Here is a 112,500-nt window from a genome sequence, read left to right as displayed (position 1 = left end):
TCTACGGGGGAGTAGAAGGGACAAAAAGGCTTGCAACATTAAAATGCGATTAAAGAAAATCTAATCGCGATTAACGCGTTAACGCTAACAGCCCTAGTTATTTATTTATTTATTTATTTATCATCCATGTCCTTTGAGTCACCATGCTCTTAACAGGTTTTTTTTTATATTGGCATTCAGGGATGTCAAACATGCGGCCCATGCGCCAGGACCGGCCTTCTGAGGGGTTCATTCCTCCCTTTCTCCCTTCCTTCATTCTGTCCACCCATCATATCTTTCTTAGCATCGGTATCATTTTAAAAAGGATACTTGGATTGGTATTGGGTCGCCATAGCAACAGTTCATTCCTTAACACTCTCATTATTATAGCATTATAGGAAGCGTGTGACCAGCTCAGTTATGTAGATGGATATAATGATAACCCAGAATAGATATGATCACCCTCGGGTCACAAACACACTGCGGCGATATGATGAGCACGCCAAACGGCACGCTGCTGCTAAATCTAGTTAGGACCATATTGCGTCTCTGAGTTGGCACATTAAAATTTCAAGTGACTGCAGCGCGGCCGGCTGCCTCGCATGGGAGCCAAACAGAGCGTCTCTTATTGGGGTTACAAAGCAATACTGTGCTGAATTATTCTAATGGATGTCTGTCACGCTTTTGGGCATGACCTCATATGTAGGCTAACGCGAAAACAAGGCCAACATGGACCAGGATGATTGTTCTGCGGCTGACGGCGAGTGTGTTGCTGCACTAATGCTGGCACGGCAACGGTGAAGGAAGGAAGGAAGGAAGGAAGGAAGGGAGGAAGGGAGGAAGGAAGTATGGAAGGGAAGAAGGAAGGAAAGGAGGGCGCAAGGGAAGAAGGAAGGAAAGGAGGGAGGGATGGAGGGAGGAAGAATGAAGGAAAGGAAGGAGGGAGGGATGGATGGAGGGAGTGAGGGAGGGAGGGAGGGAGGGAGGGAGAAGGAAAGAAAGGAGGGAGTAAGGAATGGAGGAAGAATGATGGAAAGGAGGGAGGAAGGAAGTAAGGAAGGATGGAAGGGAAGAAGGAAGGAAAGGAGGGAGGAAGGGAAGAAGGAAGGAAAGGAGGGAGGGAGGGAGGAAGGAGGAAGGAAAGGAGGGAGTAAGGAATGGAGGAAGAATGATGGAAAGGAGGGAGGAAGGAAGTAAGGAAGGATGGAAGGATGGAAGGAAGGAAGGATGGAAGGATGGAAGGATGGAAGGATGGAAGGATGGAAGTTAGGAAGGAAGGAAGGAAGGGAAGAAGGAAGGAAAGGAGGGAGGAAGAAGGTAGGAAAGGCACAGTATTACAAAGCAATACTGTGCTGAATTATTCTAATGGATGTCTGTCACGCTTTTGGGCATGACCTCATATGTAGGCTAACGCGAAAACAAGGCCAACATGGACCAGGATGATTGTTCTGCGGCTGACGGCGAGTGTGTTGCTCGGGAGAGGGAGGGAGGAAGGGAAGAAGGAAGGAAGGAAGGAAGGAAGGAAGGGAGGAGTGAAGGATGGAAGGGAGGTGGAAGGGAAGAAGGGAGGAATGAAGGATGGAAGGGAGGTGGAAGGGAAGAAGGAATTAAAGGAGGGAGGAAGAAGGTAGGAAAGGAGGGAGGAAGGAAGGGAGGAATGAAGAATGGAAGGGAGGTGGAAGGGAAGAAGGAAGGAAAGGAGGGAGGGAGAGAGGGAGGAAGAAGGAAGGAAAGGAGGGAGGGAGGAATGGAGGAAGAATGATGGAAAGGAGGGAGGAAGGAAGTAAGGAAGGATGGAAGGGAAGAAGGAAGGAAAGGAGGGAGGAAGGGAAGAAGGAAGGAAAGGAGGGAGGGAGGGAGGAAGGAGGAAGGAAAGGAGGGAGTAAGGAATGGAGGAAGAATGATGGAAAGGAGGGAGGAAGGAAGTAAGGAAGGATGGAAGGATGGAAGGAAGGAAGGATGGAAGGAAGTTAAGAAGGAAGCTAGGAAGGATGGATGATGACCTCATATGTAGGCTAACGCGAAAACAAGGCCAACATGGACCAGGATGATTGTTCTATGGCTGACGGCGAGTGTGTTGCTGCACTGATGTTGGCACGGCAACGGTGTGGTAAAGACAGTGAAAGGAAGTGGAAGGAAGGAAGTTAGGAAGGAAGGATGGAAAGGAGGGAGGAAGGGAAGAAGGGAAGAAGGAAGGAAAGGAGGGAAGAAGGAAGGGAGGAATGAAGGATAGAAGGGAGGTGGAAGGGAAGAAGGAAGGAAAGGAGGGAAGAAGGAAGGGAGGAATGAAGGATAGAAGGGAGGTGGAAGGGAAGAAGGAAGGAAAGGAGGGAGGAAGCAAGTAAGGAAGGAAGGAAGGAAGGAAGGGAGGAATGAAGGATGGAAGAGAGGTGGAAGGGAAGAAGGAAGGAAAAGAGGGAGGAAGAAGGTAGGAAAGGAGGGAGGTAGGGATGGAGGGAGGGATGGAAGGGAAGGGAGGAAGAAAAAGGAAGCAAATCATTATATTTGGTAACTTCTGTAAATATCTTTCCTTCCTTCCTTCTTTCCTTCCTTCCTCCCTGCCTCCACATGTTTTATGTGCTTTTTTGAGGTGCATTTAGGGGAACTGAGAAAAATCTCAAAACTTAAAAAAGGAGAATAGGTGATGTTTTTCAGATGTAGTCTAGTCTCGTCTAGCTCACTGTGATGATGTAATTTTAAATGTCATGCGGTAAAGTTGTGGTACTTTAACAAATTTTTTAAAAACGTTGTGGACTTCACATGAATTATTGCATTTGCAAAGATCGCAATTTCCTTGAGGGACCGAGTAATAGTAGTGGTACAAATATAAGCAGTATACTACAACCTTATACCCCCCCCCCCTTGCATTATTATACTTTTATATTATAATTATATAAGTGGCATAAAATGCTCTTCAAATGACCAGCAGTAGGATGTTATGGAACAATGTTGGATGAGCAGATGCCTATTTAAATGATGCTCCAACACACACACACACACACACACACACACACACACACACACACACACACACACACACACACACACACACACACACACACACACACACACACACAGACACACAGACACACACACAAACACACACGCAAGCAAACTGTTGATGCAATACAGATTTCTACTCATTACAGTCTGATGTGCAAATGTGCAGCGAAGGCAAGACTAAGAAGACTGTTAGCTGATACAAACCATGCAGATTTAAAATGTTTTATGATGAGTTAAGTTCATTTGTTTAAGCTTAACGATCACACTACACAGAATTTACACTATTCATTTACATGTATTTTGTAGCAGTCATAGTGGTAGTAGTAGCAGTGGTCAGTCCATTCGGGATTTCACAGTTTTTGTCTGATTTCTGCAGCCAAATATGTCCATGAAAATGCAATAATACAATTTTTTTTGATGTTTTATGTTCTCTTTTTCAGGTTTAAATGAAGGAACTGGGTAAAAAATAGCAAAAATCAAAAGGAAAATAGATTTTGTTTTTTTAACTATTATACCAACGAAGAGTCGCGTGTAATCTCTCCGCCTCCTCGCTGCAATGATGTAATGTCACTGAGACAGTTTGATGTAGTAAAGCTGTGGTCATTTCACAAACTGTCTCCTACAATTTCTTGAATTTGCATGAACTATTGCAACCTCAAAAATGCAATTTCCTGGAGAGACTGAGCAGTAGTAATAGTACAATATAAACAGTAGTAGACATACATATATATTATTATATTACTGATACTTAAGATAAATGAATGTTAAATAACTCCAATGGGTCAAGAAATATATATTAAGCATTATTTTTTTCTAAGCTCATGAAAAGGTTGTATTTGACTTGATTTTGTATATAAATGTTTAGCTACTTTCACCATTAACTATTTTTACCATTTTACTATTATCACTACTTTTATTGTCCATCTTTTGTTTTATGGTCTTTTTAATGTGAAGGATTTGGTGTATGTAACTTATTTTGTTGTAAAGCATTTTGGCTGCATGTCCTGTATGAAAGGTGCTGCAGAAATATAATTATTTATCATTATTATTAATAAAAGATAACATTTTGGCGATGTAATGCTGCTGCAGCTGCATGGAAACAAATCCTGCAGCCAGCTTCCAAAATAAAATGGAAATCCTGAAACCAGATGAGTAGGAGAGGCTGTTAAAGCAGCAACTATCTCATGTATGTGAGTGATGGTCAGAGCACATCTGGCCCCGCAGCAGCATTAGAAAACATCAAGTAACTTCAAAGCTCTCGTTTTGTGTTCACTTGAGCTCCTTGTCAGTTTGGTTCTGCCTCTCAATAACAAATCACCAGGAATAAATCCCATCTTTGTCCCAGCGAGACGTCTCTTGTGCTTATTATTCGAGGGCAGGGCACCGAACAGAATATACGGCATTGTGTTGCTGTTGGATTGGACGCACTTGAGTAACCCATCTCAAAATTTCAAGTTGAACTCTCTCTCCCCATCTGCCTGTTTTTTTTATCTCCATTAGCAGCTGTGAGAAAACAGAAAACACCTTTGATCTGACGAAGGATTACAAGACAAATGGCACCAATTGAGTTAGGCTAACGTGGGCTCGTGCCAGGAAATACCCCCCCCCCCCCCTTTTTTTTGGCTTTAGTAAGACCATCGATTTATCTTTGGTTTCAAAAGCATCTGCTGGGTTAAAGCCATAGACTGTATAAAAGAAATGGACGTAACATCCGTGACGTCACTCATTGGTTTGTGGACTGCTGCTCGGAAGCCAATAGTTTCGAATCTAGGCAGCGCCATCTTGAAAATTTCAGGTGCATGCTGGGAAAAATAAAAATACGGATTGTACTTATATGGGCATGAGGCGGAGTCATGGGCGGAGTGGGGAGGTTGCTATGGTTACGAGGGCTGGATCTCGAGGACATTGGTCAATCAACCTGTCAATCAGGACGTAGCCACGCCCTAATGCATACCCTGCTTTATCGTCACATATAAAATCAGGGAGGTCAAAATGTCCCAAATGAACATCATACTGCATTGAAGAAGGCTTTAAACTAGCGATTGAGACCATAAACACATTTTGAAAACGTTTACTGAGGTTAGAAATCAAGTGAGAAGTTGGTGAATTCTCCATTGACTTGTATAGAGACGGTCGCCCCCTGGTGGCCTTTTGATAGAATGCAGCTCTAAGTTACTTCCTGGTTGGCCTCATTTCAGAGGACCGGATCTCCCCGCCTGGTTAAAGCAAAGTGAGGGAAATGAATACAGCAGTGGTCTATCTATCTCCACATTTACTAAAGACATCATCTGTCTCGGCTCATCTCATGTTCTGCCACTAACATAATAAGCTAAGTAGGCTAAGTAGCATAAGAGGCCTATGTGTGCACAGTCAGCTCTTTGTGAACACTTCATGGTCAATATCAGACAGACTGCAACATCTCAAGTAGCATAAAGAAGACTGAGAGAGAGTCAGATCTGCAAATTAAGGCTCCATAAATGACTTTGTGTTTAATTTTAGAAACACTCGGATGAAATAAAATACACACTTAACCTTCCTGTCGTCCTCCCGGGTCAAATTGACCCCCATCTGTTTTGGCTGTTCCTTCTTTCCTTCCTTCTTTCCTTCCTTCCTTCCTTACTCCATCCCCCTTTCTTCATTCCTTCTGTCCTTCATTCCTCCCTCCTTTCCTTCTTTCCTTCCCTAATTCCTTCCTTCCTTCTTTCCTCCATCCTTCCTTCCTTCTTTCCTTTCCTCCCTTCCTTCCTTCCCCCCTCCTTCCAACTTTCCCTCCCTCATTTCTTCCTTCCTTCCTTCCTTACTCCATCCCCTTTCTTCCTTCCTTCTGTCCTCGCCCCCTTTCCTCCTTTCCTTTCCTTCCTTCTTCCATCCTCCCTTCCTTCCTTCCTTCCTTCCTTCTTCCAACTTTCCCTCCCTCATTTCTTCCTTCCTTCCTCCTTTCCTCCCTCCTACCTACCTACCTACTTTCCTTCCTCCCTTCCTCCCTCCCTCCCTTCCTCCCTCTAGCCATCCTTCCTCCCTTCCCTCCTTCCTTCCTTCCTTCTTTCCTCACTCCCTTCCTTCCTTCCTCCCTTCCTTGACTTGAGGATAACAGGAGTGTTAAGATCTTTCACGGTGTAACAATGCATGCAATTACATAAATATTATTTTGTGTTGGACGAAAAAAGGAGAAAAAAGTTGTTTGAATTCCTAAAACTGGTCTACTTGGTCTTTTAAAGCAGCAAACTGTGGCACACAAGACATACTTTCTCCAACTCATAGCAGCTCACTGTGGTTAAATAATAGCACGCAATCTTTGCCAGCGTCTGACTCTGCTGTTTCAACAGGGATTTGTGTCTATGAAAGCTCTGCTACGTCTCCTCAGGCCAAGTCCCGGTATGTAACGGACCGTGTCCTCATTCCTGTGACTGGAGAAGCTGTCAGCTGCCATTAAAAGCAACCGACCACACCGGCATGTGGTGCTCCGCTGCTCCGTCAAGCCGTTGCTGACCGTAAACTGTTGTTGCCGGCGAACAAATGTTTTCATTCAGCTGTCACGAAACTGGCATCTGAATCCCACACAGTTTACTGAGTCTGGCCGTCCAAACTACTTCTTGGTTTCTGGCCAAAGAGGCTGGTAGAGCAGATAAAGTTACAAACCACAACAGGCTGGGGTTTTTTGTTGAGGGGTAGAGTAATTTCCAATCTTTAGTTGATGCAGATTTTGATTTAAAACTCCCATTATTAAAAAAAAGACATTTTCAGTGCAGGAAACTCAAAGACAAAAGTTAATTCTATTTAAAGTAGGAGGTACGGCTGCAACTAACAGCTATTATTTATTATGTCTGAATCTGAATCTTTGTTCCCACAACAGGCTGGGGTTTTTTGTTGAAGGGTAGAGTAATTTCCAATCTTTAGTTGATGCATATTTTGATTTAAAAACTCCCATAAACTAGAAGAAAAGACGTTTTCAGTGCAGGAAACTCAAAGAAAAAACTTGATTAAAGTTAATTCTATTTAAAGCAGGAGGTACGGCAAGTAGCAAAGTAACAGCTATTTTTATTAAGTCTGAATCTGAATCTTTGTTCCCTTTGTTGGTTAAATCAATTAATCTAAAGTCTAAAGTCACAGAAAAAAGCTTGGTTAAAGTTAATTCTATCTAAGCTGGAAGTAGAGCTGCAGCAGATTCTTTATTGTCTTTATTGTCATTGTATAAAACATACAATGAAATTCAGGTGCAGCCAAGGACCAAGGCTCAAATATTAGAAAATAAATAAATAAATGCATCCATCCATTCACTCATAATCTCATCTGCAACTAAAAAAATATATATATTCTTTATTGAAAGGATGGTGAATATTGTAAACCTTGGTGCTATACTAGTCAATCTAAATATATATCAATTGTCATCTTCAGATTTTTGTATTTGTAATGATCAGTTATCGCATCGACCAAAGCAGGGGTGTCAAACATGTGGCCCGTGGGCCAGAACCGGCCCGCCGAGAGGTCCAATCCGGCCCAGTTTCCTTCTTCCTCTTTTCCTTCCTACCTTTCTTCCTCCCTTCCTCCTTGTCTTCTTTTCCTTCCTTCCTTTCTTCTTTTTCTTCCTTCCTTCCTTCCTTCAGTCTATCCTACCTACCTTTCTTCCTCCCTGTTTTCTTTTTCTTCCTTCTTTCCTTTCATCTGTCTTCCCTTCCTTCATTCCTTACTTCTTGTCTTCTCTTCCTTCCATCTGTCCTTCCTCCCTTTCTTCCTCCCTGTCTTCTCTTCCATCCTTCCTCCCTTTCTTCCTTCCATCTTTCCTTCCTCCCTTTCTTCCTTCCTTCCATCTTTCCTTCCTGTATTCTCTTCCTTCTCCTCCTTCTTTTCCTTCTGTCCGTCCTTCCTTCCTTTTAATGGTCCGGCCCACATGAGATCAAATTGGGCTGCATGTGGCCCTTGAATGAAAATTAGTTTGACACCCCTGCTCTAAAGGTTAGTAACTTCATCTATAATTACTGTTATATTTGGTATTGATCATCAGTTCCATATCGGTGAATCTCAAAAAAAATATTGTATTGTAGTTTTGAGTTATTACACCACTGATGAGCTCAAATTCATCTTATTCAATCGTAGTGATTTGGGATCTGCACACACACACAAACACACACACACACACACACACACACACACACACACACACACACACACACACACACAAAACCACAGCTGTTGGAAAAACTCCTGAGTGGAAACACTGCAACAGTCCAAAACCCCAAAACCTTCATTTTTAAATTATATATAAAAACAGACAAAAAGCAGCAGACGTTTAGATAGCCTGACTTTTATTTCCTAGCACTGGATAAGCTCCAAACTCTTTGCATAATGCGGATCATTTGGGTTTGTTGGTTAGACCTCTCCAGCCTTTCAAACCGACGCCCCATCTTTGTAACAGACAGCCAAAAATAACTGTGACGACATCACTGTGACATCACCGAGGGTTTCTCAGACGACATTAAACAGCTGAGTCACACTAACAGTGATGTGTAAGATCTACTGAGTCGCCCTTTAATTTTTGGACAATGTTAGACACAACCAGCCAAACTTTTACTCACTTCCACGTCATCATTCAATCTTTTTCCAAACTTTAAAAAGGGACACATTCTGCTTTTTGTGATTTTTTTTTTGCTCATATACTGTTATAAAATAGTAAGCCAGATGTTTAAAAAGTTCCAAAACTTAAGGTGAACATTTGTAGAAATGCTCTCTGTAAGCCAAAACTCAACCTTCGTTAAACGCTTCATCTGCAAAGGTTTTTTCTACTTTGTCTAAGAGCTGATGTCAGTTTCGTCCCATATGACCATAAATGGTTGTCTGTACTGTCGCCCTTGTATACTACGATTGCTACAAAAGGTTTGTTCATTCTGTCTCCTCTGATATTTTAGATCCAATTTTGGCTCAAACATGTACATGATGTATTTGAGAAGTTGATATTTTTGAATAAAGAACCAGTAATCCTGCTACTACAGAGCTAATCACTGTGACGTCACACACAGATACAGGAGCTAAAACAGCCTGGTTCAGACAGAGGCTGAACTGAATGCTACATAAAGGGCCAGTATGGGTTAAATAAGCAGCTTTTTAGCCTCTAAATCATGCAAACATTTTCTAATAAGGCCTAAGATTAAAAATAAAGACATGTTGGGTCTCTTTAAAATTAAAACCTGAAGAGTTCGGTTTAGACCTGCTCTATGTGGAAAGTGCCTTGAGATGTCTTTGTTGTGATTTGGCGCTATACAAATAAAGATTGATTGACTGATTGACTGATTGATTGATTGATGTAAATGTGCATGATTCGTCTCCTTTCAAACTGTTGTTAGCATATTCTGCATATCTTGCAGAGCTCTTCAGGAAACCTTGTACTGGTCCACAGCCTCGAAAGCATCTGGCAGGCAAATGAGAGCAACTTCAACTTTCAGGCTATTAAACTAATTTTTTAATCTTTTCTTTATTGCAAATGTATTATTCAGATTTATTTTCAACTTCAGAATGAATGTTATTAAGCTCATACGTTTTCTACAATCTTCTCTAGACTTTAAGAAGGTGTCTAATCACATCTCACTCTCCAGACTCCTCGCAGGTGAAATTGCTGCTGCTGGTCAAACACCAACTCTACTGATCAAAGGAGAAAGAAAGGAAGGTCTCCGTCTAAAGCCAAGCCTCTGAGGGACTTTAACTTTCTGTCCCAACGGCAGGAATGCACTCTGTTCTCTTTCATAACCCGGCTCTCATTCGTTGGTCTAATTAGGCTTTACCTTGTTTGAGGCTACTGGGGCGAGAACTTCTAGGGAAGCATGTGAAAGGGAAAGGAGGCGGGGAGGGGGCAGTTCGAAGGTTACATAGTCGATCTGGTCACAGAACTTTCTGGAGCAAAGTGTCTGACATGTCGGCCGTAGCAGTGGAGAAAAAATGGTCCCGAAAAACAAAGTCCAACTGGTTTCAACTCTTTGCCCCCCAGCCTTTGTGCAGACTTAAACTTAAATGCAATGAATATTTACCCAAGTGATGCACTTGAGTAAAAACTTTGTGTACTTGTACTTTAAATGAGCATTTCCATTTTATGCTTCTTTGCACTTCCACTACATTTCAGATGGAAATATTGTACTTTTTATTCCAGTACATTTACTTCACAGCTACTCATAGTTACTAGTTACTTTTCAAATCTAAAACAGATTTTGTATTATATATTTTTGAATAATGTTTTTATATATTTCTAATTGTCTATTTTTAACCGTCTTCATATATGGATAACTGTCAAAACAGCCACTTTAAATCCCCTTTTATTTCATGTTTTAGGACAATAAATCTTTTTTTAAAATCCCTAAAGGAATGAAAAGTGTTTTACCAGCTCTGTATGTCCGTGCATTTAATTTGCATAGATTTTACATGTAAAACTGATTTTGTATTATATATTTTTGAATTATTTTTTTTAATATTTCTAATTGTCTATTTCTAAAAGTCTTCATCTATGGATAACTGTCAAAACAGCCTCTTATAAATCCCTAGAGGAATGAAAAGTGTTTTAACAGCACTGTATGTCTGTGCATATACACTCACTCGAGCACTTCATTAGGAACAACTGGACAATCTAAGTTCTAAATCTAAGCACTCCAGTTCAACAGCTCTGCCATAAATCCTACTTTAACAAAGTTTATAGATTTTCAGTTTTTGGGTTGGGTTGATATTGCCAGAAAGGAGATAACTCTACTTTGTGTTTATTATTGAGGTCATATTGGGTGGTGATGGTGAGCTGAGCTAATATTTTGCTAGTCTCATATATGTTAATGGTGTGAAAATATTAGGAACCCTCTTTAAAAGGATAACTCCACCATCACAAATATATATAGTATTTTAAATATGAAACACTCAACACCTGAAGGTTTGAAAGGTGGCTGAACTACACTTACCAGAGTTACATGAAAGAAATGGCACCGAAAACTAGAAAAGTAATTATTTCAACCACTTCTGCATAATACACTCCTCTGTCCATTTAGATGCTTCATATTTTCCAAAAAAGCTTCTAGTTAGACTTCCTGTGGTTAGTTAAATGTGTCATCTGCCACTTAAATCCACCAACTGTGGCGAGCGTTTAACCATCTTTAATCATCTAGTGTTTTTCCATCTTAAGAGCACTAACACGCTGACACGTCTTCAGTCTGCAGCTTTAATTTTCTTTTTTTAGTGTTTCAGAAGCAGAACGTATATGATTTTGAATTGTTCTTTTATATGAAATGCAAGGTTCGGTTTGTCAGCAGACGTAGGCAAGCCACCATTACTGCAGTGACACCTCTCTAACACTTTGATGTAGATGTATCTCACTGTTTGGGCCAAGAAATCTGTCCAGGAGATCCCATAAAAGTGGCTTTATTTTGATCATATGCCATTCAAATAAGGTATATAATCTTAAAAATGTCCATATTATGCCAATATCAGCAGCCCCAGCAGTAAACTTTAGGGCTGCTACTAACAATTATTTCCATTATCGATTATTTTCTTGATTATTTAATTAGTTTTTTGGTACATAAATGTTAGAAAATTGTGAAATATGACTATTATTGTTTCCAAGAGCCTGCAATGATCCCGTCACATGTCTTGTTTTGTCCACAACACACAACGATATTCAGCTAACTCTCAAAGAAGACTGAAAAAACTGGAATCAGAGAATTTGAACATTTTTACTATAAAACTCTGTCTAAATCTGTATAAATCTAAAGTTTCGACTGCATTCTAAGCAGCATGTCGACTAAAGATCGAGCAATCTGCCAACAGACTGTTGGCTTGAATATCTTTTGCTAGCTCTATACAACATTTATGTGGAGGACTGTGGAGGTTGGGTAAAAGCAGTATGTTTAGGATGTTTATTTTTCCACAGACTTCATCATAACTACTTCACTCAAGTGTGTTTACACTGAATAATTAACTTCCACATTCAGTCAGCTGTGTCAGAGTAACTTCCTCTGCCTCTGACACAGCTGACCACAATTAATTTGAATATATACATATGTGCTTTTACAGTGTAAACATGTTCTCAACACGGTACTTGAGAACGCAACATGAATCAGCCACCGGAGTCGTCTATAGATAAACTTGCCTTATTGCACAGAATGATGCTGAATTTGTTATATTTAGCCAACAGTGACTCAACCCGGCTCTTCTCCTGCACTGAACACATGTGGAAACTCCCCAACTCAATGCTGTTTTGAGATTTTCCAGTGTAAGAGGTTATACTGACCTCTTTTTGACCTGTGCATATTGTCTTTTGCAGTTCATTTTGATTTATATTCTCATTTCTACTAAACTAGTTGGTATTAGTCCAGAATAAAGCTGCACAACTCGTTCTGGCCTGTAACAGAAGAGTTAACATCACCTTAGGTTGATCACTGGTGAGAGACAGGACGGTTATTTGCCTGCTCTGTTTTATGAGAAATCCCAAATGTCCCATACCATCAATGTTCATACAGTAGTAATGGCCATAACTTTAATGCAAGGCATCAATGAAAAGATTGCTGTCTCCTAAACTAATGCAAGGCAACGTCCTGTTATGTGCAGATGAATAAAAATATGGAATGGTTTATAATCAGACAAAGACAAATAACACCTACACATCATATTTTGCTGCAGAATATCCAAATATATGATGATTAAGAAGGTACAGCTGCCATATTTAGACTATTTGGATATAGTGTGAGTACTTGTCATTGTTGTTGTTACCTTTATCAGTGGTTTTATTTGTGTTTAAACCTTTTTGCCTTCGCTTTTTTGCTCTATGATGTAATGTTTGCTTGTGTGGACTCCAAGGAGAGTAGCTGCTACCTTGGTGTTGGCTAATGGGGATCTAATTAAATAACAAAAATAATTTAAAAGCCTCTAACATGGTTTAGTTTGAGGCAGAGGAGATACAGAGAACACCAATACACCAAAGGAAGTAAATGTGACCCGAATGACTGCTGTTTTTAATCTAAGCTAATTTCACTGATTGGCTCAAATTCAAATTAAAAAGGTAGAAGAAACTAATCAGTGAGAGCAGCTGCTGGCGGTCAAACACCTCAACACACCTCCACACAAACTCTTACCTAAATACAGTGAGGCGTTCTCCTTCTTGACGTTGTCGTCCAGGTAGGTGGGTCCCAGGGTGTAGATGGGCGTGGATCCCATGCCCACCAGGATCTGAGCGATGACGAACAGCGCCACGTACAGGTTGTGCTCGTTGCCCTCCTGGTCTCGGGGGCAGGAGGTGATGTCGACGCGGTCCCTGCCGCTGGCGTTGCTGTTCATGCACAGGCCCTCGTTGCCCGAGGATGAGTTGACCTCCTGGATTTGGTAGGGCGGGGAGATGAAGTGAGGTAAGGAGAAGAGGGCGGCACCAACGGCAATGAAAACCCCTCCCACCGCCAACCAGCGAGGCCTCTGACCCCGCCCGCCAAAGTAGCTGATGAAGACGACCACCAGGAGGCTCCCGATGTCGAAACAGCTGACCAGGAGGCCGGATTCGGAGCTCCTCAGGCTGTACCTCTTCTCTATGGTGGTGATGACGCTGCTCAGGTAGCCCGACACCATGAGCGATTGGATGAACGTCAGGTAGCACATGCAGAACAGGAAGCAGCGAGAGTCTTGTATGAGAACGGACAGGTACTTCCTGCTAGGCAGACGAAACCGCGCCACCTTGGAAGCAAAAAACCCTGGCGCCTTCCTCCTAGCCATGTTTTTACTCCTACGAATCTCTGTGTTCTCCATGTAGGAGCTCGGCCTGTTGAGTGCCGACTTCCCAGGGTTGGGCATGTAGTTCGTTCTCGTAGGGGACTCAGTCTGAAAAGACTCATTCTTAGTCGGGAGCTGGATAAACTCTGCGCTCTCTTCCGCCGTTATGGACATCCGCGCAGAGCTAGACAGTAAGGTTTCCTCTTGGGGAGCACCTTCATTTAATATCGGCAGACTTTTAGATTTGTAGTTCGGCTCCTCTAGCTCACTGGAAAACTCCTCCTCCTTCTGAAGGGATTCGGACAACTCTGCCTCCTCGTGGTCAGCCATTATTTTCAGTCACCTTTTTTCTTCTATAGGGGTTAGAAAAAAACAAACACCGACCCAGTTCCAAGCCTACAGTTCAGGGGCAGCTGCCCATTACATGTATAATTAATGGGCACATCTACTCCCACAAATAGAGTCTGTCGTACCCAGAAAAACCAGCCCCCCCAAAAAAAGCAACAAAACAACCAAAGTAGACAGGGGAGAGCAGACTCACACCCCTTATCTGCAGCTTAGGCAGCAGCAGCCTTCTTGTATGTTTGTTTATCTTGTCATGCACTCATCGCCTTCTGCCACCATCTAATCTGTGAGGTGGAGACCGCTCAGGCCTCTTCAGCTCGACCGGCTGAGCTCCGGGGCCACGGCCGGCTGCAGATGCACAACATTTCCGCTGGACGGCTTTCTTCTCTCAGCAGGACGCTGCTGCTCCGCGGCTGGCAGGGATGAAATGAACTTGCAAAGCCGCATCCCTGACACCCCCTGCCAAAGAAGAGCACACAGTCATAATGTCACTTCTGTCGGTAAATTGCATGATGGTGTGTACCCCTCCCACCCCCCTTTTCTCTTACTAACTCCTCCTCCACAAGTCAAGGGCACCCCCCCAACACCAACACCTCTCCTCCCCCCCTGCCCATGTTATCGCCGCACCAGCTGTCCTCCCAGCAGCAGGCAAGAGAGGCTGTCATTTAGTGATTATATTCCAGCGTAAATCCCTGGAGATGTGCAGTAAGAAAAAAAAAAAAAAAAAGCAGAAAAAACAGGAAATGGAGAGAGTGATCGTCGAGGAAAAAACGAGAGAAATGCGAGGAGTCTGGAGACGGGGCTGCTCGGATATAAACGCTGCTGCTCAGAAACACCGCAGTGCTCAGCTGCTCTCAGCCGCTGTTTTGAAAACAACTGCGTCAAGCTAAAGAGTGCAGGAAACTGGAAATACGGTTTCAAAATAAAAGCATGACATTTAACGTGGTGACCTCAAACCACATCATTTAATACGTTCATATATTTCCACTGTTTATTATTCTAGTATTATTATTCTTATGTTGCTGCTGTTGTTTCTGCTGCTTAATTAATTATTTAACTGATATTTTTTTGTTTCTGTACATACCAACCCATGGACTCACATAGTACTACATGATATGATACTGTGCCCATTGAAAGCTGCTATCAACAATCTAGTTGTTGAATTATTGTGTGCTCTATGCCTTTCAAAACTAATAAAAACCGAAATATAGCCTGTATGTTCATCTGTTACAGTATATTTGAACACACTCTATATATACTACTGTACATAACCACCTACTGTATGTACAAAAAGTGACATCATTTTTTTAATACATATAATATTTATTTCAGCATTCTTCTCTCCTCTGCACTGGTTGTATCCTTGCTTACAGTTTACAGAAAGTTTCACCTGTATATAGAAACTGTATGTTGTTGTTTTATTTCTTTCATTGTTTTTTCCTCCTCTGTGTGTGTGTGTGTGTATTTCTTTAGGTACCTCGTGCAATTATCTCCAAATGTTTCCCTTGTACTAATTATGATTTATAATAATTATTTATATATTGAATTAAAATGTATGCAATGTATATAGCACCAAATCATAATAAAAGTTATCAAGACACTTTTTACATAGAGCTGGACTAGTCTGTACGCCCTAATTTAATTTGTAGTATGTAGTGTGGGGCATCTATTTTTCGACCTTTCTGCTTGTATATGATAGTGATATTTTCATGTTTAATGATCATATTCGTATTGTCCTTGTGTATCTTCATGAAGGTTGTAGTATGTGTATATTGAGAGCCACAAGTCAAATGTATATGTGCATATATTGACAAATAAATCTGATCCTGATGCAACAAAACCCTGTAAAAATGGAAAAGTTAGTATAGTAAAGACTATTAAATAAAACATTTATCCAATATCTGTTTTAGCCAATATTTGTTGCAAAATATTCCTTATATGGATTCAAACTGGGAGCACCAGTGACCAATAACCGCTATAACAACGGTGTGGGGAAGGTCTCACCAAACCCCGTTCATTATCTAGTCAATTTAACTTATTTTCCTTGTAGGTTCATGTAACCTACACTTTTTGTAAACCTCAAAAAAAGCCTCAATCGGTGCAGTGTAATGATCAATTCGGCCTGCACAATATTCACTTAACAATCAATTAACTAAGCAAATTAATTGAAGACTTGGATCTAACCCACAGAATTAGTGGGTAGGTAAAACAAGTGAGCGGAAAGCCACAGGCTAAATAATATGTACAGATTTAACTGGAAGACAAACATCAAAATATATTTTTTTATGATCAACAACGTGTGAAGTCTAACAGGTTTAAAAATATATACATTTGCTGTTTTTTTAAATGAGTTTGGCTTTCATGGCACAACAAAACGTAGCAACACATCCAGTTTGGGGTTACACTGTGAGATGGGCCGCAGAGGTAGCGTTTACGGTCATCACCACCGATGAATAAAACAACATTATTATTAATGCCGACACAACGCTTTACTAACCTGGCAGTCTGAAGTGACCATGCGGCGTTTTTTAAACCTTCATGTCCCAGTTACACCTCAGGCCCGGAGAGTAGAGGCGGTTATAACCGGACAAAACGTGAAAAATCTCCCATACAAAAACATCTTCACGGGAGTCGAGCGTCAAGCCGCCGGGAACTACACCGGAACATAGGAGATGGTCTTCAAAATACATGCAGTACGATCACCAGAAAGGGAGTCTGTGTGTAATGCCGGGTTCACACCAAATGCGGCAATGCGTGAAAGGGGCAGCCCTCCCATTCATTTCAATAGAGGTCGTGCGTTTAGACTGCGGGAGTGAGGACCGCATACTGCTTAGCAAAAAGTCAAAAAAGTGAAGCCAATGCATAAGTGCTTTAAACCTGCATTATTTCTAATGGCCAGCAGGGGGCGACTTTCTTTAAACAATGAAGGGTTATATGGAAGTCCATGTGAAAATGACCTACTTTGATTTATTACATTGGTAAAACAGTTTCCTAATGAGTTTATGCTCTCAATCATTAGTGTCAAATCTTTAAATTCAGCATGATGTTCATTTTGTAAATTAAGTTCCCATTTAGAAAAAAAGAGGCAATTAGGGCGTGGTTACCTACCACAGCCACAATTAACATAACCATGGCATTACCCCAGATTCACAGAGTAAGTTGCTGTAGCACAGTTGCCACCATTCAGTTTATGAATATTAGGCAAATTGTATAATTTTTAATATCTAAAAAAGTATTGTTCAGCATTTGGCTGTACATGTGCTAAAAGACCCTTGGAGTTACCTTTTCATTTTTTTCTAGTAAGTACATTTAAGTTAATGATTTTAGGCCTACTTTTTCTTCACAAAAGTTGCATTACAATTATCACAGTTAACCATGGACAGTAAACGCATTGTGCTAAGGAAGCTAGTAGCTGATGCTACGGTCAGCTCCACCCTCTCGTCCCAATGGTAATTTCTGGATCCAAAAATCAAAGATGGCAATGTGCAAATCCAAGGTGGTGACCATCAAATCACTTAAGTTGAGGCAGTCCACAAACCAGTTTGTAATGTCATGCTGACTAAGTATATATTTATTATGGTCTATGGTAATCACATATTGTATCAATTACTAACGTGACCTTCGTATTCAACCTTTTACCTTTGATCATCACCAGGAAAGATTAAACAGTTGCCACTGTGATAACTTTTCACAGTTGTAAAATCCTGTCTGATTTTTACAAACACCTGTGTCGTGTTTTGGCTTCTGTCAAGTCCTTAAATGCATTCATCTGCAACTCCAACTCAACTCCCTGTATTATATTTCAGTGTTTCACCGGCACCTCAAACAACACAACCTCGCTACCTGCTTCATAGCACTGAATTTCTGGATTTGGTGTGAACGCAGCCTAACCCCTTTTGTTCCAGAGTCCACATTAAGGTCATAGTGTGATCAAGCTTTTATTGTACTGGCAACTCAGCTTTGGAACAGTCATCCAGTTAATATTAAATTTGCTGACACCGTTTCAGGTTTTAAACCTTTATTAAGACATTTTTTTGCAGACATACCTTTTCGCCTGTCAACCAGTTTTACTATTTTTCACAAATTAACAATTACATATGAACATAAATTTATAAAAGAAAGACAAAGACAAAGGCACTAGCTAAACATAGTCCTTAGGGAACAGATACTGTAGGTCTTAAGCTTGCTTTTTAAAAGACACAGTTGTGGTTTATCTTATATCATCTGGCAGTTTGCCAGAAAGTGGGCCCGTAATGACTGAATGCACCATCACTAGATCATGGGTACAGTAAGGAGACCAGTGTCTGATGACCTGTGGTTTCTGGAGGGTTTGTAAGCAGTAAGCAGGTCTGAGATGTATTTAGGAGCTGGACCATTACATGAACACCAATTTGGTCAATGCACTTAATCAATGATTAGTCGTTTGGTATATTCAGTATGTAGGTTAAGGGAAAATACAACAAAAACAATATCTATAGCAAGCATACAAATGATGGTAAGATGCTACAATAGTATGGCAGACCTTAAAATAAGGTGATCAAGAGCCTTTTCCTTATGGGGCATGTGTAGTGCCAATGAAAAAATCTAAATTTCTGTATATTGTTGTCTCAGTTAACATAGTTATATCCTTCTGACTGTTAACAAGACTAGGAGATTTTCAGTGACATATTTCTGTCACTGAAAATCTCAATTAACTGCTTGTTTTAACACACCTAAGTTATCACTATCAGTGGTTTCTAGATATTTTGATGCAGGTGTAAATACATACATAACATTTACTCTACATAGTTTGAAAAAGTCATTTATTGAGATACTCATAAGTATCCCAACATCAAGAAATGCCAGAATAACGATCAATATTATAAGCATAATATATGTATAAAGCTAGTGCTATTCCATTCATCAAACATTGATCAATTACACAAAACATAAACTAAAACAAATCTATTACATCATCAGCAGATGAGACAATGAGATTATGTGTATGATAAAATATCAGTGACAATGTACATATTTAGATTTTGTTTTCCATTTCTTTGAAGGTTTAAAATGTCATAAAGCAAAATGTATGAAAGAAATTATATAGTATATATATTTAACTGTATTTACATCTATTTTGCTCAAATATTTTTAAAACATCCTCCACTCTTCAGGTTTCTAGAAAGTTTCAGGCTTTCCAGCAGATTTTATAACCTGGCTGCTGGGATTTTCTCTCATTCAGGAAATGTCCCTTCATTAGATCTAATATCTGGTCTAGACCAAATAAGTTTGTTGAACAGCATCCACATACATTTTGCGATATAGTGTACAATTGACCAAAAAGAGCACAATACATTTGTAAAGAGCGTACTCTAGTGGAGAAGTTTATACCTGCACACTGGGAGCTGGATGTTAAAGATAAAAGTAAGACGATTGTGGACATTTTATTTTTTAAACATTTGATTTAACCACTCTTGCAATTTGAAATAAAAATGTTTTAAAAAATCAAAAATAATAATCTTACATTTTCTGTCCAGTTACTCTTGCCTAATCAAGCTCACACAGCTCAACTGTGTTTCCAACTGGACCATGAAGATAAAAACCAGCATAGAGAGGCTGAGTGAATGTGGTCTGGACTCTGTGGAGGAGAGTCATGGTTTCAGAGACGCTGTAGAAGGACAGAATACCTGCTCTGTGATTCAGGTACACTCCTACTATGGAGGAATTAGGACCTGAGACAGGAGATGAGATATCATCATGTCTGAATTCATAACGATGTTTGTAAAAGTCTAATGCCCATGACCTGTCATTTGTTCCAAATCTTTCATCAAAAGTGTCACTGTCTTTGTATGCAACTGCCACTGAAATTCCTCCCACACCTTTCTCCACCTCCCAGTAACAACGTCCAGTCAAACTCTCTTCACTCAGGACCTGAACAAATCGAGTGAATCTGTCACTATCACTATCACTATCACTATAGCCACTATAACAATACGAATCTTCTCTCAAGAGTGTTGCCATTGTGTAGTCATTCTCTACTGACAGACGTGCATGTGCTGTGTTTGAATCCAGTGTGATTTCACTTGAAAATTTTAAGAACTCATCTCTGGTCTTGGGCTCTGGGTGTGGAAGTAAAACGTCCACTTCAGTCACTGTCAGTGAGATGTTTGTCCATTCCTCCTCCAGGATGTTCTGTAGTTTATCTCTGAGCTCTGACACAGCTGCTGTCACAAGCTCAAAGTATCTCAAAGGACGGATATTGATGCTGGATGAGTCTGTAGGTTCACTGAGTTGTGACACTGAGGGGTAGTTGTGTAGAAACTGGTTGTGATCCTCTGTGTGTGAGAACTGCTTCAATTCAGCGTCTTTCCTCTTCAGCTCAGTGATCTCCTGCTGCAGCTTCTCCTGAAGCTCTTTGACTCGACTCACTTCAGTTTCCTGCTGGGATCTGATCTGCTGCTTCACATCAGAACTTCTTTTCTGGATGAGACGGATCAGCTCAGTGAAGATCTTCTCACTGTCCTCCACTGCTTTATCAGCAGAGCGACTGACGGCCTCCACCTCCTGTTGAAGCAGCTTCACATCTTTCTCTCTGTCCTGGATTCTCTGCTGGATGTTTAGTCGACTCACCTCGAGCTCTCTCTGCCTCTCAGTCCTTTCTGCTGCAGCTGAGACTGTGTTGTGGCCTTTATGTTCATCCACAGAGCAGAGATAACAGATACTCTGCTGATCAGTACGGCAGAACATCTTCATCACCTCATCATGACGAGAGCAGATCTTCTCCTGGAGCTTTTTGGAGGGGTCGACCAGCTTGTGTTTTTCAAATGCAGCAGATTCATAATGAGGCTGGAGGTGTGTCTTACAATACGAGACAAGACACACCAGACAGGACTTGAAGGCTTTCAGTTTCCTCCCAGTACAGAAATCACAGGCCACATCTTCAGGTCCAGCACAGCAGAGATCAGCAGGAGCAGCTTGGAGTCCAGTCTTCTTCAGCTCCTCCACTAAATCTGCTAACATGGTGTTTTTCATCAGGACAGGTCTCGGTGTGGAGGTCTGTCTGCACTGAGGACAGCTGTAGATTTCCTTCTTATCCTCTTCATCCCAGTGTGCTTTAATACAGCTCATGCAGTAGCTGTGTCCACAGGGAATAGTCACCGGATCCTTCAGTAGATCCAGACAGATTGAACAGGTGATTGAGTCCTGGTACATTTGAACAGCTTGCTGTGCCATTTGACCTCCCTGACAAGAAATATCTATTTCACTTAACTAACAGGTTGTGCTCTGATCCAAATTTTGACCTTCTGCCTTCTCATTTGCTGATGCTCAGTGAATGTGGCTTTTGATTATGTCTTGCCATCCCTATGCAAATCTGTGAAGGGGAGGGAACAAGGATATACAAAATGGACTTTGCTGCATGTGACAGCAGAACAAACAGGTAGGCGTTTATATGCTTTGCTTTATTCCAGGATGTGAGGAGGATATGAAAGATTCAAAGTTGCGATTTGATAATGTTGAGACAGTGACAACATTACAATACACAGTTAACAGTTAGATAGACTAGATAAAAAAACACACATAGACAAAATGACTATTCAGCTCAACTATTTCCCTATACAGTACATGTGAACACCACAGCTAGCACTAGGGTCAGCTCCACCCTCTCATCCAAATGGTCGTTTCTGGATCCAAATATCAAAATGGCAATGTTCTAATGCAAAACAGTGACCATCAAAACCCTAAACTCAAGGCATCAATAGGGCAGTCCACAAACCATGACACTGATGTCATTGTGACTGTGTCCGTATTTTTTTATGGTCTATGGCAAGCAAACATACCTAGTGGATTAATTTGTAACCTGAACTCTGTACTTTACTGTTTACCTTGTGATCATCGCAATGAAAGATTGCTCTGATAACTTACCAGAGTTTTAAAATCCTGTCTGTGAGTTTTATACGTTGCTGTATGGTGTTGTGGCTTCTAATAAGTCCTTAAATGCATCATTCTGCAGCTCCAACTTAACTCCCCGAATCATCTTTAATTCTCTGACCGATACCTCAATAAACAACCTCTCTATTGAAGCCCCCACTTCAGAGCACTGGATTTCTGGATTTGGTGTGAAAGCAGCCTAACACCCTTTGCACCAGAGTCCACAGTCAAGTCAAAGCTTGATCAAGTTTTTACTGTTCTGGTTTGGAACAGTTTTCCATTTAAGAAACACTCAATTGACACTGCTTTTAAACCTTTCTTAAGGTACATTGTTGCAGGATTACCTTTTCGCCTGACCACTAGTTTTATTTGTTTACATAATACAACTGTTTTTAAGTTAATTTTAATAGTTTCACTTGTTTAGATGATTTTTCTCAATGTTTTCCTTGCATTTATTTTTTAGGATTTTACTTGTCAAAATATTATCAGGAGATGGACTCAAACGCAAGAGACATCAGGCATAGAAATGGAAGACTTATTTTTTATTTTGGCTCCAGTGCAGGCAGAGCAAAGCTGGCAGAATAAACCAGAAATAAAACTATACAGAATAAAATTGAACAGAATAAAGGATCCAACAAGACCAAGTTGAAACACAGGACTTAAATACAAACTGAACTAATGAAACACCAAGGAACAGGTGGCCTGACATACAGGCAGGTATGGAGGAAAATGCAGAACAGAGACACAACAGCAGAAAACCAAGAAACCAGAAATGCCAATCCTCATCAACTGACATACATAAACCCATCCAAGAACACATGTTAATACAACTTAAACACACGGGCATACCACAACCTGCAAAACTACAATCTCATGATTCAAATCCTCAAATATGGCACACAAAGGCTGCAAATGTACATCACTCAAATCAATAGAAACAAATGCCAAACTAAATATTTTTTCGTAATCTGTTACAGAGTCCAGCCATTGAATAAAGTACTTTAAGTCTTGGTATAAGAATGTCTACTAAATGAATGTAAATACAGAAGTCATTAAATAAACTGTCGGGTGTATAAATTAATGCATCTTAGATGTCAAACTAAGTGTGTAAAACTCTTCAGTCATATTTCATAACTACCATGATCTAGATATTTTGGTCAAAGTGTGATTAACATTAAATTATGCTGGCAGATTTGTTGTGTCATATATTTCTATCAGCAAGATAACTCAGCAAAGCCACTATTGTTAATGTCAACACACTTAAGTCAGTGGTTTCTATTTTGATCACAGCGTAAATAACAATTGTATATGAGTAGTTTAAAGAAAACTGATTGCAATACTGCATGCAGTTTACACCCTGCCAAGGGCCTCTCTGTGAGTCAACGTCCTACAGTTTGATTCTAACACTATTAATCTGCCACTGCAACAGCCTCCACTCTTCTGATTTCAGGCTTTCCAGCTGATTTTGTTACCTGGCAGCTCTTCACTTTTCTCTCATTCAAGAAATCTGTATCTGTATATGGAATCTGTATCAAACAAGTTGTTGAACAGTGTCCACATGCTTTTGGCCACAGAGAGTTCTATAATTGACAAAAAAGGAAACAAGTATACATATGAAGAGGGCGAACTCTAGTGGATAAGTTTATGTCTGCAAATAGCTGACAGTGAGCTTGATAGTAAGAATGTTCAAACCATAAATGCCAAAGTGCCAATCACACATTGGCACACAAACAAACAAAAATAGCAGATCACTATTCATTTGTGTCTGATATGGGTTTTTCCACAAAAAAAGTTATATTATCTTAAATCTCTTAAAATCACATCAATTCCTCCTTCATTTAAAAAACAGAGAATGTATTAATATACAGAAATTTACTCAACAGAAAATGTCTCCTAATTCATGGTTAAGTCCATTGTCAGTGTTGAGCTGGAAGCTTCAAGTTTCCACATCAAGCTTCTGTGAGTTGCATATTGAACGATAACTGGCTCCAAACTAGTTGTGATGTCACAAATCATGTTCATACTTGTTAAACTCAGATTTAAGATTCATAAGATGATGTTAAAACAGCTGTCAAGTGAAACTCTGAGCATACGTCTTTATCCAAAGAGAAGCTTTGCCTTATCCCTCAAACTGATGGAGGAAGAAGAAAAATACATGTTTGAGAAGAGGGGGACTTTTAGCTCACACAGCTCAGCAGTGTTTCCAACTGGACCATAAAGATGAAAACCAGCATAGAGCGGCTGAGTGAATGTGGTCTGGACTCTGTGGAGGAGAGTCATTGTTTCAGAGACGCTGTAGAAGGACAGAATACCTGATTTCTGATCCAGGTACACTCCGACTCTGGAGGAACGAGGACCTGAGACAGTAGTTGAGATATTGTTGTGTCTGAATTCATAACGACCTTTGTAAAAGTCTAATGCCCATGACTTGTCATTTGCTCCGAATCTTTCATTTAAAGTTTTATTTTCTTTGTATGCAACTACCACTGAAACTCCTCCCACACCCTTCTCTACCTCCCAGTAACAACGTCCAGTTAGACTTTCTCTACTGAGGACCTGACAATATTCAGTGTATCTGTCTGGGTGATGAGGATAGCACTGTTCCTCTGTTATGAATGTTACTTTTCTGTTTTCTTCAGATAATGATAGACGGTTGTTTACTGTGTTTGGATCCAGTGTGATTTGACGTGAATAGTCCAAGAATTCAGCTCTGGTCTTGGGCTCTCGTGACAGTAAAACGTCCACTTCAGTAGCTTTCAGTGAGATCTTTGTCCACTCCTTACTCAGAATATCCTGTAGTTTATCTCTGAGCTCTGACACAGTCTTTTGCACTTCATCAAAATGCCTCAAACTGTTGGGGTGGATAGGAGCAAAATATATGGATTCATTGAGATATGTAACTGCAAAGTAATTTTGCAGAAACTGGGTGTGATCCTCTGTGTGTGAGAGTTGCTGCAGTTCAGCATCTTTCCTGTTCAACTCAGTGATCTCCTGCTGCAGCTTCTCCTGAAGCTCTTCGACTCGACTCACTTCAGTTTCCTGCTGGGATCTGATCTGCTGCTTCACATCAGAACTTCTTTTCTGGATAAGACACAGCAGCTCAGTGAAGATCATCTCACTGTCCTCCACTGCTTTATCAGCAGAGCGACTGACGGCCTCCACCTCCTGTTGAAGCAGCTTCACATCTTTCTCTCTGTCCTGGATTCTCTGCTGGATGTTTAGTCGACTCACCTCGAGCTCTCTCTGCCTCTCAGTCCTTTCTGCTGCAACTGAGACTGTGTTGTGGCCTTTATGTTCATCCACAGAGCAAAGATAACAGATACTCTGCTGATCCGTACGGCAGAACATCTTCATTACCTCATCATGACGGGAGCAGATGTTCTCCTGGAGCCTCTTGGAGGGATCAACCAGCTTGTGTTTTTTGAATGCAGGTGATTCATAATGAGGCTGGAGGTGTTTTTCACAGTATGAGACGAGACACACCAGACAGGATTTCACGGCTTTCAGTTTCCTCCCAGAACAGAAATCACAGGCCACATCTTCAGGTCCAGCATAGCAGAGATCAACAGGAATAGCTTGGAGTCCAGTCTTCTTCAGCTGCTCCACTAAATCTGCTAATATGGTGTTTTTCACCAAGACAGGCCTCGGTGTGAAGGTCTGTCTGCACTGAGGACAGCTATAGCTTTCCTTTTCATCATCTTCATCCCAGTGTGCTTTAATACAGGTCATGCAGTAGCTGTGTCCACAGGAAACAGTCACCGGATCCTTCAGTACATCCAGACAGATTGAACAGGTGATTGAGTCCTGGTACAGTTGAACACCTTGCTGCGCCATCTTCAGTGAATGTTGCTTTTCAGCTCTTGCACTTGAGTATGTATTACCACTCCTATTTAAAATGCAAATCCGTGAAGGGGAGGGAACAAGAAAATACCTGGACAAAATGGACTTTGCTCTGTGTGACGGCAGAACAAACAGGGAGGGGTTATATGCTTGGCTTTATTCCAGGAAGATGACTGGTTTGAAAGACACAGGGAGTCTTTTCATTAACAATGTGAACATTTTGACAACATGACAATGAAATTACTATTATCCTTATTACTCACAATACATAATTGGAATTAAACACATGGAAAATACTCAGTTATCAACAAGGTGAAAAGTTTTATAATAATTAAAATAAGTAACATCAAAACTGAGGATCTGTTCCTCATGGATATAGTAGAGGATAATGGTACCCTTTTGCTAGCTACAGACATTTTCTATTGGACTGTATGAGGTGGGGTGTTTCTAGTGCAGTCTGAAAAATGAGGGGCCATGTGGTCCCTCAAAAACAAGATTAAGGGTCCAGAGCATTGCCAGTTAGGTGGCATGAACAGGAGGGGGCACAGGAGAACTGCTCAGGGGCTATATGAACTGGCAGTTGTAATGTGGAGTGTAAGTTTTCTAATGATAAAGTGAGGAGAGTGAGGAAGGAGCTAACTACCACAGTAGATAACATTGTGGTGACCTCTTTGCTAACCACTGGCCTTAGAGCCAAACTCCTGGATAAGGACCAAAATCAGTTTTTGGAGATGTCCAACATGACCTGCAGTGATGAGCACTAGTGCAGTCTTTGAGTTTTCTCTGCCAAACAAGAGATCAACAGCATGTTTCACATAAGGCTCTTCACGTTGTTAGCTGCCTGAATAGCAAATCAGGGCATGTGTAGGACTGCCCAGTTCAAATGTCCTACACTCCAATACTCTAACCAGCAATGACTGAAAACTATGCTTGACCACGAGGTTCATAAGTGTGCTTTGTATGAGAACGCCTTCATCCAGAGATCAATGAACAGCTCTAGGCTACCCAATGTACCCACGTGTCTTGAATATATAAAAAGTAGCAGAGCTCTGTCAAAGATGGGGCAAAGTGGAGCTTGTTGTGTTTCAGGATTATCAGGCTTCATCCCAAAAAATAATGAAGTGAGTGTGTTTAATTCTCATTTACAATAACAACATGACAGAATGTATGAGACATTTTCTTCCTTCTCATTTGAAAAAAGTGACATTTTTGCCGAACATTAGTAGCTTTGAATTTCTCACTATATTTTCTAGTAAAATAAATAGTTTTTCGTTCTGATAAATAAGACCACCCCATGGTCTTTCATTCATTCATACTTCTCATATATAACATGGGCATTTATGAAATTTGTAAATCAGTCTACCTTTAGTGTTAGCTTGTAAGGTCAATAGAGAACTGACCCTTGGCTACAGAGGCTGGGGTGTGGCTTTTTCACTCCTGCTCTGGATTTTATATCAAAGCCAGTGACGTGTGGACTTTAATTTTTCTATGTCTAGTTGGTATTGACTTCCTGATTTAGTTCTAACTCCAAGTCATATCAGTCTTGTTTTCATGAGTCATGTAGCTGTTGTATAAGAACTGTGTTTGCTTTCTCAGCAGTGAACCAAGTTTATTGTCAGTGGGTGTTGGACTCTGCCAAGGCGATGCATACCTGTGGTTAACATTAGCAAGCCAGCTAAGCTACAACAAAACATGGAATTACTGCAAGTTGCATTTCATCTCCTCCAGGTCAATTTGTCTGATTGCAGATACCAAAATGTTATCAACCCTCCATTAATCTTAGTAAAACAGCAAAGTTTAAAAGTCATGAAGCATTAATAATATAAATGTAATATAATTACTCATTTTCGAATCGTAATCACTACTTCTTACTTCTCCAATATCTCTTGCCTAATCAAGCTCTAACAGCTCCACTGTGTTTCCAATGGGACCATCAAGATAAACACCAGCATAAAGAGGAAAGTAAATGTGGTATGCACTGTGTGGAGGAGAGTCATGGTTTTAGAGATGCTGTAGAAGGACAGAATACCTGCCCCATGATCCAGGTACACTCCTACTTTGGAGGAATTAGGACCTGAGACATAAATTGAGATATTGTTGTGTCTGAATTCATAACAACATTTGAAAAAGTCTAATGCCCATTACTTGTCATTTGTTCCAAAGTTTTCCTTTACTGTGTTCATATCTTTGTACGCAACTACCACTGAAATTCCACCATCACCCTTCCCCACCTCCCAGTAACAACGTCCAGTTAGACTTTCTCTACTCAGGACCTGATACCTGTCTTTGAATCTGTCTCGGTGATCAAGATAAAGCTGGTAAAGCCAAAGTGATGCATGGTCCTGACCAGTGTTGGGAAAGTTACTTGAAAACTGTAATTTATTACTGATTACATATAACTTACTCTAAAAGTAATGGTACCACATTATTTATACTTTACTTATTTCTCAGCAGCAAAAGCAACAAGTTATTACTTGTTACTTTACTTTCGTTACTCAGCTGTCAGCTCGGTGGAGGATTGTGCCTTTAAACAAAAGCCTACACCTGAACACACTGCATATGTTGTATGTAACACATGTAGAAATAGAAAATAAGAAGCTTGGGTAGTATTGAAGTTAAAAGTTAGACAAATTAGACACTGACAAAATGACTGTAAAAAATATAATTTAAAAATTAGTTTCAGCTTGACTTTGTCATTATACATGTGAACACATTGCCTTTAAACAGATGGAAAGTACTTAAAGGCATTAACTAAAGTACTGTGCTTCAGTTTCCAAGATAAAATAATTAATGAAAGTATATATCATGTTTTAGGTGCAAATTTATCATAAAACATGATGTATTTTTACAGTTTAAACTTTCCGATCAAATTTATTTAATACAATAAAAATTCAGACTACTCTAGTTTGAGCTGTTAAAACTCTAGTAGGTCTTTTACGGGTAATATCTGCATCATGATATATTTTTGTTATATTTTGCAATAAAAAAATAAAGTAAAAGAAAACAAACACTGGAAAAAAAGAATAAATACATTTCAATAGAATACAGTGTCAACCACTCTTCCAAATGAAAAATACCAATGTTAAAAAACTTTATCTTACACCTTTTCTGTCCAGTAACTCTTGCCTAATCAAGCTTACACAGCTCAGCTGTGTTTCCAGTCGGACCATAAAAATAAAATCCAGCATAGAGAGGCTGAGTGAATGTGGTCTGGACTCTGTGGAGGAGAGTCATGGTTTCAGAGACGCTGTAGAAGGACAGAATACCTGCTCTGTGATCCAGGTACACTCCTAGTCTGGAGGAACGAGGACCTGAGACGGGAGTTGAGATATCGTCATGTCTGAATTCATAACGACTTTTGTAAAAGTCTAATGCCCATGAATTTTTATTTTGTCCAAATCTTTCATTTAAAGTATCACTGTCTTTATATGCAACTGCCACTGAAACTCCTCCCTGACTCTTCTCCGCCTCCCAGTAACAACGTCCAGTTAGACTTGCAAAAATCCAGTAAATCTATCTGAGTCACTGAAATAGTACTGCTTTTCTCCCATGACTGTTGCTTTTCTGTTCCTCTCACATAATAACAGACGTGCATGTGCTGTGTTTGGATCCAGAGTGATTTCACATGCATATTTCAAGAACTCAGCTCTGGTCTTGGGCTCTGGTTGTGGCAGTAAAATGTCCACTTCAGTCACTCTCAGTGAGATGTTTGTCCATTTCTCCTTCAGGATGTCCTGTAGTTTATCTCTGAGCTCTGACACAGCTGCTGTCACATCCTCAAAATATCTCAGAGGACGGATTTTGATGCTGGATGAGTCTGTAGGTTCATTAAGTTGTGACACTGAGGGGTAGTTGTGTAGAAACTGGTTGTGATCCTCTGTGTGTGAGAGCTGTTTCAGTTCAGTGTCTTTCCTCTTCAGCTCAGTGATCTCCCGCTGCAGCTTCTCCTGAAGCTCTTTGACTCGACTCACTTCAGTTTCCTGCTGGGATCTGATCTGCTGCTTCACGTCAGAGCTTCTTTTCTGGATAAGACATAGCAGCTCAGTGAAGATCATCTCACTGTCCTCCACTGCTTTATCAGCAGAACGACTGACGGCCTCCACCTCCTGTTGAAGCAGCTTCACATCTTTCTCTCTGTGCTGGATTCTCTGCTGGATGTTTAGTCGACTCACCTCGAGCTCTCTCTGCCTCTCAGTCCTTTCTGCTGCAGCCGAGACTGTGTCGTGGCCTTTATGTTCATCCACAGGGCAGAGATAACAGATACTCTGCTGATCAGTACGGCAGAACATCTTCATGACCTCATCATGACGAGAGCAAATGTTCTCCTGGAGCTTCTTGGAGGGCTCGACCAGCTTGTGTTTCTTTAATGGAGAAACATCATAATGAGGCTGGAGGTGATTCTCACAGTAAGAAGCCAGACACACCAAGCAGGACTTGATGGCTTTCAGCTTCCTCCCAGGACAGACATCACAGGCCACATCTTCAGGTCCAGCATAGCAGAGATCAGCAGGAGCAGCAGCAGCAGCAGCTTGGAGTCCAGTCTTCTCCAGCTCCTCCACTAAATCTGCTAACATGGTGTTTTTCATCAGGACAGGCCTTGGTGTGAAGGTCTGTCTGCACTGAGGACAGCTGTACATTTCCTTCTCATCCTCTCCATCCCAGAAGTTATTAATACAGCTCATGCAGTAGCTGTGTCCACAGGGAAGAGTCACTGGATGCTTCAGTAGATCCAGACAGATTGAACAAGAGAAGGTTTCCTGGTCTAGCCGAACTCCTTGCTGCATCATCTTACCTCTCAATGTCAGAAAACTCAATATATTTCCACTCTCTTTCAGCAGAGCTTGTGTTTTAATCCAAAAATTATTCATTTTCAGCTTGTTTACTCACTGCTCTTCAGAAAATGAAGCTTATCAGCTCCTGCACTCCAATAAATACTGGTCACACCCCTCTATCACCTGTCAGATCTGTGAAGAGGGGGGGGGGCATGGTAACATCAGGACAGAGTGGAGCTACCAAAAAATTCCAGCAAAAGAAGTTGTGTATTTTTTCTTTTATATTTTCCAGATCTCTATTTGAAATGACATATTAGTGGAATTGTGCATTTGTGCAAACACTTAACATTTATTTAGATTCATTTTTAAAGTGAGGCCTGTGTAGACTGTGTATAGTTTGACACAGTAAGCCTCTGTCACTATAATTTCCTCTTTTTTCAACAGTTTTTACCACAAAGGGAGGAACAAACAGCATCTGCACATTTACTTCAAAACCTATCATGATTTTATTCTACAAAGAAAAGTTGATCGCTTCAGGTTTCAGTTATCATTCAGACAGATATTCCTCATAAACTGGAAATGTGTTGTTTGAAGCAGAGTGACTTTCAGCTTTCTGACGTAATTAAAATAATTTTGATCGACTTCGCTGTACGCCTCAGCTGCTCATTGAAAGATATCTTATCAAAGTGGCTGCAAGGAGGTGATAGGGAACAAATTAATTTCCAGTTCCAGCTGCAGTGCTGAGCATATAAAAAAAGTCAGTTAGCTTCAGCACAATGAAAGTCAATATTTAGATTCATCTGAGAGGGTTTTTTTTCCTGATAATTAGGTATTAAAATGTTCATAAACATACACAGCTGGTCTCCTGTATTAATATTTATATTTATAACAGTAATATATTTGTAAATGTCACTCCTTCTAAAATATTAGGCTGTTGCCCACTTTCTGTGTGTCTGGGGCGTCAATGGAAGTCATCAATTATTTAGAAGGTCAAGCCATGTCAATTTTTATTGTGTATGTTTTTATTGTATATTTTATTTTATATCACAAATTTGCATGCAGCACCCTCTATCCTTAGATCCTTGATTCAATAAGAAATATCTCCTTAAAGAAAACCTGAAGTAAAAAGTATAGAAGTATTTTCAGCAAAAAGTGCTTTAAAATAAGTTCTAAAATTATCATTATTATTAATAAATTAATTGTTATTGTTATTATTAGTACTTCTACTTGTACTTAATTAAAAGGATGTGAATACTTCTTCCATCACTGTTTGCATTTTCTAGTCTAAATAAAAAACTGGGACCTTGTAGAGAATAAAACATCCCATCCCTGATACCTCAGACCTGTACGTTTGCCCAAATTAAATTATAAATATGGTGAAATCCAGATCGTTTCCTACTGTTACTGTGTCAGAAGATGTGTCAGCTCTCCTGTTTCATTCCTTTGGTTTAAAGCACCAGAACAACCAGCTAATACCTAATATGTATTGTGCTTAATTTAAAAGACATGTGATTATTATTATTACGTCTCGATCATTTCAGGGTGAAGCCCATAAACTTCATGCAGTTACCGCTTGTGGCCACTTGGAGTCGCCATTGTTCCATGTTTCATATAATGCAGCTTTAAAGAGGTTTGTGAAGGTTTAGGACTATCAGAACAGAAAATACCAGACAAATTATTAATCTGATCTCTGGTGCAATATCTAGATTTGCTTATTATTAATCAATGTTCAAAATCTGAGTAAGTTTTATGGAGAATTCATTTTTCATATATGTGAAACACAACATCGGCCAGCACAAGTAGGTTAATAGAATATTTGGGTTTTATCATCATAAACATATTTAACCCTCCTGTTGTCCTCGAGTCAAGGAAGGAAGGGAGAAAGAAAGAAGGAAGGAAGGAAAGGAGGGAGGCAGGGAGGAAGGAAGGAAGGGAGGAAGGGAGGGGGGAGGAAAGAAGGAGGGAAGGAAGGAAGGGAGGAAAGGAAAGGAAAGGAAAGAAAGAAAGACAGAGGAAGAAAGGAAGGGAGGAAGGGAGGGGGGAGGAAAGAAGGAGGGAAGGAAGGGAGGAGAGGAAAGGAAAGGAAAGGAAAGAAAGAAGGACAGAGGAAGGGAAGGAAAGGAAGGAAAGAAGGACAGAGGAAGGAAGGAAGGGAGGAAGGAAAGAAGGACAGAGGAAGGGAGGGGGGAGGAAAGAAAGGAAGGATTAAAGGAAGAAAGGAGGGAAGGAAAGAAGGAGGGAGGGAGGAAGGAAGGACAGAAGGAAGGGAGGAAAGAGAGAGGAAGGAAAGAAAGAGAGAAGGAGGGAGGAAGGAAGGACAGACGGAAGGAAGGAAGGAAGGAAGGAAGGAAAGAAAGAAGGAAGAAAGGAGGAAGGGAGGAAAGAAGGAACAGTCCAAACAGACGGGGTCAATTTGACCCGGGAGGACGACAGGAAGGTTAAAACTGATGGTGATAAACCTGATTAACAGTTATGATCATATTGGTATGATGTTGCAATTGACTGTTAAGACTTACAGTGAAGACTTAGTTTCCAGTACAGTACATTAAGTCATTTGGGAGATGTGATATGATCTTGCAGTCTGTCAGAAAAGAAACCGCCAGTAAATATTTAATCAGCAATTTGATTCGCCTTTCAAATATTCATTAAATCTAATCAACTTAATCACGGTGCGATCGTTATTTCACAGTGTAATGAAACTCCCCGCCACTTCACTCAAGCGTGACCAGGGTGGCTGACTTCATTCAACGTCACTCTCAAAAACAATGAAGCTAAAAACACACAAAAATACACACACACACACACACACACACACTAACAATGTGGATAAAGGCAGACTATATAACAGGAGGGAAGCCAACAGGGAAAGTAAGAAGGGAGGAGCAACAGAAAGAAAGAAATGTAATTAGTTGGCCTTAAACTATTAAATTATACCCCCCAAAAAAGTATTTTATTTTAATTAACCCTCCTGTCGTCATCTCTTTACCATCTTCCTTCCTTCCTTCTTTCCTCTTTCTTTAATTTTTCCTCCATTCTTCCCTTCCCTCTTTCTTTGCTCCCTCCTCCTTCCATACTTCTTTCCTCATTTCCTTCCTTCCATCCTTCCTTGCTTGCTTCCTCCTTTCCTTCCTTCCTCTTTTCCTACCTCCCTCCTTACTTCCTTCCTCTTTCCCTACCTCCCTCCCTCCTTACTCCTTTCCTTCCTTCCTTCCTTCCTTCCTCCCTCCCTCCTCCTTTCCTTCCTTCCTTCTTTCCTTCCTTCCTTCCTCCCTCCCTTCCTCCCTTCCTTCCTTCCTCCCTCCCTTCCTCCCTACTCCTTTCCTTCCTTCCTTCCTACTCCTTTCCTTCCTTCCTTCCTTCCTCCCTACTCCTTTCCTTCCTTCCTTCCTCCCTCCCTCTCTCCCTCCCTCCTTATACCTTTCTTTCTTTCTTTCTTTCTTTCTTTCTTTCTTTCCTTCCTTCCTTCCTTCCTTCTTTCCTCATCCCTCCCTCCTATCCTTCCCTGACCTGAGGACAACAGGAGGGTTAAATTTGTTTCTTGTGATTTTATACCATCTATATGCTATAATGTATGGAGTTTATTCCATGGTCCAAGTTCCATACATAAATGCTGCCTGCAAGTTAAAATCCAGGACTACAATCACCTGTGAAGGCTTAATTTGCTAAGATGGGTCACCTCTGCTTTCCCCATCAATTTGAATTTGGACTGTTCACATTGTCCACTCATATATTTATATAAGTTTTATTTATTTAATTGTGTAGCACTTTTCACACAGTAGAACCCTAGACTATGAATATAAAGACCTCAAAATGTACAGAATACTCCTACCTCTCCCCTACCTTCCTCCCTTCCTTCTTTCCTTTGTCCTTCTTTACTTCCTTCCTTGATTCCTCTTTTCCTTTCTCCCTCCATTCCTTCCTTTTTTCCTCCTTTCCTTCTTCCTCCCTTCCTTCCTCCTTTCCTCTCTTCTCCCTCCCTCCCTCTTATCCTTCCTTCCTCCCTTCCACCCTCCCTTCCTTCGAGGACAACAGGAGGGTTAATAGAATAGAAGGTCTTTATTGTCATTGTACAAAGCACAACAACATTGAGATGCCATCTTTAAAGTGCAGAAACAAAAATAAATAAATAAATAATTACCATTATTTAATGCAGTTAAGTGTATAAGTATCTGTAAAATTTGAAAATGTCTAACTGTGGCGCCCCCTAGTGGTAGTACAAAACATACTCAGACAGAAATATTGTGCAAACTTTACACAATTATGGTCTCATTTTTCTACAAATCAGATTTTTTTAAATATCCACTAATGACTAATCACAAACTCCACATACTACTTCAATACTGGAAATTATACATCTATGTCCACACTTCCTATCCTTGCTGTTTTCAACATTTCCCAGAGAAGATGAAAACGAGAAAATCATAAATATGTTAATTCTGTAGTTTGACACAAATTTCCCGATGACACAACAATACGCCTTCATTTATCCGTTACATGCAGCCAAATCCTCCTCGCCACCAAACCTGACTGAAGAGGCTGGAGAAAGCATGCCTGCAGGCTGCTGCAGCAGCTCTTTACAGAGGAACACTGAGATGGATCTAATGTACAGTTTAATGTTTGGCCTCGGGAGCACACAGGGAAGCTGCTGTGTCCTATTTGCCGGGATGTGGAGCTCATTTTGGAGAGCGCTTCATTCTCCCTGCCCGGTGGGATCTTAGCCACAGGCTGAAATACAGTACAATTGATCTGTTTTTCATCAGACGCAGTAATAGCCCTTTCTGTTGTGTCTGTGTGATGCTTTAAAAGTCTCACATCTACTTTATCTCACCTTAACAGTTTAGATTTCTGGAGCCAGCAGGAGCAAATGCGAGACATGTTATATATATTTATTTATTTTTTGCTATAACATTTTGTTACAATCACATGGATGCACACATGAGAAAGCATATTTCCTTTCCACCTCTGCAGATACATCTCTGAAGCATGTGTATATATCCGCTCATGAGTCCCATAACATTATTTCATATTTTAGAGAAGCAGTCCTTTATCTGTTTGGATTTAATTCTGCGTTTTGCGTTATTTATTCATTTCATAGTGTTCCCAGGAGCCTTGAAACTCAAAAGTTAGCAAAGTTAAGACAAATAAACTAAGCTTTTTTTAAAGTGGATGGCTGTAAGGATAATACAATGTAGAAACCACACTCCTCAGTACGCCTCTGGTCTTTTTTCGAGCCTTCAGGGTAAAACTTTTGTTGTGTGTTGAGGAGTGTGGCGACTAATTAGAGCAACTGAAACTTCTGATGAAGCTGTGATGCATCAATAAAAATATACTGAGATTACTTACGAAGCAGGACATCTACTTATCACAAGTCCTACCTCTGATTCATTAAGGTGGAATAAAAAGTTGAGACCTAACTCAAAATGTAGACGTGGCCTTGTTTTTATATAAGTTTAAAAATCTTACTTTCAAGCATTATTCCCAAATTTTTGGAAAAACATGTATTTATTGATACTACTTTCATGTTTGTACAATGAATATGAAGCTTTGTGATTAGGAAAACATCTCTCTATATATATCTGTTCAATCTGTGCACCAATAAAGTAAAAATGACAAGTTGCCTCATGGTGAGATCGGCCGCTGAGTCTATATGCTGGTTTTCGCTTCGGTTGTTCTCATCTTATTCTCAGCAAGACAGCAATTGAGCACAACTCCCAAAATGTCAAACTATTCGTCTTAAGTCACCATGACATAAAAATTGTTTGGACAGTTATTCTGGACTAAATATTCCAATCAACCGTCCAAATTTAAGAGTTTGAGTGTGTCTAATCTGGTGCCCCTATTGGCAGAACATCATCGTTTGTGTGTGTGTGTGTGTGCTTTCACTGTTTATAAATGATGATGTTTAAAGATGTGACAACACGGTTAATGTCTGCTTAGGTTTGGGCCATAAACTGTAAGAAATAATGGATGTAGCTACCTTGAAGCTAAGAGTTTGCATATTGAGTGTTGCCATTTTGGATTTCGGGAGGCAGAATTGACCATAATTGGACGAGATGATGGAGCTGATCTTAATGCCAGCTGCTAACTGGTAGTTTGGTAAAAACATTGTGGATTAGAATTTTTGGTTAACTATGATTATGCAATACTAATTTTCACAAGCAAAAAATAGGCTTAAACCCATTAAAACAAGATATTTTGTACAACCAAATGCTGAACAAGACTTTAAATAAAAACACAATGAACACTTAACATAACTTAACTTGAACTTGAATTATTTTTGTTCAGTGAAAATACAACAATCTTTACAGCGGCTCTAACTGACTTTTTGACCACTAGGGAGCAGAATATGAAGAAGCCAAATGACAACTGAGGAAAATATCTGACTCATTAGCATCTAGACTAAGGACAAAGTGAGGAATTCACTTTAATTAATGCCATCCCTGCAGCCACAGTTTTGCTTTCAAGACACAAGTTATTAAATGGTTCAGTTTTTATAGCAGCTCTGATAAACTCACTGTACCTGCCCAACACAGCTGACAGACAGAGTTAGTGACTAGCTAGAGAAGAAAGAGGAATATCGTAGTCATCTCATCCTTTGTATGTAAAAAAAGTATTGATTAGTGCTTTGAAGCAGTGTTTCATGTTACTACTTTAATCATGGCCACACAATAAAAGTTCTGGTTTGTGTGTTCTACATTAAACAGATGGATTACTGAACTTAAATCTACAGGACATTTCTTTTTATTTTAGTCTCTCCTGCACATGTACCTGTTTTTTAAAAAAAAGTGAAATCCCTGATTAGAATAATCCTACAAAGGAAAGTCAAATCGACAGGGGTTCCTTCCTCCTTTCACTCTGCTGTGCTCAAAATGTACTTTTAAGGACAGCCACAGCACAAGATGAGCGAGACACGTGGCAAGAAGCAGTGAATATTCATATGAGAGCACGGCTATGGGGCTTTGGGACCCAACGAGGTGAAATACTAAAAGAAATCTGAATCCGAAAAGTCTGACACGATCTACGCCACCTTCAGCTCTCACCTAAAGACAAACAAAGAGGTAAAGCATCTCTCTAATCCTCTGAAGACGGACTCAGTCACTGGAAACCTGCAAACCAAGAGAGGGGGCGACAATAAAATGAGGAAAGGGGTGTATAAGGGGGGGTTGATCTGAATCTTTACCAGGCTGTAACGCAGTCAGATTGTTAGTTTGAGGAATTTGATTGGCAGGGATTAAACAACTGCTGTTAATTGGAAGTAAAGGTGGAGTGGGAAGATTATGCAAAAGGGGTATTATGATGCAAAATATATGAGTGAAAAGTTCAAATGAGATCAGAAGGTGTTGGTATCAAGGTGTCTGTTCGAAATGGTTATTCATTCAAATCTGTAATGTTTTTATCTTGTGTCTTTGTTATATTCTGTGTTTTCATCATTGGTGTTCTCATCCCTTAAAATCTGGTAAAGTTTAAGCTTTAAGGTTGTTAAATTCATCTTATTACAGTATCACATACACCAGATAATCCGCATCAGCTTGTTCTAACTCGTCATTGATGCTACATGACAGAAATATTCAGGCTCAGAAATCCCTGTTTTTAGTACTGTAAGAAATGGAAATATATTAAATTTCTTGTGCATCATTTATACACATTTTGGTGTCTTTTCAAATTTGGAGCTCTGGACCAGACATTCAAGTTATGTAAGTTTGTGTCTCTGCACAGAATGAGTTTGTACTGATAGACTGACCAACATTGTACAGCAAATAAAATAACCTTCACAGGAAACTTGCTATAATATTGATATTGATTTCCTCCATCGACTTTTTTACACTCTGGCTTATTAAATCTATTAAATATTTGACTTTCCTCAGAACTGCTTTAACTTCATCTGTTGATGTTGAGTATGTGCTCAGCTGTTTTATCCTGATTTCAAATATTTACTTCTCTTTATGTAAATCTACTGTTTTCTGCTCTGGTAAATAACAAACTTGACTCATTGAATCTGTGAATTTCCAATGCAAGGGAATTTATTATTATTTATTATTCATTATTTATATCAGGACCAGCAGAGTGTTGTCTTTTTGTGTCTCTGTCCCAACATCACTACAGAACAATTCAAGCTACTTTGTTTTATATAAGTTTTATGTAGATTCTTGAATTGAGTTGATGGTGTCACCCAAAGCAAAGTCACTCAATGTGATCTTGTGCATAGGGGACAGTGTTGTTCTCATCGAGTTCGTGTTGCAGCCTGCGGACCGAGAGCAGCAGATGAAGATAAAAGTGAGGCACAAGGAGACGCTGCAGAAACGACACAGCAGGAACTCCGATCTAACCTACATTTCCACTGCTTTAATGTAATACATGTGTATAAGTGTCTAAAAGGAGCATATTACTGCATACTGTTACTGCATCCTGCTGCATGGATATATGGTGCATATATTAATGTGTGGTTCGTGATGAATTAAAGTGTGTTTGTACTTCAATGTGAAGGGGAAAAACAGTGCAATGCAAGAACTCTGAGTAAAAGTTTATTATTTCGATTAAAAGTGATTTTATATGTTTCAGCCCACACACTAGACATTGGTTGCTGACTGGAGGGAGAGGAAACAAAGGTTGAAACTGTTCATTGTAAACATCCATCACCAACTTCTTGCTTCAACTTTGACCTACTGTACTTACTGTAGAGGTATTAACAGTTTTTATACACAATATAGGATTTTAGATGCACTAACTTACAGCTTGACCTACACATTTAGATATATTTAGAGTAGTAGTTTGCAATCCTTGTGACTTGTGAACCTCCTGACATGATCTGCAAAATATTTCAGCCAAATCAAGATTGTTTAAAAACTAACTAAAGGTACCAGTGATGTAAATATTAACCCTGTGGATGGGACACTAATTGAAAGAGTATCGTCTTACTTGGTTTCTTGATTGATGATAAGCTGAAAATCACTAAAAGCAAAACTGTCTTTTCCAGAAATAGACATAACTGGAGACAGCTTTAGAGCACATTTTTTTATATTATATGAGAAGGTGGCAATCATTGGCAGTGAGAAGGGAACAACATTGTATTATGTTCTATCTACAAAGAACTACTTCCTATATATCTCATGTCTTCTTAATTATAGATCACTTTCACACTACACAAGATCCCTGGATTATTATTCAGTTCTTGAAGAGCATCAGTTTAGTACGGAGGTTGAAAAACTCGCTCTACACGAGTGGAACAATTGGAAGCTGATCCATTACTTTCATTTCAAACTTCTCTTCAAATCTTTTAGCAGATTTGGTACAGTCAGATTTTTCTATGAACGATGTTGATGTCTTTGGTTGAATGCCTTTGAATTGTGCCTGTCTGCTGCATATCTTGTTGTTTATTACTTTGAATTTGCATATTGTAAATATTGTTTTATCTTCTGTATGTTGTTTATTCAGGGCGGCCTTGACTAAGACAGCATGCTCTCAATGGGCCCTTCCCTGCAGCAATATAGGTTAAGAACAATTTTAATGACTAAGCTAATTTAAATGTGTGTTTGTTTTTTGAGTCCTAAACAGGTAAAATCAGGGTTCGAGTTAAGTGGGAGCCAACTGATTAAATGCAGTAAAATCACACATCTGTAGGGGGTCACTAAAACATTATCATCAAACATTAATTTAATCACAAGTAGAGTTTTCAGTACAATTACTGACAAATAGGCAAAAAGAAACATCCAGCAGATTCCAGCAGAACCACGCATCATAACTCTTGTGAATGACAGTGAAAATGACTGCACTTCCTCCTCAAGCCACTGTGAGGCGCTGTAGAATACATTTTAATGATACAAACGCTCTGTACGCTCTTTTAAACTGAGGCACTGGAAGCAAGTGATCAGTGCCTTCCCGTCATCCACAAAATATACTTTATTTCTATGGATTTTAGCTGCAGATTGGCCACCGTGCCGCCGCCACCTGCTAGTAACAGCTACCACTAGCACTTCCGGGGACACCAGCTCTGTTACCCGCCTAAATGCTGCTGAGTGTCAGAGTCCGACCACCACACACCTGGACCTACAGTCCATGACCTGGCTGGACCCATATTTACCCGCTAAGGTTGCAGCTAACATGAGGTTTGCTGATATGGAGGATGCTGGCTCACCTTACCTGCATAAAGGTAAGGATGGCTTTTATTTTTTATTAGGCTATTACTATGGTGTCATGCCTTTCATATTAAAACAAACAACATCCACATCCGCTCTCTTCCTTTCTAGTTCAAATTTACAAGAAATAAGCTGGTGATAGAACAGTAGGACGGAAGTGAGTGTATGTGGATGCGCAGCGATTGACTTGTATTCAGATAAGTTAAGAGTAAGAAATGCAGACATCCCAACCTGCAAGAAGTCATTTCAGGGAGGTCCGTTCCGGGGGTGGTTCCTGTTACACTTGGTGCTGGTCCGGGGTGGGTGGGGGTGCGATTGGTCTAATAAGCGGCAACACAAAGCTATAAGGACGCTTTGCTCTCACACGCGTTGCATTTATAGTCACACAAACATGCGCGCGGGAGATTGGCTCTCATTTGCGGGCGTCAGGGAAGCGCTATTAATATGCAGGAGACTCCCGAAACTTCCGGGAGAGTTGTGATGTCTGTAAATGCGTGGCCATCCTGTTCAAGCAGCGGAGCCTCCTGTTTTTATTTTATAACCTATGTAAGTATGTAATTAGGGCTCGGTTACACAAGTATCTCCTTATTGCTAAACCCAACTGAAAAGTACAATTGGATCAGTTCTTCCAAGGCAGGCATAATGGACGACAAGTCTCCAGTGCTGCAAAGTGAGGCTATGTGACTGCTTGGCAGAATAAAACACATTTTTTCTGAGTTTTTTCTCGTGTATAATGTCAGAGAATATCCAACTTTTTTTCTCGCCAATTTACGACTTTAATCTGTGAAATTCTGAGTTTTTTGTCGAAATATTAGCCCTCCCTTTCACATATTGTTCTAAATTCACTGGTTTGATCCTTTTGGCTAGTTGTTTCCAACCTGTCCAATCACCTAATCATAAATTAGTTTCTCTATAAAATGCTCATGTCTTATTAATCATGTCTCTTTGTAAATCAGTCAGAGCAGTGTTTTGGTGAAGTGGGTACAGGAGTATTCTGTTATTCTAAAGATAAATACAATTATCTTTTTATTATTTTATTCCTGGTTACTCTGAGTTAGAAAACAGGCTCAAAATTGATTCATATAACTAATTATTAATCAAAGTTGAGCCTGTGTGACGCCGTTGGTGATATCTTACTTCAAACGCTCACCAGTTTTGAAAGAACATGAAAGTGCGCATATGAAGAGTTCGGCTGTTTTCTGCTGTATTTGTCAAAAAACCCTTTTCCGTTGCTGTGTTGTAAGGCTTTGGGGCTTGATACCCAATTTTGGAATATCATTTTGTATTTTCCGTGAGTTTAGATGGTGGGTTTTGAAGCTGCCATATATCCCACAAGCTCAACATGTTAGCCCTCTCACTAGGGTTAGTTGTTTAGTAGCATTGCAACATTTCCATTTCCTGCATTTGTTCCAGTAGCTCATATCTTATCGGGTTGCCCTGGTTCCTTGATACCTGATGTCAGCACAAGGTCCGAGCAAGGTCTGTGAAAGTTTTTTGGGGTTTTTTTAGGGCTAGACAATATGTCATTATTGTATCTATAACTAGATATGGACGTGCAAGAAACTGGAGAGATTAGCTGTTTATAGGTTTGCTAGCTTGTTGAGCTACATAACACAACCTCTTGACTTTGAACTACATTGTAAAGTTCTCAAAGAACTTAAATACAAAGTGAAGAGCTACTGCCTTTGGGGCCAAGGAACGTCCAGAAAGTTATAAACTTGACACTCAAAACCAGCCTTTCCTTTTCCACCAATAACCACCAGATATGATTTTTGTGTGTGTGTGTGTGTATGTGTGTGTTCATAAATCAAATAATTAAATAACTCAATTTGGGTTAATTGTATAATCTGTTGCTTGTGGGTCTGAAATATGTGCTACCAACTACCAGCTGATGAATTAGAATCAGCAATGCTGAATCACAGCCTGAACCAGAGCTCTTTCTCTCCTCATGATGTCACAGCCTGAACAGCCGCCTGCCTCCCACAGCCGACAGCAGGGGGGAGAAGTCAGTCGCTGTGCAGGGCTTCCCGCTGCAGAGCTGCACGCTGAATCTTCCCTGAGCATCGTTTCAGACGGGCAGAAGAGAGAAAGCAGCAGAGGACAAACTCCAGGAAAAATAAAAGAGGAAGAAAAAAATTCTCCTGAATGGCAGCGGTGCATGGAACCTGCATGGAGAGGTCAGACCGTGAAATGAAAGGAAAGTCCAAGAGGAAGAGGAGGAGGAGGTGTAAAAGCAAAGGTTAGTACAGCAGATGTGTTTGTTGAAGTTTACATGAGGAATGCACAATGGATTTTCACTTTAATACTGTCTACTGTCTCATTTTAATTTTAATTTATGGAGCTTTATCAGACTTTATTTTGTCAGTTTTTTTATCTCCTGTTTTATCCATAAAATTATCATCTACATTACATTCTTTGTTCTTTGTTCAGTAATATATCTAAAGTGACTTTTTTGTCTTTTAAGGGTAGGTTTTTGTTTTAGGGCTGCAACTAATGATTAATTTCACTTAATTTGCCAATTATCTTCTTAATGAATCAATCATTTAGACTTTCAAATGACAGAATTTGAACAACAATACCTATTGCAGTTTCACAATGCACAGGTGTACACATTAAAAATACTTATGACCAACCGACGGTCCAGAATTCAAATATATTTACTTTAGGTCATAAAAAATGAAGAAAACCAGCAAATATTTACATTTAAGAACCTGGAACCAGATAATTTTTGGCATTTTTCCTTCAGACATTATTTTAAATTCTCAAAATTGTTGCTGTTCACTTTCTGTAAATCAACTAATTGATTAATTGACTAATCATGTCAGTAGTTTAGCACTATGCTGGCTTATAACTATTATTCAACTACTACATTTCTTATTTGGTGTGTGTATCCCAAAGGGGTGGAGACTACTGCAATCTTCTCGTAATATTTCAATCTTTTTTGTGTGTGATTAACAGGAACAACAGGTTTTAAAATGAGTCCAGTATTGAGTGAGGGCCATTCAGCCAGCTCATAAAATCAAGCACCTTTATTCGATGTACATTGATGGGGCGGTGTTGCCCCGTTAGATTACATTGCAGTGCATTTTGTGGCTGCCAGCTGCAGCACTCTAGGTCAATACCGGACCAATTTAATAGGCTGCTATGCCCATTAGTCACTTAGACCCAAAATGACGGAAAAATTGGGTCCATGTTGAAAAATAGGTTTCCCTTACGCATGTCTATTGTGACTTCATTGTTTACTTTGTAATGTTCTCGAGGCAGTTACAAAACTACAAGACTTTGTGACGTAGCCACTGTGATGTCATCCACTGGTTTGTGGACTCCTGTTTTGAAGCCTTCTGTTTGGCATTTTTACCATCGCCATCTTGGTTTTTTTAAGCCAGGAGTGCTGAGAAGTGTTGAGTTGGACACCTGACAGACTTGAAACATTTTGAACCTATCCTTTAAGGAGATCATGAATGTCTGTACAAAATTTAAATCAATCATGGTGAGAAATGAAAGCATCTCGTCCTCATTACTGTACCACCACCGAGGTTCCCTTGAGCAAGGCCTTTAAGTGCTCAGCGACTAGCAGATCAGACTGGTTGAACTGTGCTGGAGGCAAGACGAACCAAGTGCAAGGCGTGCATTTCAATTTATTGGAACATTTCTTCTTCTTGGTGACGTCATACTACATTAGTGGGTGTTAATGAAAAGTCTAACCAAGACTTCCTGTGGATGTGCCTGCTAAGTCTGGGAGTCCACAACTGTCATTTTTGGGTAGAATATGAAAGTTCTTGTTACACCTCTTTATCTATTAATATTGGTCTTTTTGGACACAATGTATGTGAAATGCGATACCAGACAATCGTGAATCTCCACCTACCAAAGTTTGCGGATGTCTAAATGCACGTTATTTGCTAACAAACTTATGCCCCTTACATTTTGTCAAAGACAGGTCTTACCAGAAATCATGCTCTCCCCCTCATTCTCCTCCATAGTGAACTGCGTATTAAGGCCCCAATATGAAGGGCCGCCCTGAACAGTTTGGATGTGTTCTCCAATGCAGGGTTTTTTTTTTTTTTTAACTCTCTAATTATTTGCACTCAGTTTTTTTACAATGAAACCTGGGAGAATGTCCTCAGTCTCTATGAGCATAGCACCAAGAGACTGACCTTTGACTCTACCAGATATAAAGTAAATGTGGCGTTTTTTGTAATCACATTGTAAGAAAACATTACAAATAATTGTCCTGCATTCAAAATCTTACTGAAGTAAAAGTGCAAAAAAACCAGAATGTCAATGGCCAGTATTATACTTTAATATTTACTATATTATTAGATCATAATTGTGAATATATTAACATGTAAGCAGCATGTATACTGTTGTAGTTGGTGTAGGTGGAGCTAATATTTACTACACTGTATATACTGTTGTGTGGCTTCATCTGTAACAGGTTCTAATTCAGGTGGACAGGGGAAGTAGTAAAAGGAAGAAAGAAGAGTATATGATTTAGAGCATGCAGAAAATCTACAGATTTCATCTTTAATCTAAACTTTTTTTGTAGCATATTCAGCCCCAGCGGGGATCAAAACTCAAACTCCTGCAGTGTCACCAGCCCTTCCCTTCACACTGAGCTGCAGAGGAAATGGGACCCCTAACCCTCGCATCCCTGCAATTAAGTTAAATGGGCACACAAACCATATTGCTAATGTTTCCATGAAGCCCGAGCCCCAGAGAAGTGTGGAGATTACAGAATCCATCAGTGAAATTGCACACTGACATGCCCCACTAAGTTTGACTGCACGATGGAGCTCACTTATCCCAAAATGCATCTAATATACAGATATGTCCAAACGCGTGACACGTCATCAGAAAACCACTGACAGACCCGTCACAGACAGCAGCTGTTTGTTCCATGTTGGAGAATCATAATCCTCAATGAAAGCAGGACAATCAAATTGTTTCTCCGTCTCCGATTTTACAGCCAGCAAATGACAGTTTGTTAATTTGACAGAAAAGCTGCCAGAAGGGGATTTTTGCGGCCAAATGGCAATTAATTCTTAGTGGGGGGAAAAAGCCTAAAACTCCATCCTGCCATCTGTAAATAGAGGAAAAAAACAACTTGTTAACAAAGTAATTTAATTATGTACTCAATTGATTTTGTATCAAAAAAGTACAGAGAGAATTTTAATTATCTGTAACAAATGTGTTCATTGCATTTCAGTTTTAAACTCACCAATGTTGTAGACTGAGATTTTATTGAATTTTAGAAAGACATAGGAGGCATAAAACAAGGAGAGCAGGACAATATATACATGGGTAGCTTGGAAGTGAAGCCTAAGGCATTAACTAGTGAGATAAAAATTATAACACAAGTAAAGAAAGAGTAGAAACAAGTCTTTTTGTAATTGGGAAGAAGTGAGCTAATGCATGTGTGTGTGTGTGTGTGTGTGTGTGTACAAGGGAGGGGGTGGTGAGCCATGGGTTTGTCTTTAAGGGTCAGGGAAGAAATCTTTCCCATTTCAAATCAAACCCTCTATCCTGCCCAGCAGAGAGGAAGGTACACATTCACATGCCCTTATTTTATTTTTTAATGAGTTCTGAGTCAGCTAAGCTCACCTCAACTGTCCATTGTTAACAGTGTTGGAAGGTATATTTTTACATTTTGGACAGAGCCAGAATAGCTGCTTCACCCTCTTTTACAATCATTGTGCTAAGCTAGGCTAATCACATTGTAGGTTTGCATTAAAGAAATATATTATCTTACACTAATTGACAATTTTTTCCACTTCTTTGAGCAAAAATAAGATTCAAAGGTTCAATATGTGATTAAATAATTGTTATTTATTGAACTGCAAACAGAAAAAGATTAGTAACACTGTGTAGCAAATAACTGAATAATAATCCTTAGGAGGTGTATTTAGTTATCCATGGCTGCCTTCAAATGTTGTTTTATTGGAGCTGCAGCTGACTGAAAACACTCACTATCTCACTAGAACATTGTTGAATAAGTATTAGCCACCTGACATGCTCCCTCCCGCTGTGCATTCACAGAGCTCTACTGTAAATGGAGACGTGTGCCATTTGAGAAAAGATGCCACCTTCTGTTTCTGAAACGACAGCTGGTGTTAAAGTACACCTCATTGTTGGATAAACTGGAAGCATTAGCTAAATGCACCATGGCCCCCTAAAATAGTGGGGTTTTAGGAGTTACATTGAGGTAATGGTTTTCAGGAGGCATTTATTTTTCAAAGAGGATACGCTTTCACTTCGGCACCAGCATACAAAAAGGCCAATGGGTCATTATTGAAAGTGGAATAGGCTTAGCGCACTTTGAATAACCATTGGACTTAATACAAAAGCCATCATGGAATAATCTGCGGCATTAACCGAGGATTAGCATGTGGAGAACAATGCCAGTTTAATCCTGAAAGGCTGACCTGTTGCCCAGGCGACTGTAATTATGATTGCCAGAGCTCGCCACATGATGTAGTCTACACATGACACATACGTATATGTATATGATACCAAGTACATGGACGGTATGTCAAGTTTGTATGATGTTTGTCCAACATATCGGAGCCTCTGATCTCTTAATGTTGGTCACTTTGGTATGTGGAGTGTTATCAGATAGATGACACTCAAGCTAATGAGGCTTCTGCTACCAATATGAGGACTACCAATTGGTGCGAAGGCTCATTAGCCGATACTCCAATATTGTCCAATGTCCAATTGGACCAAAAGCCCGACCCCCAACAGTAAAAGTACATGTCTAGAAAGTGTCCAAATGTTTCATGCATCAGCTGAGCTACTGATTTTTCTATTTTCATCCATTTGGCCTCCTGTTCTGTTTCACACATTTCATTTTTTATATATATCACTACATGGCAGGTCTCTTGTTCAAGTAGACTATTTGTACCTTAAAGAGCCTATGAATTGCCTAATAATGTTTTTGTACTTTTTATTGAAGGATTTTATTAAAGTTTCATGATTAATATGCACATGCTTGGCACATGCACTGCCTATTTGATATTAACCATTTTTATTGTTATGTTGATTAAGACACACATACATATTCTCCAGCATATAAATTTACATTCTGCTTTTACTATACTCCAGCAGCTACGAGTCAACTTTAAGAGATCAAATACGTACAAAGTAACAGAAATATGAGACTTGATTCAGACTTTCAGGTTTGAAAAGGCCCACAAAGTCCACAATTACAGAAGAATGAAACCTAATCTTTCAAACTGATAAAGCAACAATATAGCAGCAGGCAAGGGAATTAAAAGTTGAAATGAGGCCATTCTCAGCGGTCAACAGCCTGCCATAGATTACTGCTGTCATTGTCTTGATCTCTCTTTGTAATTTCATTGCACATTACCATATGTTTCAGACAATAATTTCATCACTCATTTCCAAATAATGATCATCGGCCTGTTGATTTGAAAGCAGATGTTTAGCTTTGGCTGCCTCTGTTGTTTGAGTGAGGTTTGATGAGTTGCTACACTGAACTAAATTTAGAATTAGCCTTACAAAAGCTTTGCAGTCTGTTCTCACTGAGTGGAGAAAAATAATGTTTGACACGGCTCTGTGGTGAAATCACAAACACTCAAGTGCAACAATTATAAATAAGACAATATGAAAATGAGAGCAGTATGCAAATAGTGCGTCCATGTAGATGTGTTTTGCAAACAGATTCCCTCCATTTGGAAAAAATGTACTCATGCCAAAATGAACACCACATTTTAAACTTACAGATAACAGTTTGGATTTTAGAGAAACAGTTTGACAGAATGGCTTAATATTTTATGACAGTGGAAACTGGAGTGGATGAAAAAGGTTTCAGAGGAGTAACTGTAAATAATGTTTTACATAATAACTAAAATATTTATTATGGAGAAAACTGGTGGTTAAAGATTGTCATCGCTGTGAGCAGGGTTCGAACCTGCGCGGGGAGACCCCATTGGATTTCAAGTCCAACGCCTTAACCTCTCGGCCATCACAGCTGTAAAGATGCATTTTTTGCTATTTCTTAATGGATGGAAAAACAAGAATCGAGCATGGATCAACAGGGTACCATTAGGGGCTTTTTGTGGGGAAACCTACGCAACATTGGTGTCTTACAACCAATGAGTAAAGTAAAGTAAATTGTGATTGTATTACAAGTCTGTAATATATCACACATGAAAATGAGACAATGAAGACAAATTGACAACATCCATAACCAAGGAAACTATGAGACATATTTTCTCTTTTGAGAGCCAGAGATTCCTTGGATGAAACAACTTGCACAGTGAAAACACAGTTGGATCATATATTTGGATACCTGGAGTTGATGTGATACACATAAGGTAGCCATCGCTGTGAGCAGGGTTCGAACCTGCGCGGGGAAACCCCATTGGATTTCGAGTCCAACGCCTTAACCTCTCGGCCATCACAGCTGTTTTAAGCTATTGCATACAGTTGGTATCTTTGGGCTCTTAAATGTTGATCACTGATCAGCAAGTACACTGAGAAGTTATACTCACAAGAGTGTAATACAAACATTGGATATAAAGAGGATTAGTTTAGTTTCAATATCAACAGCCAAGGCCTTCATAAGTTGTTTCTTCTTGTGGGAGGAAACTTCTACCTGTCAGACTTCCTTGAACAGGTAGACCCTAATGGTGATAGTCCCTTGGTCATGACAACTTGGCACTTAAGTTGCTAGAACACAGTTTGTGGAGTATGAGTAGAGACGGCAGACATCGCTGTGAGCAGGGTTTGAACCTGCGCGGGGAAACCCCATTGGATTTCAAGTCCAACGCCTTAACCACTCGGCCATCACAGCTACAGAGTTGTGCAATTTAGTGTGATTGTTTAACTTCTTTCTGATGTTAAACATTAACAGCCATTGAAGCTATGTGGGATTTTTTGTGTGACTGAGTTCTAGATCACACTATGCCAACTCAGTGGTGAGGTTAATGTGATTTTATTCCATATACTATTAAGTGTGAATATGTAAGGTGCAGTTTTGAACCTACATCAGCTGTTCTTCAATGTTAAACCAGGAAGTAGACTTTCTGTAACTTGGGTGATTTTTGCAGCATTATGAATGTGTAGTCGCTGTGAGCAGGGTTCGAACCTGCGCGGGGAAACCCCATTGGATTTCGAGTCCAACGCCTTAACCTCTCGGCCATCACAGCTGTTTTAAGCTGTTGCATACACTTTAAATGAAGTTGGTATGTTTGGGCTCGTAAATGTTGAGCTGAAAAATCATCAACAATGATAGACAGCAAGTACACCTAGAAGTTACACTCACAAGAGTGTAATAAAAATCTTGGGAAAATAAAAAAGCCGAGTTTAGTTTCAATGTCAAGAGCCAAGGAGCCTTCATAAGATTTATTTATCCTTGTGGCAGGATGATACAGCTTGCACAGGACACAGGCGTTTTCTGTACTGTTATAAGCATGTAAGATGAGTTAGAGCTCTCACAAGAGTGTAATACAAACATTGGATATAAAGAAGATTAGTTTAGTTTCAATATCAACAGCCAAGGAACCTTCATAAGTTTCTTTTTTCTTGTGGGAGGAAACTTTTACCTGTCAGACTTCCTTGAATGGTACTTGAACAGGTAGACTCCAATAGCATTAACCACTCGGCCATCACAGCTATTTTAAGCTGAAGTTGGTATGTTTAAATGGAGTTGATATGTTTGGGCTCTTAAATGTTGAGCTGAAAAATCATCATGAGTGATAGACAGCATGTACATCCAGAAGTTACACTCTCAATACAAACATTGGATATAAAGAAGACAAGTTTAGTTTCAATATCTACAGCCAAGGAACCTTCATAAAATTGTTTTTCCTGTGCCAGGAAATTTCTACCTGTCAGACTTCCTTGAATGGTACTTGAACAGGTAGACTCCAATGTTTCAGGCATTGCAATTTGGCACTTCAGTTTCTAGAATCCATCTGTAATGAGGACATACTTGGTGGAGTATGACTAGAGAAGGCAGAAATCGCTGTGAGCAGGGTTCAAAGCTATGCGGGGAGACCCCATTGGATTTCAAGTCCAACGCCTTAACCTCTCGGCCATCACAGCTGTTTGATTGCAATCTAAATACTTTTTTAAATCAAATGTGTATGTGCAGTAAATGTTCAATAGAAAATAAGTCCAAGGTTATAAGTTATGACATTAAGTTAGCATGTTTTTGGAACTTCTTGCTGCACGGAAGAACAATGATCAAGCATGGATTGATCCAGCGCCAATAAAGTCTCTGGCCAATCACTGAGTAAAGAGAATGTTATTGTAAAACAGGACTGTAATGCAAGAAATTGATATATAGAAGAATTTGGACAGAGATTGCATTGAAGGAGCTGCACTCTTTTGTCAGGGAATTGAAGACATTTTTTGCAAAGGTGACCTGCCACACTATTCCTGGGATGATACAAGTGTTTCCTGTAACATTACAATCATATAAAGTGAAGGAGTTAGAGCTCCATCGCTGTGAGCAGGGTTCGAACCTGCGCGGGGAAACCCCATTGGATTTCAAGTCCAACGCCTTAACCACTCGGCCATCACAGCTGTTTTAAGCTCTGGCATACAGTTGGTATGTTTGGGCTCTTAAATGTTGATCAATGATAGACAGCAAGTACACCCAGAAGTTACACTAACAAGAGTGTAATACAAACATTGGATATAAAGAGGATTAGTTTAGTTTCAATATGAACAGCCAAGGCCTTCATACATTTTTTTTTCTTGTGGCAGGAAACTTTTACATGTCAGACTTCCTTGAATGGAACTTGAACAGGTAGAGGGTTAGGGTTGCCAATGGTAATATGGCTTTGGTCATTACAACTTGGCATTTAAGTTACTAGAACATAGTTGTAATGAGGGCATAGTCTGTGGAGTATGAGTAGAGTAGGCAGAAATCGCTGTGAGTAGGGTTCGAACCTACGCGGGGAGACCCCATTGGATTTCGAATCCAACGCCTTAACCTCTCGGCCATCACAGCTGTTTGATTCCAATCTGAATACTTTTTTAAATCAAATTTGTATGTGTGGTAAATGTTCAACAGAAAATCATCAAACACAAACCTACAATAATCTTTGTACCAAGGCTCCTTGAGGGAGACTGAAAGTTACAGAGTGCCACCACTGTCAGCAAGATGATCCCATTGGAATTTGAGTCCAATATCAGGCATCACAAGTCCAAGGTGATAAGTTATGACATTAAGTTAGCATGTTTTTGAAACTTCTTGGCCAATCACTGAGTAAAGAGAATGTTATTGTAAAACAGGACTGTAATGCAAGAAATTGATGTACAGAAGAATTTGGACAGAGATTGCATTGAAGGAGCTGCACTCTTTTGTCAGGGAATTGAAGACATTTTTTGCAAAGGTGACCTGTCACACTATTCCTGGGATGATACAGATGTTTTCTGTAACATTACAAGCATGTAAAGTGAAGGAGTTCAAGCTCCATTGCTGTGAGCAGGGTTCAAACCAGTAGAGGGTTAGTGTTACCAATGGTAATATGCCTTTGGTTAGTACAACTTTGCATTTAAGTTGCTCGAACATAGTTGTAATGAGGACGTAGTCTGTGGAGTATGAGTAGAGAAGGCAGAAATCGCTGTGAGCAGGGTTCGAACCTGCGCGGGGAGACCCCATTGGATTTCGAGTCCAACGCCTTAACCTCTCGGCCATCACAGCTATCTGAGAATGACCTGAATACTTTTTTAAATAAAAATGTGCAGTAACTGTTCAACAGAAAATCATCAAACACAGACTGCTACTATAACCTTTGTCCCAAGGCTCATTGAGGGAGATTCGAGTCCAACGCTTTAACCTCTCGGCCATCACAGCTGCAAAGACAGGCATTGTGACATGCAATTGCCATGTTTTTCCTTTTTCTTGTTGCATAGAAAAACCAAACCTGTGGTTTTGTCGTTGTCTTATATTCAATGAGTAAAGTAGGTGTCACTGTAAGACTGAAATACATCCAAAAAAGACATAAGACAAATTGATAATATCCACACAGGGCTTTTTTTCTTTGGTAAGTGAACAGCAGACTGTTTTGGTACTGTTTACCTATCAGACTATTCCTGGGATGATATAACTTGCACAGTGAGATTGTATATTTGAGCATCACATTTTGGATCTTCTTTATCTATTTAAAGAGACGATTGTAGTTAGAGACGCTTAAGGTGGATATCGCTATGAGCAGGGTTCGAACCTGCGCGCGGGGACCCCATTGGATTTCAAGTCCAACGCCTTAACCACTCGGCCATCACAGCTTCAAAGATGCATTTTGTGACCTACAGTTACCATGTTTTTGGTACTAATGGATGGAAAAACAAGGATCAAGCATGGATCAACAGGGTACCATTAGGTGCTTTTTGTAGGGAAACCTACGCAACATTGGTGTCTTACAACCAATGAGTAAAGTAAAGTAAAGTAAAGTGTGATTGTATTACATGCCTGTAATATATCACACATGAAAATGAGACAATGAAGACATCCATACTCAAAAAAACTATGAGAGAGATTTTCTCTTTTGTCAGCAAAGAGAGCCAGAGATTCCTTGGATGAAACAACTTGCACAGTTAAACCCCAGTTGTATCATACATTTGGACATCTGGAGTTGATGTGGTACACATAAGGAAGACATCGCTGTGAGCAGGGTTCGAACCTGCGCGGGGAAACCCCATTGGATTTCAAGTCCAACGCCTTAACCACTCGGCCATCACAGCTGTTTGAAGGCATTGTATACAGTTGGTTTGTTTGGGCTCTTAAGTATTGCTCACTGATAGACAGCAAATACACTGAGAAGTTACACCCAGAAGTTACACTCACAAGAGTGTAATACAAACATTGGATATAAAGAGGATTAGTTTAGTTTCAATATCAACAGCCAAGGCCTTCATAAGTTTTTTTTTTCTTGTGGGAGGAAACTTCTACCTGTCAGACTTCCTTGAATGGAACTTGAACAGGTAGACCCTAGGTCATTACAACTTGGCACTTAAGTTGCTAGAACACATCTGTAATGAGGACATAGTCTGTGGAGTATGAGTAGAGATGGCAGACATCACTGTGAGAAGGATTCAAACCTGCACGGGGAGACCCCATTGGATTTTGAGTCCAACGCCTTAACCTCTTGGCCATCACAGCTGTCTGATTGTCGTCTGAATACTTTTTTAAATTAAAATGTGTAGTAACTGTTCAACAGAAAATCATCAAACACAGACTGCTACTATAATCTTTTTCCCAAGGCTCCTTGAGGGAGATTCGAGTCCAACGCTTTAACCTCTCGGCCATCACAGCTGCAAAGGCATGTATTGTGACATGCAATTGCCATGTTTTTCCTTTTTCTTGTTGCATAGAAAAACCAAACCTGTGGTTTTGTCGTTGTCTTACATTCAATGAGTAAAGTAGGTGTGACTGTAAGACTGAGATACATCCAAAAAAAGACATATAAGACAAATTGATAATATCCACACAGGGATTTTTTTCTTTTGTAAGTGAACAGCAGACTGTTTTGGTAATGTTTACCTGTCAGACTATTCCTGGGATGATATAACTTGCACAGTGAGATTGTATATGTGAACATCACAATTTTGATCTCCTTCAGGATGTCCCGAGGGAGAAAAACACCATCAATGGTATCATTTTATCAGTTCCTTCTTAAAGCTCCTACTGTGGACAGATCTATTTACACAATTTTAGTTAGAGATGCTTAAGATGGACATCGCTGTGAGCAGGGTTCGAACCTGCGCGGGGAAACCCCATTGGATTTCGAGTCCAACGCCTTAACCTCTCGGCCATCACAGCTGCGAAGGCATGCTTTGTGACATGCAATTGTTTTGTCGGTGTCTTACATTCAATGAGTGAAGTAGGTGTGACTGTAAGACTGAAATACATCCAAAAAAGACATTGAAAAAATACATGTAAGACAAATTGATAATATCTACACAGGGCTTTTTTTTCTTTTTTAAGAGAACCCCAGCCTGTTTACCTGTCAGACTATTCCTGGGATGATATAACTTGCACAGTGGGATTGTATATGTGAACACTATCAATCATGTCCCTTCTTAAAGCTCCTACTGTGGACATGTCTATTTAAATAGACACTTGTAGTTAGAGATGCTTAAGGTGAACATCGCTGTGAGCAGGGTTTGAACCTGCGCGGGGAAACCCCATTGGATTTCGAGTCCAACGCCTTAACCTCTCGGCCATCACAGCTGCGAAGGCATGTATTGTGACATGCAATTGTTTTGTCGGTGTCTTACATTCAATGAGTAAAGTAGGTGTGACTGTAAGACTGAAATACATGGACAAAAAGACATTGAAAAAATACATGTAAGACAAATTGACTGTTTGGTAATGTTTACCTGTCAGACTATTCCTGGGATGATTTAACTTGCACAGTGAGATTGTATATTTGAGCATCACAATTTAGATCTTCTTCAGGATGTCCACAGGGAGAAGAACACTATCAATGGTATCATTTTATCAGTCCCTTCTTAAAATGCCTACTGTGGACAGGTCTATTTAAATGATGATGAGATGCTTAAGGTGAACGTCGCTGTGAGCAGGGTTCGAACCTGCGCGGGGAAACCCCATTGGATTTCGAGTCCAACGCCTTAACCTCTCGGCCATCACAGCTACAAAGACATACTTTTTGACATTAAGTTTTCGTTTTTTAAGCATGTTTTTGGTACTTCTTATTGCATGGGAAAACAATGATCAAGCACTGATCGACAGGGTACCATTAGGTGCTGTTTGTGGGGAAACCTATGCAACATTGATGTAATATAGACTGTAAGACTGTAATACTTTAAAAAAAGACACTGAAAAAAGACATGTAAGACAAAAAGAAAATATCCACCCTAAAACAAACTATGAGCGATTCTTTGTCTTTTGGTAATGTTCACCTGTCACACATAATACATCCCTGAAGTTGATGTGACCTTCTTCATGAAGTACACATTGTGTCCCCAAGGAAGAGTCTGTCTATGATATTATTTTATCAGTCCCTTCTTACAGTTCATACTGTGGTCTCTGTAAGATCTGTCGATTTTACAGAGACAAATGTAGACAGAAGTAATAAAAGTTGACATCGCTGTGAGTAGGTTACGAACCTGTGATGACAGAAGAAATGTTGCCAGAACTCATCAGCCTACAAACAGCATTTCACATTTGATCACAATCACTGATGTCTTACCTCAAGCTTAGACCGCTGTTGTGAAGATGTTGTTAAATTCGCTATTTACCTTGATTTCCTCTCAGTCCTGGGGTCCTCATTCATACTGACTTAAGTCTCACCGCTCCTCTCTCACAATTGAGTGCTGTCAGCAGTTTGTTCTCTCAGCCCGCCCACACACCTACCGAGAGGTGATCAAAGCTCTAAGTATGGCATTATTAGAGCATATTTTTCTGAGATGAAAGATAAAAAGGATTAGAGGGAAGTTTTAGGGGGGTTTTGTTCGTTTGTAGTTGTTGTTGTTGTTAGGAAGCTGTAAAGCACATTTTTCAGATCCTTTGTGAGCTAAAAAGCAGCTGATTGATTCAACTTTTCACTCCATTGCATCTTATTGTGACTAGGAATTAGGTCAAGTGTTTGCTCAGCTCCACCACAGTGTTTTCCTTACATTTCTTACATGAACGTCAATGGGATTTAAAGGAGGCTCATTTGAAAACTCAATCCATCAATCAAAGTGAATCACAGTGTTTCACAATCATGTTACCTAATATATACAATATGCAACCCAAAACTAATCTCAAAAGAGTGCTCCACCAATTTATCATTGCACTCAAATAACATCAGACTCACAATGGACACAAAAAGGATCAAAATTGATGCAGCAGAAAAATATATATCATCTTTTTTACGCACACATTCAGATATAAAGAGCAGACTCGAGATACTTCATTCCTTCTGAGCCACATGTCTGTTTCTATTTCTTAGTATGGATCAGCTTGTTGATTTACTTTAACTACTTAACTGGGCATTAAATAAGCTGATAAAGTGCTGCTGCTTGATAGTTATGGTGGTGGTTGGATGGTTATGTAATTAGTGAAAGTAAATTTAAACTAATTCTTAGATTAAGAGGTCTCTCCAGAAGAAAGTAGTACAATAATCTGCAGGATGCCATCGGTTTCATTTGTGACCAGTTGCTGTACTCTGTAAAAAGAGTTTGGCCTACAAAAAAGTAAAGGGGACATCCGCTTGATTATGAAAGCGCTGACTAAAACTAAAGTCCACATGCTCTTCCCATTTCCGTCCTCAAATCTGAAATTTGAACTAGAATCTGCCTGTGCTGCCTTTCTATAAAAAACATTGTCATTGGCTATGTTTGATTATAGCCTGGATGGATAAATGGAGAACACAGCCACAGGAAAATAATTTCAGTTGGGGTGCGGGGGTGCTGACTATCAAACCCACCCCACCCCCAATGAATGTTTTTAAGTTCATTAATACCTGCAGCGTTGCTCTAGCAGACGCTGTATGCATTTATGCACGAGGCACACTTGATTAACTTGATTATTTAAATCTCCAGACATGCTGACAGGACCGGTCAAGATCTAATGGTAATTAATTTTCTGTGTTCTTCTACATTCAAAAGGTCAGCCATAACACACACACATACAGTCCAGGTTCATTCAGGGAAATTGTTTAAAGTAAAGCAGCTGTCCTCCTGATAAATCCTGAGCTCCATCAGAACTGTGTAAAAAATGTTATTTCAAAAGCTAAGAGTTTAATTTCCCTGGAGCATTTTCTCTGTCCTGTCATGTTTATAACTAGAATTTTTGGTTTTGCTGCTTAATTGTTCCACAATATTTGCTGCAGTGACATTACTGTGTGGATGGAAACATGTATAATTACTGAAAGCAGCCTCTCCCATCTTTATTGGTGAATTGTCAAAGAAAATACCCATACAGCATAAAGAAAACATCTGGAAAGTTTGCGCTGCACAACATAGTTTTAAAAGCAATATAGCCTAGAGGGACAAATACAGGTGGAGTCAAATGTCAAGCTGGCTGGATTCTTTTCCCATTACCTCATCTTTGCATGCAGATCTATAGGTAGCCAGCCATTTAGAGACAGGAGTAATAGACTTCAAGGCAAAGGTCAAACTGTAACTGTACAAGGTGGAAAACGCTGTGAGCAGGGTTCGAACCTGCGCGGGGAAACCCCATTGGATTTCAAGTCCAACGCCTTAACCACTCGGCCATCACAGCTGTCTTATAATAGTCATGCACTAATGTAAATGACGTTAGTATGTGTGGGGTCTCAAACGTCAAGAAGAAAAACCACAACAAATGACAGACAGCTTTAACACCCTTGGTATGTAGGGTCGTTGTCAGGAACAGGTGATCCCTGGAGCTATTTTCAGCCCTGTCACACTGGGGAAGAATTAAGGAGTGCCATCGCTGTGAGCAGGGTTTGAACCTGCGCGGGGAAACCCCATTGGATTTCAAGTCCAACGCCTTAACCACTCGGCCATCACAGCTACAAAGTTGCGAAATGAACAAATGTTTAGTCTGATTGTTTAACTTCTTTCTGATGTTAAACATTAACAGCCATGGAAGCTATGTGGGATTTTTTGTGTGTGTGTGACTTGAGTTCTAGACATTTTTGGCACCTTTCACACTATGACAACTAATTGGTGAGGTTAATGTGATTTTATTCCATATTGCACAGAAGTTTTGAACCTACCTACCTAGCTGAACTTCAATGTTAAACCAGGAAGTAGACTCTCTCTAACTTGGGTGATTATTGCAGCATTATGAATGTGTAGTCGCTGTGAGCAGGGTTCGAACCTGCGTGGGGAGACCCCATTGGATTTCAAGTCCAACGCCTTAACCACTCGGCCATCACAGCTGTTTTAAGCTAAAGTTGGTATGTTTAAATGGATGTTTGGGCTCTTAAATGCTGAGCTGAAAAATCATCATGAGTGATAGACAGCAAGTACATCCAGAAGTTACACTCTCAATACAAACATTGGATATGAGGAAGACAAGTTGAGTTCAACAGCCAAGGAACCTTCATAAGATTTTTTTTTCTTGTGCCAGGAAACTTTTACCTGTCAGACTTCCTTGAATGGTACTTGAACAGGTAGACCCCAATGGTAATATGCCTTTAGGAATTGCAATTTGGCACTTCAGTTGCTAGAACACATCTGTAATGAGGACATACTTGGTGGAGTATGAGTAGAAAAGGCAGACATCATTGTGAGCAGGGTTCGAACCCATTGGATTTCGAGTCCAATGCCTTAACCTCTCTGCCATCACAGCTGCAAAGACATGCATCTTGCATGTAAGACACCTTACATCTTACATTCAATGAGTAAAGTAGGTCTGACTGTAAGACTGAAATTTTTTTTATGTCTTTTTTTTTAAAAGACATTGAAAAAACATGTAAGACAAATAGATAATATCCACACAGGGTATTTTTTCTTTCGTCAGTGAACCCCAGACTGTTTTGGTATGTGAACAGTATCATTGGTATAATTTTATGTCCCTTATTAAAGCTCCTACTGTGGAGAGGTCTATTTAAAGAGACAGTTGTAGTTAGAGACTCTTAAGGTGGACATCGCTGTGAGCAGGGTTTGAACCTGCGCGGGGAAACCCCATTGGATTTCGAGTCCAACGCCTTAACCTCTCGGCCATCACAGCTATTTTAAGCTGTTGCATACACTTTAAATGAAGTTGGTATGTTTGGGCTCGTAAATGTTGAGCTGAAAAATCATCAACAATGATAGACAGCAAGTACACCTAGAAGTTACACTCACAAGAGTGTAATAAAGGAGCCTTCATAAGATTTATGTATCCTTGTGGCAGGATGATACAGCTTGCACAGGACACAGGTGTTTCCTGTACTGTTACAAGCATGTAAAGTGAATAAGTTAGAGCTCCATCGCTGTGAGCAGGGTTCGAACGGGGAAACCCCATTGGATTTCAAGTCCAACGCCTTAACCACTCGGCCATCACAGCTGTTTTAAGCTTTTGCATACAGTTGGTATGTTTGGGCTCTTAAATGTTGATCAATGATAGACAGCAAGTACACCCAGAAGTTACACTAACAAGAGTGTAATACAAACATTGGATATAAAGAAGATTAGTTTAGTTTCAATATCAACAGCCAAGGAACCTTCATAAGTTTCTTTTTTCTTGTAGGAGGAAACTTTTACCTGTCAGACTTCCTTGAATGGTACTTGAACAGGTAGACTCCAATAGCATTAACCACTCGGCCATCACAGCTATTTTAAGGTGAAGTTGGTATGTTTAAATGGAGTTGATATGTTTGGGCTCTTAAATGTTGAGCTGAAAAATCATCATGAGTGATAGACAGCAAGTACATCCAGAAGTTACACTCTCAATACAAACATTGGATATAAAGAAGACAAGTTTAGTTTCAATATCAACAGCCAAGACAATCTACATCTGTAATGAGGACATACTTGGTGGAGTTTGACTAGAGAAGGCAGAAATCGCTGTGAGCAGGGTTCAAACCTATGTGGGGAGACCCCATTGGATTTCAAGTCCAACGCCTTAACCTCTCAGCCATCACAGCTGTTTGATTGCAATCTGAATACTTTTTTAAATCAAATGTGTATGTGCAGTAAATGTTCAACAGAAAATCATCAAACACAAACCTACAATAATCTTTGTACCAAGGCTCCTTGAGGGAGACTGAAAGTTACAGAGTGCCACCACTGTCAGCAAGATGATCCCATTGGAATTTGAGTCCAACATCTTGACCATTCAGGCATCACAAGTCCAAGGTGATAAGTTATGACATTAAATTAGCATGTTTTTGGAACTTCTTGCTGCACGGAAGAACAATGATCAAGCATGGATTGATCCAGCGCCAATAAAGTATCTGGCCAATCACTGAGTAAAGAGAATGTTATTGTAAAACAGGACTGTAATGCAAGAAATTGATATATAGAAGAATTTGGACAGAGATTGCATTGAAGGAGCTGCACTCTTTTGTCAGGGAATTGAAGACATTTTTTGCAAAGGTCACTTGCCACACTATACCTGGGATGATACAGGTGTTTCCTGTAACATTACAATCATATAAAGTGAAGGAGTTAGAGCTCCATCGCTGTGAGCAGGGTTCGAACCTGCGCGGGGAAACCCCATTGGATTTCAAGTCCAACGCCTTAACCACTCGGCCATCACAGCTGTTTTAAGCTTTTGCATACAGTTGGTATGTTTGTGCTCTTAAATGTTGATCAATGATAGACAGCAAGTACACCCAGAAGTTACACTAACAAGAGTGTAATACAAACATTGGATATAAAGAGGATTAGTTTAGTTTCAATATCAACAGCCAAGGCTTTCATACATTTTTTTTTCTTGTGGTGGGAAACTTTTACATGTCAGACTTCTTTGGATGGAACTTGAACAGGTAGAGGGTTAGGGTTGCCAATGGTAATATGCCTTTGGTCATTACAACTTGGCATTTAAGTTGCTAGAACATAGTTGTAATGAGGGCATAGTCTGTGGGGTATGATTAGAGAAGGCAGAAATCGCTGTGAGTAGGGTTCGAACCTATTGAAGGAGCTGCACTCTTTTGTCAGGGAATTGAAGACATTTTTTGCAAAGGTGACCTGTCACACTATTCCTGGGATGATACAGGTTTTTTCTGTAACATTACAAGCATGTAAAGTGAAGGAGTTAGAGCTCCATTGCTGTGAGCAGGGTTCGAACCAGTAGAGGGTTAGTGTTACCAATGGTAATATGCCTTCGGTTAGTACAACTTGGCATTTAAGTTGCTCGAACATAGTCTGTGGAGTATGAGTAGAGAAGGCAGATATCGCTGTGAGTAGGGTTCGAACCTACGCGGGGAGACCCCATTGGATTTCGAGTCCAACGCCTTAACCTCTCGGCCATCACAGCTGTTTGATTGCAATCTGAATACTTTTTTAAATCAAATTTGTATGTGTGGTAAATGTTCAACAGAAAATCATCAAACACAAACCTACAATAATCTTTGTAGCAAGGCTCCTTGAGGGAGACTGAAAGTTACAGAGTGCCACCACTGTCAGCAAGATGATCCCATTGGAATTTGAGTCCAACATCTTGACCATTCAGGCATCACAAGTCCAAGGTGATAAGTTATGACATTAAGTTAGCATGTTTTTGAAACTTCTTGGCCAATCACTGAGTAGAGAGAATGTTATTGTAAAACAGGACTGTAATGCAAGAAATTGATGTACAGAAGAATTTGGACAGAGATTGCATTGAAGGAGCTGCACTCTTTTGTCAGGGAATTGAAGACATTTTTTGCAAAGGTCACCTGTCACACTATTCCTGGGATGATACAGGTGTTTTCTGTAACATTACAAGCATGTAAAGTGAAGGAGTTAGAGCTCCATTGCTGTGAGCAGGGTTCGAACCAGTAGAGGGTTAGTGTTACCAATGGTAATATGCCTTTGGTTAGTACAACTTGGCATTTAAGTTGCTCGAACATAGTCTGTGGAGTATGAGTAGAGAAGGCAGATATCGCTGTGAGTAGGGTTCGAACCTACGCGGGGAGACCCCATTGGATTTCGAGTCCAACGCCTTAACCTCTCGGCCATCACAGCTGTTTGATTGCAATCTGAATACTTTTTTAAATCAAATTTGTATGTGTGGTAAATGTTCAACAGAAAATCATCAAACACAAACCTACAATAATCTTTGTAGCAAGGCTCCTTGAGGGAGACTGAAAGTTACAGAGTGCCACCACTGTCAGCAAGATGATCCCATTGGAATTTGAGTCCAATATCAGGCATCACAAGTCCAAGGTGATAAGTTATGACATTAAGTTAGCATGTTTTTGAAACTTCTTGGCCAATCACTGAGTAGAGAGAATGTTATTGTAAAACAGGACTGTAATGCAAGAAATTGATGTACAGAAGAATTTGGACAGAGATTGCATTGAAGGAGCTGCACTCTTTTGTCAGGGAATTGAAGACATTTTTTGCAAAGGTCACCTGTCACACTATTCCTGGGATGATACAGGTGTTTTCTGTAACATTACAAGCATGTAAAGTGAAGGAGTTAGAGCTCCATTGCTGTGAGCAGGGTTCGAACCAGTAGAGGGTTAGTGTTACCAATGGTAATATGCCTTTGGTTAGTACAACTTGGCATTTAAGTTGCTCGAACATAGTCTGTGGAGTATGAGTAGAGAAGGCAGATATCGCTGTGAGTAGGGTTCGAACCTACGCGGGGAGACCCCATTGGATTTCGAGTCCAACGCCTTAACCTCTCGGCCATCACAGCTGTTTGATTGCAATCTGAATACTTTTTTAAATCAAATTTGTATGTGTGGTAAATGTTCAACAGAAAATCATCAAACACAAACCTACAATAATCTTTGTAGCAAGGCTCCTTGAGGGAGACTGAAAGTTACAGAGTGCCACCACTGTCAGCAAGATGATCCCATTGGAATTTGAGTCCAACATCTTGACCATTCAGGCATCACAAGTCCAAGGTGATAAGTTATGACATTAAATTAGCATGTTTTTGGAACTTCTTGGCCAATCACTGAGTAAAGAGAATGTTATTGTAAAACAGGACTGTAATGCAAGAAATTGATGTACAGAAGAATTTGGACAGAGATTGCATTGAAGGAGCTGCACTCTTTTGTCAGGGAATTGAAGACATTTTTTGCAAAGGTCACCTGTCACACTATTCCTGGGATGATACAGGTGTTTTCTGTAACATTACAAGCATGTAAAGTGAAGGAGTTAGAGCTCCATTGCTGTGAGCAGGGTTCAAACCAGTAGAGGGTTAGTGTTACTAATGGTAATATGCCTTTGGTTAGTACAACTTGGCATTTAAGTTGCTCGAACATAGTTGTAATGCATAGTCTGTGGAGTATGAGTAGAGAAGGCAGATATCGCTGTGAGCAGGGTTCGAACCTGCGCGGGGAGACCCCATTGGATTTCGAGTCCAACGCCTTAACCTCTCGGCCATCACAGCTGTCTGATTGTAATCTGAATACTTTTTTAAATCAAATTTGTATGTGTAGTAAATGTTCAACAGAAAATCATCAAACACAAACCTACAATAATCTTTGTACCAAGGCTCCTTGAGGGAGACTGAAAGTTACAGAGTGCCTGCATTCCCATTGGATTTCGAGTCCAACGCCTTAACCTCTCGGCCATCACAGCTGTCTGACAACAATCTGAATACTTTTTTAAATAAAATGTGTATGTGTAGTAAATGATGATACAGCCTGCACAGGACACAGGTGTTTCCTGTACCATTACAAGCATGTAAAGGGAAGGAGTTAAAGCTCCATCGCTGTGAGCAGGGTTCGAACCTGCGCGGGGAAACCCCATTGGATTTCAAGTCCAACGCCTTAACCACTCGGCCATCACAGCTGTTTTGAGCTGTTGCATACACTTGGTATGTTTGGGTTGATCAATGATAGACAGCAAGTACACCCAGAAGTTACACCCAGAAGTTAAACTCACAAGAGTGTAATACAAACATTGGATATAAAGATTAGTTTAATTTCAATATCAAGAGCCAAGGACATATTGATTTAATACTATTCAAGGATTTTTGTAGAAAATCTGCTCAAAATTTGTGTGTTTTGCAGTGACTTTGCTGCTTAGAGACTAAAAGAGTGTTTATATTTGTTCCTAATGTCCTAACGAATGGCCAGCCTTCATAGTGAGGGACAGGACATGATGAATCATGCCATTGGGGATAACAGCATTTCTCTCAGGCGTTAATGGTTGTTCACATCAACAGAGATGGAAGGAGTTAGGGTTAGGGTTAGGGTTAGGGTTTAAAGAAAAGCTTTAGAGTTAAGATACTTACCTTCTTCACACACCTGGCCCAATGCCCTTTGAAGTGTGTGTGCTTGTTGAATTAATCATTTCACAAAGTAAAAAATATGTCAGAAATCAAGCCTTCCGATTCCAATGTAGGAAATATATGGTGGCAGGAGATTTCAGACACCGAAGGACACTGTCTGTACTGTCAATATAGATAATTAAGTTAGTTAATAATACAATATAAAGTCTACAGAAAGTCAGCTTTAGGCCCCTATTGATAAATTGTGGATTTTAAAAGCTCTCATCACTGTCATTTTTCCCGAGGTATGCACCTGTCAACAAACAAAGACTTATGTTTATATAAGAAACGCCTCCACAGAGAGTTTAGAATGGGTCCATTTTCCTTCTTTAACCACTCAGTCATCACAGCTGCTGCCTCAGTATAAACAAATAGCTACATATAATTTATTTAAGCTACGTTTCAAATTTTTATAATAAGAATATTGTCCATCTCGAATCACCTTTAAATTTGTTTGTATTCCGATGTGATCAAATCATCAAAAGCTGACCAGTTGTAATGATTAAGGTTTATTATATCATTCTGATTGACAGACGTGCAAATGTATGTGTTAGCTCCACTCTGCTGAAACATTTTCATCTCAGACGGAGATAATTTGCTGTTTACATTTGAGTAGAGTGATTTGAAAACCTTTAAGTATATCTTTTGTGATTTTAAAGCCAGAGGACTTTTCTAAAAACATAAAAAGAAAGTCTTTGATTTCATGTCTTATGTAAACACCACAATGATGTTTTATTACTAAGAATGGAGGAGGTAAATCAGACAATAATAACCAACCAAACATCTACTATTAAATCTCATTACTATTACTGAGTCAGTCGATAGATAGAGGAAATTATTCTAAAAAGTTTCCACATTTCTTTGCCCTTGAGGAAAGACAGTCTGCTTTACAAGTAAATGAAACCACTTGCCATTAATTACGCTTAGCAAATGAGATTATCCACAGCTGTCAGACCACATACACACACCGGACAGCAAGCGTGCGTTTCTCGCTTCCCCCCCTGCCATGCCTAATTTCATTATTCTATTAAATAAGGTTCATTAACAGTGGCTGGATGGGAAAACTTTGCTTCTGAGGTTTGATAAACACAAGCACTGTGGAATATGAAGCAATGTCAGCTTTTTTTGTTCTCATTTCTGCTCGGCTCTTATATCTGTAATCTCTCCTGATTCTCCTATCAAACTCAATGATGCCTTTACAAGATGCTCAACAAGAGGTGAAAGGAAAAATAATGAACTAAAAAATGTAGTTTGAAGCCGAAAGAGTGTGAGAAAATGTATAATCTCTCTCTGATGTATGAGGTGCTTCTTATGCAAGAGTGGGTAAGATGTCAGACTTAAAATCTATTGCTGAAAATTATAGCTACTGAAAACACAACAATAAGTATTCCTCGATGGTACTTGACTCATCCATGTTATAATATTGTCTTCCCATGCAACAATAAGTACTGAATACATTGGCTAAGACATTGGGCTCAATAGTTTGACACATGAACAAAAATGTCTGGCATTCCCTGACAAAAGAAATAAATCTCAAATTGTTTTCTTCAGTGTTGAAAGTTAATCTCAGTTTGTCTGGTTTCATACTTCTTTTTTTTACCACAGAATGTTTGTGCAGGTTTCCGACTACGTAAATGTAATTGTGCCTTGTTTGATCATTGTTTTACATTGCACCAATAAGTATCACAAACATCTAATTTGATGTAGAAAAAACACATGTTTTGGCACCTGTGATGGCTGACTGGTTAAGGCGTGGGACTCGAAATCCAATGGGGTTTCCCTGCGCAGGTTCAACCCCTGCTCACAGTGCTCAAGTATGGGAACATCCAAATGATTCTGTTGTTCCTTCCTCATTATGTAACAGATGTTAACTGATTGTCCTTTAGTAGCACTTGGTCTTCACTCCATACAACCTCATTCATTTGAAGTTAATTGAACTCTTAACTGTGCTGGTAACAGCTGCAGAAAAAAAACAATAGTCCCATCTCCATCAAGGAAGTTCTGGGTACATTTTAGGGGGCAGGAATTTTACAGAAAAGACCTCTCATTCGGAGGTCCTTGGAGGTACCAGGAGATTGTCCTTCATGAAAGGTTCCTGCTTTGGAGACACGCACCAACAGTGACAGCCCCGAAGTTCCTGCAGTTGAAACGGCCCAAAGGTTGTGCTGATTGTGGTACCAAGGGTACTCAAGCAACAATGAAGAAGAAAAAAGCAAAAAGACAGCTGTGATGGCCGAGTGGTTAAGGCGTTGGACTTGAAATCCAATGGGGTTTCCCCGCGTAGGTTCGAACCCTACTCACAGCGCTCAAGTATGAGAACATGTGGATACTTCTGTTGTTCCTTCCTCATTACGTATCCCAGTGTGCTTCAAAGGACATTTTTAACAGATGTTTACTGATTGTCCTTTGGTAGCAGTTGGTCTTCACTCCATACAACCTCATTCATTTGAAGTTAATTGAACCCTTAACTGTGCTGGCAACAGCTACAAAAAAAAACAAAAAAACAATAGTCCCATCTCCATCAAGGAAGTTCTGGGTACATTTTAGGGGGCAGGAATTTTACAGAAAAGACCTCTCATTCAGAGGTCCTTGGAGGTACCAGGAGATTGTCCTTCATGAGAGGTTCCTGCTTTGGAGACACGCACCAACGGTCACAGCCCCGTAGTTCCTGCAGTGGAAACGGCCCAAAGGTTGTGCTGATTGTGGTACCAAGGGTACTCAAGCAACAATGAAGAAGAAAAAAGCAAAAAGACAGCTGTGATGGCCGAGTGGTTAAGGCGTTGGACTTGAAATCCAATGGGGTTTCCCCGCGTAGGTTCGAACCCTACTCACAGCGCTCAAGTATGAGAACATGTGGATCCCATTGTGTCACCAGAGTAGGACCTTGATAGGATCCACTACATTCTGGAGGTGATGTAATCATTCTGCAACACTTTCAATTGTTGCATAAAAGTTGACTGTGACATCTCCGAGGTGACGCACCAAAATCACATCTCACTTTAAATATACCCAATCAGCACTAAGTCAACCTCAAGCCCCACCCAAGAATTTTTCAGGGTCGCACGGAGTACATACCCTGAGGCAGGGACTTGTTTTGCTCCCGTAAAAGTTCCAGGAGATTGTTCTTCATGAGAGGTTCCTGCTTTGGAGACACGCACCAACGGTGACAGCCCCGAAGTTCCTGCAGTGGAAACGGCCCAAAGTTTGTGCTGATTGTGGTGCCAAGGGTACTCAAGCAACAATGAAGAAGAAAAACGCAAAAAGACAGCTGTGATGGCCGAGTGGTTAAGGTGTTGGACTTGAAATCCAATGGGGTTTCCCCGCGTAGGTTCGAACCCTACTCACAGCGCTCACATATGAGAACATGTTGATACTTCTGTTGTTCCTTCCTCATTACGTATCCCAGTGTGCTTCAAAGGACATTTGTAAGAGATGTTAACTGATTGTCCTTTAGAAGCACTTGGTCTTCACTCCATACAACCTCATTCATTTGAAGTTAATTGCACCCTTAACTGTGCTGGTAACAGCTACAGAAAAAAAAACAATAGTCCCATCTCCATCAAGGAAGTTCTGGGTACATTTTAGGGGGCAGGAATTTTACAGAAAAGACCTCTCATTCGGAGGTCCTTGGAGGTACCAGGAGATTGTCCTTCATGAGAGGTTCCTGCTTTGGAGACACGCACCAACGGTGACAGCCCCGAAGTTCCTGCAGTGGAAACGGCCCAAAGTTTGTGCTGATTGTGGTACCAAGGGTATTCAAGCAACAATGAAGAAGAGGAAAGCAAAAAGACAGCTGTGATGGCCGAGTGGTTAAGGCGTTGGACTTGAAATCCAATGGGGTTTCCCCGCGTAGGTTCGAACCCTACTCACAGCGCTCAAGTATGAGAACATGTGGATCCCATTGTGTCACCAGAGTAGGACCTTGATAGGATCCACTACATTCTGGAGGTGATGTAATCATTCTGCAACACTTTCAAATGTTGCATCAAAGTTGACTGTGACATCACCGAGGTGACGCACCAAAATCACATCTCACTTTAAATATACCCAATCAGCACTAAGTCAACCTCAGGCCCCACCCAAGAATTTTTCAGGGTCGCACGGAGTACATACCCTGAGGAGATTCCTGCTGTGGAGACATTCACCAACGGTCACAGCCCCGAAGTTCCTGCAGTGGAAATGGCCGTAAGGTTGTGCTGATTGTGGTGCCAAGGGTACTTGAGCAACAATGGAGACACTAAAACTTGAAAAAAACTCTTTCCTTATAAAAAGTAAGCAAAAAGACAGCTGTGATGGCCGAGTGGTTAAGGCGTTGGACTTGAAATCCAATGGGGTTTCCCCGCGTAGGTTCGAACCCTACTCACAGCGCTCACATATGAGAACATGTGGATACTTCTGTTGTTCCTTCCTCATTACGTATCCCAGTGTGCTTCAAAGGACATTTGTAACAGATGTTAACTGATGGTCCTTTAGTAGCACTTGGTCTTCACTCCATACAACCTCATTCATTTGAAGTTAATTGAACCCTTAACTGTGCTGGCAACAGCTACAAAAAAAAAAAAAAAACAATAGTCCCATCTCCATCAAGGAAGTTCTGGGTACATTTTAGGGGGCAGGAATTTTACAGAAAAGACCTCTCATTCAGAGGTCCTTGGAGGTACCAGGAGATTGTCCTTCATGAGAGGTTCCTGCTGTGGAGACACGCACCAACGGTCACAGCCCCGTAGTTCCTGCAGTGGAAACGGCCCAAAGTTTGTGCTGATTGTGGTACCAAGGGTACTCAAGCAACAATGAAGAAGAAAAAAGCAAAAAGACAGCTGTGATGGCCGAGTGGTTAAGGCGTTGGACTTGAAATCCAATGGGGTTTCCCCGTGTAGGTTTGAACCCTACTCACAGCGCTCAAGTATGAGAATATGTGGATCCCATTGTGTCACCAGAGTAGGACCTTGATAGGATCCACTACATTCTGGAGGTGATATGATCATTCTGCAACACTTTCAATTGTTGCATAAACGTTGACTGTGACATCACCGAGGTGACGCACCAAAATCACATCTCACTTTAAATATGCCCAATCAGCACTAAGTCAACCTCAAGCCCCACCCAAGAATTTTTCAGGGTCGCACGGAGTACATACCCTGAGGCAGGGGCTTGTTTTGCTCCCGTAAAAGTTCCAGGAGATTTTCCTTCATGAGAGGTTCCTGCTGTGGAGACATTCACCAAGGGTCACAGCTCCGAAGTTCCTGCAGTGGAAATGGCCGTAAGGTTGTGCTGATTGTGGTGCCAAGGGTACTTGAGCAACAATGGAGACACTAAAACTTGAAAAAAACTCTTTCCTTATAAAAAGTAAGCAGAAAGACAGCTGTGATGGCCGAGTGGTTAAGGCGTTGGACTTGAAATCCAATGGGGTTTCCCCGCGTAGGTTCGAACCCTACTCACAGCGCTCACATATGAGAACATGTGGATACTTCTGTTGTTCCTTCCTCATTACGTATCCCAGTGTGCTTCAAAGGACATTTGTAACAGATGTTAACTGATGGTCCTTTAGTAGCACTTGGTCTTCACTCCATACAACCTCATTCATTTGAAGTTAATTGAACCCTTAACTGTGCTGGCAACAGCTACAAAAAAAAAACAAAAAAACAATAGTCCCATCTCCATCAAGGAAGTTCTGGGCACATTTTAGGGGGCAGGAATTTTACAGAAAAGACCTCTCATTCAGAGGTCCTTGGAGGTACCAGGAGATTGTCCTTCATGAGAGGTTCCTGCTGTGGAGACACGCACCAATGGTCACAGCCCCGTAGTTCCTGCAGTGGAAACGGCCCAAAGGTTGTGCTGATTGTGGTACCAAGGGTACTCAAGCAACAATGAAGAAGAAAAAAGCAAAAAGACAGCTGTGATGGCCGAGTGGTTAAGGCGTTGGACTTGAAATCCAATGGGGTTTCCCCGCGTAGGTTCGAACCCTACTCACAGCGCTCAAGTATGAGAACATGTGGATCCCATTGTGTCACCAGAGTAGGACCTTGATAGGATCCACTACATTCTGGAGGTGATGTAATCATTCTGCAACACTTTCAATTGTTGCATAAACGTTGACTGTGACATCTCCGAGGTGACGCACCAAAATCACATCTCACTTTAAATATACCCAATCAGCACTAAGTCAACCTCAAGCCCCACCCAAGAATTTTTCAGGGTCGCACGGAGTACATACCCTGAGGCAGGGACTTGTTTTGCTCCCGTAAAAGTTCCAGGAGATTGTTCTTCATGAGAGGTTCCTGCTTTGGAGACACGCACCAACGGTGACAGCCCCGAAGTTCCTGCAGTGGAAACGGCCCAAAGTTTGTGCTGATTGTGGTGCCAAGGGTACTCAAGCAACAATGAAGAAGAAGAATGCAAAAAGACAGCTGTGATGGCAGAGTGGTTAAGGTGTTGGACTTGAAATCCAATGGGGTTTCCCCGCGTAGGTTCGAACCCTACTCACAGCGCTCACATATGAGAACATGTTGATACTTCTGTTGTTCCTTCCTCATTACGTATCCCAGTGTGCTTCAAAGGACATTTGTAAGAGATGTTAACTGATTGTCCTTTAGAAGCACTTGGTCTTCACTCCATACAACCTCATTCATTTGAAGTTAATTGCACCCTTAACTGTGCTGGTAACAGCTACAGAAAAAAAAACAATAGTCCCATCTCCATCAAGGAAGTTCTGGGTACATTTTAGGGGGCAGGAATTTTACAGAAAAGACCTCTCATTCGGAGGTCCTTGGAGGTACCAGGAGATTGTCCTTCATGAGAGGTTCCTGCTTTGGAGACACGCACCAATGATGACAGCCCCGAAGTTCCTGCAGTGGAAACGGCCCAAAGTTTGTGCTGATTGTGGTACCAAGGGTATTCAAGCAACAATGAAGAAGAGGAAAGCAAAAATACAGCTGTGATGGCCGAGTGGTTAAGGCGTTGGACTTGAAATCCAATGGGGTTTCCTCGCGTAGGTTCGAACCCTACTCACAGCGCTCAAGTATGAGAACATGTGGATCCCATTGTGTCACCAGAGTAGGACCTTGATAGGATCCACTACATTCTGGAGGTGATGTAATCATTCTGCAACACTTTCAAATGTTGCATCAAAGTTGACTGTGACATCACCGAGGTGACGCACCAAAATCACATCTCACTTTAAATATACCCAATCAGCACTAAGTCAACCTCAGGCCCCACCCAAGAATTTTTCAGGGTCGCACGGAGTACATACCCTGAGGAGATTCCTGCTGTGGAGACATTCACCAACGGTCACAGCCCCGAAGTTCCTGCAGTGGAAATGGCCGTAAGGTTGTGCTGATTGTGGTGCCAAGGGTACTTGAGCAACAATGGAGACACTAAAACTTGAAAAAAACTCTTTCCTTATAAAAAGTAAGCAAAAAGACAGCTGTGATGGCCGAGTGGTTAAGGCGTTGGACTTGAAATCCAATGGGGTTTCCTCGCGTAGGTTCGAACCCTACTCACAGCGCTCACATATGAGAACATGTGGATACTTCTGTTGTTCCTTCCTCATTACGTATCCCAGTGTGCTTCAAAGGACATTTGTAACAGATGTTAACTGATGGTCCTTTAGTAGCACTTGGTCTTCACTCCATACAACCTCATTCATTTGAAGTTAATTGAACCCTTAACTGTGCTGGCAACAGCTACAAAAAAAAACAAAAAAACAATAGTCCCATCTCCATCAAGGAAGTTCTGGGTACATTTTAGGGGGCAGGAATTTTACAGAAAAGACCTCTCATTCAGAGGTCCTTGGAGGTACCAGGAGATTGTCCTTCATGAGAGGTTCCTGCTGTGGAGACACGCACCAACGGTCACAGCCCCGTAGTTCCTGCAGTGGAAACGGCCCAAAGGTTGTGCTGATTGTGGTACCAAGGGTACTCAAGCAACAATGAAGAAGAAAAAAGCAAAAAGACAGCTGTGATGGCCGAGTGGTTAAGGCGTTGGACTTGAAATCCAATGGGGTTTCCCCGCGTAGGTTCGAACCCTACTCACAGCGCTCACATATGAGAACATGTGGATACTTCTGTTGTTCCTTCCTCATTACGTATCCCAGTGTGCTTCAAAGGACATTTGTAACAGATGTTTACTGATTGTCCTTTAGTAGCAGTTGGTCTTCACTGCATACAACCTCATTCATTTCAAGTTAATTGAACCCCTTAACTGTGCTGGTAACAGCTACAGAAAAAAAAAACAATAGTCCCATCTCCATCAAGGAAGTTCTGGGTACATTTTAGGAGGCCGGAATTTTACAGAAAAGTCATCTCATTTGGAGCATTTGGAGGTCCTTGATAGGACTCTGGAGGTGATGTAATCATTCTGCAACAGTTTATAGGCGCTTATTTGTGCACTTTCTGTTGATGTCACAGCCTGCTTTGAGTACCCAATCAACACCTTGTCAACCTTAACAATGAAGACCCAAAAACTTACTTCCTTCATTGAAAATTAAAAAACTGCCAAAAAACTGTCATAACACAGCTGTGATGGCCGAGTGGTTAAGGCGTTGGACTTGAAATCCAATGGGGTTTCCCCGCGCAGGTTCAAACCCTGCTCACAGCGATGTCTCACTTAAGTCCCATGTCCATGAAGGAAGTGTCATGTCAAATTTAGGAGACAGGAACATCAACTTGCCCATTGGGTCACCAGAGTAGGACCTTGATGGGATCCACTACATTCTGGAGGTGATGTAATCATTCTGCAACACTTTCAATTGTTGCATAAACGTTGACTGTGACATCACCGAGGCGACGCACCAAAAGCACATCCCACTTTAAGGCTGTGTCCCAATTTGGCCCAAATTGCGAGGCTGCATCCTCGAAGTGCGCATTTCGAGGCCGATTACGTCACAACGCCGCGCGAAGGCTGTCCCAATTCGAAGACTCCTTCAAATGCAGCCTTGAAATGCGGCCTTCTTTTCCCTCTTTTTCGAGGATGCATCGCTACTATCCTTCGCGGCCTCCCAAATCCCAAGATCCTTTGCGCGGCGCTGTTCAGTGCCGCGAAAACACAACAATGGCGACACCAACAGGTGAAGACTTTTCATTCAAGTGTAAGTATTGGTTTGTTTTATTTAATTATTTTTACTTATTACTACTTATACTTTTATACTTTTACTAATTACTTATATTTTATTACTTGACTTATATCTTATATATATATATATATAAAAATGGACTAAGATGAACAAATTTAGATTTTAATAAAGAGCTACGTTTGGGATTATCACTATTATATGTTATACTTCATTATTATCATTATTATGATAATTTTTTGCTATATTAGAACCCTTTTGTCTGTTGACATAGTAAAAAAAAACATGTTTTACATTACATTTTGTTTTATTTTTGTTTTAGGGAGCAAGGAGCAAACCGAGCTCCTGATTAAACAAAGAGGGGAAAATGACCATCTATTCACGGGGGCCAAAAACTCCGCCACGGCGGGATGGAGGTAAGGCTGATGTCCATTTTTGTACATCTTTGCATCCCTGTGTTGATGTGATCTTGTGTTTACCTTTTCTCTTGCTTCCCTCTGTGTTTAGAGCAATACTGGAAAAGATTGGGCTGAAGGGGAAGGTCCAGCCCTACCAGGCCAAAAAAAATGGGACAATTTTAAAAAATATATATAAAGTAGGTAGCCTACAGGTTTGGATTAGTTTTACTGTTACTAAATACTTTTGCTGAAAATTGCTGACATGATTGATTTCCACTGCCTTAGGATTGCAAATATCCAGGGACAGGGGAGGGGGCCAGCGGCAAGCCCACTGCTGGCACTTGGCCGTGGTTTGTCCTCATGGATGAGGTACTGGGGCAGAGGCCATCTATTGCCCCCCCTGTCCTCATTGCCTCCATCCGTGAGGACACACCAGGGCCAAGTGCCGCAGTGGGTGAGCAGGAGAGTGAAGAGGAGGAGGAGGACCAGCCAGGGCCCAGGAGGAAGAGGAGGAGGGAGGATGACCTCCTTGACCTCATAAAGGAGGACATGAGAAGGCAAAATGAGGCAGAGGAGAGGAGGGAGCAGGAGGGGAAAGACAGGATGGAGAGGCTCTTCTCTCTCCTGGAAAAAGTAATAGAAAAATAAATATACATCTATATAGATGTGTGTAATTTGATTTTATTTATGAACTGTGTTTATTTATGATTTTTCTTTATTTTTTATTTGATTGTGAAGATTTTGATGTTTTATGTTGTTATTAAATAAAAAATATTGTTCATTGTTACACGTCTATTCCATTTAGTATTTACAACTTCAGTACAATTTATAACAGGGTTGCATAAAGTGCTACTGTTCAGGAAGAACAAGGGATTAAATATTTTCTTTTATTATCAAGTGATGAAACATTTCACTATTTACAAAAATTACATCAGAAATAACTATTTACAGATTATTATTATTTTATTATTCTTTCTCTTGTGTGTTTTCCTTCTTTCTTTCTTTCTTGTGTGTTTTCCTTCTTTCTTCTTCTTTCTTTTTTTCTTTCTTTTGTGTTTTCCTTCTTTCTTCTTCTTTCTTTCTTTCTTTCTTTCTTTCTTGTGTGTTTTCCTTCTTTCTTCTCCTTTCCTTTATTCTTCTCCTTTCTTCTCTCATAATTTTGTCAGCTTTTTCACCGTCTTTTCGGTCGAGACGTCTTTCTCGTCTTATGGGCGGGAACAGCTGGTGACGCAACCAGGAAATGCCTCGAAGGCTAGACCGTCTCATTTCACAACGGTTGATGCGTCCTTCGGAGGTTCCTCAAGGCTGCATCCTTCGAAGGCCGCAAAGGCCGCGTCCTTCGAGGATGCAGCCTCGCAGTTGGGTCCAAATTGAGACACAGCCTAAGTATACCCAATCAGCACTAAGCCAACCTCAAGCCCCACCCAAGAATTTTTCAAAGTCGCACGGAGTACATACCCTGAGACAGGGACTTGTTTTGCTCCTGTAAAAGTTCCAGGAGATTTTCCTTCAAGAGAGGTTCCTGCTGTGGAGACATTTACCAACGGTCACAGCCCCGAAGTTCCTGCTGTGGAAACGGCTCTAAGATTGTGCCAATTGTGTTACCAAGGGTACTCGAGCGACAATGAAGACACAAAAACTTGAAAAAACTGCTTCCTTATAAAACTAGAGGAGTAATACAGCTGTGATGGCCGAGTGGTTAAGGCGTTGGACTTGAAATCCAATGGGGTTTCCCCGCGTAGGTTCGAACCCTACTCACAGCGTGTGAGAAAATGTGAATGCTTCTGTTGTTCCTCCCTCATTACAAGTCCCACTATGCTTCAAAGGACAGATGTTAACTGATTGTCCTTTAGTAGCAGTTGGTCTTCACTCCATACAACCTCATTCATTTGAAGTTAATTGAACCTTTAACTGTAAGGAACTTCTGGGTACATTTTAGGAGGTGGGAGTTTTACAGGAAAGTCCTCTCATTTCTGACTTTTCTGGCCCTAAGGTTGTGCTGATTGTGGTACCAAGGGTACTGGAGCAACAATGAAGACACAAAAACCTCAAAATACTCCTTCCTTATAAAAAGAGAGCAGTCAGACAGCTGTGATGGCCGAGTGGTTAAGGCGTTGGACTTGAAATCCAATGGGGTTTCCCCGCGTAGGTTCGAACCCTACTCACAGCGAATTTTGACTTTAATATTTACCTTGTAGGTATACAAATAAACCTAATGCAGCAGTAGTTTCCCTTCTTATATAATAATATTATTTAGATTTACTTTATATGCTCCAGCAGACTGAAATACTTTGCCAAACTCAGTCAGATGCATTTCTTTGCTTTTCTTCTATACCTTTTTGCTTTTTTTTACCTTAAATGTATTTGGTCTTGTTTTTGGCTGTATTTACTTTCATCTTTCACTACCACATATTTTTCTCTCTCTACTATTCTCTCTTTTTACTACCCATTCTACCCTTTTAGTTTTTTGGTAGACTCTTAACTATTTTGTTCGGTCTGGTAGTTACTAATGTCTTGATGATCTGCTTATAACAAATATGTAGAGCTTTGGGATTTGTTTGTTTGTGTGTGTTTGGCTGTTTGTTTTATGTTGCTTGCTTAATTATTTTCATCATTATTAGTAATATTTGTTTGTTGACTTGTCTGTTAATTTTCATGTTGTTTGCAGTTAGAAAACAAGTTGAAAACAAGATAGTACCCCTCGAGGGGCTTACCTCACCCTTACATTTCAAATAAAATGAGTAATTGTCAGTTTGCATACTCGTTCGCTCATTAACTTGGTCACTAATGGGACAATAAGGGTATACAGTTACTTCAGAAGACATATTTGCACAGTGAAGGTTCAATAAAAGTGATTCTCTTTGTATTTATGAACATTGCATGTACACTAAGAGGGTAATCACAGCCAGTGATGAGGCTTGTTAGGGCTAGTGCTGGCTCAGCTACCTCCTTCAGTCATGAGATGGCACATCGTAGAGATCACAAAGTGATGCTGTTGTATGGGCTCTCCTTATTTTTCCTTTGCATGAGAATAGCTCATTTGTAGCTGTTTTACATGCAGCTTGAGATGACAGGAAGAGGCAGAGTTAAGTGGCCTTTTAACACATTTATTTTGGGATGTGGGATGCCGACGCCTACCTGACTATTTAATGTCTTTAAAATGTGGCCATACTGTACAGATGTAATTTACACTCTTTTAATTTATACTGAGATTCAATCATAATGTGACTCAGACCACCCTCAGTTAAAATCAAGTTAAGAGTGAAGAAAAGTCATGAATGAGTGGAATATCCACTAGGCAAACTAACAAACCAAAGCACACAGATTCAAACCATAAACATAATATAAATGCCATATATGTGGAACCAAAACTAATTAATTGTAAAATAAAATTTTAAAAAGCACATTAAACAAACAAAGTGTTATGAATCAAATTTGCTTGACTAAAAAAAAAACTTTCCAAGTCGCAGCCCGATTAACCTCTGTTTAGATCCAGTTTAACTCCTACATGATTTACACAAGTAAGAGAGAGTTTTTGTAGGTGTGAGATGAGTGAAAAAGTGAAAATGACAGGATGTGTGGGAAGGCGCGAGGGCTTAGCCGATGTTACCCAAAGACAAACACAGTTGTTATCTTTTTGGTCCTAAAATAAATGGCTCCATTAGCCGTGATGATGCAGGTCATTAAAACACCTCCAACCTCCACCTGCCGCTGCCTTCAGAAGCTCCAGACTCACATCATTACATTCACATCCCATCTCACCGCTCTCGCTCATATCAAACCCACCGCTTAATGGCATCACACGCCTAATATAACTGCAAGGTGCAAGGTTAATGCAGAATAGTTTAGTCTGCACTCTTCATTATTCTAATGACTTGCAGTTTGCATTGCAGTGCCCTCCATAATCACCAGTTATCAGGGGTAAAAACGGGCCAAACAGGCACTAAAATGACAACTCTAGAAAGTTGGAAAATCCAGGAAAACATTCATCTTTTATATTTAAGTGGTTGTGTCAGGATTAAAACAACTTAATTGAATAATTATATGCTTTTAAAAACAGGCAATTTCACAGTTTTACAGCAATTTTCAGTGAGATTTGGGCAGTTAAACTCTAGAAAATTGGAAAAATCCAGGGAAACATTCATATTTTATCTTTTAGTGGTTGTGTTAGGATTATGTTGCGTTTTTACAGTTATTTTCAGTTAGATCAGCTCAAAGCATCAAATTTTACCTATAATTCATCCATTTAAAGCTCTATGCTGCTTGCAGTCCTGGCAATATTAATTTCCTTTGAGGTTGACTGGAGGTAAAATAAAAAAACGCATCATTTTCTTATCTTACAATGCTTCATAATGTATCTGTTTGGGAAAACAATTGCAACAACCAATGGTGCACACAGAGAATTATAGCTTTAAAAATGAATAATACTAACTTTAAATGGCTCATTACTTTGATGTTGATTTGTAGTATATTTTATGTGCAGCAGGCAAAGCATTAATATTTTATAAACAGTAGATATTAAATATAATTGCCTCTGCAGATCATATTTCACTGTTTTTATGTCTGTATAGAGGAGTGTATTCTGCCTTACATGCAGCTCCGTAAATGCCGACAGGGAACCGGATAAATCCAAACAAGGACAAATGGGGTCACCAGTTTGGTTCATGGCCCAACAGGGCTCAGCAGGTGATCTATTACAGCGTTGAAGGGAACTCCTCATAGCAGTTTTCAACACAAAAAAACAACAAGATTCAGGGTAGCTTTTCCAAAGAAAAGTCGAGCAAGGTGACAGAAGACATTGGTAATAATGAAACCCACCAAATCTGGAGAAACATGGTAATGAAGTACCTTGAAACAATATTTTTTTGACATTTATTGTTACGAGCTTGAATTAATGCTACTCACCTGAATGTTTACTTGCTGTGAAGATGGAAATCTACCATTTAAAAAAGAATCTAACAAACAAAAAAGACATGCTGTTTAATTTTAAGTGTAAAAAAGGGCTAAAATTTTCTGCAACAGTTCATTATTTTCATTATCTGTTTATTATTTTCTCGATTAATTGATCAGTTGTTTGATCCATAAAATGACAAGAAATGGTAATAAATGTTGATTGCTGTTTCCTCAAAGACTTCATTTCCTGTCACAGATGACTAAATGAACCAGAATGTATTCACAATTGAGAAACTGGTCAATTAATCTCCTTTTTAATTTATATAACCAATAGTCCACAACCAAAAGATAGACAGAAGACACTAGAAATTATTCACACTAAAAATAGAGAATTTTAAGCTTCTTTTTTCTTCTTAAAAATGACTCAAACATGATTAATCAATTATTAAAATGGCTGCAGATTCATTTTCTCTCAGTCAGTGATTCAGTTAATTGATTAATCATTGTCTGAATCATTAAACAGCTTCAATTATTGTCCAAGAATTTTAAAAAGTGGGATGTTTTCTTATCCTTAACTGAAAAACTAAAAAAAAAAAATAGCAATCACAAGCAGGGTCCCAGCTTTCATGAACCTTAAAACTATTCGCCAAATCCGCTGAAATCTGATGGAAAACGATTGTGCCTGATTCGAAAGCTGTGTGACTGGGTTAATAAGACGAAACTGGTCATTCACTTTAAGCCCCTGGATGCTTCCTGTCTGAAAACCTCAGTCCTTATCACCGACACCTTTCAATTACTGCAGGTGGCTCCGAGCCGCCTTTCTGTTTGTTTTCACTCCGTTCATTTAGCGGGAACTCTAATGGCCCTCCCAACCTCGCACATTACGTTTGCACTATCGCCACGGAAGTGTTTACCTCAGTCCATTTCATTACTTTTATGGTTGGGAGTGAATATAAAACTAAGCAGTATAAGCAGCCAGCATGTGACTCTAATTGGGCTCTTTTCTTTCACATAAACATGTCAGATATTAGTTGGTTTTTATGTATAGTAGAAATACATGATAGTAATGTTTCACTGCTGTGTGTGGTGATAATACTCAACATTTGTACATTTTGTGATTTTGTTTTTCAGGACAGAGCAACATGCTATCAACCCTCATCCCTCCCATTAGACACTGGGATAACGGAGCATCGTCAGCTGAGGACGCAGATAATTCAAGTAAAAGTTTATCCTCCATTTTCAGCCAAATGTTCTGCTTAGATTTTGGAATATTTTTAACCTTTACATACTGTTCACGGTCAATTTCTACATTTGAGTGCTGTAAAAACACCATATACACATTTTTTTTGGACCTGATTTTTCCTAATGTGACTCACAGTATACAATATTTGTAATAAAATGCATAATCTTTTCCATTTTTGATCAGCTGATACACATTTCTATCTATAAAATATACAAGTTTGACCTGTGTATATTAAAAATCAGCATAAACATGTTGTAGTCATCATATTGTATAAAATAGTCTCCTGGACCATAAAATAGTGATTGTGAATGTCTTTTTTCAGCATTATTAATGATCACCTCTCAGTCAATCAGAATATGACCTAATGAATAATGCAGCAACTTTACCTGGTTTTCCCTTGTTTTCCATAATACCAGCACAAAAAAATGTTACCCATTATGTTTTAAATCACGATTTTAATCTGTCAACAGGCACAAGCAGTTTGGAGGTGAAAGAGAATCAGGAAGATAAAATCCAAATGGACTGCCACCTTCTACGAAAGTTTCATCCATCAACTTTTTGCACAACTTTCCCCAGACATGGACCTAGAGCTCTGAAGAGGAAACAGCCATTGGTGGACGGGATCGACCGGCTGCTCTACCAAAGCCATTTGACTTGTAAAAGAGCAGCCTGGGCCGTCACTCAGAAGAATGCACTGGTGCAGTTGAACGAGCTAAAACCAGGTCTACAGTATGAGATCATATCAAAGACAGGCCCTCTGCACGCTCCAGTGTTTTCCGTAGGCGTGGAGGTAAACGGTCTCCATTTCGAGGGTCAAGGACCGACAAAGAAACAGGCCAAGATGAGGGCTGCAGAGCTGGCTCTGCGGTCCTTCATCCAGTTCCCGAATGCTTCACAGGCTCACGCCACCATGGGGAGCTTCGTCAACACACCTACGGATTTTACAACAGATAAACTGGACAACCATGACGCCTTCCCCAAAGACTTTGAGCCATTGCTGCATGAAAACTGTGATCTCCTGAAATGCAACACAGCAAAAAAGGAGGTCTTCTCCAGCACATACAACCACAGGCGACTCGTTCGACTCACGCTGGACTTGTTGGTCTCCTCGACAAATCCAAAAAGACGAGCCCTTAGCGCTTCACTTTTAGAGCGCCTCAGCCCAGTGGCGCTGCTCAATGAGCTGCGACCAGGACTCAGATATGTCTGCCTGACGGAGAGAGTTCATGGCAGGCCCATGAGGAGTTTTGTTATGGTTGTTAGGGTGGAGGGGAGGGTGTTTGAAGGGTGTGGTCACAGTAAAAGGCTGGCCAAGGCTCAGGCAGCAGCAGCAGCTCTACAATCTCTTTACAACATCAGTTTAGGACCAGAGAGGAAGGTGATGGGCCTCCAGGGCAGCAGAGCCAAAGATCAGCTACCTCAGGTGAGTAATACCGCCTTCTTCAACACAAATCTGATACCACCACACTGTATACAGTTCTGTAGATATATTTTGAGAAGCTTAAGTGGAGCACATGAGTAGATTGTTCAGATACAGTGGCTCAATGTTTATCTCACAGCTAGAAAGTCTAGACTGAACCAAGGTCTTTGGCCGGCAGGCTCCACAAATGAGCCTGATGCAGCCTGAACTGTGACCTGATTCTAATGGATCCTCCTCCATTCACCATGGATCTATAGCACTATAGTTAGACCATATATTGAGTGTTTTTACTACCTGTGTAGTCAATGTACATGCTGTCAATTTAATGTTGGACAATAATGAATACTGCCAACTTCTTTGGTGTAAAACTGACCAAAAACCTTTTACTAGCTATTGATATGGTAAGTTTAATTATTAATCATAGTAGACTACACTAAACTAAATACAAGCACAAATTTAGGGAAAAAAAAAAATAGACATAACAGTAAAACAAAACTGTACTGCAGAAGCATTGTTGGGTGGGAACATGGAAATGTGTGGCGTAAGTAGATAAGTGTCTAAAGTCTACATTGGAAGAGATCAACATTTTACACTGGGTATGGAGAGATGTGAGAAATTTGAAAAGAAAAGAAATAAAACTCAAAAGCAGTATCAGTCAATGTCCTTTACATGTGAAGCAGTGACACTGAGCTCGCCCTTTTTATCTCTCCAGTTTTTCACCAGTCTTCTAAATAGTCTGGATAAATGGGTCTGAGGTGCGTCGTATGCTACCAAATGGAGTGTGCCACACATCAGCATGGCCATCATGTCCTGAGGCCTGAGAGCCGGATGCTGTCCTGTATTGCTCGTCTGTAGCATCTAAACAACTTCATTATGTCTCTGAGCCTCTGAGGATTGTCCTTGACGTCTTTCGCTTGTTGTGCTTTATGAATACAAGAAGATTTGTTTCAGAGCTGAGGGAAGTGACTGAGCATTGTGATTCTAATGCCGAACCTGTTTGTCATTCGAATATGCAAAGAAAAGACCGACATGTAGGCGCTTTATTAAACCCTGATGGGTGATTCGATGAGAGAGAGGAAGAGGAAATGGATTTTGATGCTCAAACAGGTGATTTTTTCTTGCACGGCTGCAGGCAGTTACCCCCAAAACTTAGTAAATGAACAGTTTGAAAAAAAACTTTCTTTCTCCTCTTTGTCTTGCAGACGATTTGTTCACAGCTCTCCAACATTCAACTCCATCATTTAGCATCACTCCCTTCCCCGTATGAACTGTCTGTCAGGCGGCGTGACGCATTAATGAACATTATTACAGCACATTAGGGATGAAGGAGGAGCGGCAGCAGACCAAGGAGATTGAGGTGGAGCGGGAAGGCGGTGTGAAGAGCATAATAATCTGACAGATAATTGTTTAACACACTCATTACACACGACCTTGTGGTGCCACTGTCATCCAGAATACATTGAGCAGCGTTTAGCTCCAAAATAACACCTGCTGTTATAAAATGAGAGAAGCTGAGATATTTAAACCTGCAGCGTAGAGCTTTTACACATAAATTATAGTCTGTTACATTCAAGCTCTTGCTAAATGAGTTCACATAATGCTGATTAAGCCAGTCATCACCAGGTAAATCTCTGTATTTCACAGTATAAGAGAGTTTTTAAACCTGCGTTGGGTTTGACATACTGAGCATGCTCAATGGGCAGAGCTGGCCAAGTAGCTACCTCCCAGTTAGCCATCAGCTAACTTGAACATGGATGATAAAATAATTTAATCGTGCAGCTTTTCTAGACTTTGCAAAATGGGCCAAATGGATCCAATTCTGATGAGTCATTTTGTAGGGGTTTGTGTGACACTCAAAATAATTTATCCACAATTTTACTTCCACAACAGTAGCGACAGAGTAGGCTAGAGCAGAGCTTATGACGTAAGAACATTAGCAGTGTTTTTGTAATTACTCTCACTGCCACAAGGGGGAGACAAAAGTCCACCACTCCAACTTTAAGGGTCATCGTTTGTGTCTGTAACAATACGCTTAAATTAAATTACACTAACACATATTTGATTTATTTACAGGCCAATTCTATATTTTATTGGAAAATTAGATATCTTAATGATTAAACCCTAACCCTAACCTAATTACTTTTTTAACAGCAAATGCATTTTGTGGCGAAACAAGTAATGCCTGCCACATCATATTATCTAGTCCAAAAAATGTGAAAATGTTGTTAATTAAATATTGTCTCTCTAAACAAAATCCAGGCAGCGTTTGCCAAAATAATGTAACTGGGTCAACTATTAAGTAATGAATGTAATTTCAGAGATAGGCTTGTAATATTTTAGACAAAAAAAATTGAAATTCATATCAAGTCTGCATGTTTGCTTTATGCTTCAAACAGAAATGATGGCACTGACTATAAGCAGCAACTCTGGGCTTCAAACAGGCTGCAATGCAAACCGACAGTCTGTGAGGAGATTTCAGCAAAAACACTGTAGACTTCCTGCTCAGCACCAAATAACCAACAGAATAATAACAGACACAGTTAGCTGCAGATTAGCTGGTGAACAGAGTGGAGCTTTGAGCCGCTAAAGAGCCAGATATTTTTCTCCATTGGTGTTGACCAAACCAGAGAAAAAAGAGACTCAATATTTGACTCCAATGAGATGATGATGATGATGCTGCATGGAAATATGATGCTGTGTGCTAAAACTCTCGTAATGACTATTTTATAAAGGTGATTATATATCAGTAAAGGTTCCTATCCATTACCTGACTGTATTATTGCCATATTCTACCTATTAATTTAAACTGGACCAGATGTTTCCCAAACCTTGTGATATTATTGTTGGTTTTATTTCTCCAGTCATCACAGATGCATAAAACATGACATCCAAATCATTTCATGGTGTATTCTGATGAGGGCAGTCATCAGTATGAGGGTGCAATAAGTAGTTTAAAGTTCAGACAATCAGCAAGAAGTTCAGTTTACCCATCAAACACATAGAAAATGGATCAAATATGAATTATTTGCAGCTCAATTCAGACTCAAATATTTCTCCAAGCTGAGGAAACAGACTGATGGGCTTATCGGCAGACAAGTAAAATATGTTCTGATGTCTCGTCCTCCTCTTCCTCCTATCAAGACTCCACACAGTCGTTTTGTTTTAAATGCTCCTTCGGGCATTTCGTTGAATCTTGCTGCACATATGGCAACTAACTGTATCTGCCTGATGTCTGCCATGAGAATGACAGTCCTCTAAAAAATATAATTAGGCATATTTTGACAGGTAAGTGCGACATCTCTTCCTCTTCCTGCTGGGGGAGTTTAGAGACAGACGACTCTTGGCCATCATTGACAGACTGTCAGGAGATTTTTGGCAAGCCCATACTGTACTGGCTGTCCAGGTGAATGTCACAGCTGTTGGTGGTTCCCTAAAGACTTTGTTGGAAAGTTTTCGGGGGGCTGTTGTCCAGAAGAAAATAAGACAGCAGAAGTCACAATGTCCTCAGGTTTGAATGTATTTTTAACAGGATGTAGCGTGCAGAGACTTCAGCCAACTTTTCATAAAATATCTGGTAATTGCTTTGCCTATCTATGACACTATAAATGTGTACTACCTTTAATTTTGACTGGTTTTAAACTCCTCTCCAAATCAACATCATATACATTTATCATTTACATATATTGTGTTTTTCCTTTATTTAATTAATAGGAGCAGTTAACAGAGGACAGCAAAGCCTGAAACATCTAAAATATGTCAAGTTTGCTGTTTTTATTCATTTAACCGGCTTCCTGTTTTCTTCCTGTCAACCAAGTTTTGTCCTCGTGGGTCAAAATGAACTTGGTTTTGTTTGACTGCTTATAAAGCATAAGGTATAAATTATCACCCAATTCTGTGGTAGACCTTTATAGCCAACTATACAGGTTTGACACTTATTTTTTGGAAATTATGGTCAATATGCCTCATTTTTTAGTTAATGCCTGTTGTTTTCCAGGGTCAAAATTGACCAGAGGACAACAGGAGGTTTCATTTCTTAAAAAAACAAGAAAAAAATATTTTAGCACTTTTTGGGACTTTGTTCCTGGGTTGTAGCTCTGAAGGATTTATTAGAGATGTTTATATCAAGAGAGCATAGGGCTGGGCGATTATGGCAAAAATCAAAATGAATCACGATTAATTGAACTTTTAACCTCGATTACGATTAATGAACAATTATCTCCACCCTTGATGAACAATGATGCATTTTCACAGTTTCTTTAGTTTAGTATTTTCCACTGCTGCCCTCACACATGAGTATCTTTAGGGAGTGAAAATGAAGATGTTTTAAGGTGTGACGCTGTGGTTAATGTCTAGTTTACTTGATTAGAAGTATGTAAAGATCATGGTTTGGGTTAAAATCATCACTGGAGACATGTTTTCAAATTCCTTAAAGATATGCAACCTTTGTTGTCATGGCAACAGTGAACACCACCATTAATTGACATGAGCAAGATTAAGTTAATTAGAGTTTCTAAATGCTGGTTTCGATTATTTTTCGATTAATTGCCCAGCCCTAAGAGAGCATCATTCATTTAACAATAAAACAATCATAAATCATTGAAATTGAAATAACTCTTCTAGATAAACATTTTGAAGGCACACAGAAAAGGAGCAAACATGTCAAAATAGAAAATAGCTAGACATACATAGACAGAATAATGATAAATACACTCCTAAAACTGAAATAAAACTCTCTCTCTCTCTCTCTCTCTCTCTCTCTCTCTCTCTCTCTCTCTCTCTCTCTCTCTCTCTCTCTCTCTCTCTCATTTCTTCCTCTTTCAGTTCTTCGCAGAGTCAATCTTCCACTTGGTGAGAGAGAAATACACGGAGCTGACAGACAGTTGCTTCTCTACCTCGCACGCCCGTCACAAAGTCCTGGCGGGGATCGTAATGACCCGAGGTGAGTCCGTCAAAAAAAACTCTGACAGGTCTGATGTAAGACGACACTGAAGAGGTCGCTGAGAGTTCATGTCCTATAGAAATAAACATGTTGAACTGTTACATGAACCACAGCTTCCACATATAGTAGTAGTAATATTAGTGGATGTAGGGGAGAAGAAGGTTAGTAGTTATACTTACAAGTTCCCTTTGGATTGATCATAAACCATAACCTGAATATATTCCCTTTTAATGTGTAATGGAAACTGTAAGTGTCAGGTAGGAATGAAGAGGTCTTAAGGTCCATTTATGCTCAATGTTAAATACGGATACGGATACAGGCGGAGTTTTCTGTCCGTGCTCCGGTTCATTTCGTCCGTTTTTCTGCACGTTTCCATAAAGCTTACGGCTACAGACCAAACGGAGCAGTACCACCGGAAACCATGGGGAGGCAGTGTTGCTGTCACTACTCGATACGTAGCGCTAGTGAGAGACGAAAAAGAAATAACAATGGCGGAACTTTTTGAGGAAAGGTTTTGCGAGTTGGTTAGAAACTTTAAACATTTCTTTTATACAGTCTATACTTTAAACATATCGTTTTTGTCTTTTATGCAAGAGAGGACCATTATCAATCGCTCCTCCATAGTCGCCATGTTTGTTTTTGAGTTTGTTGTTTGTCATAAACGTTTGACTCGGTGCTGCCCCCTGGTGGATGTAATACATAACTTTATAATTAGAAAGAAAGAAGTTATGCAGCACATGGATTCTCCTTATGTGCTGTTTTTTTCGTCTAATTCTTCTCTGGTGTTCAAAAAAGTGCTCACACAGAAATTATTCATTATGATAATATTAGTCAAAACTACATCTGGACCTCATGTTGTGAATAATGACAGTGAGGATGAATAAGAGGAGCCTTTATGACTGTTCATGAGGAGCTGCTGAAGTACACAGAGGAGCTGATTTACTAAGATCCCAAATAAAGGGGAATAAATTGCGCGTTTAGTAAGCGTGCGTTTTGCGGGTGATCTACGAAGAATAACCACGTAAATGAAAACAGGTGCAAACAGTATTTAAATGAGGGTTTTGCGTCTTAATGGAGCAGAAAGCCCAAAGTAAGTAACCTTCCTGAATTATAACAAAATAAAATGTAAAACACAAACATATTTGGGATGGATGGACAGTATTTTTTCAGTAAAATCTGATTATATGCAGGAAAATAAATGTGAACTAAAATGTGGAATAAATATTATCCACTTTTAGCAATGCAACAATATATTTTGTAACATATTTTACATAATTTGTCTCAAATAGTTTAGAAAAATTGGTTGTTTTTATGATATGTCCTGCTCAATATTGACAAAATGCTTTAACATTTAAATGAAGGATGACTCCAAAATGTTTCTTTTAATTTGATGTTTTTTAAATGAAGTCATTATTTGTATAAGTCCACTTAAATACACTGTACTATAGGTGATAAAATATTTACACCATTTGACATTTTCAGGAGCATTCAGTCTTACTTTTGGTTAAAAAATGGTGCAAATATCATTTCAAATTACATAAATCTAACAAAAATACAATATGTCAAGCTATTAGTGTCTTCTTGGCAGCAATATTATTAGTATGGTTTTCCCCCCGATATTTAAGCAGCATAGTATTTATAATTTCTCAATTCCGCCTTCAGATTTTGTACATTTTAACAAACCTGATGCTGCTTTTAAAACTATTTTAACCCTCCTGTCGTCCTCCTGGGTCAAATTGTCTGTTTTGACTGTTCCTTCTTTCTTCCCTTCCTTCCTTCCTCCCTCCCTCCTTCTCTCTTTCTTTCCTTCCTCTCTCTTTCCTGCCTTCCTTCTTTCCTTCCTCCCTTCCTTCCTTCCTTCCTCCTTTCCTTCCTTCTTCCTCCCTTCTTTCCTTTCCTCCCTTACTTTCTTCCTTCTTTCCTTCTTTCCTCCTTTCCTCCTTCTCTTTCTTTCCTTCCTCTCTATCTCTTTCCTTCCTTCCTTCCTTCTTTCCTTCCTCCCTCCTTTCCTTCCTTTCCTTCCTTCTTCATCCCTTCTTTCCTTTCCTTCCTCCTTCCTTTCCTTCCTTCCTTCCTCCCTTCTTTCCTTTCTTCCCTACTTTCCTTCCTTCTTCCTCCCTTCCTTTCTTGACTCGAGGACAACAGGAGGGTTAGATATTTTTGAATTACTCATCTTGCCAAAACCTTATTTGTGACTGACCCACACACCACCCCCATAATGTAATGTTATAAAATGATGACTCAATAATACAGGGAACAGGAAGTGAGGAAACACGATCATAACTCAGAGGTAGAACAGATTATTGACATCAGCAAGAGAAGATGTTACAAAACCACCACCACTGTTATTTTTTATTATTGTTTTTTACATGTGGAGCAACAGAAGAAAGACACACAGATGTCCTCACACACACACACACACACACACACACACACACACACACACGTTACCTCAGATTACCCGGTGGCTCCTTCTTGCAGAGGAGGCAGTAGTCATCTCTCACCGTTCTGTGAATCTTTGATGACCGCAACACAACAGCTCTATAACAAGGCCTGTTTCTGAGCCGCTGGAGTGATTGTTCAATCAAACACTTTTCATTAGCTCGTCTGAGCCTGTTAACGCGCTCCGGATCGGATGAGAGGAAGAGGAAGAGGAGGAAGAGGAGGAGGGGAGTAAAGAGGATATGTCTTGTTTTCCTGTTGTGAGAATCAAATGAGACGTCTTGTTTGAACTCTATCGTGTTGTATTTCTTTCTTTCTCCATCTGAGTCGCCAACAAATCTTCCCCCTCTTCTTCCTCTTCTCTTCCTCTCCTCTTCCTCTCCTCTTCCTCTTCTTTCTCTCCTCTTCTTCCTCTCCTCTTTATCTTCTTCCTCTTCTTCCTCTTCTTTCTCTTCTTCCTCTCCTCTTCCTCTTCTTCCTCTTCCTACAGGATTTGACCTCAGATCGGCCCAGGTCGTGTCTCTAGCTACGGGGACCAAATGTCTCGACCTGGACAACGTGATCGACCGAGGCTGTACGGTCAGCGACTGCCACGCCGAAGTCATCAGCAGAAGAGCGTTGGTTCGATTCCTGTACGCTCAGCTGGAGCTGCTGCTATGGTAACAGCTGTAGTATATATATATTTTTTTTTAAACAATATATATATTTTTTTTTTTACATAAAGCACACAGACGTACATATTTGGACAATATACAAACACTAGGTTCATATTTTCGGAAATATTTCTTGTTTATCTTTTAGAGCAGGAGTGTTAAAAATGCGGCCCGTGGGCCAGAACAGGCCCGCTGAGGGATCCAATCTGGCCCACTTTCCTTCCTTTTCCTTCCTTCCTACCTCCCTCCCTTTCTTCCTTCCTTCCATCTGTCCTTCCATCCTTCCTTCCTTCCTGCCTTCCTTCCTTCCTCCCTCCCTTTCTTCCTTACTTCCACCTGTCCCTCCCTTCCTTCCTTCTTTCCTTCCTTCCTTCCTCCCTTTCTTTCTTTCTTTTTTCTTTCTGTCCTTCCTTCGTTCCTTCATCTTTCCTTCCCTTCTTCCCTTCTTCCTTCCTTCCATCTTTTTAATGGTCCGGCCCACATGAGATCAAATTGGGCTGTATGTGACCCCCCTGTTTTAGAGCATATGTAATTTTTTCCAACGGTAAATATAAAGACAATTCTTTGAACTGTTGCGTAATACTTGGTGTGCCAATCTTTTTCCACGTTAGAGCTTTCACTCTCTTTTCTTATAATAATAATATTCCCATATTTATAAAGATTTTTTCTAAGCGATTTATGTTACCCAGAATGGATGTTGCCCAGAAAGAAAAAATTGGGTTCCATCATTAGTCTAATTGATAAAATCTCATATATATATTTTTGGACATGACCATATACAGTGGAACAATGTGCTGTAGTATTTTTTTTAATGTATTTTATGTTTCTAGTTTTGCATCAGAAATATATATATTATATAAAGATTCCCTCCAGACATATTTTTTTTCATATAATAAATAATCTGCTTGGAACGCTTTCTGAGAAGTCCACGATCTTATGAATATGCAAATCATTTTCATGGTTTCTTTCCTCTCTGAAGTAAGCCGGCAGACGTCGAGGAACAATCAATCTTCGTACCAAATAAAAGCTGCGGGGGTTTCCGGCTGAGAGACGGCGTTCTCTTCCACATGTACGTCAGCTCGTCGCCGTGCGGAGACGCTCGACTCAACTGCCCCTACGAGACGGCCTCCACATGTGAGAGGAAAACACTCATATAGAGAGACGATGGTGGACAGTTTATATTCCTGATGTAGATGTTTGTTATAAATACTTTAACCCTCCTGTTGTCCTCGAGTCGAGGAAGGAAGGGAGGAAGAAGGAAGGAAGGATGGAAAGGAGGAAGAAGGGAGGAAGGAAAGGAAGGAAGGGAGGAAGAAGGAAGGATGGAAGGAAGGAAAGGAGGGAGGAAGGAAAGGAAGGAAGGGAAGGAGGGAGGGAAGGAAGGACAGACGACAGAAGGAAGGGAGGAAGGAAAGGAGGGAAGGGTGCAGGAACTATTTGAGTGAGAGAGCAGAAAAAAACATCTACTGTATGAGTTTGTGTTGACTATGTTGCTGCTCTAAATGAGATTTTAGTGTCATGGAAAGCAGAGCAGCTGGACCGACAAAAAAAGGTATTTAAAGGTTCATTGGATGTGTAACAAACAGAAAGAGCGAAGCAAAGAGACTTGACAAAAAAACTTATGAGAACTTGATGAAACTTGATGAACAAGCCAATAAAAACTCAACAAAAAACAAAGACTTAAATACTAACAGGGAATAGGAAACAGGTGCAGACTGGAAGTGACTGGCTGGGAAAAAACACTGAAGGCCTAACGAAGAATAACGAAGCAGATGCAGGGCAGGTGTGGAGAGAAAAATGGGCCGTGGAGGAGTGTTGGGAGACAGAAGGGAAACAGAGTGAACTGAAAATCAAAGCCCAGAAAACACCCTCAAATATAAACAAGCAAAAGACCAAAAAACCAAAAGGACTGAACAGAAATACAACACTGGAATCCAAAAGAGAACAAAACACACAAAAAGGCCCAAACCTTTAGATTGGAGCACAAAAATTCTCCTCCAGACAAAAACTGATTGATAAGTAAGGCATTGAAAAGGTGAAGAAGGAAAGGAAAAACATTATTAGCTAATAAAAGAACAAGTAGAAATATGAAATTCCCATAGATTTGTTAGTTTTAGACCAAATGTGTCTGTTTTAGGAACATAAAACAGTTGTGGAGCTCAAATAAGAGGGGCGAAAGAAAAAGTGTGGGCTTTCAAAACCTGATTACACCACAAAAAAGAAAAATCAACCTATAAAACAGAAGAAAATATCCTACTTATTTGGTGCTTTGGTACCAGATTTAGGTTTTTTGTACTCAAATAAATAAGAGAAAAAAGCAGTTTAGTTTATGAAATTTAAATACTTGTCTCAGTGTCGGTGCAGGAAGGAGAGAACATCCATGCCTTCTAAACTTTAGTCTTCTCCTGCTGTCAGATCACAGCCGGAGGTTTCGCTGTCACCTCAGGATGAAGGTGGACGGAGGCGAGGGGACGCTGCCCGTCACGGCACGGAGAGCCAATCAGATGTGGGACGGAGCGTCGCCAGGGAAACCGCTCATCACCATGTCCTGCACCGACAAAATGGCAAAGTGAGTTTAAGTTGTCAACTGTGGCCCAAAAAAAATCAGCCCTGAGATGTTTTTAAAGGTTAAGGTAGATTTGTGTCTTTATTATTTAACCTTCGTATCGTCCTCCCGGGTCAAATTGACCCACCTGTTTTGACTGTTACTTCTTTCCTCCCTTCCTGCTTTCCTTCCTCCATCCTTCCTTCTTTCCTTCCTTTCCTTCCTCCCTTCCTCCCACACTATTTCACACTGTGGTAAAACAGCTGCTTCTTTTTCTCATCTGCCTCAAAGTTACAAAACATTTTATGTGGAGTTAATATTTAAAGCTTTTGAGTTAGAAGAGAGAAATATGCAAGAGAAGCAGATTTTTTTTGTTTTTCCTTTGTGCTGACTCTTCATTTTAGTACCAGATTTGGGTTATAATCTCACTTAGATGTGAAGTTTCATCTCCTGAACAAAAAAACCCAACAAAACCAGCCTCAGTCCTTCGAGCTGACTAAGAATTCCTTCCTCTCTTTTCTTCTTCTTCCACTTCCTCTCTTTAGGATTTCAATAGATGTAAAGTTAAATAAATCACACATGTAGTTTAGGAGCTGGTTTTGGCCAGCAGGTTAACAGCTTGCTGCAGTCTAGACAGTCTTAATGGAAATCTTTACCATCAAACTCAACAGGTGGAGCGTGGTTGGCCTGCAGGGGGCGCTCCTGTCCCGCCTGCTGGAGCCGGTTTACCTGCACAGTCTGACGGTGGGCACGCTGAGCCACACGGGTCACCTGGGCCGAGCCATGGCACGCCGCCCCGCTCCCGTCAAACACCTGCCCTTCCCCTACCGGCGACAGCAGCTGCTGCTCGGCTGTAGGTCCAATATATACAGATATCTGCCATCCAAATGTTCATTTTTAGATGGGTTATGAATGTTTGTGGTAGCTGTTATTGAAGTTTGAAATCATTAAAATAGCATCTTGATTTGTATTTGATAAGGTTATATATACAATACACTGTTTTTTCTTGCTGTAATAATTCCTCCTGTTCATACTGACTATTAAAACCTTTAAATGTGCTTTCAGTGTAAAGTGATGGAGGACTAAATCCACAGTGTTTCCACACAGTCATTTAAAAAGTAGATGTGAAGCTTATATTGAGTCTGTTCTAAAACAACAGTCAGGACCCTACAGGAACATTAAACCTCTTTTTCTTGCTGTAATCATTCCTCCTGTTCATACTGACCATTAGAAGATTCCTTCATAATGTAAGTGATGGAGGACTAAATCCACAGTCCTCCTCCTGTGAAGCTTCTATTGGGCCTCATCAGTGTGAGTTAGTCATATCAAGTGATTTCTGACACATTTACAGTCTTTTTAGCATCAGATTCCCTCTTAGTGTTTCCTGTTGAGCTGTGGTGGAAGTATAGTAACAAAAAGACTTTGCTACTAAAAACACTGTAACGTTGAAGCATAGAAGATGAAGATTTGACTCATTTGGACGCTGAAGCTTCATATTAGCTTCACATCAACTTTTACATTGTAAGTGCATTATGAAGGGATCTTCTAATGGTCAGTATGAACAGGAGGAATGATTGCTTTAATGTTCATTCGGGCTCCCGATTTTTTGGTTTAGGACAAACTTTGAACCTGTCATTTAATCTAAACCCACAGTTTTTGTCTCCTCCTCCACGCAGGTCTGAGCAGCAGCGAGGGTCGGCCGGCTGGAAAGGCGCCAAATGTCAGCGTGAACTGGAGCTGTGGGGACGGAGGCCTGGAGGAGATCAGCACCTCCACAGGGATTAGGAAGGACTCAGGGACGCCGTCACGGCTCTGCAGGAGCTCCCTGTTCGCCCGCTGGCAGAGGCTGCAGCAGCAGGTGGGTCGGAGTCTGGAAAGCACTGAACCTTGTACAGCGTCGTGTCACGAGAAGAGAATCAGACATTCGCTGTTTGATTAATTAGTATTATTAGATTAATTAACATAAAGCACAACACAAAACTGTCTCAGCGATGACTTTGAGGCGACTGAACTTGTTTTTTTTTTATTCTTTTGTCTCTGTTCGACTTTTAGATTTTTATATACAACTTTTTGTAGTTGTTTGCAATCTTTAAGGTATTAAGATATTATTTATAAAGTCTATAAGCTTGCAGAAATGATCCATCTTCCTTAAACAGTGATAAATAATGTGTGTGCTCTGCCTCAGAACAGAACTGCTGCATTATAACGGTGTCTTCTTAAAGCAGGGTTTGTTTTGTCTGTTTGTTTTTAATCCACTGTGAAATTAAAATATGTATGCAAAGAGTGTTGAGCCGAACAAAACGGCCCCAGTTTAAAATTTAATGACGGCAGACAGAGTCGTAATTATTTACAAAAACAACTGGAATCATTCCAGGAAGATAAAAAGCTCACCAAGCTTAATATCACATGGACGAGACAGACGATGGACAGTTTTTAAAGATTCTTAAAAGCTTCTGAATTAAACTGTCATTTTTTTTAAAGACCTGGTCTGCTCTTCATATAGTCGCTGGCTCAAGTGGATACGTTTCTTTCACAGAGAATATTTTGTGTTGTCATAGCAGAAAAAGAGCCGCAATGATCGGTCAATTAATTAATCAGCAGAAACGTAGATATAATAATCAACTACTAGATTTATCCTGTCACAGAGGAACCAAAACATACAGTCATACTTTAACTTAAATATATATCAACTCAATTTTGCTACATTTCTGATTTTGGGCCCCATTTCTTAGACTGTGGTCGCTTCAGGGTCAGTATGGAGAGCAGGAACTGTTACAGCGACCAAGCACTATATCAGTGTTGTATTAAGACAGACCTGAAATTATCTGTTAATAGACATTTGTCAATAACAGGTCCCGACATGGCTTCTTGAGACTCTCAGTGTTGGAAGAAGTACTCAGATCCTTTACTGAAATAAAAGTAGTGAGGTTAAAATGTAAAATTACACAATTATAAGTAAAATATGTTTTTAAAGTATGTTTCTGTGTTTCTCTCTTAGCTGTGTGGTCAGATATCGATCACAGAGGACACTGTGGATACGTACTCCGGTTGTAAGATGGCTGCCGGACGCTACCAGAGGGCTATGCAGCAGTTTACCGGCGCTCTGCAGGGGGCAGGGTTGGGAACATGGGTCAGAAAACCACCAGAAGTGGGTCGATTCAACGCCGCTGTGTGAACGAGCGCTTTAAAGCAGAGGTGTCCAACTCGTCTTCATTCAAGGGCCACATACAGTCCAATTTGATCTCATGTGGGCCAGATCATTAAAAAGGTGGAAGGAAGGAGGGAAGAAGGGAAGGTAAAGAAGACAGGAAGGAAGGAAGGAAGGAAACAAAAAGAAGACAGGAAGGAAGGAAACGAAAGGAAGACAGGAAGGAAGGAAGGAAAGATCGAAGGAAAGAAGGAAGAAAGAAAGAAAGAAAGGGAGGAAGGAAGGAAGCACAGAAGGAAGAAAGGAAAGAAGGAAAAAGGAAATAAAGGAAGGAAGGAAAAAAAAAGACAGGAAGGAAAGTGGGCCGGTTTGGACCCCTCGGCGGGCCGGTTCTGGCCCACAGGCCGCATGTTTGACACCGCTGCTTTAAAGGCTGAATATGGAGAGTTGTGTGTTTTCTCTGTGAGAATGGAGAAGTTAAAATCTTTAAATATGCAAATAAGCACAAAGCAAACACAAAAGTAAATCAGATTCAGACAAAAGCCGGAGTAGACTTCATTGTGTGTAACGTTAGCTTGAGTAGCCAAAAAACTGTTTTTCTAGTTTAAACTTAAACAGCCACGTAGCTGCTTCTAGCTCATCGGTCTAACAAACATTGAAGCTGTTGTTTCTGTATGTTTAACTAAGCAATATAAAGTGTTTGAGTAAAAAAATCTGAAACGTGTAATTAAGGTTAAGACTAAGCTAACTATTAGCTTTCAAAGTAAACAGCTTCCTAGCCAGAGCAGGATGTTTAAGAAGTGGCGTTGAGGACAAACATAATTTAACAGTCACACCACGCAGACTGTAATTACAAGCAGCCAATGTCAGTCCTGTAATTACTCATTACTAATAATTTACTATTAATCTACCACCTGAGGACAAGAGCTACATTAATTTACAACAAAGTGGTAGAAGAGGAGTCAAAAAATATCCAAAAATATGTCAGAATTCAATAATTGATTCCCATGAAATTAGTATCAAGATACAGATTGCATTTTAAAACCAGGTGTTAACGGTGACCTTAAGTACTGAAGCTAGATTACTTTGTTTTTTAGGAGGACACCTAAAAAAAAGCAAGTGACACTGAATGATTTAAAATCAGTGGACCAGCTTATTGTCCCCAGATGGAACGTGAGTCCCCATGAAGTGATATAAACAAGAACATACACACACATAATATCAGCTCATGGACACTTTTAAGGACATTAATATCCTGAAGACTGACACTGACCATAACTATCATCATCACCACTGACCCAATTTGGGATACAGCTTTTGTCCACAACTGGATATGTGGTCCCCCAAAAGTATCCTATGACAGCACACACACACACAAACATATCAGCTCATGGTCACTTATGGGGACATTACATAGACGTACATCAGTTTCCTGGAGACTTATCCTAACCCTAACCATAACCATCACCACTGACCCAAAAAACAGATTTTTCCCTCAATTTGGGATACAGCTTTTGTCCCCAACTGGATATGTGGTCCCCCAAAAGTAACCTATGACAGCACACACACACACACACACACCTGTTGGCTTTGACTTCACTTTTGGGGACATTACAGACTTTCAATGATTTCCTGAAGACTTACCCAAAACCTAACTGTCACCACTGACCCAAAAACAGTTTTTTCCCAAATTGAGGACACAACTTCTGTCCCCAACTGGACATGTGGTCCCCCAAAAGTATCCTACACACACACACACACACACATACATATCAGCTCATGATCACTTTTGGGGACATTACATAGAATTACATTAATTTCCTGGAGACTTAGCCTAACCCTAACCATAACCATCATCACTGACCCAAAAAACAGATTTTCCCCCTATTCGGACACAACTTTTGTCTCCAACAGCACACACACACACACACCTGTTGGCTTTGACTTCACTTTTGGGGACATTACAGACTTACAATGATTTCCTGAAGACTTACCCAAAACCTAACCCTAACCACTGACCCAAAAATCAGTTTTTCCCCAATTGAGGACACAACTTCTGTCCCCAACTGGACATGTGATCCCCCCAAAGTATCCTATGACAGCACACACATATATCAGCTCATGGTCACTTTTGGGGACATTACATAGACTTACATTCATTTCCTTGAGACTTATTCTAACCATAACCATCACCACTGACCCAAAAAACAGATTTTTACCAATTGAGGACAAAGCTTTTGTCCCCAGTTGTACAAGCCGTCCCCAATTTTTGTCCCCAACTGGATATGTGGTGCCCCCAAAGTATCATATGACAGCATATACACACACCTGATGACTTTGACTTCACTTTTGGGGACATTACACAGACTTACATTCATTTCTTGGATACTTAAGCAGTTTGTTTTTTTTAATCAATTGAAGACATGGCTTTTGTCCACAGCTGGACATGTGGCCCCCCCAAAGTATCCTATGACAGCACACACATACATCAGCTCATGGTCACTTTTGGGGACATAACACAGACTTACATTCATTCTGGAGACTTACCATGACCATAATCGTCACCACTGACCCAAAAAGCAGTTTTTTACCACTTGAGGACAAAGCTTTTGTCCCCAGTTGTACAAGCCATCCCCAATTAATTGGTCCCCCAAAGTCCCCAAAAGTAGCCAGACAGAATACACACACACAAACATACACACACCTGATGACTGCATGTTCTGGTTTCCTTTTTTACTGCTTACCTTAAAATGTCCCACTTTTCTTTCTTATTTTGTTTGTTTGTTTGTTTTTTGGTTCAATCTTCTAGAAAATTGTGTCACATTGTTTCCTTATTGTACATTTGATGTAACTGTATACGTCATTTGTTCATTTTATGTTAATTAAAATTCCTTCATGAATCAGTTTTTTTTTTCATTCTCATGCATTTTGAACATTGAGTGCATCTCTGAGGCTCGGCAGTGTGAGAGCACACCGCCATCTAGAGGAAAGTTATGTGCATTACAGAATGTGAAGGCTTCATTAATGAGAGAAATGTTGTGTTTTCCCTTCCTCTTTTTATCCTCTGCTTTTACTTATTTAAATAATGAATTACAAATATCCCAAAGGCTTTTATTTTACCAGAAAAGTCTGTTCATCTTATGTTTATTTTTTTTTAAAGGTAAGAAGACATTGTAAAGAAGGGCTTGTAATGAAAGCCAACAGTAATGAATGGTTATGTACATTTCTTCTATTAGGTATGCAGAATGTATGTAGTCTTATATTGGCCATGACTGTTTTTTATCATTGGAAATAAAATTATTTGTGTTAGTTTGTGAGTTTGTACATGTATCACGTCAAACTCAAAAGCTTAAATTGTGTGGATCGAGTACATGAAAATTATTCCCTTCAAGTTCACAATTTTTTAAATCTGTCTTAAAATGACTGCCTTGATCATTCTTCCTGTTCATACTGACCATTAGAAGATCGAAGTATCTGTACTCTGTTACTGTACTTAAGTAGATTTTTCAGGTCTGTACTTTTCACTTTTACTCCCTACATTTGAACACACACATCTGTACTTTCTACTCCTATGCCGAAGAAAGTCTTGGCGAGTTGTTAATTGCAACTTGTTTTTATATTAATATGACTTTATTAACTGGTAGTCAGTGAGTTTAAAAAAACAACCCAAAAACAGTTAGCAGTAACACCCACGGAGTCAGTAAAACCCATGAAATATTTAGTTAATGTTCAATATATAAACAGGAAAAATAATTCCTATAGGTGCATTTTTTTAATCCTTATACTGTAGGCTATAAGAATATTAGGGTTGTCCTGAGTTTTACATCTGGAGGAGTCTGGCTCTTGGTTTGTCTTCCTGATAAAGTTCCTGCTCATTTTGCTCTCTAAAAACAAGGAAAGGATATGTATATGCCAACATGTGAAAGCCAGCCCCAGAAGAGATTGTGACAAATATCCCCAACTGGGATTTTTTGCTACCAATAAAGCTAATAATCACATGTTGTAGTGAAGTTAAACTATAACTCTCATTGCTCTTCATTGTGTAAAAGAAGAGAAACACTGAAGTGTTGGATATTTAAAACACTAAATGTCCTCTCTTCTCAATGTCAAAAGGTATAGCCTACTACAGAAATGGTCTTTAATGGTGCTTTTCCACTATACAGTTCTAGCACTACTCGGCTCGACTCGACCTTTTCCATTACTATAGTTCCTCTTCAACGTGGGCGGGGTTGTCATAACGCGGCTCTGCGAAACTGCCGTGACTTCGTATATACGGTAATTTTAAATGGCGGGTTTCCATCAGGGATCGTACCTGGTACCTGGTACTTTTTTAGTACCTGCTCTGCTGAGGATCCAAGCGAGCCGAGCCGATACTAAACGTGACGTCCACAGACTTCCGGCCACTGATTGGTAAGAGTCATGAGCCGTCCCACACAAGAATCAAACCCGCCATTTTTAAATACCGGCAACAGCTTTATAGCGATTCATTTCTCTTCTCTTTGCTTTGTGTGTGACAGAAAGCCACATACAGCAGCAAGTACACCATCGCCTCCATGTCCTCCATTGTTTATGTGTTTGTGTCGCGTATAAAACGAAGTCACGGCAGTTTGGAGCCGAGCTATGACGACCCCGCCCTCGTTGAGGGGGAACTTTTTTATTTTATTTTTTAATCTTTATTAAGGAATACAATACACTACAGTGCAATACAATCCAGTGTAACGACAACCGCCAGGGGGCTACATCCCTACATACATTCAGAGGCAATATTTCAGATTATCATATTACAATTACATTAAAGAGAGAGCACATAAATCAAAAGACTTACTGGCTTAATTCATATTAGTGGAATGTTTAATAGTTTTAATATATTGTTTGGCCTCATTTTCAAAGATGGAAAAGAGAGGTTTCCGATTAGTGTATCGACATTTGTGGATATTCCATTTGGCTAAATGTATAATAAGATTAATGATATAAAATAGTGTTTTTTTCCGCAGATGGATAATCAATGAAGCCAATGTTGAGGAGGTGCTATAGCAATGGAAAAGGTCGTTCCTGGAACCGTATCAAGTCGAATCGAGCCGAGTAGTGCTAAAACTGTAAATTGGGAAAGAGCCATTATTTCAGTACCAACACTTTTTGACAGTGCCCCCTAGTGGCCGAGATCTAGTATAACAACCTAACCTGTTCTCCCCTTCAGTAACCTCACAGTCTACTTGAGTAAATGTACTTCGTTACTTTCCTGGTTACAGCAACAAATACCCTATTATTATGCTCTCATACACACAGCAAGGAAAAAAAACACTGAAAGCAGAAAAAGTTCAAACAGCACAAATGGTTTATTTTAATGTCACAGCTATAATCCACAAAACTGCGGTCAAGTCGATCCAACAGGTTTACATCTTTTCTTTCTTTTTTTTTTCTTTTCTTCTGATAACTGAGCTGTGGTGTTTGTTGTTCTACATCAACCACTTCGATCACATAAAACACTGTTAACACCAAGGAGCCACAGTTTGGGTTTTTTTAATACAAGGCTTCACAGCGGCGGTTTTTGGAGATGGCCGATGCTCCGTGACGATGCGATCAGGTGATTCTCGTGTGATTAAAGTGTGAACGGTTAAAAAACGGATGAACGTGGCAACAGAACGGCTCAGTGTTGGTAGAAAAATGCAGTGAAACTTTCTTTTCTTTTTTTTTCTTTTTTTTAATTATTAAACTGTTTCGTAAAGAAAGATAACAGTATCGGATAAACTGGAGATCAAACGTTCACACACACACACACACACACACACACACACAGCTTCAGATTTACTTCACACAAAGAAAATATTTCGTCATTTACACCAGGGACGACGCTAACCTTTAAAACACAGAAGACTCTTTCAGGACTTTTGGAGTGTAGCAACAGCGAGGTCTTTAAATTTATTTGTTTTTTCCTGATATAAATAACAGCAACTCATATTAAATCTTTATTGTTTTAAAGCTAATGTGAGATTCTTTTAATTATTTATCAGTAAAATATAGTCAGTAGTAGCGTTTCACTGATATTTTACGTCCGAGAAACCAAAAAAAAAGGCCTTACAGCAGTCTCCCCTGGTATAAATGAGAAAATAATCTCAGTTTTATATGAATGTAAAAACCTTTTGCTGACAGATGAAACTAACGTCACCTGTCGTTAAGCACTATAATGAATTTACACAAAAATAAAAACAAAAAAAGTGTCAAGTTATAACGGCTAATAATAATAAAACTGCTGCAGCTGAAACACACTATACAGCCAAACACACGGCTGCGGCTTTCTTTATATTTATATATTTATACATATATATATTACAATTTATATGATACAAACGTTAAAAGTTTTAAAGTAAAACAGAAAGTGAGGAAACACTTTACATGAGCCTTTTTTTAAAACAAGTACTGTAGTTTAAATTATTGAAAATCTCAGTTTAAGGTGTCACGTTTATATTTCTGAGATTTGATATTTATTAGAAATACTAGAAAAAAAAGGCGACTGTAGAGTGTTACCAAATATAAACACACATATAAACAAGCTATGGGTAGTTTTTGTTTTTTTTTTATTTTTTATTACCCATTGTGGATAGAAATGTTTAAATTTAATTCACTCTTTTTTTTTTTAGTTACAAAGTTGTGAAATGCTCCAAAAATCTAAAAAAGTTAGACTCATGAAGAGAAAACAATCAGTTTGAAGTGAGTTTGTGTGCTTGTTGTGACGCCGGGTAATAAACTACAGCACGGCGGTCGCCCAGGCAACGGAGCCGTCGCCCCGGCAACGGCAGCGAAGCCCCCCACCCCCCCTATTACAACAATGAACATGTTTTTAGGTTTGTGTCACCGACTGACGGACACACACACATAAACACATACACACACACACACACACACACACAAACACACACGCACACGCACGCACACACACGTCATTACGTCCCGTTCACTCTAACGCAGCTTTGGCTGACAGTGTTTTTGTGGCAGTGAGGAAGCAAAAAGCAGGCGACAGCGAACGCATCACGACACTCCTTGGTTTGTTTTTTGTTTTTTAAAGTACCGTAACAAATAAAACACCGACAGGATCCAGACGACAGTGTTTCAACAGTAAAGACTAAAGTTAGGGCCCTGCGATAAACTAGAAAAGACCTTTTACTTTGCTTTTTTAACTTTTTTTTAAAACAATCCTGTACTAAGTGTTGGTGAGACGGCAGGGCTGGGAATCAGAGGAACACTTCTGACTTCTGACATCAGTTCACATATTTCAAGTTCGATACTGGCTCTTAAAAGTTTGATTTTGTTGAATTAAATCAGATTTTACAGATATTACATGATAAAGTTTGAGAGTTTTTTTGCCTTTCATTCTCTATTAGAGCTGGGCGATATGGGCAGAATTAAATATCACAATATTTTTGACCCAATACCCCGATATCGATATTTTGACAATATTGTAGAGGCGACTACCGGTAAGAAATCAATGAGATTTAATAAATAATCATCAGTAATGTGGATATAATGACTAAAGTTAAGTCTGTTAAGTTCAGAGAATTATATATTTACTGTAATTCAGCCTTTAAAAGCAGGAAAAGACAATTATTCCATATCACAATGTTACGATGTTCAAATAATATCTATAAAATATCATCATAATATCGATTTATTGCCTTTTTCTCTACATGTATGCAAAAATAAAAAGTTAAAATAAAACTTTGTCATAGTTTAAAAGGTATCTCGCCTTAATGGGAGTTTGGTCCAGTGTTAACATCCCTATGAACAGTGTGCAGCTACTTTATTTTTTATTCTTTATGTGATTGTAGAATCTATTAAATCATTTTCATGGCTTAAGTTTCAGTCTTTAGACAAATGAGACAAACCTTTTAATTAGAGGCTTTAAATTTGAGCATTAAAAGGTCTTTTTTTTTTTACTTTTAATGCCAATAAATTAATTTATGTCTCAAAACTTTTAATCCTTATTAAACCTCACAGTTTCAGTCATTTAAGTTGCACAGTTTTCTTAGTCATATTTGTTAATTCACACATAGCAGCTACATTTCCTTCTTTTTACTATTATTTTTGCTGCCTGTTATAAGTTTTCAGTCTTTCAGTCTTCAGGCCAGACAAATGAGACAATCCTCTTAATAACTGGTGATAATTAGACGCTTAAGGCCTTTTTTTTAACTTTTACTATCAATAAATTAATTAATGTTTGAAACAACCTTCAAACCCACAAAATAACTTTTTCAAATACTTCTTCTCACCCCAAATAAATATAATATTGACTTACAATTCTCATCATTTAAGTTGCACAATTGCTTATGTTAATTCACAGATAGCAGCTTCATGCTTTCTTCATTTTACTATTATGTTTGCCCCCTATTAAAAAAAAGATGATTTACTCTGTGCTTCAGATACTTAACATTTAGCTGCTGTTCATGGATTTTATGCTGAGTAGACATAAAAGTGAACTTCATAACTTTAACATTAATATTCCAACTATAATCTGCAGGGATTTCTTTAATAACCTCTTCTTCTGAATACAGATGAGCACTGCTTTGTTTATTAAAAAGCTGCTTTTTATTAGCGGGATGGGTCTAATTCCTGGAAGTGTTTCATCAGCAGTCAATTAAAAGGTCCTTTAAAGCTAATACAGTAGCAACGATTAGCATCACATCTATATTTATACTGTAGCTTCTCTATCTCTGCACCCAGCCCTGCTACACACTGAAGATTAGCACACATACAGTAACAGAAACACTGAAATCATCTTCTCTTTTGACTCTTTTCTTTCTCTTTTCTTTCTTTTTTATGTCGTCTAGTAAACACACAGCAGCTGAGAGTCACATAAACGATGATCAGACCACTGAGAACCAACATATGAGGGTTTTCTTCACAGACTAGACAAGTAATGCCTCTCAGTTTATCACCTATGAGTCATTAGAAGTGTATTATCTGCTGTCGGAGTGTATTTTCTTATTATTTGACTGTGTTCGGGATGTTTTTAGTCGGGATTCTGTATCTAGCAGTGTCTCTCAATCATCACTTATGAGCCAGTACTAGTGTGTAGCAGTAGAAGTGTATTTATCTGCCTTCTGCCTGTATTTTCTTATTATATTACAGTGTTTGTGTTCTTTTCTGGGTGTTTAGTCTTGATTTTCACTACAGAACAAGACCATGAACGAGTCTAACTGAGCACAAAAGCAACAACAGCTATTGGTTTAGGTTGTTTTGTTTTTTTTAAAAGGTGCATTTCTGTCATTACGCAGACACTCCTGAACATCTGAGCTTCACCCAAAAATATGATTATCTGACATCTAAGTAAAGGTGTCACCTGTGTTATTTTGTTACTATTTTATAGTATTGAATGTATTTTTTTTTATCAGACGCCAAAACAAGATATTTTGGAATAAAACTCAAACTTAAACTAAACGAATAACAGGCCAAATTAAATAAAGTCTGGTTGTTTCAGAGACTCAGATTTTAGTATCAGTCATTTAAAATTAATCAGTCAGACTGAATTAAATCAGATAATTAATTTCAGAAGTAATGATGTTAAACCCTCCTGTTGTCCTCAAGTCAAGGAAGGAAAGGAGGGAGGGAGAAGGAAGGAAAGGAGGGAGGGAGTAAGGACGGAGAAAATGAAGGAAAGAAGGACAGAGGAAAGAAGGAAGAGAGGAAGGAAATGAGGGAGGGAGTAAGGACGGAGGAAAGAAGGAAAGAAGGACAGAGGAAAGAAGGAAGAGAGGAAGGAAAGGAGGGAGGGAGTAAGGACGGAGGAAAGAAGGAAAGAAAGACAGAGGAAAGAAGGAAGAGAGGAAGGAAAGGAGGGAGGGAGTAAGGACGGAGGAAAGAAGGACAGAGGAAAGAAGGAAGAGAGGAAGGAAAGAAGGGAGGAAGGAAAGAAGGGAGGAAGGAAAGGAGGGAGGGAGTAAGGAAGGAAGGAAAGAAGGACAGAGGAAAGAAGGAAAAGAGGAAGGAAAGGAGGGAGGAAGGAAGGAAGGAGGGAAGGGAGGAAGAGAGGAAGGAAAGGAAGGAAGGGAGGAAAGAAGAAAGGACAGGAGGGAGGAAGGAAGGAAAGAAGGACAGAGGAAAGAAGGAAGAGAGGAAGGAAAGGGGGGGTAAGGAAGGAGGGAAGGGAGGGAAAAGGAAGGAAAGGAGGGAGGAAGGAAGGAGGGAAGGGAGGGAAAAGGAAGGAAAGGAGGACAGGGAAAACAGATTAAATATATAACTAGCGGATTTTTTTCCTTCGTCCAATCTGGAATCTGCTCATTAGTGGCACAGATTAAATATCAGCGTTAAGCAGATTTGTGCTCACAAGGTTTGGGGTTTGTTTTTTTTTAAAGAGGAAGAGGAGCCTCCTTCTCTGTTACGTCTCTGTGCTTTTGTTTTTCCCATTTGTGGCACACAGGTTGTGAATATCTGGGCGTTGGTGAGTGAGAGCGAGCGTGACAGATGCTCAGGCAGCGTGCACGAGTCGTTTTTCCCGCCTGTGAGAGAGCAGATCAAACACTGACCTCCTGCAGGTTTTAACATCCTTCATCTCAAATTACACTGAACTAAAAAAAAAGCCTCCAGCCCGACGACGGAGTGTTTGACGCTGCGGAGGAGGACAGACTTTAGGGTGGAGCGTCAGGGTTAGCGGGGCGGAGGTCATTTCTCCTGCAGCAGCGCCGGGATGTTGATGTTCCAGCCGATGGCCTGCCGGTCGAAGCCGCAGGTGAACAGGTTGCAGGAGTTGTTGTCTTCACACCAGGCGGAGCAGCACACCATGCGCCGGTGACCCTGAAACACAACACGGAGAGAAGAGACGAGAGTGTATAAAATAAATAAATAAATAAAATACAGTTGACGTGATCTACTGATTGTGCAGATGTGTGTGTGTGTGTGTGTGTGTATCTGTGTGTGTGCGTGTGTGTCTCTGTGTTGTGTGTCTGTGTGTGTGTGTGTGTGCATGTGTGTCTGTGTGTCTCTATGTGTCTCTGTGTGTGTGTGTGTGTGTGTCTCTGTGTGTGTGTGTGCCTGTGTGTCTGTGTATGTGTGTGTGTGTGTCTGTGTGTCTCTGTGTGCGCGTGTGTCTGTGTGTGTGTGTGTGTGTCTCTGTGTGTGTGTGTGTGTGTGCATGTGTGTCTGTGTATGTATGTGTGTGTGTGTGTGTGACTGTGTGTGTCTGTGTGTGTGTCATGTGCCGGTGACCCTGGAAAAACAACACAGAGAGAAGAGAGTGAAGCTCTGTAAACAACACCAACACGGGTCAGTGAGTTATCGCTGTTTTTACTCTGTTGCTACGGTAACCGTTGTCTTCATGGATGCAGGAATTCAACAGAGGAATAAAATACATGATGTTTCTTTGTGTCCATGTGGTTTAGTCAGTACATGTGTTTGATTATTTACAGCAGGGGTGTCAAACATGCGGCCCGCGGCACAGAAACGGCCCTCTGAGGGGAGCAATCCGGCCCACTTTCCTTCCTGTGTTCTTTTCCTTCCTTACATCTGTCCTTCCTTCCTTTTTTCCTTTCTTCGTTCCTTCCTTCCATCTGTCCTTCCTACTATCCTTTTTTAATCCCTACCTTTCTTTTTCCTTTCTTTGTTCCTTCCTTCCTTCCTACCTTCCTTCTGTCTTCCTACTTCTTGTTCTTTCTTTCTTTTCTTCCTACTTATTGTTCTCTTTCTCTTCTTCGTCCTTTATCTATCTTTCTATCTTTCTGTCTGTCTGTCTTTCTTTCCTCCTACTTCTTGTCCTTTCTCTCTCTCCTTAGTCCTTTATCTTTCTTCCATTTCTTTCTTTCTTTCCTTCCTTATTTCTTTCTCCCTCTCCTCTAACTTCCTGTTCTCTCTTCCTTCCTTCTTTTCTTTCCTCCTACTTATTGTTCTTTCTTCTTGTTTTTTCTTTCTTTTTCTTTCTCTTCTTCATCCTTTATCTTTTTTTCTTTTCTTTCTTTCTCTCTCTCTAGATGGATAAAATATTTAATATTTATCATTCTTTTGTGGTTACACCATTTGACATTTTCAGGAGTATTCAGCCTTACTCTTGGTTAAATAATGTTGCAGCACTGACCTGTCTGTTGCTCCGTGGGAGTCGAGCCAGTCGGACTCCGGACATGTCGAACAGCCGGACCTGCCGATTGTCGTGAGGAAGAGCGATGATCTTCTGGTTCACCGAGACGCTGATCCTAAAGAGAGAGAGAGCCATGGTATGAAGGAAGTCAGATTCAATGCAGTACAACCCTCCTGTTGTCCTCGAATCAAGGAAGGAAGGTAGGAAGAAGGAAGGAAAGGAGGGAGGGAAGGTGGGAGAAGGAAGGAAAGGAGGGAGGAAGGGAGGAAGGAAGGAAAGGAGGGAGGGAGGGAGGAAGAAGGAAAGAAAGGAGGGAGAGAGGGGGGAAGAAAGGAAGGAAAGGAGGGAGGGTGGAAGGAAGGGAGGAAGGAAAGGAGGGAGGGAGGGAGGGAGGGAGGGAAGGAGGGAGAAAGAACAGAAGGAAGGAAGAAAGGGGGATGGAGGAAGGAAAGAGAGAGAGAAGGAGGGAGGGAGGATGGACAGACAAATTATTATTATTTTTTTATTCTTCCTCTCAGACCTGTTGACGGCGGAGTCGGTGCGGATGGTTGCTATGGGCGACCGCATGTTCTTCAGGTCCCACACTTTGACGGTGCGATCGTCGCTGCCAGACACCACGTTGTCTCCCACCGTGAACACAGCAGACGTCACCGTGCTGCAACAAGAGACGTTAAACACGTTCATAAATTTAAACCTCTGCTTTTCTTCTTGTGTGTGTGTGTGTGTGTGTGTGTGTGTGTGTGTGTGTGTGTGTGTGTGTGTGTGTAGTGTGTGTGTGTGTGTGTGGGGGACTGACTCAGTGTGTCCCTGGAACACGTTGACAGAGTGGATGGACGGGTCTCTGAAGTCCCAGAGTCTGAAGGTCGTGTCTCTGGACGAGGTGACGACCAGACGCTGGGTGGGATGAGTGCAGCAGTGGGTCAGTTCCTGGTCATGACCTGAATATACACACACACACACACACACACACATATACACACATACACACACAGAGACACACAGAGAGACACACACACACACACACACACACACACACACACACATATACACACATATACACACATATACACACATACACACACAGAGACACACAGAGAGAGACACACACACACACACACACACACACACACACACACACACACACACACACACACACACACACACACACACACACACACACACAAAGAGTCAGGATGCATTTTATGTTTTATGTAAAGCACTTTGAGTTAAAACTATTGAAACTAATTTGTAGTATATAATGAATATGTAATAATGAATTTGATCATCTTCATGCCAATAAAAACATGTTCCCTAAAACTGTATTTTTTTTTTAAAAAACAGTCTCTAAAGAAGTCTCGTTTTTCCATTTGTTGCTTTTATATCCTGTCTTTAGGCATGGGCCGGTTACCGGTTTCAAGGTATACCACGGTATGAAAAAGTCACGGTTTCAAAACCACTAAAATGTTCCGTCACACCGTTCCTGCGGTATGAGCGGGGTTTTTTTAATGTGACGTCTCGTCAGAGAGAGAGTGGAGGTCCCTCAGGTCGTGTGCAGCTGCAGCGTAAAGTCCAACCCCTCCCATACTCCGGTTGCTGTTACAAGCAGGTAGCTCTGCAGGCTGTATGATGGCTGAAGGAGGCGAGCCCCCCGAACTTTCCTCCGTCCAAAAGGACCAAGTCGGCTGTATGGAAATACTTTGGCTACCGTAAAAAGACAGACGGAGGAAGAAGGTCCCTACGTGCAAAACATGCTTATGGACAGTAGCTGCGTGAGGAGGCAATACATCCAATATGACAGTGAGCAAGTCTCCAAAAATGTTGAGATTCAGTTTTAAGCTCCTGCCTGCATTTATTTATTTATATTCATCTTAGAAGTATTTTTACTTTTTTCAATTATTTATGTTCTGATCTTGAGCCACAGGTTAAGTGATTGCATTTATTTGCATATTGTGTTGTTGTTTTTTTTCACTAAAAATTATTAATTTATGTCGTGACTTGAGCTGCAGGTTTAGCCTCAGTTAAAGGACTGCACTTATTTTTTTTTAATTATTTTTTATTTAGAAAGAATTCAGTTATTTTTTTATTATTATTTATTTTAAATACATATTTACTTCCATCATGTTCTATATATGTTTAAAAATAAAAGACATAATATCACATTTTATAGCCATAATAATAATACTGTGAAACCGTGAAACCATGATATTTTTACCTAAGGTTATCATACCGTCAGAATCTCATACCGGCCCATGCCTACCTGTCTTGATGCATTTTTATGTTTTACGTAAAGAACTTTGTTGAAATGTCCTCCTTGAACTGAATGACTGAATATTAAAATATAAGTAGACCAAAGTTATTGTACGCTTTTAATATTCAAACTATTGACTGAATGTGTTTCTGCTGCTATATTTTACTATTATATATCTAATAATATCAGATTTAAGTTTATAATAATTAATTTAACCTGTTTTATATCAAACACAGTGTTCCCTAAAACTGTATATTTTTAGAAACTGACAAAATAACAATAATTACACTAATGATAAATAACATTAGTAATACTATGAGTCGTACCGGTGAGTGAGTGAACCAGTTCGGAGGTTTCCACGTCGTACAGGTTTGCGGCTCGGTCCCAGGAAGCCGTCACCACCTGTTTGCCCCCCACCAGCCAATCAGCAGCGATCACCACGCCCTGATGGCTGCGCAGTGTGGTGCTCGCCACGCGGACTGAAGGGCAGTCGTTCGGACCGTCCACCTCGCCGTCCGCCTCGTCTTTGTCCGAGAAGTCCACGTCGTCCTCGCAGGGAATCTGCTGCTGTCGAGAGAAGAAGAGAAATAAAGAGATGAGAAGCTGATATAATCCATCAGAGCAGGAACAGACACAGCAGCAGGTTGGAGGAACGTGGAGGAGGAAGGTGGAGGCTTACGCTGATGTCTGCGACGGGCTGCGGGGGTCGGCAGCTGCACCATGTATCTCCAGATGTGAGCCGTCTGGTCTCCAGAGGCTGAACACACACGAGACAAAACCTTCATATAAATGTCACGTTAAAGGGAAACTACACACATTTTACACATCAGAATCTGTTTACAGGTGTTGAAGAGTCCAAAACTGTTTGATAAAGTCTCGAGAGAGAGAGAGAGAGAGAGAGAGAGAGAGAGAGAGAGAGAGAGAGAGAGAGAGAGAGAGAGAGAGAGAGAGAGAGAGAGAGAGAGAGAGAGAGATAGAGAGAGAGATGAAAATTGTCCCAAGTGCATCTACAAGTTTGAAAATGATAATAATCTGTGGCTGTGGAGTTAGACTGATGTGAGGTTACAGATCTCTGCAGCTCCACGCTACATGGGCCACTAGATAGATACTACTAGCATAACACGTCATCCTCTGTGCAGCTGAATCATGGATGCATAAAGAGAACTGGATACAGCATTGGAGGCTGCTCAGTGCCAAAAATGTTCTTCTAGGTTCTCCCTGTTGCACTTTGCTTACGCATCATTGGTACCAAAGAGCATGAATGGGGTCTTCTGGACTTTTGAAGTGTGATCGGACCAAAGGGATCTAATTCTGAGAGTGAAATTAGTCATTTTGTGGGCTGATTGTTGCTGATACAACACTACACACAATACTTAAAATGCTTTTATTTTGATGGTGAAAAACAGGAAGTAGTAAAGTTAACGTGCCAAGATGTCAGCTGGAGGTCTGCTGTTTGTCGTCCTCTGTTAATGTTTGTGAGAAGCAGCAAATACGCAAATAAACGCTGACTTTAAATGTTATAGGTTTTCCTCACTGAAAGAAGCTCCAACTCAGGCGGGGAGTTCCTGTCCTCTGAAAAGAAGCCAATGCGGAAGTAACTTAGAGCTGCATTCTATCAAAAGGCCACCAGGGGGCGACCGTCTCTATACAAGTCAATGGAGAATTCACCAACTTCTCACTTGATTTCTAACCTCAGTAAACGTTTTCAAAATGTGTTTATGGTCTCAATCGCTAGTTTAAAGCCTTCTTCAATGCAGTATGATGTTCATTTGGGACATTTTGGCCTCTCTGATTTTATATTTGACGATAAAGCAGGCTACGTGGCTACGTTGTGATTGACAGGTTGATTGACCAATGTCCTTGAGATCCAGCCTCGCAACCAATCTCAGCCTCCCCGCTCCGCCGTTGGTCCCGCCCATACTTCCGTCTATGGCCCCGCCTCATGCCCATATAAGTAGAATCAGTGTTTTTATTTTTCCCAGCATGCACCTGAAATTTTCAAGATGGTGCTGCCTAGATTCGATACTATTGGCTTCCGAGCAGCAGTCCACAAACCAATGGGTGACGTCACGGATGTTACGTCCATTTCTTATATACAGTCTGTGCTCCAACTACACAACACTTCCTGGAGGCTTGAGCTGAGTAAACTGAGTGCATACTGGATAATGCAGGGAGATAAGCTGAGGTAATTTTCAGGAGTCTACAGTATATTTTTAAATAAATGATCATGTCACAAACTAGCTGGTTAAAAATATATTAAATAAACTACACAGAAGAAAGACAAACAATGTTGAGGGTATACCTGTTAGTGCCATCTGTTCAGTGGGGTGAAACTTGATGGAGTTGACTGTGGAGAGAAAAGACAAACGTGTGAATGATGTGTTTAATCATCAGGTTTATAGATCAGATGTATCAGATGTATTTCTATAAGTAGATTAATAACTCTACCTGATCCTTGATGGCCCAGATATTTGAGGAGGCACTTCCCCGTCTCGATGCTCCACAGCATGGCGGTGTGATCTGATGGAGAAACAACAGATGGAGTTATTAATTAATCATCTTTATGTTGTATGTGTTGTTAATATTGTAGAACTTTAAGTTTAACTATGAAGGAAAAGCACTAATTGAATATATTATTATTATTATTATTTACTTATATATATATATTACTTACTGCTGTCTACATCTGTACTGATGTGAACAGACTGACGTATAATTTGACATATAATTATATAGTTTATGTTCAATCTAAGCATGACGTTAGCAGATCTCAGCCTTTAAAGGACAAGTTCACAATTTATAAGTCTTAAATCAAGAGAGAGAGAGAGAGAGTCAGAGATAGATAGAGAGATAGAGGCAGAGAGAGAGAAAAATAGAGAGAGAGCAAGACAGAGAGAGAGACAGACAGAGAGAG

General features: G+C 40.1%; 6 protein-coding genes, 2 long non-coding RNA genes and 41 other non-coding genes across 49 annotated transcripts in view; 18 read left to right on the top strand and 31 right to left on the bottom strand.

Annotated features, from left to right (window-relative positions):
• The window catches only part of LOC128369754 (solute carrier organic anion transporter family member 5A1-like), a 36,709-nt gene extending 30,201 nt beyond the window's left edge, over positions 1-6,508 (bottom strand). The window contains exon 1 of the mRNA XM_053330831.1: positions 6,337-6,508. Coding sequence (XP_053186806.1) covers positions 6,337-6,508 — 172 coding nt within the window. The remainder of the gene's footprint in view (positions 1-6,336) is intronic.
• Positions 6,509-12,308: 5,800 nt separating this feature from the next.
• On the bottom strand, positions 12,309-14,144 carry LOC128369753 (solute carrier organic anion transporter family member 5A1-like). Its single transcript, XM_053330830.1, has 2 exons — positions 13,074-14,144; positions 12,309-12,343 (listed from the first exon to the last, which is right to left on the bottom strand). Exons 1-2 carry the CDS (start codon positions 14,026-14,028, stop codon positions 12,309-12,311), a joined length of 990 nt encoding a protein of 329 aa, XP_053186805.1. The 5' UTR covers positions 14,029-14,144.
• Positions 14,145-19,569: 5,425 nt separating this feature from the next.
• LOC128369752 (tripartite motif-containing protein 16-like) lies at positions 19,570-21,255 on the bottom strand. The gene is made up of 3 exons (XM_053330829.1): positions 19,902-21,255; positions 19,710-19,754; positions 19,570-19,604 (listed from the first exon to the last, which is right to left on the bottom strand). The coding sequence occupies exons 1-3, from the start codon at positions 21,253-21,255 to the stop codon at positions 19,570-19,572; spliced, it is 1,434 nt and encodes a 477-aa protein (XP_053186804.1).
• A 2,793-nt stretch (positions 21,256-24,048) lies between these two features.
• On the bottom strand, positions 24,049-30,578 carry LOC128369751 (E3 ubiquitin/ISG15 ligase TRIM25-like). The gene is made up of 2 exons (XM_053330828.1): positions 29,329-30,578; positions 24,049-25,837 (listed from the first exon to the last, which is right to left on the bottom strand). Exons 1-2 carry the CDS (start codon positions 30,576-30,578, stop codon positions 24,049-24,051), a joined length of 3,039 nt encoding a protein of 1,012 aa, XP_053186803.1.
• An 18,030-nt stretch (positions 30,579-48,608) lies between these two features.
• On the bottom strand, positions 48,609-48,690 carry trnas-uga (transfer RNA serine (anticodon UGA)). The gene has a single exon. It is a non-coding gene; the product is annotated as a tRNA-Ser (tRNA).
• A 353-nt stretch (positions 48,691-49,043) lies between these two features.
• Positions 49,044-49,125, bottom strand: trnas-cga (transfer RNA serine (anticodon CGA)). The gene has a single exon. It is a non-coding gene; the product is annotated as a tRNA-Ser (tRNA).
• A 307-nt stretch (positions 49,126-49,432) lies between these two features.
• On the bottom strand, positions 49,433-49,514 carry trnas-uga (transfer RNA serine (anticodon UGA)). Its single transcript has one exon. It is a non-coding gene; the product is annotated as a tRNA-Ser (tRNA).
• Positions 49,515-49,787: 273 nt separating this feature from the next.
• Positions 49,788-49,869, bottom strand: trnas-cga (transfer RNA serine (anticodon CGA)). The gene has a single exon. It is a non-coding gene; the product is annotated as a tRNA-Ser (tRNA).
• An 816-nt stretch (positions 49,870-50,685) lies between these two features.
• Positions 50,686-50,767, bottom strand: trnas-uga (transfer RNA serine (anticodon UGA)). The gene has a single exon. It is a non-coding gene; the product is annotated as a tRNA-Ser (tRNA).
• Positions 50,768-51,168: 401 nt separating this feature from the next.
• trnas-uga (transfer RNA serine (anticodon UGA)) lies at positions 51,169-51,250 on the bottom strand. The gene has a single exon. It is a non-coding gene; the product is annotated as a tRNA-Ser (tRNA).
• A 348-nt stretch (positions 51,251-51,598) lies between these two features.
• On the bottom strand, positions 51,599-51,680 carry trnas-cga (transfer RNA serine (anticodon CGA)). Its single transcript has one exon. It is a non-coding gene; the product is annotated as a tRNA-Ser (tRNA).
• Positions 51,681-52,294: 614 nt separating this feature from the next.
• On the bottom strand, positions 52,295-52,376 carry trnas-cga (transfer RNA serine (anticodon CGA)). Its single transcript has one exon. It is a non-coding gene; the product is annotated as a tRNA-Ser (tRNA).
• A 502-nt stretch (positions 52,377-52,878) lies between these two features.
• On the bottom strand, positions 52,879-52,960 carry trnas-uga (transfer RNA serine (anticodon UGA)). Its single transcript has one exon. It is a non-coding gene; the product is annotated as a tRNA-Ser (tRNA).
• Positions 52,961-53,334: 374 nt separating this feature from the next.
• On the bottom strand, positions 53,335-53,416 carry trnas-uga (transfer RNA serine (anticodon UGA)). Its single transcript has one exon. It is a non-coding gene; the product is annotated as a tRNA-Ser (tRNA).
• Positions 53,417-53,752: 336 nt separating this feature from the next.
• On the bottom strand, positions 53,753-53,834 carry trnal-caa (transfer RNA leucine (anticodon CAA)). Its single transcript has one exon. It is a non-coding gene; the product is annotated as a tRNA-Leu (tRNA).
• A 578-nt stretch (positions 53,835-54,412) lies between these two features.
• On the bottom strand, positions 54,413-54,494 carry trnas-cga (transfer RNA serine (anticodon CGA)). The gene has a single exon. It is a non-coding gene; the product is annotated as a tRNA-Ser (tRNA).
• A 329-nt stretch (positions 54,495-54,823) lies between these two features.
• trnas-cga (transfer RNA serine (anticodon CGA)) lies at positions 54,824-54,905 on the bottom strand. Its single transcript has one exon. It is a non-coding gene; the product is annotated as a tRNA-Ser (tRNA).
• Positions 54,906-55,246: 341 nt separating this feature from the next.
• On the bottom strand, positions 55,247-55,328 carry trnas-cga (transfer RNA serine (anticodon CGA)). Its single transcript has one exon. It is a non-coding gene; the product is annotated as a tRNA-Ser (tRNA).
• Positions 55,329-57,823: 2,495 nt separating this feature from the next.
• On the bottom strand, positions 57,824-57,905 carry trnas-uga (transfer RNA serine (anticodon UGA)). The gene has a single exon. It is a non-coding gene; the product is annotated as a tRNA-Ser (tRNA).
• Positions 57,906-58,095: 190 nt separating this feature from the next.
• On the bottom strand, positions 58,096-58,177 carry trnas-uga (transfer RNA serine (anticodon UGA)). The gene has a single exon. It is a non-coding gene; the product is annotated as a tRNA-Ser (tRNA).
• A 289-nt stretch (positions 58,178-58,466) lies between these two features.
• On the bottom strand, positions 58,467-58,548 carry trnas-uga (transfer RNA serine (anticodon UGA)). Its single transcript has one exon. It is a non-coding gene; the product is annotated as a tRNA-Ser (tRNA).
• Positions 58,549-59,260: 712 nt separating this feature from the next.
• On the bottom strand, positions 59,261-59,342 carry trnas-cga (transfer RNA serine (anticodon CGA)). Its single transcript has one exon. It is a non-coding gene; the product is annotated as a tRNA-Ser (tRNA).
• Positions 59,343-59,584: 242 nt separating this feature from the next.
• trnas-uga (transfer RNA serine (anticodon UGA)) lies at positions 59,585-59,660 on the bottom strand. The gene has a single exon. It is a non-coding gene; the product is annotated as a tRNA-Ser (tRNA).
• A 498-nt stretch (positions 59,661-60,158) lies between these two features.
• Positions 60,159-60,240, bottom strand: trnas-uga (transfer RNA serine (anticodon UGA)). Its single transcript has one exon. It is a non-coding gene; the product is annotated as a tRNA-Ser (tRNA).
• A 535-nt stretch (positions 60,241-60,775) lies between these two features.
• On the bottom strand, positions 60,776-60,857 carry trnas-uga (transfer RNA serine (anticodon UGA)). Its single transcript has one exon. It is a non-coding gene; the product is annotated as a tRNA-Ser (tRNA).
• Positions 60,858-61,492: 635 nt separating this feature from the next.
• trnas-cga (transfer RNA serine (anticodon CGA)) lies at positions 61,493-61,574 on the bottom strand. The gene has a single exon. It is a non-coding gene; the product is annotated as a tRNA-Ser (tRNA).
• A 607-nt stretch (positions 61,575-62,181) lies between these two features.
• Positions 62,182-62,263, bottom strand: trnas-cga (transfer RNA serine (anticodon CGA)). The gene has a single exon. It is a non-coding gene; the product is annotated as a tRNA-Ser (tRNA).
• Positions 62,264-62,860: 597 nt separating this feature from the next.
• On the bottom strand, positions 62,861-62,942 carry trnas-cga (transfer RNA serine (anticodon CGA)). The gene has a single exon. It is a non-coding gene; the product is annotated as a tRNA-Ser (tRNA).
• Positions 62,943-63,562: 620 nt separating this feature from the next.
• Positions 63,563-63,644, bottom strand: trnas-cga (transfer RNA serine (anticodon CGA)). The gene has a single exon. It is a non-coding gene; the product is annotated as a tRNA-Ser (tRNA).
• Positions 63,645-63,966: 322 nt separating this feature from the next.
• Positions 63,967-64,048, bottom strand: trnas-uga (transfer RNA serine (anticodon UGA)). Its single transcript has one exon. It is a non-coding gene; the product is annotated as a tRNA-Ser (tRNA).
• A 2,704-nt stretch (positions 64,049-66,752) lies between these two features.
• Positions 66,753-66,834, top strand: trnas-uga (transfer RNA serine (anticodon UGA)). Its single transcript has one exon. It is a non-coding gene; the product is annotated as a tRNA-Ser (tRNA).
• A 449-nt stretch (positions 66,835-67,283) lies between these two features.
• On the top strand, positions 67,284-67,365 carry trnas-uga (transfer RNA serine (anticodon UGA)). Its single transcript has one exon. It is a non-coding gene; the product is annotated as a tRNA-Ser (tRNA).
• Positions 67,366-67,796: 431 nt separating this feature from the next.
• Positions 67,797-67,878, top strand: trnas-uga (transfer RNA serine (anticodon UGA)). Its single transcript has one exon. It is a non-coding gene; the product is annotated as a tRNA-Ser (tRNA).
• Positions 67,879-68,321: 443 nt separating this feature from the next.
• Positions 68,322-68,403, top strand: trnas-uga (transfer RNA serine (anticodon UGA)). Its single transcript has one exon. It is a non-coding gene; the product is annotated as a tRNA-Ser (tRNA).
• A 412-nt stretch (positions 68,404-68,815) lies between these two features.
• trnas-uga (transfer RNA serine (anticodon UGA)) lies at positions 68,816-68,897 on the top strand. Its single transcript has one exon. It is a non-coding gene; the product is annotated as a tRNA-Ser (tRNA).
• A 448-nt stretch (positions 68,898-69,345) lies between these two features.
• Positions 69,346-69,427, top strand: trnas-uga (transfer RNA serine (anticodon UGA)). The gene has a single exon. It is a non-coding gene; the product is annotated as a tRNA-Ser (tRNA).
• Positions 69,428-69,890: 463 nt separating this feature from the next.
• Positions 69,891-69,972, top strand: trnas-uga (transfer RNA serine (anticodon UGA)). Its single transcript has one exon. It is a non-coding gene; the product is annotated as a tRNA-Ser (tRNA).
• Positions 69,973-70,422: 450 nt separating this feature from the next.
• On the top strand, positions 70,423-70,504 carry trnas-uga (transfer RNA serine (anticodon UGA)). Its single transcript has one exon. It is a non-coding gene; the product is annotated as a tRNA-Ser (tRNA).
• Positions 70,505-70,935: 431 nt separating this feature from the next.
• On the top strand, positions 70,936-71,017 carry trnas-uga (transfer RNA serine (anticodon UGA)). The gene has a single exon. It is a non-coding gene; the product is annotated as a tRNA-Ser (tRNA).
• A 443-nt stretch (positions 71,018-71,460) lies between these two features.
• Positions 71,461-71,542, top strand: trnas-uga (transfer RNA serine (anticodon UGA)). The gene has a single exon. It is a non-coding gene; the product is annotated as a tRNA-Ser (tRNA).
• Positions 71,543-71,954: 412 nt separating this feature from the next.
• trnas-uga (transfer RNA serine (anticodon UGA)) lies at positions 71,955-72,036 on the top strand. The gene has a single exon. It is a non-coding gene; the product is annotated as a tRNA-Ser (tRNA).
• A 449-nt stretch (positions 72,037-72,485) lies between these two features.
• trnas-uga (transfer RNA serine (anticodon UGA)) lies at positions 72,486-72,567 on the top strand. Its single transcript has one exon. It is a non-coding gene; the product is annotated as a tRNA-Ser (tRNA).
• A 478-nt stretch (positions 72,568-73,045) lies between these two features.
• On the top strand, positions 73,046-73,127 carry trnas-uga (transfer RNA serine (anticodon UGA)). The gene has a single exon. It is a non-coding gene; the product is annotated as a tRNA-Ser (tRNA).
• Positions 73,128-73,556: 429 nt separating this feature from the next.
• Positions 73,557-74,122, top strand: LOC128369487 (uncharacterized). The gene is made up of 3 exons (XR_008322012.1): positions 73,557-73,617; positions 73,922-74,015; positions 74,107-74,122. It is a non-coding gene; the product is annotated as an uncharacterized LOC128369487 (long non-coding RNA).
• A 1,556-nt stretch (positions 74,123-75,678) lies between these two features.
• Positions 75,679-75,760, top strand: trnas-uga (transfer RNA serine (anticodon UGA)). Its single transcript has one exon. It is a non-coding gene; the product is annotated as a tRNA-Ser (tRNA).
• Positions 75,761-76,085: 325 nt separating this feature from the next.
• trnas-uga (transfer RNA serine (anticodon UGA)) lies at positions 76,086-76,167 on the top strand. Its single transcript has one exon. It is a non-coding gene; the product is annotated as a tRNA-Ser (tRNA).
• Positions 76,168-78,640: 2,473 nt separating this feature from the next.
• LOC128369750 (double-stranded RNA-specific editase B2-like) lies at positions 78,641-95,307 on the top strand. Its single transcript, XM_053330827.1, has 10 exons — positions 78,641-78,683; positions 80,022-80,108; positions 80,604-81,556; positions 86,375-86,492; positions 89,425-89,593; positions 90,567-90,721; positions 92,003-92,156; positions 92,804-92,985; positions 93,809-93,990; positions 95,131-95,307. Exons 1-10 carry the CDS (start codon positions 78,641-78,643, stop codon positions 95,305-95,307), a joined length of 2,220 nt encoding a protein of 739 aa, XP_053186802.1.
• A 10,533-nt stretch (positions 95,308-105,840) lies between these two features.
• LOC128369484 (WD repeat-containing protein 37-like) overlaps positions 105,841-112,500 on the bottom strand; it is a 30,000-nt gene continuing 23,340 nt past the window's right edge. Inside the window, 9 exon segments of the mRNA XM_053330533.1 lie at positions 105,841-106,065; positions 107,339-107,453; positions 107,859-107,993; positions 108,135-108,276; positions 109,913-110,147; positions 110,266-110,289; positions 110,291-110,343; positions 111,889-111,933; positions 112,035-112,106. Of these exon segments, the coding sequence (XP_053186508.1) occupies positions 105,934-106,065; positions 107,339-107,453; positions 107,859-107,993; positions 108,135-108,276; positions 109,913-110,147; positions 110,266-110,289; positions 110,291-110,343; positions 111,889-111,933; positions 112,035-112,106 (953 nt within the window). The 3' untranslated portion in view covers positions 105,841-105,933.
• The window catches only part of LOC128369488 (uncharacterized), an 84,755-nt gene continuing 79,922 nt past the window's right edge, over positions 107,668-112,500 (top strand). Inside the window, exon 1 of the long non-coding RNA XR_008322013.1 lies at positions 107,668-107,688. This is a non-coding gene — a long non-coding RNA (uncharacterized LOC128369488). The remainder of the gene's footprint in view (positions 107,689-112,500) is intronic.

Source organism: Scomber japonicus, chromosome 12 (genome assembly GCF_027409825.1).
Source record: "Scomber japonicus isolate fScoJap1 chromosome 12, fScoJap1.pri, whole genome shotgun sequence".
Taxonomy (NCBI): domain Eukaryota; kingdom Metazoa; phylum Chordata; class Actinopteri; order Scombriformes; family Scombridae; genus Scomber; species Scomber japonicus.
Note: the sequence above shows the minus strand (reverse complement) of the source record. Positions and strands in the feature narration are given on the sequence as shown.

Excerpts from the sequence above, each read along its gene's own strand:
- LOC128369753 (XM_053330830.1), bottom strand. The coding sequence starts at position 14,028 with ATGGCTGACCACGAGGAGGCAGAGTTGTCCGAATCCCTTCAGAAGGAG. Across the intron at positions 12,344-13,073 it reads GAACGCCTCACTGTATTTAG|GCCAGAACGAGTTGTGCAGC; the intron begins GTAAGAGTTTGT and ends CTTCTGTTACAG.
- LOC128369750 (XM_053330827.1), top strand. The coding sequence starts at position 78,641 with ATGGGGTCACCAGTTTGGTTCATGGCCCAACAGGGCTCAGCAG. Across the intron at positions 90,722-92,002 it reads CTACGAGACGGCCTCCACAT|ATCACAGCCGGAGGTTTCGC; the intron begins GTGAGAGGAAAA and ends TCCTGCTGTCAG. Across the intron at positions 92,157-92,803 it reads TGCACCGACAAAATGGCAAA|GTGGAGCGTGGTTGGCCTGC; the intron begins GTGAGTTTAAGT and ends CAAACTCAACAG.
- LOC128369752 (XM_053330829.1), bottom strand. The coding sequence starts at position 21,255 with ATGGCACAGCAAGCTGTTCAAATGTACCAGGACTCAATCACCTGTTCA. Across the intron at positions 19,755-19,901 it reads TTACTGGGAGGTGGAGAAAG|GTCCTAATTCCTCCATAGTA; the intron begins GTGTGGGAGGAA and ends CTCCTGTCTCAG. Across the intron at positions 19,605-19,709 it reads GTACCTGAATCACAGAGCAG|TTGGAAACACAGTTGAGCTG; the intron begins GTATTCTGTCCT and ends TTCATGGTCCAG.
- LOC128369751 (XM_053330828.1), bottom strand. The coding sequence starts at position 30,578 with ATGATGCAGCAAGGAGTTCGGCTAGACCAGGAAACCTTCTCTTGTTCA. Across the intron at positions 25,838-29,328 it reads ACAGTCATGGGAGAAAAGCA|GAGTGGTAATACATACTCAA; the intron begins GTACTATTTCAG and ends CATTTTAAATAG.